The sequence below is a fragment of the Gorilla gorilla genome, chromosome 6, assembly GCF_029281585.2.
Source record: "Gorilla gorilla gorilla isolate KB3781 chromosome 6, NHGRI_mGorGor1-v2.1_pri, whole genome shotgun sequence".
NCBI lineage: Eukaryota > Metazoa > Chordata > Mammalia > Primates > Hominidae > Gorilla > Gorilla gorilla.
In genome coordinates, this window is record NC_073230.2 from 34,577,768 (window position 1) to 34,715,359 (window position 137,592).

The window sequence follows — 137,592 nt, forward strand, 5'->3', positions numbered from 1 at the left end:
AGACCATGGAAACCCTAACAAACCACTAAGTAAGTGTGACCAGAAGCTTCCTGTTGTATTTATAGTTCAGAAATATTGTCTCTTCAGCTTGTGGGAACAAACGAGCCCCCGCACATTGCCGCTGAGGAGGAGCACAGACACGCACTTCTGCCACCGGCTGAGGCTGGATGTCTTCATAAAGCCCTCAGTGACAGACATATTTTTTCTTAGTAAGTTCCTCTGCAAGAACAACCCAAAAGAATCCACAAAAGAAATAACTTATCTACAGAATGAGCAGAAAACCAGCCATCGTCTTTATTATGCTTCCTATGAAAATAGGAAGAAAGAAAAAAACTTCCAGTAACACATTGGTCTGACTGCATGATGTATTTTTAAAGTCATTTTAATTCCATGTGGCCATGTGGGTTTGCCTGCTCTCTTAAATTCTACTTAAGTTTTGTGAAGATTAAAACAGACAGAAATAAGCAAGCTGACAATATTTACAGCCTGTAATTTTTCTCATTCCTTGGAAAGATTCTCTATGTTCTGTGGTGCTGGATATGACTTCAACAGGCTTTCTGCTCATTCCCACACCCCAGGGTGGAATATGGCCATGAAGTAGTGTGGATATTTTCTGTGTAAGTAACTCAAACTAAACTGGCAGAATCCCCGTCACTCTTTTTTTTTTTTTCTAATTTCAATCACCAAGAAATCACTCAAGCAAGATCACCAAATGAGTAACTAAAATGGAACCATAACCTAATATTTTCCAATAAGGAGCCCAAAATGCAGAGCAGCAAAACAAGGAATCCAGTATTCTCACAGACACATAACATTATAAAAGAGAACCCATACCCATGTAGAGTTTATATCCTTGTTCCCACTAAGATGTGGACATATCTTCTTGAATGCTGAAATACCAATGTTTACTTTAATGGGTTACACACAATGACTTCAGGATTCTTCACCTTGCCACTATTCATGAGAAGTAGCACTTGTGGGAGGGTTTTGATTTTTCAAAAAAACTTTCTAGGTTTTGCTTTCTGGACCTCTGACTTTAGGGACATCTGTTGGACTTATGTTGAGTGTAGGTGGCCTCTGCACAATAAGTTTATTGAAATTCCAAATCTATACTTTCAATTTTTTCACTTTAAGCACTTCATAGGTATCTTTACCAATTAATACTTGCTGAAAACTGCCCAGCTCCTAAGGAGAAAAGCAGATCCTATTTTTTGTTTCATTTCTGAATGCAGTAGGAGAATTTGGCTTAATTCCTAAAATAGGATTGGAGGAAATCTACTGGGTCCCTTGTGGGTACCCATCCAGAAAAAGATCCCAGGACAGGCCACAGTCCCCAGTCACTGAGCTTGGGTTTTGCCATTGAAGAATATGGGGGGTTGGGGCCAGAAAGGGTGACTGGGGCCAATATGGAATTGTACCCAGGATAAACTTATTTCACCTTACTTCACCCATTGGTGCAATTTTGGAGACTGTTCTGGAAATCATAGATTATGTAAATTTCCTGGGATCAAACAGAAAGAGCAACTAACAAAAGAAAGGCGGAAATCTCCTACTGACAAAGGACCAATTTCTTCCCTAAACTACCGTTTATGATGTGTCAGGAAAAACAACCTAATGGCTCTGGGGACTTTTAAGTTGGGCATTGAAGACACCTCAATTTCCCCCAAAACTTTAGAGCACAGTTTGGAACAGAGAATTCGCCTCTATGTTGAAGGGGAGTGAATTTCTCCAATCTTAATGTTATCCAGGGGGCCGCCTAAGTTGCCTTCTGAGGGTCCTGTGCGTAGATGTTTTTAATTCTACAAAGAAGGAGAGGAAAAGGAAAGAAGAGAGGGAGAAGAAAGGCAAAGCGGAAGAAAAGAAAGCGCTTTAACCCCTTTCAATTAGCCTGGGGATTCAAAGACTAAAGTTAAATCCGGCCATAAAGTTTATTGCTTCAGACTCACAAGCGGCTGAGAACAGTCCCGCCGAAATAAAAAAAACATGCAGGCAAACAGGGTTCAGGGCCTGGTCCCGGGTGCGGGGGAGGGGGTGCTGAACACCCCCCCACACCAGGGTGGGGATCCTTGGTCCTCAGCGTCCAGTGGGCGCTAGCAGCCCAGGATCCACCTTGCAACCCGGGGGCCTAGCCTGGAGGTGCAGCCCCAGCCTCGCCGGCCTCTGCCACCCTCCCGCTCTCGCGAGCTAGCCTGAAACCCGGCCCCGAAGGCCGCCGCCTCAATTCAGCCCTGCCAAATGACCCCGGCCCGCGAAGACATATTGCCACAGCCCCGTAAGGAATCCCGCCAGAGTCCGCCTCGGCCCTGCCCCGGCCTTTTTTTCAAACTCCTGAGCGCAGCGCGGCCCTCGGCGCCCGCGGCCGGCGCCCCACTGTCTCCCAGCCCCCACCCCAGGGCTCCGCGACCCCCAGGAGCTGGCCCCGGCCGGCCCAGCAATTGCGCGGGGGACTGGGGGTGCGGCCCTGCCAGGTCCCCACACACAGGCCCATTCGCACACAAAAATCATCTTTTTGCACGCCGGCGGGAGCAGCGGAAGTCATTAACATCCGCGGTTGTGCTGCAATTAAAGTTAGGCCTGGGGATGCGGCGCGGCCACAGGCGCTGCTCACTCTGCTGCCTCCGCAGAGTTGGCTCCTCGCGCTGCTCTTTTGGGCAGAGGGAAAGTTTGCTCTGCCTTTTCGAATTCAGAGCCAGCCTGAGTTATTGAACCAGAGAGAGAGAGAGAGAGAGAGAAAGTTTCCCAAGTACAAATAAACTTGAAAGCGCTCAGGAGGCGAGCTTACCTTAACTCGGAGGGAGCCATTTTTCAGAGAGTTTTGAGAACTTGTGGTTTGGACACTTCTGGACCTAAAATTGACAGTTTGAATGGCCAGGCGGCACACGTAGCCTGCAAAAGAGTCAAATGGAGTCCAGCGTTAGTGAGATTATATGTTATGTGGTATATAATGTTGGATGTCAACTCCCCAAAACCATAAAACTTACTTTAATGGCCCCACGTGACGTTTTATAGCCAGTGAGCCGATCTGTCTGTGCTATGGATGATTTTACGATCTAATTCATAGACAAAACCCTATTCATTTGGCACCCAAATGTCATATAGCCGGAACTGGGGCTTATAAAGTTTACTGTTTTATAACTTTTAAAAGGAAAGACGGCATCAGTGTAAGCAGTCGGTAAATGTGCAAATCTCTAGTTGCGCTTTAGCTGCTCTTGAGGAGTTTCCCAATCGAGCTAGGATGGGGTAAGTACCTTCAATTTGTAGCAAATTAATTGTAGCAAAAGAAGCCAACTGGGTCCCGGGTGAAGAGTGGGGAAGGGGTGCTGGGATGGGTTAAGGGCAGAGGGTTTGGGGTCCACAGACAGACATAGCAGCTTCTTCAGCAAGTGGAGGCCTAGGACAGCCTTAGGAAAGAGGCAGGATCTGTGTGGCCTGAGGGCGGCTAACAAAGCCCTGGGCTTTTTCTCCTTTTTTCTTGCTCTTTCTCTCCTTTTTGTACCCAGCAAGTTAACTTGGTTTCCTCAGAGATGGACAGGGTGGCCTGGGGCTTTGGAACAGCCTACAGCTTTTTCCACCTTCTGCCCTGAACTTTGTAATGGGTCAGAGGTAGGGAAGCGATGGGACAGTGTTGGTATGAGGTCTCCCTGCACAGGTCATCTGCTCAGGTAGCCTCAGACCCAACAGCTTCCAAGACTGCACAGACAGACAGAAAAGCAGACAGAGCCGCTCACTATTTGGCACAAACCAGACCAAGAGAACTTACAATAGAAAGTTTATTTTTTGTTCCAGTCAGTATTTTTTCCTTAAAAACAAATACAAAAAAAAAAAAAAAAGCTGATCACAGTTTGCTTAAAACAGCCAGACTTGGACAATATTTGTAACTTTGTTCACAAAAACATACATCACTGAAGCTGCGCTTATAAGAGCCACTTCCAGAGTTCGTGCAAAGGGTCCTACAAAGGCACGCAGGGACACACCGCTTGGAGTCACAGTTTTCATCACAGAGTCACTAGTCACTACACGTCGAACAAGTTGTGTCTCATCAAGTCACCTCTACAACAGCATTAATTACACAAGGAATATAGGTAGTTTGAATAAAAATATCTTTAACAGCTTGGAGCTATTGAGACAGGAACACTTCCACGCACATGCACAGTTAAACAACTTGAGTGCAACACACAACATTGGCACTAAACGAGATTGAAGGGGGACTTTTTGTGTGTTTTTTTCTCTTTTCTTTTTTTGTTATAGTTACTTCAAGTAACACAGCTTGCTTCATATAAATAAGTTAAAACATCTATTTTTTTTTTTTTCAAGACAAAGCCATTCAGGACAAAGAGATGAACAGAAAGCAGATCTACTTATACAGGCGCTATAATGGCAATAAACAGGCTCATGATTAAAAGATGAATTAGGGCAACGAGAACAGGGCTTCTTCACAGAAGGAACACAAGGGAGTTTCAGAAAGTCACCTTAGTACTGACACTACGCGGGATCCGCTAATACTGCTCAGTACTTTAAACGCTCGGATACTCAGGGACGGAAGGCCCCTCCTGCCGCGGCCATGCTCATGCTTTTCAGCTTATTATCTTTTTTCCACTTCATTCTCCGGTTTTGGAACCAGATTTTAATTTGTCTCTCGGAGAGGCAAAGAGCATGTGCTATTTCAATCCTCCTTCTGCGGGTCAGGTAACGGTTGAAGTGGAACTCCTTCTCCAGCTCCAGGGTCTGGTAGCGCGTGTAGGCCGTCCGGGCCCTTTTGCCTTCCGGGCCGCCTATGTTGTCTGCAATAGAAAAGTCAGCGATTTAGCCACCAACTCCTGTCTTCCAAAGTCCGCCAGGGGGACAAGCTTGGGTCCTGAGCAGGGAACCCAGGCGAAAAGCTCAACAAGTTCTGCCTACCAGCCCGCACACCCCTCCCGAATTTCCTTCCCTCTTCCTTTCTAGAAAGAAAACAATACGATTTGGACCCTGGGAACAATCTGCCCATCTGAGGCTGGGGCCGTGTCCCGGCGGACTCCGGCTTTCCGTAGCCCCTCTCCTGCCCTCTCCGCCCTGCCCCGGGCGCCCCGATCGGGAGGCACAGCCCTCCCAGGCTGCCCACCGCACAGAAACCCAGGAAGCAAGGCCCTTTCCTGAGCGCCCAAGTGGCCTTCGGGTCACCCTCCCTCAAAGTTCCAGCCCCGAGAGCCGCCTCCCGTTTCCAGCCTGCAGGGTTGGGGAGCCTGTTTTCTTTTTCTTCCCTTTCCTTCTGTCTCCCTCCTGCCCCCAGAATTCAGAATCCTGCAGGCTCTCGCCTCGATTCTTTCCCCCAAGCCCCTTTTCGGGGGCTGTAATTAGTAACGCTGTTTCCCCAGCGTAGCCCTCCTCATAAATTATCCGCCGTGACAAGCCCGATTCACGGCTGCTACTGCCATCCTCTACCTCTCTGCGCCTTGCTCGGCTGGCCTGACCCGGGAGCGCGTCCCAAGGCGTGGGGTTCTAGAGGGGTTTTTTGCTTCCTCCCCCTTCCAACGTCTAAACTGTCCCAGCGAACGCCCATTTCCCCCACTATTTGTGAGCGCAGGGTGCTCGCAAAGAAGAGGAGGAAGGAGGAAGGCAGGGGAGGGAGAACGGCAAGGAGAGCTCCGCAGGGCTGGGAGAAATGAGACCAAGAGAGACTGGGAGAGGGCGGCAGAGGAGAGAGGGGGGACCGAGAGCCGCGTCCCCGCGGTCGCGTGGATTTAGAAAAAGGCTGGCTTTACCATGACTTATGTGCAGCTTGCGCATCCAGGGGTAGATCTGGGGTTGGGCTGGCGGCGCCGGGCTCGGCTCGCTCTGCGCACTCGCCTGCTCGCTGCTGGCAGGGGCGTCCTCCTCGGCTCCGGACGCCGTGCCAACCCCCTCTCTGCTGCTGATGTGGGTGCTGCCGGCGTTGGCCGAGGCGCCGCTGGAGTTGCTCAGGGAGTTTTTCCCGCCGTGGTGGCTGTCGCTGCCGGGAGAGGGGGCCACGGCGGAGCAGGGCAGCGGATCGGGCGGAGGCGAGTGCGTGGACGTGGCCGGCTGGCTGTACCTGGGCTCGGCGGGCGCCGCGCTGGCGCTGGCAGCGTAGCTGCGGGCGCGCTCTCCGGAGCCAAAGTGGCCGGAGCCCGAGCGGCCGACGCTGAGATCCATGCCATTGTAGCCGTAGCCGTACCTGCCGGAGTGCATGCTCGCCGAGTCCCTGAATTGCTCGCTCACGGAACTATGATCTCCATAATTATGCAACTGGTAGTCCGGGCCATTTGGATAGCGACCGCAAAATGAGTTTACAAAATAAGAGCTCATTTGTTTTTTGATATGTGTGCTTGATTTGTGGCTCGCGGTCGTTTGTGCGTCTATAGCACCCTTGCACAATTTATGATGAATTATGGAAATGACTGGGACATGTACTTGGTTCTCTCCTACGTAGGCACCCAAATATGGGGTACGACTTCGAATCACGTGCTTTTGTTGTCCAGTCGTAAATCCTGCCTGATGACCTCTAGAGGTAAACTCGTGCACTAATGGGGGAGTTGGGTGGAGGCGAGAGGGGTGGCGCGCGCGCCCCGGGCGCGTGCCCGCCGCCAGTTGCCGCCGTTCAGCCGGACTCGAGCGCCACCCGCTGGAGGCAGGGCTCATCGCCCAGCTTCCGACCGGGGGCTGCAAGGGCCGGGGTCGAATTGAGGTTACAGCCCATTATGGCAAAATTATTGCATTTCCCTCGCAGTTCCATTAGGATGTACCAATTGTTAGGCCGTCAGCTGCCGATCGCGCGCCCGGCGAGGATGCAGAGGATTGGGGGGAGGTGGTGACTTGCATTTTATTTACAACAACTTTATTTCCCCCGTTTTGCAGCCCCTCTTATTTTTGTGTCGAGGTTGGGGTCGGTACTGACCGTCCTGCCAGCAGCTCTGAATTTTGAAAATACAGATATCACCTTCGGGGAAGGGGGAAAGCCATTTAGCCAATGGGAGAAATAAATCCTGCCCGCAGCAGCAGCAGCTACAATTACGGCTCTGTTTTTGCGAGCGCATGAGGGACAGTGTCCCTGCCGCTCTTAAATGACAGGCGTCTATTAAAGATAGCTTTTGTATAGTGTTTCTCCAAGGCGAGGTCAAATTCCATACACTTTTATAACCGTAGTCGATTTTTCTTTCGTGTGAATATGGTTTTCGTGTCATTAGTTTGCGATTTGATTTGCTTACGTATCCAGCCTGGAAAATCTTCATCACAGGGTCCGGTTCCTCGAGCCAGCCGGGCCCCAAGTTGGAGGGTTCTCCTTGAACCCAGTGAGTGGGCCCAGGCTCCCTGCAGCCACAGAGGCTGCTTGGGGTCTGGGGATCCGTGGGGCGGGTTACTGGGGTCTTGCTTAGACCTCCAGGAGTAAAATGAGGGCGATAATGGAAGCATTCCTTGGCAGTGCCTAGTATCTCTGTAGTTATTTTCCACGGCTCCGAAAGACTCAAGTAAATCACAAATATAGCTGAGAGGCAAGTGGAGTCTCCCCGCTGGAGGCCCGGCGTTGCAGGCGCCCCTGGCACGTCTGGAAGCCAGGACTCTGGCGGCTCCCATGGCCCTGGGCCCCTCGTTGGGTCCTGAACGCTGCTGTGGCGGCGACGCGGGCGCTATCGGAGGCTGGGAGCGGGAATCCGGAGCCGGGAGCCTGAGGGAGCCCAGGGGCTCCCCGGGCTATAATGTTCCACCCGCGCCCAGGTTAACTCGCCTCGGCTGAGGCTGCTTCTCTTCCACTGACGGTTGCACACGCGGGACCGAGAGACTGGGCTCTGTTGGGGCCCCTTTGTTCCTCGAGCTTCCTTCCTGTTCTGGGAGGCGGCTTGGGAGGCCGCGACAAGGCTGGGCTCCAGCTCTTAGACCCCCTCTTTCCACTGGCCAGAGATGATTTGATGATGCCCTTCGGGACTTACTGGCGAGGGACCTAGGCAGAGACGCCCAGACACGAAACGGGGCTCGGCCCAGGGCTCTTTCCTCCCCAGTAGCCCCGCGTCCTGAGGTCGGGGAGCTCAGAGACACTAGCACAGGAGCCCCGGACGCATTCAGGGCGCACCCCAGAACTCCGGAGCCGGTTTGGGCATCCTTGTGGAGCGGGACTGGGTGTGTGCAGTGCGCCCCGCTCCACCGCTGGTATTGGCTGTGTGTGAGGTTTTGTTTTGTTTTGTAAGAAATAAATGCACAGACGCTTGCAAAGCTCCGGGCTCCCCTGAAGCTGCGGAAGCCCCCAGATGGGAGCAGGCGGGGAGAAAATTTGGGGAACAGGCGAGGGCAAGGGGGCAAAGCCGAAGGAGGTTGCAGCGCTGGCCTGGTCCCTGCCCAGGCATCTACTCGCCCGCCTTTGCCTCTGAGTCCTCCCCGCTGGGCTGCGTGGAATTGATGAGCTTGTTTTCCTTTTTCCACTTCATGCGGCGGTTCTGGAACCAGATCTTGATCTGGCGCTCGGTGAGGCAGAGCGCGTTGGCGATCTCGATGCGGCGGCGCCGTGTCAGGTAGCGGTTGAAGTGGAATTCCTTCTCCAGCTCCAGTGTCTGGTAGCGCGTGTAGGTCTGGCGGCCTCGGCGCCCATGGCTCCCATACACAGCACCTACGAGCAGAAACGGCCGGCGCCGGTAAGCCAGGGCCTGGAGGGTTGACCCAGTCAGCCCAGTGCTTCCCACAAGAGGCACCCAGACTAGAAACCACCCCGCCTCCACTCCAGCCTCTCCCACTATGTCTGGGGCCCAAAGCGTACTGAATGGGAGATTATTTCATACCAAGCGAGATGTTTTCCACCTATAACGACTTGGGGTAGACATTATTGTTTTTGAAAAATCTGCCTCATAGGAAAACCATTACAAGCAAAATAACAGAATGAGCATTCTTAATTTGGGATGCCCAGGTCGTGTTTTTGTGGGGATGCAGGGTGTGTGTGTGTGTGTGTGTGTGTGTGTGTGTGTGTGTGTGTGTGTGTCTGGGGTGGGTGGTGTGGAACCATGTAAGTAGTGTATACACTCTGAATTCATAGTGGTCTCTCTGAGGATGCTACTGTGACCAGCTATGTCGGAACTCAACACATTTTTTGAAGAGTTAAAAATGGTCAGCCCTCTTGAATCTTTACACATTCTGCCAAATTATATGACCCTTCTGAGAAATGCAGAACTCCCCCAAGGATAAAGTGGATGTTAATGGAAAACATTATAATTTTAACAATCCGCATTAGGCTCTGTCCTAGGGAATTCCTAGGAGTCTTTGGGATTCCCTGTGGAGTCCTTGGAAACCAGAGGCTAAGAGATGGAGCTATAGGGAGTCTAGGATTTCTGGCAATGTAGGATTGTGTTGGGCTGTCTGATCTGGTGCCAAAGATCCCCAAGGGTGGTGGGGGTCCCTCCAAGACAGGTGTATGAAGCTCAGGCATGGGCTCAGAAGAGGGCAGAAGTTGGCTAAGAGTGGGCAGTTGAGTAGAAGGCGGAGGAGATGAGGGAGGAGAGAGAGAAAAAATCCTGAGTCTGGGGCTGTGGCCCTCCAAGGCTTTGGGGAGACACTGGAAGAGGCCAAATGGCCACCTCGCTGTACGGGTTTCTGAAGGGCAGAAAGGAGAGGGGTTGGGAAGCAAAGGGTATTTATCAGTGACGCAGTGCAAAAGGCCCTCTGGCTTGGGAAGCTGAGTAGGGTACCCAGGGTGCATGGACAGGCTGTCCCTCCCCACCAGCCTCTCTCTCTCTTCAGGCTGTCCCTGTCACAGGTCTCATATACGTGCCAGTGCCCCCATCCTCCCCTAAGGTGTCACCTTACATGGACATTGGGGCCTTGCCCTTCGTCTGCCATGGCCTGATAGCCCCATTGGGAACTGATTTTTTTCTTCTCTTTTAAGAAGCCAAAGAAACTTTGCTGGTTCTTTCCTCCTTTCTTTCTCTCTATTCCTCTTTCTACTCTGTTTCCTCCTTCTTTCTTTCTTTTCCTGCCTCCTTTCCCCTCTCCCTCCACTGTCTTGGGATATGTCTTACCCGCGCAGGAGTTCATCCGCTGCATCCAAGGGTAAACCGGGCTCGTGTACTTCCGGTCGGCGCCTTCGTCATGGAGTGCTTTGCCCTGCCCGCTGCTGCTGTCGGGTTTGTACTGCTGCTCGGGAGAAAAGTGCAGGTAGTCCCCGGGGCCCCTCTGCTTGCCACTGCCCGAGGGCGAGGCGCCACTGAGGTCCTTATCAGAATAGAAACACGAGGCCCCGTACTCGTAGGACGCCCGGTTGCAGGCCAGGACCGAGTTGGACTGTTGGTAGAAACAAGGTGAGGTGTACGTCTTGTCCGGGAGACTCGACGCCCCGTACGAGGCCGGGAAGGGCCTCAGCGCGTCATAGCCAGCCTGGTAGAGGGGCAGCTGGCCCAAGAAGGAGTCCTGGCCGCTGGGAAGGCTCCCGGGGAAAGTGGTATTCACAAAATAGGAACTCATTTGCGCGCCCCTCTGCAGGACTGTGATTTGTTGTGTATTAGTACATCTGGCTATAACTATTAGTAGTCATCGAACTGGTTTGTTTCTGGATGGCCGAACGCCAAAAGCGACAGCAGCAAATCGCACCAGCTGACGCGGCGGCGGCCAATGGGAGCGAACGCCGGAGCCCGCTCCCCGGGGACCGCGGCGACCGAGGCAGCAAAGTTACAAACAGCCCCCAGCCCGCCCGCTCGCCGCCCGCCCGGCAGATTAATGGGCGCGCACAGCTAGCCGGCCCGGCTCTCTTCCCGAACGCCAGCGGCGGGCACGGCCCGTTCAGGGGCGAGCAGATCAGGCCACAGTAGGGACACTAATGCTTGGGCCGCCGCAAAGGCCCCGCCAAGTCCCCTCCTTCCTCCTCCCCTTTTTGCTTTATTGAATTTTGCGGGTTCCCCGCCCCTCCTCCTCCAAACAGGAAACCTGAAGGTCCTGCGCCAGGAGGGGCAGTGACAAAGGTGGCTTTGCTCCCTGCCGGCCTGCACTCCAGGCATGGCCCAGAGTTGCCCCTCCCCTAGCGCTCCCCTATTCGTGGGTGCGAGTTCTTGAGCTGGAGCAAGGGCCATGAGAAACCAGGCCTTCACTCTATGCTCTTCACTCATGCGCCTTAAGAATCTGTGAACTCCCTCATTCTCTCCTTCTCCGCTAGCACCAGGGGCCTGGGCCTTGCAGCCCAGAGCTGAAGGATCACCTCGAGCTAACCAGGACTCAGCCAAACGTAGGTTCTTCCCACCCATTCCCTCCTCCCACATACACATCCTGTTTGAGTCCCAAGGGGCTCAATGGCCCGCGCCTGCCTGGTGTCAAAGCACCCCTTCCAGCTGGGCGTCCCCATCCCACCTTTGAACCCAGGGAATTGAAAGGCCAGAAACCACTGGTTTCAACAAGAAAGGACCGACAGAGCAGTGGCCGTGAGACTGGGCTCCTAAGACAGCCGAGGGACCTGCTCCCCTGCCTAGCGCCTGGGGACTCAGCATCCACTGCGAGAACCGCTCAGAGCTGAGGCAGATAAAAATCCAGATGTGGAATCTCTCTGTCCACATTCCAGAGGCACAGAAGACGCAGAGGCTCTGGCCAAGCTGGGCACAGAGGGCAGCTCTGCGGGGCCCAAGGCCGCGGGATAATTGATGGGCTCGGTTTCCGGGACGCCCGACAACCGGCACTGTCCTGGGGCCGCCCTCTTTACTGCCCTTCCTGGGACCGCAGGGAGGGCTGCCGCCCCTCATTCGCTCCGGAACCGGGAATAGTTGTCTCACCAGCTCCAGAAATCCTGAATTGCTTTCACTGCTGTCCCAGGCCTGGCGGTCCCCAGACAGGACATTAAAAGCCTGTCCTGAGCTGCTCACTCTTGCCTGAGAGGTGTGCCTTCGAGATAGTTGACTTTTACAACACATGGATCAATCTCGTTTTGTAAAATGTGATAGCAGCCCAATGGCATTTTTACAACTGTGTTTGTTGGGCTTGTAAAACCCCTTGAATTAGCTTTAAAATCCTCAATTCTGTGGAGGTTGAAGAAAGACTATTGACGTGATTTGGATGGATTTCTGGAGACTGTTTACAAGATCTGTAAAACCCTGGCCAATGCAGGCTCACCCGGTTCAGGACTTAGTGGGGAGGTGGCAATTGGCAGTGTTCCAGTAGGAATCTAGTAATGACTTAGTCTCTTCCTTGCTTTTCAATTTTTTTCCTGAACTCTCCTCCCACAAAGGGAAAAAATTGGGAAAGGACTGGCCTAAGGTCGACCTCCAAAGAGCCCAAGAGGCACTCCTGGAAGGCGGCTGCTAGCCCGGCAATAGGGGCTACCCCTGGAAGCCGGATGCCTGTTCCCCAGTCAATCCGTCCTGGAAAGGGTTTACTTTGCATATAAAGCAGGGCCTCAAATGAGAGGATAGAATTGGGCATTTCCCACACATTACTTCAGGGAAAGAATTCAATAGGTGAAAATGAAAACTCGAGTCAAAAAATTAAAAGGGACTTTTAAAAATAGCTGTTTGAAGAAAAACATGTTTGTGTTATTTTTTTCTTAAACAAAATTATCAGACCACAGTGATTTTAAGCAAGTTATTATTTAAAATGAAAATAACCATTTGGAGATGTCAATCAATGTTTACATTTATGATTTCCTTTTCATTCCGCCATGTCCCACATAGTGGTGGGTCGGTGTCAATTTACTATTATTATTATTTGTCATGCCTTGACCAGGATTCTCGATCTAATTATTGTTCCAGCTAACAAGAGAATTTGATTTCTCAGCTAAGAGCCAGAAAACATTATATTTCTAGCTTCTATAGGTACTAAGATGGAAAAATATATATTACATTGGAATCTTTACATGTTAGCCAAGGCTAGTGCATATCATGTTGGCAGCTGACCAATTCATTTCTCCAACCAGATACTCTCTCTCTCTCTCTCTCTCTCTCTCTCTCTCTCTCTCTCTCTCTCTCTCTCTAGAGAGAGAGGGCTATTCCGGCAAGAATAGGCACCCCAGACCCTCCAAAGGGCCTCTCCTGCGATGGTGAGAATGGCCACCCCAGGGCTCTCTCTCCTCCCTGCCAAAGCCACGCAGAAAGCGACTTACCTTTCAGTTTCTCTCCAAGGGGGGCAGGACGGCGAGCTGGGCCCCACTGTCTGCCCTTGCCCTGGGCTGCCCATTGAACAGCTCCACCTCCACAAGCCTGGAGGGTGGTCTGGGAGTATGTAGGTGTGGAACCTTGAAGGCCACCTCGGTCCAGCCAGCTCGCTAGCCCAGACCAGAGCCCAAAGCACACAGGTGCGGCCTCTGCCCTTCACAGCCCTCGCCTGGAGCCAAAGCCGTCCTTCTTTGCCATAGCCAATCCTCCTCAGAGCAGCCAGGCCTACAGGCCTCAGGACTACAGGTAGTCTCTCCGATTTCAGAATCCCAAAGCCAGAGTGTTCCCTGAACCAGCGTGCGCCCCCAGAACGCCTTGGGACGCGCAGTTTGGACAGAAGCAGCCATGACGTGCCAGGCGGCCTGTGCAACCAGTCTCCATGGTGCTGGAGTGGGGGTGGGGGAGGACCCGAGTCTATACCGGCGTCCAGCTCCTGTCAGGGGTGGCCGAGGCGGGGAGATTTCCCGGCCATATAGGCTCTGGGTGATCGCCCCCCAGGTCCCCTTGCGTCCCCCTCTACCCTGCTTGCTGGGAAATCTCTGAGGGGCCAGTACAGCAGTCGCGCCAGGCTGCAAGAGGCGGGCTGCAGCTGGCGCCGGTCCCGGCGACGGCCACGGCGTGGCAGCAGCGAGCGCCAGCACGGTCGCAATAAATAATCGGCCCGCGGCAGCCGCAGTCAGGAAGGCGGCGGCCCTAGGATGCAAATGCACCGCTTTATCCGCCCCGAGCGCACGCAGAGCACGGGCGAACGTCCCAAACATCCACAGCCCCTTCCTATTTATCGAATCCATACCAACATATTGTCTCAAGTTGGGGAAACAACAACCCAAACAAAAAACAAACAAAAAGAACCTGGGACTCTTTTCTTGTCGCTGTCAGAGGAGTTCTCGGGGCAAATCTGGTCTGATGTGCACTTAGGCCGAGCTACAGTTCGAGCCACTGCGCTACGCAAAGCCACCGCCAGCAGCACGCTCTGCGCTTCCTCCCGGGCAGCTCCACCATCCTCTCCCCGCTCGCGGAAGGTGGGGAGTGCGGTCGCCAGTCCGTTGCGCCAAGGTGGATTGGGGGGTCCCCCTATCGCCCAGACTCGGTTTGCGTCCTTCCTTCAACCTTAGCTGCGGGACTCTGCCACCCGCGCTAACAGCATTATGTCCTCTGCACCGAAACTTCCCACCAAGTAACACCCAATTAATCCCATCCTCTCCTCCAACACAGAATTCCACCCACGCACCTATTCCCCCTCCCAGCGCTTCAGACGCCTCTCTCATCGAAAAACTGGGCGAAGGGAAGCCGGCAACGAGCGGAGAACTCTGGCTGAATTAGTAAGTTTTTCTGTTTCCCCCTTCTACCTTTCTCTCTGAAACCAATTCCCACGGAGTAGAAAGTGCTGTGCTGATGCTAATAAAATGACTGTGGATTAATGCACTTTGCCCTCACCTCTTCCCACCTTCCCAGGTCAAGGACGGTCTCCTCTTGTTGGGGAATCCAACAAAACCAAATAGGGCCATGAATGAAAACATAAAAATCCAAACCCAAAGGGCTGGCGGGGAACACAGTGTGCCGGGCCACTTCCTTTTGGACTTCACGGGGTCGCTAGGGAAGGGGAGAGAGACGACCCAAGGGATGCTGCCCTGTGCCTGGGTGCTGTGCCACGGAGGGCCGAAGGAAGGCGGGCACTTACTGCCAAGGCGAGCCAGGGAGGGGAGAGAAAGGGAGTGGTGTGTGTGTGTGTGTGTGTGTGCGCGCGCGCGCGTGTGTGCCTGTGTGTGTGACGTGTGTGGGCTGTAGTGTGTGATGGGGGCAAGTGTGAATGAGTGAGTATGGGTAAGGGGGAGTATGCCCCTCTTAAAGCCTCCCTGGGTGCCCTCTCTCACCGCTACCGCCGCCGGCTGTCGCCTCACCACCTTTGCTCCTATCTCCTCCCCACATGTCTCACCTTCAGACGGTGGCTCCCAGAAGCTCCTGCCCCTCTGACAGCTGTCGCTTGGGCAGCCCGAGAGAAGAATTGTCCTCTTTCCTGGTGCCAGAGGACGCAGGAAATTAGCCAGGTTGCGAGTTGCAAAGCTGCTGCCGCGGCGCCGGGAACGGGGCGCGCCCAATCTCCAGCGGGAGCCGCCAGGCCTGGCCTGGCCGGGGCTTCCCTTCGCTCGCCATCTCCGGACAAAGCACAGCCGAGCCCGGCTGGAAGGCAGAGCTCCGAAGCAGGCAGGACGGAGCGGAGCAAAAGAATGCGGCTCTATTCTCGCAAGGGAAATTATAAAAAAGTTCATGTTCACGGTTCTCATCCACATGACCGACAGCGGCCAATGGAAGGGCCGAACAACTCATAAAGTTGTATTGCAAAGTTGTAAATTTTCATAAACAACAACGGATTTATGACCCTTTCCCCATCACTGAGAGGAGGCAGCTCTTACACCGGCGCCATCTTACCACCGAGGCCGCCCCGACTTGGGGCCTCAGGTTTTACAGACCCTTTTGGGCCAGGTTTTACTAAAAGAGCCATAAGAAGCGGGCCCAACCCAGGCAGGAGACTGGAGACGAGGTCTTGCCGGCGGAACTCAGGATGCTCTGAGCTGCCCGCACAACCCCTGGACCTTCGCCCCTCGCCCCTTCCCCGCATCCAGATGCCCCAGCCCCTGCCCAGGCTGCGTAGCCCAGCGGGGGTCTGCGGTCCTAGCCCCTCCCCGCGCCACCTACTGCAGTGCCGTACCCTGGGGCCCCCTCTTCTCGTCTGCAGGCGGGGTGAGGACCTTAAATCCCATTTCCTAGCCTGGGGCTGGGTTCAGGGCGCATGCGAATCCGGAATCAGCCTCTGGGTAATGCCCCTTTCCAAGCCCACTGCTCAGCCTTAGAGGAAAGTGTGGATTTGAAATTTCCTCATGGAATTGATGGAGGTTTTTAGGGAGATTCATAGAATATAACGTATCTACCGAAGATTCCGTTTTCAAGGGATCTAGAAGATGTTAGTGCACACGCAAAAACCAGACAAACATCTCTACACGGATAAAAGCACATATACAATTATGCACACAGGGAAGGGCATACACTCTATTGTGGGCACAGAATGACATGCAATTATGGACACACAAAAACACATGCACCCAATTATGGACACCAAAATATATACAATTGTGGAATTAGGTAAAAACACACACACAGAAATACATACACAGAAAAATAAGCACATACTCATACAAATACACACATAAAAATACATTAAAAAGATACATGACACCAATACATGGGTACCCAACACTTGGACCATCACAAAGACAGCCACCCCACTTTTGCTTCCCCACTGCCCCCTGCCCTCCAGCCATGCTCACCTCCCCTTTCCCAGTCCCCTCTGGATAAGGCAGTCCACATTTTTCTTTGTCACCAAGCATCTTTATTTTCGGTTACATAAAACACAACTGGGCTGGGAAGTGTGCCTTCCCTGAACCCCAGGATGGAGCTGAGCAGGGTACAGGACAACACAGGAGATGAAGGGCATTGCGGAGGGCATTGGACCTCCCCACCCACTACAGTTAACTCAAGACAACATACCATGCTACAAAGTCACCCCATTAACACATCCTTTCCAAGTCAAGACACTGCCTTACAAATGAACTCCAAGACTATAGAAATGATCAAAAAAAATCTTGTTCAAATATACAGTATCTGCTATTATAGGAAACGTCAGGGCATACATATTTAACACAGCTGAACAGTAAGATACAGGAGCCAGAGGAAAGGACAGCGAAGCTGGGAGCATCTCCACAGTCCTGCTAAGCAGAAGCTAACCCACAGATCTGCAGCCAGCTCAGGAACATTCCCCTCCAGAAGTGGGGGTTGATGGGCCTGAGCTGTGGGTGCCAAGCCAGAGAAGGAGGGATTGATTCTAGGGTGCAAGCACTTAGGATGCTTTTTGGAATAAATATATTATTTTTCGATTTAAATAGATGCCAATACCCTGATCCTGGACTTCAGCACATTCTCAGGGCAACCTCAGGGACCCCAAAAGCTGCGGGCTGTAAGCAGCAGGGGACTTGCCTGGGAGCAGTCGGCACTAGGTAGCAGGCAAGCCATCCAGCACAAAATAGGTAGTTTTAGGGGAGTAGGTAGTAGTGAGATTCACTTTCTTGCGGGTCTGGGAGGGTGGTGCTGGGTGTCTGCCAGTGTTGGGATACATAGGGACTTCCTGGGAATGGAGGCCCTCTGGGGCTGGATACATAGGTAGTTTGGGGGTGCCTCGAGCAGAGGCCTGTGCTAGGTAGTATTTTGGCCGCGCCAGAGCAGGGCCGGCTGGCCTGGGGTTGGGGGTGTCTTTTGGGGTCCTCGGAGGCAGAGGGAATCCAAGGCGACCCAGTCTCTGCGGCCGCTCAGTCCACAAAAGTTGGGAGCTGGAGTAGGTGATGGGGGTGGGTAGAGTGCAGGTTGGGGACTGGGTTGCTTTTTTGTTTTTGTTTTTTACATTTTCTTTTATTTTTCCCATTTTTGTAAGTAAAACCAGTGAGTCTCTTAAAGACGCTTTTCCGACTGTCCGGTGCAGCGACGGCCCCGGATCGGCCCCTCATTCCTCCTCGTCTTCCTCTTCTTCATCATCGTCCTCCTCGTCGGCCTTGTCCGCGGCAGCAGTGGCGGCGGCAGAGGGCACGGCGCCCTCGGGAGCTGCGGCGGCAGTCGGACCTTCGTCCTTATGCTCTTTCTTCCACTTCATGCGGCGGTTCTGGAACCAGATCTTAATCTGGCGCTCGGTGAGGCAGAGCGCGTGGGCGATTTCAATGCGGCGGCGCCGCGTCAGGTAGCGGTTGAAGTGGAACTCCTTCTCCAGCTCCAGCGTCTGGTAGCGCGTGTAGGTCTGGCGGCCCCGCTTCCTGTCAGGTCCTGAGAACAGACATGCAGACACATGAACACAAGGACAGACAAGTAGACAGGGCACTCGTTAGGCTGCTGTCCCAGAGCCCGCACCTTCCTCCTGGCCTAGTCCCCAGCGAGCATCCCCCTCTGCCCCAGGCCCCGAACTGAGCTAGGGGAGGAGGGGGAGTGTTAGGGAAAGACCCCAACTGCAGTGCCAGACGCGCAGGCAGCTCTGTAATGAGCAAAGGCACAGAATCTCAACTTTACAACCGACCTTTCCAGCCGGCTAAGCTTCCACAATGTCCTGCTTCCTCTGACAAAGGAAAACTGTAAATATAGAGTGTGAGCAAGTGGGAAACGCTGCACTTTTGCCATTCAAAGATGAGCCCGGCCATTCCCCTGCCTTGCTAGGCAAGTGGGCGACTCTTCTCAGCAGCCTGAGCCCTCATCCCCAGGACCTTCCTAGGGCACCCCGACCCTCTGTCCTCATTCCCTCGCCCCCATCTTGAAATGGACCCTGGCACAGGGTCGGGTGAGAGGCCCTGGAGGGCTTGGCTCTCCTAGCTTTTGAGAAAGAAATGTCAGGCAGCAAGGAAAATGAGGAGAGAGAGAAGAAGAAAGGGAAGGAGGGTGACAGAGGAGGGAGAAAGAGAGACAGAATAGCGAACAAACTTAATGTTAAAATTCCAAGACAAATGGAGTTAAATAAATTTACGAGGATCGAACCCATTAATTGGGCCATAAAAAGTTTTATGAGCCTCATTTACATACAATGCTATGGGCTCCACGCAATGGCGCCTCCGCTCTAATTAAAACCAGAAAGGCTGCGCCGGGAGTCACGGGGCTACCGGCTCGCAACAGCCTGGCTCCGCTCTTCCGGCCTCGCGCCCCGCGCTCCGCGCTCCCCAGCGCCGCGCTCCCCGCTCCGCCAGCCCGGCCCGCCTAGCGACTGCGCCTACCTGAAGACCGCATCCAGGGGTAGATGCGGAAATTGGCCTCAGCCGCGCCATGCAGCGCGCCCTCGTCCGCCTTGTCGCAGGCGCCTTTGGCGAGGTCACTGCACAGCCCGGGGATGTTTTGGTCGTAGGAGGCGCAGGGCAGGTTGCCGTAGGCGTCGGCGCCCAGGCCGTAGCCGGACGCAAAGGGGCTCTGATAAAGGGGGCTGTTGACATTGTATAAGCCCGGAACGGTCGAGGCGAAGGTGCCGGCCCCCGCCCCGTAGCCGCTTCTCTGTGAGTTGGGCGCAAAGGAGCAAGAAGTCGGCTCGGCATTTTGGAACAGAGAAGCTCCCGCCGTATATTTGCTAAAAAGCGCGTTCACATAATACGAAGAACTCATAATTTTGACCTGTGATTTGTTGTCCGGCAGCTTTCAGTGTCGGTTTTACGAGGTAGCGTGATATATGATAACATTACACCCCCAGATTTACACCAAACCCCATTTTCTTTTGGACGGAGCTCGCCGCAGCACGTGACCGCCCACATGACCGCCTCCGCCAATCTCAGCAGCCCTCACAGGTGGTCTCGCTCCGCGGGGCCCGCAGCCGCCTAGAATGGAAGGGCAAGAGGCTCAAATATGCGGCCAAAGAATCCGCCCGCGCCCGGCGGGCCTGGCGCGTCCCGCGGAAAAAGACCTGGAGGCTCCGCGGGAGCGCCCAGCTGGCGGCCAACCTCCGCACTGGGGTCTGCGGACGCCGGGCGGCCCGGCCCCGCGCAGCACCCCCCACCCCGCACCCCCGCCGACTCCTGCTAGTGAGCCCTGGACCAAGCTTGGGATCCTCCCCATCCCTCTCCTGTCCGCCTGCCCAGCCCCTGGAAGGGTCTCTGTCCCCCGCAACAGCCTGCCCCGCGGTGGCCTTGTGGGCAGGACTCAGCTATGAGCAGATCGACTCTGCCCAAGTCTTCTCTCACCCAGGTCCAGTGGGCGACAGGCCGGACTTAGACACGGATCCAGACGGGGAAGGCGCAGCATCTCTTGCAGCTGCAGAGAGATTGCCACCGCAAACTGGAGCCATGTGGTTCGAATAAAGTCAACGTCTCCCAGCTTCCTTTCCTTAATCGGAGGCACACTGTTTATCCGCCCTAAAGGAAGCAGTGAAATATTTATCTATTAATGAGACTCATTTGCCAACAGATTTATTAACGTGGGGTTCCCCTCCCTCCTCCCGGACGCTGTAGTGCTGCAGGCTCTGTGCCTTCGCTCCTGGGCACCTGGCTGGCTCCAGCAGTCCGATAAATTGCTAAAGATTCCTTTGTCCTTGCCACAACTTCTGGTTCCCCTCTGGCGCATGGGGAGCCAGGGCTGTTTCCCCCAGCTTGGAGAAATCGCAGGCCTGCACCCTTCCAGGCACTCCCAATACTGGAAGGTTTCTGGGGTAGGCCGGGGTGCCTGGGAACAATACATGCTTTAGAGCCGATTTGGAGAGGGGGCTCTGGCGTCTAGGGACTGCAACCCACTGTGGACTTCCTTTTCTTTTGAAGACACCGGAAACAAATGGGGGGAACCACCCCCTAAAGGCCACCCAGCTGTGGAGGCTTCACCTATCCAAGTACCAGCTCACATGGAGCTGAGCGCACAGTGGCCTCACTCCCTCCCATCCAGGCCTCCAATTCCTACCTTCCAGGCCTCCGACCCCTGCACCATGTTGGACCAGCTGAAGCCCCTGCCGCCCACCGCTCGGTGGAGGATGATGGGGAGAACCCTTCCCCTAAACGCCTCATAAACTGCCCGGCTGCGCTGGAAGCCCGGCCACCTTTTACTGCTCAGCTCGATTACACACCATAAACCCGACCTCACAATGGAATTGCCCCGGAAATTCTCCTGTAAATTATAGAGTTTAGTTCCTTGTGTACAAAGCACTTCCCATCACTTTCAGAGGGTCCAGGCCGTCCCCGTTTACCGCACCCTCTCAGGGAGTCCCAGGAATACAAAAGGTGGAGGGAGGGTTCAGATCGGGACGCCACGGAGCCCCAGTTCCTGCGCAGCGAACCACCGGGGCTTGGGTAGCAAGGCGGGGCCTGGTGGGGCAGGTGGGCGCTGGGCTGTCTCCTCCCGGGCCACGGAAGCCTGGGGGTAGGGGTGTGGAGTGACGGACAACATCCGGGGACGCCTTTATGGCGGATCAGATGATACCTTGTCTCCGATGGAGAATAGAGGGAGTAAGACAAAAAGAAAAGACCTAAATAATCCCAGTCGCATCGCCTTCTGGAAGGAAATAAAAACCCAAGAAAGTTAAAGGAAGATGAAGCAAACAAGAAGGCTGGGAGATCAAAGAGGCAGAATTAGACCGTTTTAGACCAATAAATTGTTCCTGGGGTGACACACAGCAAGACGCAAAGAGAAAAGACCAGGGCCCCCGCCGCCGCCGTCTGTCTAGACTCAAGCGACTGGAGGGGCCAACAGAGCTGGTGTTTAAAGTAGAACCTGCCCAGTCCAACAGCCCGAGCGGGGAGCGATTTCGGGGAGCGCGGGAAGGAACGCACTTCGCCAAGGGAGGGCCGGGTGCCCTCGCCACCGGCTCATTCCTGCTCCGGTTTTGCCCGATGCGCGTCCAGGAGGTTCTGGCAGGACGCACTGCCCCTCTGCCCCGGCCAAGGAGGATGCGGATACTGCCCGCAAGGCTTCGGCCTTTATGGACCCAAGTCAGCCAACTGGGCCGAGTCCCGCGGACACCGAAACCTCTCTTTCGTTTCCAGGCTTCTTTCTCCCCTCTTGCCCTCTGTGGTCTGATTTAAAACGAAAAGGTTGGATAAAATCAGGCTTTCAATAAGGCTTCTTTAACTGTGTGTTCTCTATTCATTGGTTCTCTACTTATTTGACTGAAAAGACACAAATGCACTAGGTTATGTGAGATAATTTTCACAGAAATACTCATTGACCCTCAGCCTGAAGCAGGCACAAGTAGGCGGGTTTCTAATCAGTAGAGCTATTTTTAGATAGACATTTTCCACTGCCGTCCCTGAGCTTCCTTCCTACCTACTGGCAGAGCGTGTTCACTCTGCTTCTTGTTACCAAATACCAATATTTAAATTCAATTATGAAGGTAAAGCCAGCTCTAGGCAGGGAATAGCGCCTTCCAGAGATTTGGGTGGCAGGCAAATTGCTTCCTAAAGGTTTCCACCCTTGCCTCTCTCACCAGCTGCATCTGTTCTCTATCCAGTGAGTGAGTGATCCCTAGCCTGGGCGCAAAGACAAACTCGTCCCTGTCGCGTACAAATGAGATTGGGTTGGTGCGGGGTCTTGCCTGGGTGAAGGCCCGCTGCGGGGAAGCCACTCCCAGGCTTCCCAGAGGAAAAGCAGACTCCCAGCCACCAGCCTGCCAAGGGCAAGGGAGGAGCCTTTGGACAGTCCACCCTGGCCTGGGAGACCCTGGGCGGCCTGCACCTACCTGAGGCCTCCGTGATCAGTGGAGACACGCAGTCGCCACCGATCTGTGACTTCATTTATTTGTAGTTACACAAATCGAGCTTTCTCTCTGCATCCACGGATCTGCGACTTCACCATTTATTTGCAGTTAACATAAATTGAGCTCCCTGTCTGCGGCTTGAATACAAATCCACGGTTGACTCCCAGGGAAGCTATAAAACCCTTCTTACAATCAGACGTTTTGAAATTATATACGGAAATGTAATGAAGGCGTGTGTCTGTAATATCTGTATCTATCTATGTATCTATCCATCTATATATATGTATATATGAGATGAGAGAGAGACAGAGAGGGAGAGAGAGGAAGGAGAGATATTGTGTGTGTGTGAAAGGAAAGAGAGAACACCCGGGAGAGACATCAACCAAAATCCAGTCCCCAGTTTTACAGCGTGAAAGCACTGGGATGCGGGTCGTAAACATTTTGTGGGCTTGGCGGAGACTATTACGACCCAAATAAATGCACTGTGTAGCGTGTTCACAGGGCTCCGGGGCCCTTCGAAAGGTTCTCTGTTTGCTTTTGCGTTTTGCCTCTGGAACCATTCGACATCCGTGGTTGATGCGCGCACCCGAGAGGAGGCCGAAGCGTGTTCCCCGCCTAGGGTCTGGGAGAGGCTGGGCCCGGATTGGGGTCCCCTCCCTTCTGGCCTCCTGATGGGTGAACGCCAGAGCAGCCTCGGTTCCTGTACAGCGGAGGGCATGCCGCGGCCAGAGACAGCCCGGGCGGCTTCCACACTGTGTGCGACACTTTTGGTGCTACGGTGTGATTGTTATATTAAACATCACATTAAAAAAATAACCAAAGCAGTACCTGGTTTGTCCCCCAGGATTCTCCTCCCAGCCAACTCGGCCCGGCCCCTATACCTACAGTGGTCAGACACCAAGATTGCCTTTACGCCCAATTTTCACCGCCTAATTTTATTGTCTCGATTCAAGCCAGCCGAGTCCCGGGGTCCTGGCTCTGTCTTGGGTTCTGGCTCGCCGGGCCCTGACCCAGGTCGCAGGTTTCGGGGGCCTCCTGGGCGGCCGCGGAACCCGCGGCCACGGTGTGAGCCCTCGGCACGCACTGTGCACACCCTCTGGGCGGTCATCAAGTTCTGGGGCTGCAGGCGTTGCTCCTGTGTCCGCCAGTCAGCCGGGGCTCTCTGGCGCTTGGCTGTGTCAGGCCTGTCCCAGCTGAGGACGGTGACCCTGGAGCCGCGCCCGCGCCTGGAGCTGCAGCCCCGCGGCCGCCTGGACAGCTGCAGCCCGGCAGCACTGGGCCCCCGGGATGGGGTCAGGGAGGCGCAAGCGGTGAGGGTCGGGCAAGCCCCCGCCGATTCCTTGTTTCCCAGCGAGGCTTCTAGCCAGGCTTGAGCAGCCCAGAAAATATAGGGCGGCTGTTCACTAAAATCTGGGGCTCCCATTCCAGAAAGGCTCGTGTCAAGTCGACATCTTAGGAACTTCACAAGGGTCGCGGAGGCGGGAGATGGCGGCGCGGAAGCCTCTTGCATGGAGCCACACTGCCATCTGCTGGCCGCCGTTTGGTACTGCAGCCTCAGCTACCTCGGCCGGCCTGAGCTTTGGGAGCCGCCGGCTAGCCCACCGCACCCCACTCCCAAAGGAGGGGCATGGGCCTAGGTCCTGGGGAGTCTGCGTGGAGCCCGGAATCTACTGCAGAGGAGGCAATGCCAATAAAAGAGGTGTTTCCGCAGCCGCTTTATCGGCGGCAGACAGAACAAATGAACAAATGAAAGGGCTTTGGTGGAACATCCTAATTGGGGCTGGACAGTTGTAAACTCATTAAGGGACGAATTCCAGACAGTTCGCAGACCCGGCCTTTATGGCACACTCTTACTGCCTATTCTTTGAAGTTCCTTCTGTCTGCAACAACAGAGGGCGTCCCAACCTGGCGGCGGGGTGGGGTTGGGGGTTAGGGGACGCCTCATCCACCCGCGCCCTGGTTCCCCTTTTAAGCTTAGAACACATCCAACTTTGCAGAAGTCGTGGAGTGGGGGAAGGGGGTGGGGCGAGAGAAGCAAGGGGGTGGAAGCGAGGCCGAACCCTCTGGCCACATCTGGAAAGCGCTCAGGCCTCCGAAGTTGTGGCCATTCCCCCCCCCCCTCCCCCCGTAGCCCTTTACACCCCATAAACGGTAACAGCCCTCGTTTTCTTTTATGGCGCTTAGGGGCTCGTCAGTTGCCTCAGCCCTGCCTCTGTTAGGCCTTGTGCTCGGGAGGTGCTTGCAGTGCAGGACCCAGATTCTCTTGGGCCAGGCTGGCAGGACTCCGCGGGGGTGGCGGGCGGTGCGAGGATGCAGGGCTTTGTTCCTTTGCAAGCCCCCAAAATGTTTGCCTGCATGGCCACGTTGGGCCGGTGGGGCTCCTATTTCCCTCTTCAGAGCCTGCTTAGAAGGCGGCTCCCAGCTCTCTATCCTGTCACCCTCTCCCCCTTTTCCTCACCAAGCTAACGAAGGCCCAGGTTTGGGAATTTTCTCGGGGGCACCGAGGTGAGAGTGGTCTTTCCACTGCTACTGGCCAGCCCAGCCCAGCTCAGCTCCTCAGGGGCTTCTCCGCCGTCCCGCACATAGACACAAGGCCGGGAGCCTGGCTCCTCCGCCGGGTTTCCCAGCTTTTCTCGCCGCCAGGCAGCTGGCCTGTTTGGGAGAGCTTAGCTCGGCGGACTGGTTGTGGCAGGTCCCGCTCCTGAAAGCCAGCCAGAGGCAAAATTGGGGCTCTTTCTCACCACCCTAGCCCGCCCCTACCCAGAGACTCTACACTGGCTCCCCTGACCCAGAGAAGAAGGTGCAAAGAGCAGACCCGCAAAAAATAGAAAAGAATCAATATATTTTATTTGGCAAAAAGTTAAATATCATCTCAAAACAACAATTTGGTCAGTAGGCCTTGAGGTAACTATTGCAAAATATACAGTGTAAGTTCAGTCTGATGGAAACCCCAGATTCATCGAGGATACAAATCTACAGTAGCCCAATGGCGGTTTCATAGTGTATAATTTATTATCAATAAAATTAACTCCGTTACAATCAGCATTCATTTCCTCCGATTAAAATTAAGCATAAACCCTAGGTAGTAACCTTCTGCACATATGTATAGCTCCGAATTTCCTCACTGTTCGTCTGGTGCAAAAACAATATTCAAGCTTGTCTGATTATGCATATTTTCTTTAATCATATAGATTATATATACAATAGACAAGACAGGACTATATAGATAATGGAGAGACTAAAATGCCCGCATTTTTAATGTGGAGAAAATGATGAATCTATGCATCCCCGAGAACACTTAAAAATTTTTTTTTATTTCACTGGGAAATTCTTACAGCTACTTTACAATCATAGGTTAACAGCCTAGTTATACAGAAGACATATTCCACTACAGAGCTATACTCTATGCAACTGTTTTTTTCCCCTCATAAACAACCTGAGTTCAAATTGAATTCTATCTTCCACAATCACAATGGGTGCATCACCCAGTACACAGAAGTTTGAATCACAAAACATAATTACCACAATAAAACACAGTGTTCAAGTATCTTGGCAGAGCAATCTGCCGCACAAACAGCAAATTAAATTAACTACACAGACTAAAAACTATACAGCCTACCATCAACAGTTGTGCATTATAAAAAGGTAGTTTCTTTCCTTTTGTTTTAAGTCAGGAACAGGTAGATTTTAAAAAATATATATACAAGCTAACACACACAGCTATCAGCACTAATGCCCCCCCCCCCTCAAATTTTCTTTTTTCTTATAGAAAATGGAAAGCTTACAATACCTCCTCCATCAAAGCGGCAGGCCTACGAACCAGCCTGAACAGGGTTTGCCTTGGGGGAAATGTGGCCTGAGGTTTAGAGCCGCTTTGTGCGGGGATGGTGGAGGCTAGGGTGGGGGTGAGAGAAGGGAGAAGGCGGAAGGGGGACGGACAGTTCTTTCTTTTTCTCTCTAGCTCACCCTTTTTTCTAAATAAACCCAAATGGCATCACTCGTCTTTTGCTCGGTCTTTGTTGATTTTCTTCATTTTCATCCTGCGGTTCTGGAACCAGATCTTGACCTGCCTCTCGGTGAGGTTGAGCAGTCGAGCCACCTCGTACCTGCGGTCCCTGGTGAGGTACATGTTGAACAGAAACTCTTTCTCCAGTTCCAGCGTCTGGTGTTTTGTATAGGGGCAGCGCTTTTTCCGAGTGGAGCGCGCATGAAGCCAGTTGGCCGCTGGGTTATCTGCGGGGAAGAGAAACACTGGGTTTAGGAGGAGAAGACGCACATCCTCCTGGGGCAAAGGAGCCTCCTGCATGGGGTCTCTGGCCGAAGTGCAGAACTCTGCTGAATTGGTTAGGAAAGGCAGTCAGGCCTCGGACACAATGGAACCCTGGCAGACAGACGCACAGACGGTCACTTAAAATTGCACGCAGTAAAACTTTGGCTCCCCCTCCCCTCCGAGACCTTCCTTTCTCCTACTCTGTCCTCTTGTCCCCCTTCTCCTTCCTCCCACTCTCCGAACGCTGTATAGAATGAAATTTGGAAACAGGTGTCCTTGCCACGCAGAGGGAAAGCATGCTGCCTTGTCTTCTGTAGCAAGATTAGGATTCCTCTGTCCCGTTCACTGACTTCGTCTTTCTTTCCCAACCTGTCCCTCTACGCCCCCCACTCCTTATTTAACCTTCCTGGAAGGCCTTCGGAGCTGGGCAAGCCGTCAGGGCGCCCTAAGGCCGTTGATCACGTCTGTGGCTTATTTGAATAATCTGGCATGGGGACCCTTGTGGCCGGGGTCGCCCGCAGCCTCATCTTGGCAGGATTTACGCCGCCACTGGCCGAAGGGAAGAAGTGGAAGGAATCGGCCGTCTCCCCCAGCGTCCCGGCTCCGGCTGCCCTGGCTGCCGCCGCTCACGGACAATCTAGTTGTACAAAAGGCTCTCTGGGCTGCACTGCTTTCGAAGAACGGCCCAAAGTATCTCGGTCCTGGGCCGGGGCAGCCAAGGAGAGGGGCGGCCAGTCTTGGCTCGTCCCGAAGTGCCCGCCCCGCCCCCTCTCGCTGCAGCAGCCGCCTCCTCTCCCGTAGCCCTGCGGGCCGCTCTTCAGTGCTCTCCAGACTTGGGGCCCTATCTGAGGCGTCCCAAACACCAACTTCTGGCTCCTGGCCCCAACTCGAGAGGCTTCCAGCGAGGACGAAGGCAGCCTCGAGAGAAACCTGGCGGGCCAGCAGATCCGGGAGGCCGGCGTGGAGGCGGCGGCAGATTTGAAGGGAGGAGACACTTACTGGGATCGATGGGGGGCTTTTCTCCGCCGCTCTCATTCTCAGCATTGTTTTCAGAGAAGGCGCCTTCGCTGGGTTGTTTTTCTCTATCAACTGGAGGAGAACCACAAGCATAGTCAGTCAGGGACAAAGTGTGAGTGTCAAGCGTGGGACAGTCACCCCTTCTGGCCGACAGCGGTTCAGGTTTAATGCCATAAGGCCGGCTGGAGGGCAAGCCCGCGAAGGAGAGCGCACCGGGCGTGGGCTCCAGCCAGGAGCGCATGTACCTGCCGTCCGGCGCCGCCGCCGCCACGGGCGCCTGGGGGTGCACGTAGGGGTGGTGGTGATGGTGGTGGTACACCGCAGCGGGTACAGCGTTGGCGCCCGCCGCGTGCACTGGGTTCCACGAGGCGCCAAACACCGTCGCCTTGGACTGGAAGCTGCACGGGCTGAAGTCGGGGTGCTCGGCCAGCGTCGCCGCCTGCCGGGGGGGCTGGCCCAGGGTCCCCGGCGCATAGCGGCCAACGCTCAGCTCATCCGCGGCGTCGGCGCCCAGCAGGAACGAGTCCACGTAGTAGTTGCCCAGGGCCCCAGTGGTGGCCATCGCCGTGCCCAGCGCCTGGCCCGCCCGGCCCGACCCACGGAAATTATGAAACTGCAGATTTCATGTAACAACTTGGTGGCACCAGGGGGGGAAGTACAGTCACCTAATAAGTTGCCGGCGCCCGCGCCCCCATTGGCCGTGCGCGTCACGTGCCCGCCCAGCAGAACAATAACGCGTAAATCACTCCGCACGCTATTAATGGCCCTGTGTTTTGCAGTCATAATTTTTATAGCAAAAGCCATATGTTTTTATGTAAAGGGATCGTGCCGCTCTACGATGGGGTTTGTTTTAATTGTGGCCAACGACGATTAAAAGATCAAATCTAGCCTTGCCTCTGTACTCTTCCGTCTCCCCCCCATACACACACTTCTCAAGCGGACTATTTTATATCACAATTAATCACGCCATCAGGAAGGCGCGGGTCCCGCGTGCGAGTGCGGCCAGCGGAGCCCCTCACATAAAATTAGACAATAATTGAAGCCATAAAAAAGCAGCCAAATCGCATTGTCGCTCTACTGTATTTAAATCTATATTTATGATATTTCATAAGGAGTTATTGTTTCAGAAGCCACACATGCTGGCGGGAAGTCGGGAACGACCAACAGATTCGTTTGCCTCGCCGTGGCTCCCAGCTGTAAAAATTTACGAGGACTTGGAAAGGTTAGACTGTTGTGTTTGGTTGGCGAGCTCCCTGTAAATAATCCATGCGGTCCCCGGGAGAGGCGAGTTTACCCGCGGCCGCCCTCGAAAAGTCAAATTCAACGCAGGATCCGTCCCAAACGGAGCCGCCGCCGGCCCTACCAAGGCACTGCAGGCAGGGACCGGCCGCTCAGGGAGTACCGCGGGTGTAGGTCCCCACAGCTACCCGCCTGGAGCGAGGGGCGCCCGGGCAACCCTTAAATTCGCCTTTGCTGCGAGGACCCCACGGAGGAGCTGGCCAGGAGGGAGCGGCCAGCCGCCCCCAGGGCGAAAGGTTTGAGGGCCTGGTTGGTTGTGCGGCGCCCTCGGCCCCCGGCCCTCGACCCCACGCACACGCGCGCCCAGCCCGCCTTTCTCATCAGCTGGCAATCAGGATTCCCAGGCGCAGGCGGCTGGCGACCCAGCCCTGTGCTCCAGCCTCAGAGGCTCTAACCATGAGAGCTGCAAGCCTGGTTGCGCTCCCTGAATCCCAGCTGGGGGAAAAACTCCAAGTGGCATGAATGGAAGGCAAGTTCGGTTTGGGAAAAGGCAGCCTCGCCTAAGAGACCCCGCAGCTCCGGAACCTGGGAAGCCCTCACCGATGTGGCCTGTCCCGGGGCCGTGTGAGCCTTTCAGTGCTCCTTCCCCCCTTTCCAGCTACTACTCCGGGCCTCTCCTTGGTTACCTACGGGGCCCGGCGACTCGGCGGAGAGGTACAAGGCCCAAAGAGAGGCAGCCACAGCTCAAGGCCAGGGCTGGAAATTAGAACGGGGAGGGGTACAAGGGCATCGACTCCAGTCCCATTCCTGGGCCTGGCCACTTTGGGGAAGTTTATTTCTCACCCGTTGGGGGTAAATTAAAAGGTCGCCGCCACTCCGTTAATTGGAAGGAAACTCCCCCTGCCCCCAATTCCTAACAGAAAGCAGCGACTCCTAGAAAAGGGGTAATCAAATTCACGTGTGGATACTGTGCCTGCAACAGTGTGTTTTTCATTAGCCCACTTCCCTGGCGGCGAGGCTGGCGGCCTCGGGCGCTTCCATCTCTCTCTCTCTCTTTTGCCTTCATCCTCACCAGCAGTTCCAGTAATCCCCCCCCTCAAACACCCTGACACACTTCCGGCTGGGACTCCCAAATACCAGCGAGGCTGCCAAGCCGCGCGGATACCGACTGGGGTGCCCCTTCCTGCACCCGCGCCTGGAAGAGGGAAGTGGCCGACACAATGAACTCCGACATGGCCCCGTCCTGTCCGCCTCATCTCCCTCCCCCTAATATTTTCCTTGCCCCATAAATTCCTCTAGGTCATGCCCACCCCCACCACAGTCCACCGTGTCCTAAATACCCCGCAGTCCGCCAGGCCTCTGAGATTTTCATTTAAAAAATTAACCCTGGAGGAAACCCTGGCTCCCAATTTTAAGTGTCTGCAAATGGGCTGGGCATGACTGGATGCCTTTTCCACGTTTTATGCCTGAGAAGACACTGATTATTTCAGTATTTTTTAAGTAAAAATGCTGTTCCTTTAAACAGCCTTAGCCCCAAAATAAGAGAATTGCTGAACAATTAGCAGGCATTGAGTGTTAAGCAGATGTTACTGGTGCCTAGAAAGGGGAGAAAAATCAGAAAACCAAATATTGTCTTCCTTCAGCCCAAAGGTTTGGAGCCAGAATAGTCTGACTTTTTTGTCTGCTTTTATTTTTGAAGTGAAAGATAGCGTATGCATAAAGAAATAATAAATGAGTATAATTTAAAACAGCCCCTTCTCGACTGAGATTTCTGAAACTGTGATCTCTGAAATAAATCCAATGCCCTGGTCCAGAAAATGGCAGGGAGGAGTTGAAGGGAATGGGGTGTGTGGTCCTTTCAGACAGCAGGTCGGTGGCTGTGCAACAAAAGAGTTCCTGGGCCTCCAGTCCAGGCAGGGAAAGGAAACAGCTTTGTGGGCACGAATCTGTAACTGTGTGTGTTGGGAGTAGGGAGAGATAGTTTGTTTTCTGTTTTCTGTAGGGAAAATGGTCAGAGTGGCTCCCATCTGTAGACTACAATTTGGAACGATGACTCAAGTTTATATCAACGGCTCTGGAATTTGGGATTCTTTTTGCCCATTTAAAACATACTGGCTCTTGGAAGGGTCCCCTTCTCCAGCACCCAGCTGCACAAAGGTGCTGTATGGAACATGTTTTGTACCTAATGGAAGCCACTAGCAAGCAAGCAGTCAAGCTTTGCCCTAGCCAGTCTCCCTCAATGCGGTCAAACCCCAAGCTGCGACCGGCAGGCCGGGAAGAGCCGGCTAAGAGCTTCCCAGCGAATGGCCAAGCTCCAGCGAGGCTGGTTGGGCCTCAGCTCCAGTCCCCAGTGAGGCTGGCGAAGGCCTCCCTGCCCTCGATATGGGCACACAAAGCTGCAGCGAAGGTCCCCTAATCAGATCTCCTAGTCAGCCGTTAGCGACAGGAGAAGAAACGCAAGGCTGCCGCCATCCGGTCGTGATCATAACCGAGGCCTTGTCTGCAGAGTAACACACCAGGCCCAAACCCACCGCCCTCGGCAGCCGCCCCACGCGGGCCCTTCCTCGGCAGGCTTCCCAACCTCTACTTGAGCCGCAGAGGAAAGTGAGACCCCCTAGGCTCTCCTGAAGCCAGCCCTGGGCCCCTCCCCAAGGATGCTTTGGGAAGGAGATAACGAGGTGAGATAGAATCCGGCAGAGACGGAAGATGAAAAAAAGGCCAACGGAAGAAAAGAAGGCAGGAAGGAGCAAAGGAAAGAAGAAAAAAAGAAAGAAGAGATAAAAGAGGAAGGGAAGACAGGGAAAAGAAGGAAGAAAAGAGAGGCGATTCCTAGCAGCGGCCGAACTTACAGAGAGAAGGGTAAGTGACAAGGCCAGGATCCCAGCCTGCCCTATCCTTCCTAGTCCAGCCTGAGTCTCCACTGGAAGAAGGTTCTTTCCTGAGCTCACACCCGGGACTGTGTGTGTGTGTGTGTGTGTGTGTGTGTGTGTGTGTGTGTGTGTGTGTGTGTGTGTTCCAGCCTTACAAGAGAATGGCAGGAGGTCCCTGGGCAGGCGCAGGCCTCCAGTGGGAGGCTCAGGATGGAAGCGCGCGCCCCTGACCTTGAATGGCCCAAAGCCCAGAATTCCTACCACGCCCCCGGCGTCCGCGAAGGAGCAGCCAACCTAACCCTACCTGCTGTGACCAGGTGGAGGTGTGTGGTGGAAGGGGAAAGCCGGCCGGCTGGCAAAGCGCTGCGGAGAAAGACACGAAGCTCCTGCGCAGGGAAAGCCGAGGTTGCCACCGCAGGCCTGGCACGACCAGGGCCGTGATGCCCCGCCCGGCCCGACCCCCGCGCGCAGAGGTACCTGGAGACGATTTCAACTGAAGTAATGAAGGCAGTGTCGTGCTGTCGAGAGAAAGGTGGATCCCAACAACAGGAAACTACCTAAATCACCGACCAGTTCTGGTGCTGCCCGCGAAGGGCTGCCTCGCCCGCCGCCGCCGCCGCCGCCGCCGCTGTCGCCGCCGCCGCCGCCGCCAAGGAGAGAACCCTGCCATCGCGCCTGGCCCAGCCCAGCCCCTAGGCAACCTGCGCCCGCCGGTGCAACAGAGTGCCCCAGGCGGCTGCAAACGCGTCAAGGAAGGGGAAGCCACAGGCCCCAGTAAGGTATTCCTGGGAGGGAGAGGGAGGAAAAGAGAGGGAGGAAAGGCAGGGAGAGAGGAATAAAGGCGGGGAGCAGGCGAGACGAGAGCAGCTCCGAGAAGCAGTGTGCGCGCTGCTTTCCCAAATCTTGCAGCCCAGCGAGCCGGCGCCAAGCGGCGGTAGCCGTGGAAGGCTCGAAAGCGCCAGGGACGGTACAGATCCCAGCTCCCTGTCTGGCCCCGGCCTCCCGCCTCTCGCTCTCCCCGTCTCCCTCCTAGCTGCCCGCCCGCCGGGGCGCGCGCTCCTGCGCCCCCTCCCCTTAGCCCCCCCCCCCCCCAACTCTGGCAAGCAGGAAACGCGTGGCCCTAAGGAGGGCCGCCAGGTGGGGGAGGCCGTACTGGGGGAGGGGGAGGCCCCCATGCAGTCCAGCCCGGGTCCACCTAACCGCTGCCTCCAGCGGCTAGAGATGCGCTGTGGGCCAGGCCTGCTCCCCGATTCAGATTGAGGGTCATCTGAGACCCAGACACCCGCAAAATAACCGGCCTCTGCAAACCTCCCTGGGGCTCCCGAAAGAAATCCTGTTTGGCTTCCTCTGTCTATGCAGCTCCCCTCTCAACTGAAATCACTGGTCCAAGACAGCCACAATCCAGATATACTAGCAAGCCATAAAACTGAACAAAAGCCTACAAACCTTACGGCACCAGGGCTATAGGGCCCAGACAAATTACGACCGTCTAGGTAATATTTAAATAGATGCCTAAAGTAATTGCAGGGGCTCGGGTTAGTCCTCCTGTTGTAAAAGTGGTGAACGGGATAAAGTGGAAGGTGAAGATAAGAAGTCAAAAAAGAGGTAAAATTAAAAAGCTTCATTCCACAGCTTTTATTCTATAAGAACATAAACATCGTCTTTTTCCACGCACAGCAGCAATACAATATTAATTTATTCTGATTTAAGATTAGAAGTAAATAGAGCTAGAACTAACATTTATAATAATGATAGAATGCATTTGCTTAAAACAAGATTGGCAATTCTTCATAATAATAGACATTTATACAGATTTGTATTTATAGTTTTTTTCTTTTTCTGCATCTACAGGTTTGACCCTTTTATGCATGTAACTTCACAGTATAAAGGAAATCCAAACAATGTCTCCCTTCTCTAGTTTATTCCGCTTACCCCAGTCCTCCTAGGCTTCTGTGAATTTCAGAAAGCAAAAACAAAACAAAAAAAAACTTTTTGTTCAAGGCGATTTAAAAAAAACAACTTCACAAGATAGGGAGAATTGTGGTGTGCTTGTCACATGTTACCATTGGTAACAATTTTAATGACAAAAATATCCACTAATTCCAAATGCATAAACAAAACTACATTATTTATCTACAGCCAGAAGGATATGGAAATTTAGAGGTAAATGAAACATTTTAGTCAGGCAATGTAAGACCTTACAGAAACTGGAAGAGAAGTCCCCTTCTCTTGGTAATTCTTTTTTTTTCCTTTTAAAGCTGGGATATCTTACAGAGGAAGGAAAAATTAACCTTTTTTACTTTCTTTCTCACTTTTTAAATCAGCCAAAGTCAAGCCCGTTTGCCAACCTGCATGTCCATGCCTGTAAGCCCTTCTCTTGGCCAAGGAAGAAAGGAAGAAAGAAAAAAGAAACCCAGGGGCCTGTATCCCCTGATTAAACACAGCACAGCACTCCAGGCAGACAAGCCCGGTGGCGGCTCCTTTGCACCATTGACCTCAGGCCAGACACCTCAGCGCCAACAATGGGACCTCGGCCTTCCGGCTAGGTTTGCCCCAGGCTGGGCAGGAAACCAGCTCGGCCGAAGACAGGGGCCATTTCGAGCAGTGGGACCCCAAGACAGCAAACCCAGCCCAGTCACGACTTGACACTTAGGACAATATCTATCTCTATAGAATTTTAGCACGATATGGCTTTTTCCCCCAGAAAACAACAAATAAACCAGCACCAAGCAAACACAAAGAAACAAAAAGTCAGAACAAACCAGCCCTGCACAGATGTAACGGCCCAGGAGATGGCGAGTGTGGGAGGGAGGAACAGGGCTCCAGCACAGGTGCGAGTTCCTGGGCAGAGGCTGAAGACAGAGGGAGGGGACCAGCGCTCGGGAAGTGAAAAAACCGCGTCGCCTGGAGATTCATCAGGAAAAATTAAAGTTGGCTGTGAGCTCCCGGATCCGGTTTTCTCGATTCATTTTCTTCAGTTTCATCCTGCGGTTCTGAAACCAGATTTTCACTTGTCTGTCCGTGAGGTGGACGCTGCGGCTAATCTCTAGGCGCCGCTCTCGAGTAAGGTACATGTTGAACAGAAACTCCTTCTCCAGCTCCAGTGTCTGGTGCTTCGTGTAGGGGCAGCGCTTCTTCCGACCACTCTTTGCCGTGAGCCAGTTGGCTGCGTTTTCACCTTTGGAATTGCCTGGCATGTAAGAGAATAAAGAGGGGATGATTAAGTCGAGGCCACACGGGCTGCCCGCGGGGGTGAATTGCCTCCGTTTCTCCCATAAGAGAGATGTCCCAAGTCACAGAGAAGAGAGTCGTGCCCCCGTTTTTGGCTTGCTGAGAGCAAGCAGTTCCTCCAAAAGTCATGACAAAAATTGAGTGGGCCTTCAATCTACATGACCCTTCCAATTTACATTTGCCCCACTTTTCCAAACACCTGTTTTAGCGCTAAGCCGTAGATGCTTGCAGAAGGAAAGGCCTGGGAGGGCAGGCTGTACATCTTGAACTTAACGCTTTTCTTTGCCTCTTGCCATATGGCAGACAAGCATTTCCTGTAGCCCCCAGGCTAGGAGCGCGGGGTGCTTACTTGGAAGATGGGCCAGGCAGCTTGGCTGTCTCACTCCAGGGCCCTGATTGCCCAAGACTCGATAAGGGGAGAAAGAAGGGCATCATTGGTCCAATGGGGAAGGCAGGAAAAACCGATTCGGGGGTCAAGGGCCCTCCCTCAAGTTTCTCCAGGAGCCAGGGATAGATAGCCGGGCGATTCCGAGGTCCAGGGGAAGGGAAATGGCCCTTCTCTGGCTCTCAGCTCAGGGCCCCCAGCTTCCAGGCCGGATTTGCCTTTTCTTCTTCCCGCAACGAAGATTCCCGCCCCTCAGCAACTTTGAAAAAAGCATGGGGGATCGTAAACTCGAACTTCGCCGGTTAATGGGCTTATTTATTGGCGCTGGCGGCTGCTTATTTTGGATGCCTTACAAACATCCGCGCTATCTGCGGGCGAGCTACTTTCCCTCCCTCCCCCTCCCCCCGCGTGGGCCGCGCCGCGCAGGCTGGGCAGGGACCAGGGCTCTGGGTGCTCCCGGCCACAGGAAAGAGCGCACAGGAGGGGGCCTGCTCGCTGGTGTCCTCGTCCCTAGTCAGGGGGAGCTGAGGCCAGCGCCGAGGACGTCTTGCTGTGGGGCGCTAAGCCGGACATGAATTTTACTGCGTCCCCACGCCCAAATATTAAAAAGCAAGTTCACAAGGTCAGCCTGCCTGCAGCTTGGGCCAAGGCCGGCCGGCTGCTGCGCGGGCTCCTAGTTTTCTGATCCTTCTCCTCCTTGTGTCTGCCTGTCTTCCCGCCTGACTGCAGCCCTCTGCAGCCCTGCTTACCCAGGGAGTCCTTCTCCGGCGAGGCTTTGCTGCTCTCGGAAGGGGCCGGGGAGAGCTCCTCCGCGGCCGAGGACGACGCGTGCGCCTCCTCGTCGCCCTGCGAGCCCCCGCCGCTGCCGCAAGCCAGCGTGGGGGGCGGCGGCGAATCGAGGGCTCGCTCCTTCCGGGCCGCATCGGCCGAGCCGGAGGCTAGCGCGGGCGGGGGATCGAAACCGCGCCCCGGGGGCTGCGCGGGGAACGGGCCAGCCCCGAGTTGCTGCGCGCCGCCGCCGCCGCTGCCATAGCCCTTGGCCGTGCCGTAGGCCTGAGAAAGGCGGAAGTAGCCAGGCACTGGCACCCCGCTGGAGGTGCCCAGGACGCAGCCGTCGGGCGGCGGGCCCCGCGGGAAGGGAGCCAGTTCGGCAGCGGTGGCCGAGCCTTTGGGGCATTTGTCCGCCGAGTCGTAGAGGCAGTAGGAGCTCTCTTCTTTGATGTTCTGCGCGAAAGAGCACGAGGTGGCCTGCGGCGCGGGCTGGGGTGGTTGCGGCGGGGGCGGCGGCTGCTGCTGGGGCGGCGGCGGCGGCCCCTCAGGCGGCTCCATCCGGCAAGACCGGGGCGCGTCTAGCCACAGGTCTATGGGCGAGGGCCCGTAGCCGTGCGCCCCGGGACCTAGACCCCCGCCACCGCCACCGCCGCCCGGCGACGCTGCCTCATTGCGCTTGCCGCCCAGCGTGGGGAAGAGCCCGCAGCTCTGCAGCCCGTAGGGCAGGTCAGCGGCGGGCGGCAGGTAGACCCCGCCGTGGGCGTAGTAACCGCCACCGCCGCCGCCCCCCGCGCCACCACCACCGCCGCCTGCCTCGCCTCTGCCCGAGCTGATGAGCGAGTCGACCAAAAAGGAGTTCGCGGCGGGGCTCTCCGAGCATGACATTGTTGTGGGATAATTTGGCGAAGGGAGCAGATAGCCCTTTCTGGCTGACATTTCTTGTGCAAAACATGCTGAATACGATTAGCAATCCCCCCGCACCGCGGCGGGCGCCCGCAGCCAATCCCGAGCCAGAGTTTCCGCGCGACCACTCCCAGTTTGGTTTCGTAGGCGCGGGGCCGCTCTCCGAGGGCGCCCTCAGAGCCCGCGATTGATATAAATATGTAATCTGTATTGATGGGCCAGGAGACGCACGCCCGACACCTTGGCCCGAAGGCCGGGAGCTGTGGGGGCTGCCCCAACGTGGCTGGTGGGGGGCCTGGCCATTGGGCTCGCCCCGCCCCTACCCGGACGTGAGCCCCATACCGGGGTCCGTTAGAAGCGGCCTTGGGCCCCGCGCAGTTAACAAGTGGGGTGTTTATGGTGCGCGCCCAGTCTGCCTTGGGTGCTCACCATCCCTGTCGCAGAAGCTGCCACTAGTCCCCGGTGTACTCTAACCACTGAAGGGGCCGTGTCGGGGACTCACGCGCTTCCCATTCAGCTCTGGATCTGGAGCTGGCCCCTTGTCTGAATTCTGCCTCCCCAAAAGTGGCGAACCTGGCCCTATGGCCGTCAGGATCCTCAAGGTGTCAGGAGCCCAGAGTGAACTGGAAGCTGACTTGCCTCTACTTCCAGTATCCACAGATTTTTCCCCAAAATGCAGTGGTTGTTCCCTAGCCCCTAACCCCCAACACTTTTCTCCCCTAGTCCGTTGATCCAGTTAGGATCTTCTCCTCTGGTGTTGTGCTCACCTGGCTTGCCTTCTCTACAACTCCTCTCAGTGGACTTTGGTGGGCTGGCGGGACTGGGGGTGGGAAGCGGCTGCCAGCCTTGATGGAAAGAAGGCCCCACTCCCACTCCCAAGGCCAGAGCCAGATCCAAGCATCCCCTCATCACCTAGGGAAGACTCTAAGCCCACAGTCATTTCGGGGAAGTAAAATGCTGGCCTTGGGGTCCTTGGCTGGCCCAAAGTGAGAGACTTGGAGGGGTGTGCCCGGTGTACACCTCCGCTGCTTTATGTTCCTGCTCTCCTGTTAGCTTTGGCACTCATATGCTCCTGGAGGCTACAACAAGAACCAGTGTCACTACACTCCTACCTCTCTGTCCCCTCCCCTCTTCCCCTCCCTCCCATACCCTCAGCTAGGGCAGTCCTTGCTCCTGCAGTGTGTGCATTTTAACGAGGCCCCGGTGAGGAAATCCTTTCCCTGCAAGGCCGGGCTGGGCTCATGGTCCTGTTATAAGAGCATGTGGAGGCCAGGCCCTTTGCTCAGCAGGCTCAGGGGCTCTGTTTTAGCCAACTGGAAATGGCCGGCCTGGGGTGCTAGCCCCCAAGTGTGAGCCTCATGCTAGTCTCAGGAAATGCAACCTTTTCCGGCCAGATCCAGTGGAGCCCGGGAGGTCGCTGCCTTGCCCCTGGCCTGTGGGCTACAGGTCTCCAGGATACTCTAGGCCTGCCCGCCCCTCCGGCCCCAGTCGGAGCTGGCATTACTGAACGCCGGCATCCCAGGAAATAGACCGCTCAGGCCGCTGCCTTCAGCTGGGAAAGACTCTTGCATCCGGGTCATACGCGGCACTTTGCCTCCTTCCTCCCAGTGTGAATCCAGCCCAAGGTGGAAGAGGAGCCTGAGAGGACCCTGAAAGCGCAGAGAGAGCTGGCTAGGTAGAGCTCTAGCTCTGGCTTCTGAGATTCAAGCAGCTGCGGTCGCTGCGGGCGGTGGCTGCTCCGAGCTCCGGGCCCAGAAGGCCGCTCCACCGCTAGCGCGGCGCTCCAGCCACTTCAACCTCGGCGCCCCACGGTGACCCGGCCTTGAGGACTGAGCATCAGGGTGCGGAGGAGGAGGATGGAGAGAAAAAGAGAGAGGTAGAAGGAGAGACGGACAGAGGGAGAGAAAAGAGAGAGAAACAGGAGGGGAGAGAGAATAAGAAAGCCAGTTCTCTCCAGCCTGACAGGGTCTTGAAGCTGCAGCAGCGGCTTTAGAGGGATCAAGACAGGGTCTGTGCCAAGAGATCATTAACTCCCCTTCGCTCTTCTCATGCTCCTGCGCCCAAGGCCAAGGCAAATTCTCTACCCTCTAGGCCCATGAGACGGACGAACCTGAGTGCAGAAAAGCTTCAGAGCACCGCAGCCAGTGGCCCTATCTTTAGCTTCCCGGATCTGCCTGGTCCTTACGCTGCTCACCAGAAGGGTGGAACTGGCTGGAACTGTTGCCCTTAGCAATGCCACCTGGAAATGCCACAGAGCTGGGGGCTGCCTAGGAAGGAAGCTTTGCTCTTCAGCACTGCCCATGCCTCTCAGAAAAGCTGTGTAATTTGGCAAGTGGGTCCCAAGACCTTCGAGGTTTCCTCATGGATAATGAGCCGTAGCAGGTCAGTGGGCCAGGACTTGGGCCTAGAGTCATGCCTCTCCAGGCTAAATGCAGAAAGCAACTTCCCAGGCCGACATCTGGGAAGGGCCAGTGTACGTTTGAGATAGTGGAGGCTATACAAATAAAGTAAAAGACAATGATCTTAACCTATATTTCCTAACCTTTTAGGGAGTCAGGACCCTTCTGGAAAATCTAAGTAAGTTTTGACTCATTCTGTGAAAAATGCATATCTGTATATTCCCACAGTTTGATCCATCATTTCGAAGGAGTTCACACACCCCTCAGTCTTTTCCTTGGGTCCTCCAGAGTCCCCCAGTGTCCTGGGACTTGGGGGCCCTGCCAATTTGGCTGGCAAGACAAGCTGGGTGCCCTGCAGCAGACAGCTCAGGTCAGGGCCCTGTAGGGCAGCCAAATGGGCTTCTAGGCTGGATAGAATCCAGGGACCTGCACGTGCCAACCAAGGTTACAAAAGTCAGTTTGTATTGCATCTGCTACAAAAGGCTGCCCCAGCCGAAGAGTAGAGGAGCTGGAAGGCCTGCTATGGGCCTCGCAAGCCATGGCATTGGCAGTTGGGTCTTCAGTGACCTTTCTGTGGTGAACCAGATGTGTTTCTTTAGCATGACTTTTTCCCCCTTGTAATAAACCAAACGGGATGTTGGGCTTGAGCTCCTTCTGGCTTTTAAAAAGAGTGTGTAAGCTCGTGTATGGCAGCCCCTCTCTGGCCCAGGACTGCCTTCCAACTCCCACCAGGGCTTGCCGAGCGGGAAACGCAGCGAGACACTGCCCGTGAGCTGGCCGGCTGCAGGCGGGCCGACTGCTGCTGGTTCAAATGAGAGGATACTAACGCAGCAGAAACTCAAGTTAAATGCCTCCTTGGCCCTCTCAGTTGGTTTCCTAGCCCCCAGCATCCCTGACCGACCCCCAAGGCTCCCATGCTCTCTAGACTTTAACACTGGAGTGTTAGGTTTCTCAATAAAATATTCCATTTATTGAGCGCCTCGGCTTTCCTGAGATTCCCCACCCCAAGAGATGAAGAAAGCGATTCAGTTGTAGTGTGGGTCGGCTTCCAAGCACTTTTCCTCCCTCGTGCTCATTTGCCTTCTTTCTTTTTTGCCATTCTTCCCAGCTACTAAATTTCTCCCTCTCCCTCAGGGTAACTTTGACTTAAATCTTCAGTGTCTGCTTGCCTCAACCAAGCCTTATGCAGTGGTTACACAGTCACCTCCAGAGCCCATGTTTTATTTAGGAGGAAATATTGCCCATTTCTACCTGGGTAATAACCCGCCAGCCCTATGGGGCCAAAGTAAACACCAGGCCCATGGATTAAGGCCTTCGGCAAGGATTAGGCTGCAGTTCACTAGGTACTCCTTCTGAGTAGGCCCTTGTAAGCAGTGAGAAATAAACTATTATGAAAAACAAGTTCCTAATGAAAAGATACCAGGTCCTGAGATCGAAACTGCTAGTAAACAATTTGTATTTGGAGGGCACTCTCAATGCTTTCAAGGCTCTGAATTATCCAGCGGTGGAGTTGGGCTGCAGTCCCACAGAGGAAAAATAAAGGCTGCTTTTACATATCTTGCTTTAGCAAAAAAAAAGAAAAAAAATCAGAGCTTCTCATATCCACGCATTTATGCATAGTTAGAAAATTTTTCCACAAGCAATGATGTTCTTTTCCCATTCATCTTTAAGAATGTCAACATTTTCTGGGATATTTGATGTGTCTGTTTTGAATCTATCAGGTGCAATCTATTACTAAACAACATACTTTTAAAGTTTTCTAAATCCAACCATTGAGATGGCCCTTCCCCTGTTAGGGAAGTGTTGGGGCCTTTTCACACATCCTTTGAATTGCAATATTCTTAGATTTTTTCATAATAAACAGCCTCTGGCCTTAGAACTGGAGGCGGCTCTGGCATTGTAGGGAGGGCTCCCGCTGCAGAGAGCAGCTCACTGGGTGAGCGCTCATTTCTTGCCTTGTTGCTTTGCTCCGGCATAGTTTGGGAGCCAGCTTTCAACAAAGACTAGTAACTATGATAGGCAAAATTTACACGACAAACAGGCAGTGCCTACTTTCTCTGGGATTCACCCCACTCAACACGCACTGTATATTTGGGAAAAGAAAAAGATGTGGGAAACTAATGGAAAAATAGTAGAAAAAATTAAATATAGGAGAAAGAGGGAACTTGAATCGACCCTCCAAAATGTAATGGAATTTTTTCATTTAAAATGTGTTTGATGACAACCCCAATGGAGTGATTGCTCCGTCAAAATTTATCCTCGGTTCCAGCTTTTTAAAAAAGTATTAGTATTTACCAATACATTTTTGCATATTTGCAGAATATCTTCTACAAAAGATCTAATTTTCACATGTAAGAAATTGCTGCGAAATTGCAGCTGGGTTTATAACAGCGTACTCCAAGTATGCAACACAGAGACTTGTCTGGCACTCTCAAAAATCACATGCGACTTCTCCGAATTGGCCTTTTTCGGAACAAAGGTTTTCTCCAAGCTGCCGGGCAGACCTAGAGATGCACCTAGTAGGAAACCAGTGACCTCCAGGACTTCTGCCCCTGGGAATAAGCTCGCCTTAGCGGCCGCAGACTTCTACCACCCCATTGTTTAGAATGGAAACTTTGTTTTCCTCAACCCGCGATCACCTTTTTTTTTTTTTTGCCCTCCCACAACCCCCTATCGCAGCACAGCTGGAACACTTTCGCCTAGATGCCTCTCATCCCTAGCCCATTCTATTCTGTATATTTCTACAAAATCGAAAGATTCGCCTTGGGTGAAATGCTGGCGCAAGGAGCTAAAATCCTCAACTTTTCTACTTAGGCCTCCCCCTGCTTTCCAACCTTCGGGAGCAATGGGGTGGGGGCTCCCTACCGCGTCACCCCACAAACCCAGCCACGTTCCCGAGAGCCCTGCTTAGACATCGACCACCTCCCCACTCCCGCCCCACCAGACTGAAATTGCTAAACTTGTGGCCTCTTACCTTGACACATTTCCGAAATCACTGCCAAGGGGCAGCTGGCTTCTCCGCGCGGCGACGCTCGCGAGGCCTAGCGAATGCGCGTTGCTTTAAATTACAATACCAATCACTTCTTGAGGGTGAGTCCCCTTTCTCTGTTATTAAGGGGAGCGGGACAAGTGAAATAATGTACCGTGCTGCTCTTAGTATCAGAAGCGAACAAAGGCCAAGAATCATGCTGGGGTTCCCGGCTCCCCGGCGGCTTTGACATTGATCGGAAGTGCGCCATCTCGTGGCGGCTGCGCGCCTAGGTTGGGCCGGAGTTCCAGCCCCGAGCCGAGAGACGGAAACCAGCTCCAGGCAGAGAGAGGAGAGAGGAGAGGATGTGCCCAGCCCGCTGCTATTGAGATCTCATTTTTACATCTAAGAAATCGCTGCAAAACCCCAGCCGGGTTTATAGCGGCGCATTCCAAATATGCAAATTGGCCGGCCCCGGACGGGTTTACGACCACATTGTCACAGCCATCGGAGGATGGGCTTTTATAGGGCTCAGAAATCAAACCCGCGCCCGCCCGCCGCCCGCCCGCGAGCAGTCCTCCTGGCTAGACTCTCTCTAGCAACTTGAGAGACTTTGGTTAATCTTTAACCATCCCAAAGGAAGTCTTTCCCTAAACCCAGGCTTCCCAGCCCGCTCCCTCCCTGCCCCCCAGGAGGGCCCTTGTTCGTGTGTGCGTGTCTGCCTATCAACCTAGACATTCATCTCTGGATCTGTCCCACTCCCCTTTCAGCTCGATTTCCCCAGTCGCGCCAGTTAGACAAACACACAAACAAATAAACAGAGTGGGGTCTGGGGCCTCTCTCCAAATGCGACCCTATCTGCTGCTCTGGCCCTGCCTGGGTGGCTGAAGAGAGGGTGGGGTGGGCAACAAAGGGCTCTGTCCTTTCAGCCCTTCTCCTCAAGGTTATGGGTGATGTCCAATTTTAAGGCAGAAGTTCAAAGGCAGCAAACAAAGAGGAAATCGGCATCCTTTTTTTTTTCCCCCAAAGGGAAAAAGCAGCCTCAGCTGGGAGCTGGGGAGAAAGCACCCTTAGAGGCTCCTGGGAGTCTGCTCTGCCTTCGAACCCAGACCGGGCTCCCTCTTGTTGACGCCTCAACGGGCCCCCGGACGGTCCCACTGCAGGCCTACCTGTCCTGAGGTGAGCCAGGGCAGCCTGGGGTCTGACCTGTTGGCCACCTCAGGCCCCAAGGCCCTCTCCAGGGCTGAGGTCAGTCTGAGGGGATAAAGTCCCATATTCCAGGCCCTGAGATACCACCCAGGTCCCCACTTCCCACAAGGACATAGCCAACCACCTTGGTTTCCTAAGCCTGGCTTCTGTTGTAGCCAATTCCTGGCTCAGTCACCTTCTCACCCCCTCAGGGGCCTGATAACTTGCTCCTCAACTAGGTAAGGCATTTTTTTGGGGGGTGGGGGGAGGGGGACAGACATTTGGTAGTAAAAGGCGATCAGGGAGAGGAATGTCACACCAGGATACTCAAATTTCCACCGTCTTTATTTTCCTTGTGCCCAGTTGCCTGTATACATGCTGTGACACACACGGTGGGTAAGAACCAGAATTGAGGACAGGCCAACACTCCCAGTACAAATGGAGCCAACAGACATTTCTTAACACAGGGAGGCAAAGGAGATTCAACGAGAGGGTGCCTGGCTTTCCCAGATGAGATCCCCAGGCCGGCCAGGCCGACTGCCTCTGAGCATTTCCCTAACTCTTTCCAAATGTTGCAAGAGATTAAAAAGACCATTCTCAATACCTTTTCCACCCCCTCCAACACCCTAAAGGAAATCAACTAATGGCAAAAGAAAAAAGAAAAAAAGAAAGAAAGAAAAGAAAATTGGTTATGGTTCCTTTATTTACAAGTTTTTTGAACACCATCCCTGTATGAAGCATACATTCAAATATTCTTAGCAGTGAGCGAGTTTAACCACGGAACACTGTAAACAGATAGGGCCTTTAAATATTTTCATCATCTCTTTTCCCCTCTACATTGCATCTTTTAAAATTCGCTTTGGTTCCTTCAGGGAAATATATATATATAATATAATATTTATCTTTTAAAATAATTCCACCTCACTCTCAGGCTCTTGGAAGGTCACCAGAAGCTTCCAAGCTCAGTTCAAGAGCCAATGAGGGCTGAGTGTGGTGCTGGAACCCGGTGTTTTGGGGGACTCAAGGCCCTCATACCCAAAGCTGGGGACCTGCTGGCCAGGCCCACTGCTCTGCAGCCAGACACTGAGCAAATCCAAGTTTCATTACGTGTGGTGGAGAGTTTGCCAAACCGCCACACTCCACAGCCATTTCCTGCAGAGATCTCAGGGGCCAGTGGCCTGGCTGCAGCCTCTTGGCTTTTCCACGTCTCCCACCTCAGGGAACAGTCCACTTTGTGTCGAGGCTTTGGGCCTGAGTGGCAGGCTGGAACCAAGACCCTCATTTGGTAGAAAGAAAAGCCAGGTGGGCTGTAGGAGGCGGTGGCTAGGAACTCAGGGCTGGATCAGTGTGGTGGGTGGCTAGGAGGAGTGGAAAGACACTGATGCCACCTGGAATCATAGATTTCTTTTCCCACAAGGATTTGCAGCCCTCTTCCACCTCACAGCTACCTCCAAGTCCAGCCGCTGTTCACATTGGCTTTGGAAAGCAGCCTCATTCTGGGCACCTAGTAATCCTACCCCTTCCTCCTGCCCCTGTCCCCAAGCTGAACTGGGCTTGGAGAGCACACAGCTTTTTTACTCAGGGGTCCTGGGGGTGGGTAGGCTCCCAGTAGAGGGAGGGTGTGGTGGGGTTAGTCTCCAGGGGGTCTGGCAGGGGCCCAATCCCCAGTGGAGACCACACCCAGCCCGCAGCTCTGCAGGCTCCAAGAGTGAACCACCAGGGGTCCCAAACCTGTCATTCTAGCTGATGCACAGCTCTCAGAATCCAATGATTATTAGGAATCTTAACCACTGAGATCTTAATCAAGACAGTCCCAGGCCACCTCCTGTGGGGCTATCTCCATGCATCCCTCTCTTGCACACCTCTTTTCAAAAGTCACCATGTGGCTTGACCTTGTCAAGGGCAAAATCTGCATATTATCTCATGTGTATGAAGCCCCCCACCCAATTCCAGCCGCTGGAGTCTTAGAGGAGTGGATTTGCTGAGTAGTACTGTAAACGGTCTCTGTTAATTTTTTTTTCCTTCATTCTCCTGTTCTGAAACCAGATTTTGACTTGACGATCAGTGAGGTTGAGCATGCGGGACAGTTGCAGGCGCTTCTCTTTGTTAATGTAGACGCTGAAGAAGAACTCCCGTTCCAGCTCTCGGATCTGGTACTTGGTATAGGGGCAGCGCTTTTTGCGGGTGCGTTGGCCACCTGTGGAGGGAGAAAAGGCATGGGGTGAGCCAGGTGTGGGGGCTGCAATCCACCCCAGAGCCCATAGCTGAGGAGAAGGGCTGCCATGGGGACTGGTGGTCCAGCCCAAGCCCCGTCAAAGTCTGCCCAGGCCCCTGCCTTTAACGCTCCGACTGCATGCTTGGAACGGCCGCAGTTGGAGGCTCAGCCACAGATAAAAGCCAGCTCCCTAAATAGGCCCCCGGGGAAGCTGCTCCCGCTGCCCCCAGAACAGAAAGGAGAGCTTCGCACAGCAACAGGCGAGTTTGCGCTGCCTAAGCCTCTTTGAAAGCAGCCGAGTGGGGGTTGCCGGCTGCCTCTCGCAGGCCAGACTAAACAAACAGCCGCCTGCGGACATTTCACCTTCCAGCACCTGGGCTGCCCCTTCCCAAGGCAGTAAAGGCGGCTCCAGTCCCAGTCTTTCCCGGCTGCGGCCAAGACTGGGCAGTCCTTAACATCTGGGGCGGCTGCCGGGTCTTTGTCAGCCTGAGTCCTGGCCACCAGCTTCTGCCTCCCCGGCCAGCCTTCCGGCTCCGCCGAGGTGGGGAGGTGGCGGCGGAAGCCCCCTACCCTAGGCCTTCGCTGAGCACCACGGCCACACGGCCATTCTGCACACGGCAGAGCAGCGGCGCTATCTTAGGTAGGGTGAAGGGAAAAGGGGCTTCCCGAAGCTGCGGGCAGGCTCTACTTGCTCCCCCTTTAAAAAAAAAAAAAAAAAAAAGACCCACAAGACAAAAAAAAAATCGCTTTTGACAGATTGAATAACAATTGTGAATAACATGCAGTTGGGCAGGAGGCACGTAATTGCCACCACGCCAGAGGAAAATGGCTTCCTTTGGACAAAAAGGCCAACTTTGGGTTAATTTGTTCTTTTAATATATTGCTAGAGCTAAGCGGGCTACTTTATCTGTTAAACGCGCTCCTAGCGCCGTCGTTAAACAGCGACGCCTTTGAATCCCGGCCGGGACTGGAGTCCCGGCGCAACACATGGCTTTTATAAAAATCTCCGGATTACCTCGCTATCAAAGGCTCCCGAAGCCCTTGCAGGGGGAATTTACAGGCGCCCACCTCCGGCTCCCCAGCCTGGAGCTGGCCCCGAGCGGGGTCGAGCTGCCGGGCTTGGGAGCTGAGAAGGGAAAAAAGGGAAAAGGGGAGTTGTTTTTTTTTGCAGGCATGCCTTGGCCGGTGGGTATTTCACGGCCAATTTCAGCACTCGCCACGTGATCCCGCCTTTTATAACAAAGTTTTGTTGGGGGAAACCTAAAGGCCCTTCATAAACCTTATATGCTTATAAAACAGCATATAAAAATTTAACAGCGGTGCTGCGCTAGATTTCCAACTCCCCTTTCATAAAGCGCAGGGCGCTGCCTTTATACGTACTGGAGCCGCCGGCCTTGTCCTCAGTGTGGCCGGAAGACGACTCGGGGCTGCTGCTGCTCTCGGGGCGCCGCCGCCGCTCTTTCTCCTCTGCTGCCGCCGCCGTCTCCCGGCAGCCGCCGCCGCCGCCGCTGTCCGAACTTGAAGTTGTCGGCGCGCCCGTTGCAGCCGCCGCCGCCGCCGCCGCGGAGGTCGCCGTGGCCGCCGGGGGCCCCTTCTCGGCGCTCTTGTCCCCGGGGTAGTCGGAGGAGGCGAGGTTTTCCGGGGTGCCGTAGGCTGTCTCGAAAAACTGGTCGAAAGCCTGTGGCAGGACGCCGTTCCTGCCCACGGTGCTATAGAAATTGGACGAGACGGCGGGGGTGGGGTGGTGGTAGACGTTGGCCGAGCTCTTGGCCAGCACGTCGCCAGGCACGCCGGCCGCGCTGGGCGCCTGCAGGCAGTCTCTGTGCACGAGCTCCTCCGCGGAGTAGCAGTGGGCCAGATTGCCGCGGGGGTGCCATTTAGTGGCGGGCTCAATGGCGTACTCTCTGAAGGTCACTTCGCGCACGGGTTGGACCTGGGGCAGGTTGGAGGAGTAGGAGTATGTCATTGGGCGCGAAGACGGGGTCTGGGGCAGAAAAGAAGGGAGGCTGGAGAAATCTGGACCCGAGACGTAGTAAGTACAACTTGGCAAATACATGTTAGAGGAGCAGGGACCACGCTCATCAAAATCCATTATTGGGCTACCTTGGGCTCTCCGCAGTAGCCGAGCTTAACATGATTCTCCACTGCAGCTGCCTCTTTGAAGCGGATCCGTGAAGTAGAAATTTGGAGACGTAAGCTGACGTGGAAATCTATCCCCATCCTTAGCAGGGAGGTGCTGGTCATGTGACCCGATGTTGAAATTGACAAGCTGCGAGCTAGTCCGGGCCTTTTTTCCCCCCCTTTCCTTTTTTTTTTTCCTCCCCTCCCCTCCCTCCCGGCTTCCTTTCTTTGTAGCCACCTCAGGGGAAGCAACAGATCGTCACTCGGTGTTCTCACCGAAAGCACGTAATCGCCGGTGTAACTCATGTTGGCTGGGGGGCCTCCCGGCGCGCGCGGAGAGCCTGGGGTGCGCCCCCATGCAGCATGCTTGTGCTCAATTGCAGGGTCCTCGTTCTCGAGTGTGCAGAGGGCGGTGAGAGCTCAACTCTCGTCCCCACCTCCCACCCGCAGCTCCCCGGGTGGGTGAGGGATGCCCTGGACTGGGGATAGCCAGGGAGTCCGTCGCTGTGTGGCCTGTGGTCTCGGAGTCTGTTCTCCTGGAGGCTCGCATTTGCACCCCCTTCTTCGCAGTCCCCCTCCCATAGACTTGCTCTGGGAAGCGCCTCTGCCTCCGACCCTAGCCGGAACCCCTTCGGGGCCAGAGTTTGAAGCCGTGGATGTGCCTGCCTGGTGGCTTGTCCGATTTGCACGGTGACTTGATTACACTCTCTCATTCATGGTCACTTCCGAAGCGCTTTAGTGCCTTCCGTCCCTAAACCGCCAACAGCCAGAACGGCTTCTCTCCGCGGTTTGTCACTGATCCGCAGGGCCCGGAAGGGCCTTCGTCTTACCCGGGATCCACCTCTCCCCTCATCTTCCCTGCCTGCCTCTTCATCCCACCTTCTGTCCTTGGAGAAACCCCCTCCTCCTCGCTGCCTGCCGGGCTTCGGAGTGACTCGGCAGAGACAGAGGCACAGGGGCTGCCCTGCTGCTCAACAGTCCACCCATCTGCCTGGTCTTCTGGAGCTGAGGACTCGGGAAACCATGCAATTGAGGCAAGCCTTGGGCTGCTTTAGAGGCGCTGACATCCGAGGAGACTTCTCCTGGGTATGCTGCATCTTCGTGGGGGGCCCATTAGGCTGCTTACAGAGCTCCAGGTGTGTGGGGAGAATGGGGGTGGAAAGGACGGGCTGAGGGCCAAGGAGAGGTGGCTGAGAAAGGGGTAACCCGCCTACTCTCCTACTCTCCTTCCTTGCAATGTGTGAGAGTGAAAGCAAGGGATGTGCAGGGCAAAAACTCAGAGAGCTCTGTGCCTTTCCTACTGCTCATTCCACAGAAGGAATACAATACCAGAGAAAGGAGAGGTGCTTCCCGAACTCCTGCACCTGGGGAAACAGGGATGCCTTTAAAAAGCTAGGTTTGTGCTAAGGATAGAGAGAGGCCATAGCAATACTCTGAGTCTAGCTTTCTTGAGAAGAGGAAAAAAAATAAATTAAGAAGGCAAAATATGCTCCCCATCCTGCAGGATTGAAGGAGCAATGTTTGGAGGAAGCGAAAGAAGGGAGAGGACACAGAGCACAGAGCAGCCAGGCAGAGCCAGGAGCTGAGAAGGGCCCAGACCTGAGGCCTCCCAACAACTCTCTTCTTGGAAGGATCTGGGGTGTTGCTGAAGGAAAATAAAAAAATATGTAAAAAGATAACCTTTTGCTTTTCCCTCTCCAGGAAATAGCCAAAGTTATTTACATATCTTGGGGAGATTTAGAGTATAAACTCTAAGATCTTTGGTATTTAAGTGTCAACATCGATTTATTTATTTATTGCTGAGCTGACTGTAACTGACTCAATAACAAATCTAATCATGTATTGCACTGGAAAAGAAATATTCTTATTATGTATTTTCTCCAAATAATGGCCTACCATTGCATTTGAATACCTGCTGTAAATATCAATAATATGAAGTAATTACTCTGTAGTCGAGTAAACTAATTTATTAGCATTAATGTTTATGTGGCTCTCCACCTCCCCCCACCACCTTTACAAGGATTGCTTATCACAAATCAAGCTACCTGGACACATTGGTTTAATGAACTCTTTATTCAAGATTTGCTACAAGAACTTTCATGTCCTTTGAATCCCTGAGAACTGAACTTGAAATTATTTGTGCATCTTCAGCCTGACATATTTGTCCACTGTGGCTTGTCCAGAGGGCAGCAGTGCTGTGAGTGAGAAGGTCCAGTGGGAAGGAAGGTTATTGGAGAAGAGTAGCCTCAGACCTCCTAAAGCTGGGAAGCACATTTACAGAATTGCCCTGCAGCGAAAAAACTTCTATTTCCAGCAGTGACCAACAAGGCAAAATGTTTGTTTCTCCACAGCATCTCTTTTTTAGAGACAGAATATAAAAGACAGAAGGAGAGGTTTCAAACAGCGGTATTCGAGCTGTTCCCTGGCTTGATTTTGGCTATCCCAAGCTCTCTCTCTGCAGCCCACCCAGTCCACGCCACCCCTACCTTCGAACAAAAGGAATGCATGAAGGGTTTCAGTGACTTTGCCATAACAAAGGCGCCACCATTGCGGGGCTCGCCCCGCCCCTGGGTGAAGGCAAACAAATTCTTGCACTTGTATTAGGGCTTTTAAGACCATAATTGAACCCGGGGGCGTCTAGGAAAACCGAAAACAGTTCTAGACAGACCTGCGGTTTTATAGCAGTTTTGGCAGTCAACTTCAGCTTGTGCCTGAGCAGACGGGGCTGTGGTGGCCCGCCAGCGGGGGATGCCAGGCCACCTCCCCCAGCGGCACGCAGCCCCTCTCTTAATTAGATCGGTTTTCCCCTGGTGTCCGGGAGAGCGGTCCCGGCAGAAAGGTCGGTATGGGGGTGTGCGCTGTTCCGCATAACCACTGCCTCCCATGTCCTCCTCAAGGGCCAAACCGAGAGGGTGCTGGCAGGGCTGGATCCCACGGGTGTCCGCAGGAGACAAAGGCGAATTCCGGAGAAAAGGCTGGGGCTGAGAAAGGCGCTCCGGGAGCGGCTGGCAGGGCAATTCGGCAGGCTGCACCGAAGCCGGGTGCCCGGAGGGACTTGCCGCCCGGAAGGGGGTGTGTGGGGGCGCTGCCGTGAAGATGGATGAGGGAAAAGGTTTTTGATATCAGCAGAAGGGAAAACGCCTGGAGTGGCCGAACACTTTTAGTTGCCCAGCAGGAATAGGAGACGGGTACTCAGCTCCCCAAGGCTGCGCAATGTCCCAGCTTTGCCCGCTCCTGCCCTCGTGTTCGGAATATGCTGGCGGTGTGAATGTGAAGGTTTCTCCAGGCAGGCGGCTGGGGTGAGGGGTGGGCGCAGCTCTGAGGATCAGACCAAATCTAGGGGAAAAACGGGAGGCAGACCTTCGGGTCCTTGGTTTTGACTTTGCTCTGAGCCTATGATTGACTCTTCCGCTTTGCAGGAGGTCCAACAGCCGAGCTTAGCCCACCGGGCTCTGGGAAAGATCCGACCGAGGCTAAAGCCGCCCCGGAAGGCCAAGTCCGAGTTCCATTTCTTGAAGAGGCCGGCGCGCGTAAGGCTGTGACATTGGCCCTGGCGACTGGCTTCCCAGGAGCTGTTCTTTCTCAGGAGCTCCACAGCGCGGGCCATCTCCAGAAAACTGTCTTCAGAGTGTATTTCCTTTTATCGTCAACCCAGAGCCCCACCGCGGCTAACGCAAGAGGCCAAAAAATGTTTGGAGGAAGAAAAACAAAGGCAGGAAGTGGCGGCGGCCTGACGGTGCGTGTGTGTCTGCAGAGAAGGGAGGGAGCCGGCTCAGTCTCTTCTTGTTTTTCCAAACTTCAAGGTCCAGGCAGCCCTCTGCAGGGCCGGGCCCCATCGCTCCCCGCGCGGCATTGGAGGTGGCCACCCGGAGAGGAGAAGGCCAACGCCTGCGCCAGGCTTGTCAGGCGGAAACGGCTAACAAGGAGATTTGGTCAGCAAAACAGACCGAGCCTTTCCGAGGCTTCGTCTGACTTGGCCCGAAAGGTTGGGGAGGGGGGGTTTGCGCAGAGCCTCAGGGACCCTCCTCTCTGGGGACTACCATCCCTGAGCCTTACGCTTCGTTCCACCGCCTTTGCAGGCGGAATATCGGAATAAAGTGGGTCCAGGCGCCTCTGCCGCCTCCGCTTCTTCTTGCAGCCTGAGTGGTCCGGGAGGCAGCGGGAGGGCGCCGGCGGGCAGTGCCCAGGCGGGGTCGCCTCGAGGCCGTCGGTGCGCACCGGGCAATGCGCGGCCTTGTTACCGAGGTTGTTGTGCTGGGGGCGTTTCCAGCACAGTCATTCAAGGGACGTGAGCTGCAAGGATCGTCACTTGACAGGCAGCTTAACACCCTCTCACTCCAAGGGAGGATACAGCTGGGTGGCCGGGAGCACCTCCACACTCCAGGCTTCCCAGCTCCAACTGGCAAAGCTGCTGGGCCACCCTCTTCTCTCCTTGGGGCTGGCTTGGGAGGCAGCAGCTGCTCCTTGTCCCAGAAATCTGAGAATTCGAAGTCCCCAGTACTTGCACATGCAGTCCTTTAAATGCCCAGCATTTGTCCACAGTCTCGATGTCAATGCCAAGCTGCCCCAGTCACCACTGTCCTTCTCAAGGGGGTCCTGTCCCCCTACAGTTCCTGATCCTGCTCCTGTCCCCCCTACAGTTCCTGTCTCCTGCCCTGCCTCCTTCCAGCCATTCTCACCTGCTGGGACCTCCTGTCTCTTCCCTACCTCTTTTGATGCCTCTGCTAGACTGAGCAACAGCTGAGGTGCCATTGGAAGGCATCCAATACTCAGGCGCAGAGAAGAGGGGCTGTTAGGTCCCTGACTCTCCCCCAACTTCGGGCTTCCACCAGAGCCTGAACTGAGTCTACCACCTCCTTCTTAGGAATACTCCACCTCAAGGCCCCACCAAGTCTGGCTTATCTCCCTTCCTCTCCCCTCCCTTCTCTACCCTCCTTTCTTCCCCAACACTTCCTCCTTCTCTTCTGCGGACCCAGCTGCTGCTTTTCTAGGCTGGGCAACCCAGATGGGATAGGCCTGGGAGGGGTCAGGACCCACTTGACAGACTGAATCTCACTCCCAGATGGCTACAGTTAAGTTTCTCTCTTGGTGGATTGCTTAGGGCACCATCAATATTTTGCCTCCTCCTGCTTGCCTAATCCCTTACTTTCCTCTGTCCACAAATGTCACACTGTTTCTAGAAAGCTACACAGAAGAGTATTTCAACCCTGGTGACCGTACTGCACACAGGTGCAAGAACTGGCCCGGAGGCCCCAGGTAGAAATGGCAACAGAGCTCTTCTCCATTACAGGAATATCTCCTTCCAAATCAAAGGGTTCCTGTGGGCACATCTGTCTTACGTGGTGAACTGGGGGAGATGGGTTGTCTGGGAAGGCCCAGGAGATCTCCAAGTATTTGTTCTCAGGGCATGGCTTATTGCCAGATCATAGACAATCCATCACATTTTCCAGGCGCTGCCCAGAGGCAGCACTGAAGCTTTGATAAAAAAATCAAGAGATCACCTCTATCACTACCAGGTGGAGGCAGGGGTTAATTTGTCCCTTTGTTGAGACACCTCACTCTCCCCGAAGGTCCCCAACACTTCCTAAAAGCTCAGAAACAAGTAATGCCCTGAAGTGGACCTCATAATTCTGCTTGGTCTGACTGGCAGTTTCAGTCATCCTTCAAAGCCCCTAAATATCTGAAAAGGCCCATACCCTTCCCCTGGCCACTGCAGAGTGGGGCACAGGGCTCAGCTGAGGGTCTCAAGTACCTAAGCAATCTAGTTATCATTTACTTTAGTGGATCCCAAACTGAAGGGAGAAGAGAAGATTACTTCCTTTAATAACTATTTTTATTTTTATTGTTGCCAATTATTAGACTTCTTTTTCCTATAGCATAATGGGGTGGGGGAGACTTTGAAGGGCGAAGCCTTAGTTCTCAGTGTCTGCCTTCCATTCCCCATGCAGCTTTGGCCCAAACGGGTTTCCCAGCAGAGTGTGTCTGAGATAAAGAAGACAAAAGGGGGTGGCCCAACCCGAAGGTTGGCTCTGGTCCTTGGGTCTCGGTCCCTACAGCCGTAGCTCACAGGAAGCCCCCACGCCACAAAGCTCCAACTGCTTCCTAGGGCAGCTCCATTTCCACTCAGTGCTCGTGTTGGCTCACATTCCAGGCTTGAGAAGAGCCATCACCCCATCCAGCCCTCCTCCCCTACACACCCTTCCAGGCAGTTCTGCGATGGGACCCATTCACAGATCATTGTTTCTGCTATATATGCCCCCACAGCCCAGCCCATCCACGCAGCCCTAGGGGTACTATCCAGATTTTTGGCTTCCGCGAAAAGAAATCCTTTGCATGTCCTCTTTGGTTCACCTGGAGAGATAGGCTCAGCGGCAGATCAGGCTTAAGCTAACGTTTACCGCAGGGCCTGATGCTCTGATCTGCTGGAGGCAGGCTATAGGCAGGGGGTAAGGGGCTCTCTCCCTCGCAGAGCGCACTGAAGGATTCTTGGGGGCTGGGAGTCAGCAGTTTTTACCTTGGAAGAGTGCGCCTCACATCTGTGTGGATTTTAGGCAGGAGAAGAGCATCAAGGGTCTCACCAAAGGCTTGCCACTCACTGAGGGAGGGGTCTGGATTCAGGGACTCCAGGAGAGGCTCTCCAGCAGGGTCTTGGCTCCCCTATCCTCTTCCCCGCCAAGTCGGCCCTATGTTCCTACCAGGACCCAGAACTCCGATCCAGCCACGTCCTTTCCCCTGGGCTTGCAGGCGCTCCCTCTCGCCCCCGCTAGGCCTTAGCGGGCTCCGAAGTCTGCTGGACTGGGGCAAACCCCGCTCTTCTGGGACGGGGACACGGCCTGGGCCACCCGTGGCTGCCGGGACTCCTTTCCAACAGGGCTGGGGATGGGAGAGTTGGAAATCAAGGAAGAACCTCTGCCTCCAGTGCACGAGCCCAGAGCCCAGGCTACCAGAACCCGCTTGCAGCAAGGTAACTGTGCGTCCTGTGCCTTCTTGAGGCGGCGGCAGCGATCGGCCCTGACCATAGAGGCGGCCGTGGCGCCGAGGACTTGACCTTTACGGCACGAGAGGAGGGCGCTGGCTGAGCCGCAGGGAGGGGGACGCTGCTCTCTCCAGCCTCCTCCACCCAATAGCAGTCCGCTCGACCCACGCCTGCTGCGCGCTCACCCCCTTTCCCCCTCCATTTTGTGCAGTGTCGCAGACCCGCGGCCGGAAACAAAGCCCCCAGCCCTGCTCTCACCACCCTTCTTGCAAGCTGCTGTCGCCAACCCCCCAGGCCAGAGGCTCAGAGCTAACGCTAAGCCCCTTAAGGCCCTCTCCAGGGCCTTCTTCTCTCGCCAGCCGCCCTCAGCCAGCTCCTGACCCCAGCCGCCCTCAGCCAGCTCCTGGGTACCACTCTGGGTGCCAACCGGGACCTGCCGGTGCCACGGTCCCGTGCGCCAGGTCCCGGCCTCGGGCTGCGGGCGGCTCCGGGGCCTACAGCCCAGCGGCGCGGAGTGTGGCAGAGGCGCGGGGCGCAGCGCAGCCCGAGGCTGCCTCCCGCCCGGGAGGACGGCGCGGCCGCTGGGGTGCACAGCGTAGCCCCGCGTGCCCGGCTCGCTCTCCGTTCCCTCGGATAGTTCCCACCGCTCGGCTCCGGGCTCAGAAAGCGGAAGTATTTGGTAGAGAAAAACACGGTTTCTTTTCAGCTCGTCTCAAAATCCCTTTTAGAGAAAATGCTCCTGTCAAGTTTTATTTCCCGTTGCAAACCACCTTCCACGCTGCCAAGAATTAAGACCGGGAGAGATTAAATACCCGATTATTCTCCTGGGGAGGGCGGGGCGGGGCGGGGAAGTGGGCACCCACACCAAACATTCCTTGAAGTCGGCTTGTCCTGATCCAGCCGCTCCCGGGGAGCCCCACGAAGGCCCGCGCGGCCTGCGGTGACGTCAGCCTGCAGTTGCGGGGCCACTCACCCGCACAGACACGGCCCTTGCTGTTCCGCGCCGGGACCTCCGCCAGCCGTCCTGCCGCAGCCCCGACTGGCCCGCGTGCCATCAGAGGGAGGCCCGCTTTACACAGGCCTGAGCCTCCATTTTGAGTAGGGGGTTCTTGTAGAAGCGTGGAGGGTTTGGGGCCGCGCCTCTGTCCCCGAGGGGCGCGACATCAGGTAGCTCTCCGAGTTCACAACCCAGTACCTGGGGGAGGCCCTATGTCGCCGCATAACCGCCCGCAGAGGTTTGGAAATCTCTGAGACCCGCTGTAATTATTTCTGCCCAGTGGATCCGGCTCTTCAGCGTCACGAGAGCCGGGCAGAAATGAAATCAACTGTGGCAAGGCCTTGGCTGCTTTCACGGAGGAATTTTTCTGCGCCAGTGTCTTTTTCCTTCCCTTTAAAATAAAATTAAAAATAGCAAGCACTTCTCAGGCATTCATCAGAGATAGGTAGATGCACGAGGATTAAGTGGGCATTTTCATAAAGAATGAGGCCGGCTGTTATGGACCGGCGGCCTAGCAGATGAAAACTTAATTAGCGTGCCTGTCCTAAAACCTAGGCATAAATCTCCCTCTGCCTTTTGGATAACGCTACATCTTTGCTTATGAGAAATGGGATGTGAGCAACTCGCTGCACATTTCTCTGATTCTCCAGGTCTTGGTCGGCTGACACGCATTCGATCAAGTTTAAAGGAATGCGCATAAATCAGCAAGCCCCTAGCGTCTCCTTGGGAGAGGTCCGCAAATCCAGGAGGGCGCCTCTGAACCCACCGGGTCTGGGGATTAGCAGTCCAGGGCAACCTCCGTCTCTGCTCCTGAACTCGGGAATTCGCAGAGGAAGCAAGACACTGCATCTTCACCAAGCCCTCCAAACACATGCAGCAGAGTGCAATCTGCACTTATATGTATTACAAAGTGAAATCTGTGTCAACTCTCCGCACACAAATGTTGCATCTGCAGCTGAATTTCGCTGCCTAGTGGTGAATTTTTGAGAAAAGATTTCAACTAGGTTGTTTTAATTTTTTTCTTTCCTTTTCTGTGAATTTTTTTTAAAAACCCACAACTTGAATAACTTGAATGGGTGGCTTCAGCTCTGCATCAGTCACAAATAGGAGTGAAATGCACAGCGACATTTAACAATCATCCACTTAAAATAACTAAATAAATATGATAGTACTGAGAGCAGATAGAAAAAGTAGGGTTTTTTTTTTAAGTCCCATTTTTATTTTCTTAATTCAGGAAGAGTTTTCTTTTTAGAAAAAAATACTTTAATCAGGCTTTCAACAACATTATCCATGGGTCAGTGGCTGATACTATTATTCCTATTTTTCAGGAGGTGGCTGGTCTCTCCTTGATTTTTGTTTTTGTTTTTGTTTCTGTTTTAAGGTTTTAGACTAATTGCTATTTGGGCATTAAAGGAGCCATAATAAATAATCCATGCCCACTTCAGGTTATCTGGTAGATCCACAGAAATTTTAAATAGGAGGAGAGTTAGGTAAGATCGACACTATCAATGACCATTTTAGAACTGGGGGGAAAAAATCCCCACAACAACCCTGAAATGTCTTCTGTCATTACAGTTTCAAAAACTAGAGAGAGAAAAAAAGAAGGCTACTACTTTACCCAGGGTTCCTGTAGTGGTGATGGCTTTCGAAAGGGGCGGGATCCCGGCTGGAGAGCTGCTGTTGGCCTCCTTCCTAGGCTCGAGGCTCAGAATATTTCTTACATCTAAAGAAAAATATCCCCTGTCAACAGAAGAGTCCCTTTTGGAGCTGTTCTTAAACACACAGTTTGATCCAGCTTTGAGGGGATTTTCCACCACTTTAAACATTTTGGGAGAAAGTTGTTACTTTGGCTTGATGGCAGCTCATTTGGAAATGGAGTACTGTTTGGAACAAGAGGTGGAGAGGTGGGTCTGAAGTAACATTATCATTTGTTTCCACAAGTGGAGTGAAAATCCTCAGGGCAGCAAAATATAATTGAATTTCTCGAGACCTTTCGATATGTATGTTTCAACACCAGCCTGTTTTTGAGACAGCTTTAGAGACTCTTTCCATAATTCTCATCTATAAAGAAGTTGTGAGTCCTCAGGAGAGGTTGGAGAGGTTTCCGGCAGCCACTTTTGTAACCAATCAATATTATTTTCCATAAAATGATGAATCTGGTTCTTCCATTCACTATTACTTTCCTCTAACGTAAAGATAAAATTAGCCTGCATCTCACAATTCTGCATCCCACGGCTACTGATTCCACCAACATTTTAATACATATGCGCATAGCATAGCTTTGACAAAAACACATTATCCTATGTGTATATTAAATATACAAACATACATATGTATTCTTTATGACTCTGAATACAGCACCTGATTGTTGTTAGAGGTCGACAGTAGATATAATATTATTATTATAGTTTTGATGGAAGTTGCTAATATTAAACATATTTATTTATCCTACAAATCAAATGGCAGATTCACAAGCATCAATATAAGATTGCACACCACCCTGGAGCAGTACTCAGCTCTGAGTTATCCAGGATAACTCTCGTTCTGTATCCAATCCTGTGGTCATTTTGTAGATAGGAAATATTAAGTCCTCTTTACTGGTCTCTCAAGAGGTGGGTTTCTTAGACTTTCTGAAACATAACTCTAGAACTCTAGACTTAGCAAGGCATCTGAATCTTAATTTGCTGTAAAGACTCCTCAATAGTTCTAATTACAGTGTGAGACCACCCTGGAGGATGAGGACCAGGAAAGAATGGTGATTTAAGAACACATCTTAGACTGTAACAAAAATGTACAGCTTTAAAGCAGATCTGCAGAAATCTGATGCAGAGCAAGCCACTGTGAAGACAAATCAAATTTGGCCATTAGAGAAAAGGAACAAGGCTTCATCTTGTAAAGTACATTTTGTACCTCAATTCTAGAAATCACCTTAAATTACAATATCTTGCGTCATTAGCAATTAATGATATGATATCTGTACAGATTCTACAAATATATATACAAGCACACACAAGCACTAATATGCAAATGTATACATGTGTACACATATTATATATATTTACATATATACAGGGACATGTATAATTTACATATATTCAAATTTGCTCCAGCTGGAGCCAAATAATTGAGTACTGAATCTCTAAAGTCAAGGAGGTAAGAGCTCTTGATTCCCTTGGTTGAAGAATTACAAGGAGGCTTGTCAACGCGAGGTGGCGCCGTTGATCTACTAATCCAGCTAAGGCCAATTCATGAGCTGTCAAAAGTCAAGGTCACAAATTGTCTTTTTTTCGTCAAGGTCAAGGTTTAAGGCCTTTCGTAGTCCTGTCATTTCAACAAATATCAAAACCTGCCCTCTCAGACACATGCAGACCCAACAGCAGATTTTAAAATACGACAGCTTACGCATTGCTGCTACAAAACAACTGGTTTTCATTTTCCACAGGGAGCCTGGGAATTCATACTATCTCTTCCTCCTTTCTTTTCTCTCCCTTTTGTAATACCTGACTCTTTAATCTCCTTGAAGCACTTATCATTTTTTAGGATTTTAGTTATGAGGGGTTTCTCCCTTTTCTTAAAAATTTGGTAGCAAAAGAAGTACTGAATAATAATAAAGAATGGTCCTTGGTTTATATAAAATAAACCTGCTCCTTTTCTTTCTGTGCAGTGCACATTTAGCATAGGAAAGTAAAGAGTATTTTCTGCAGATTTTAATGGCAGTGACTATTTTATTAACAGAATTAATATTACGATATCACTATCTACAGGTCTAAGGGTTTTTTTTCATTTTTAGTAGAGATATTTAAAAAGCAGGTGCACAAATACGTTTTCACAGTGTGCTGAATGTCTTTATTTACAAGATATCATTCTATAGTGAATATGAACAAAACGAATGTGCTGGTTGAAATAACTGCTTGATTAAAAATGTGCTGTGAAGATGAATCACTAATCTTTCTAATGCACTCTGATAACACAATAAACATGGAAAAATACTAATCTCTTAATAGATCAAAATATAGAATGTAGACATCTAAATATTTCAGGGGAATGAATTTTCATTCTGAGTTTTCTAAAAAAGAAAAAAGAAAAATGATTTCTCCAGCAAATGTTTAGCAAATATTGGGAAATGCCAATTCAAATGAAAAAACGAATTGTATTCAAACCAAAGCCCATCATGTTGGGATGGAAACTCTCGGGAGATCTCACATAAAGTGAATTCTGTGGATCATCTGATGATTTAAACATTTTCAAAAAGATACAAAATCCTTTGGAAAATAACGGATATTGGGGCAGTAAATATAGTTCAAATGCCACAAAATATGCTTGTTATAAGCAATTAAAAATAATTCTTAAAAAGACATTACCGACCCGGGTTCTCTTGTAGCCTGAAAGGTTCAGCTGGTTGGTTTTACTATACTACCAAGACAAATGATCCTCAGAAGAGTTTTCTCTCCCTTTCTCCCTTCACAGCAAATATTCCAAGATCATTATTTCAGTGCCTTCTCGTTTCCCCTCTAAATCTATACATAAAATGTTTTGCAGAACATACAACAACGGTAGGAATTTCGCTAAGATTTACCTGAGCAGACGCTTAACATGCAAAGGGAATGGCGACCTAAGAAGGACAAGCAGATGTTTACAATGGCCTCTTGCGTTTGTAACCAACTTCCAGATTATTACCATCTAACGCAGCGTCCTAAAATATAACGATCACTTAAATACTTACAAGATTTCAGTAACTGCGTAACTTATCTGAAATTGCATATTTTGGGGGTTGACGTTTGACATTTAACGGGCTGGGCTGATGGGGTTGGCGGAAGAACTGGCAGTCTTTACCTTTCTTAAAGTTTTAAAACAGTTGTAGATTCCACTAAAGAGAAAGAGATCTCCTTCGGGAGAGCAAAATGCCAGTCTCTGTCTCTTTCTCTTTCCCATTCTTCAATTATTATTAAGCATTATTATCATTATCTGGGCAAAGCAACGAGTTCTGAAGCGTTTCTTCAAGTTGCCTTCTTGCTCTATTTTTAATCCATTAACTAGTGGTTTTCAGTTTGTTGATGACTTTTTTCTCCTTAACCCTCCTGTTCTGGAACCAGATTGTGACCTGCCGCTCAGAGAGATTCGTCGTGGCTGATATCCGCCTCCGTTTGTCCTTAGTAATGAATTTATTCGTGGCGTATTCCCGTTCAAGTTCTTTTAATTGCACCTTGGTATAAGGCACGCGCTTCTTTCTCCCCCTCCTATAGGAGCTGGCATCCGAGGGATGGGAGACCACGTCTAGAAGACAAGGGAGAAGGCAAGTTACACAGGGATCGGACCCCAGCCAGGGCATAGGCGACAGCTCGATCTGAGCCACCCGCCTTGCAGCGCCCGGCTGCTCTTTGCCACCCGCTGTACAATCCTGCCTTCTGCCAAAGCCTTGAGGGTCAGTGGGGAAGGTAGTCAGTTCTGAACTGAAATGAAATCGCCCAGGGCTCCAGTGACTTCCCCAACCCGGCCATCCTGCAGGAGCAGCGCGTAGGCAGCCTCGAGTGATAGCCTGGTTCAACGGCCCACACCTTAGCGCCAGGCTCAAGGTACAACACTTCTGTGCCTGCCTCCTTTCTGGGTGCCCGTCCCAATACTCGAAGCTTCTACACTGAAGCCATTTTTGAGAGAATGAATAGGGAGGGGCAATTTGGGGAGCTGTTTTCTGGTCAATTTCTCATCCTTAAATTGGTGTCAGGGGCTGGGGAGGGCGGGGCGCAGAGGGAGAGGGAAGCTAGCCGAGGTCTCCACAAGCCACCCCTCACCCAGGGAGAGCCAGGGACAAGCTCAACTCGAGGCAGTGCAGGCAGACCCAGCCAGCCATGCTCGGGCTCCCAGGGGTGCAGAGCCGCTAGGGCAGACCAGGAAGAGAACAGAAAGGCACCCGGGATCGCCCGGGTGCGAGCGGAGAAGAAGCTGGAGCAGAGCCGGAAGACCAGGGCTGGGAATAGGTCGTCATTTACCGGGCAGAGTGGACTTCCAGAGGTGGGGAGGCTGCGCCTGCTCTTTGGGGCAGTACATTTGGCCGTTCCAGCCGTTGGGCAGCGCCCAGGGCTGGTAGCTTTCCATGGGAAGACCCAAGGGCTCGTGGCGCGACTCGCCGGGGCCCCCGAGGCCCGGCACCACTGGCATATCCAGGTAGCCAGGCATGGGCTGATGGTGGTGGTAAGGCCCGGCTGCGTAGCCTTGGTGGTAGAAGGCGAACTCCTTAGCGCGGGAGCTGAACTCCTCGGCAGCTGGGCCGGCGGTATCCATGTACTTGTCCGCGAAGGCGGCGGCGGCGGCGGCCGAGGCGGGCTGCGCGCACGACTTGATGGCGTTGGGGTGCGGGCCCATGCGGGCGCACGGGTAGTAGCCGCTGCCGAAGTAGCCATAGGGCAGCGCCGCGGGCCCCGACGAGCTCTGCGCCGCTGCCGAGCAGGGGCTGCATTGCTTGGCGGCCTCTGCGCCCGCCGGGCCCGCCGGGCCGGGCCCTCCCGAGGACGACGCGGCGGCGGCGGCGGCGGCTGCAGCGGCAGCCGCGGCAGCAGCGGCGGCAGCCGACGGGGGCGCCTCCCCGGGGGCGCTGCTGTAGGCGGACGCGGCTCCTGGCGCCAAGGGCGCCGGGTGCGCCATCAGGTTGCGGCACTGGTTGGCCGCGGCCGCCGCCGCAGCCGCGGCCGCCGCCGCCACCGAGAAGTTGCCCCCTGCCGCCGCGGCCGCCGGGTGGGGGAAGCCCCCGCCCCCGGCCCCGGCCGCCGCCGCCGCTGCAGCCGCTGCTGCAGCCGCCGCCGCCCCTTCCATGTTCTTGTTGAGCTCGTCGGCCACCAGGCCGCCGCCGTTGTCGTAGAGAAACATGACGGTGGGCTCGATCCAGCGGGGGTGGAGGAGCACGGAGGCTGTCATAGCCCGAGCCGCATGGAGAAGACCCCAGTGGCGCTGTTTTAAAAAGCCCCCAAGAAGTGAAGAGCGCGCGGCGCGGGGCCGGGGCCCGAGCGAGGGGGGCGGATCGCGCCCCGCGGGGTCGCGCCAGGCGGCCGCCCATTGGCCCGGCCCCCCCGCTCCGCCCACGGCGTATGCAAAGCGGGCGGCTCCGACTCCAGCTCTGCACGGTGCACCCGTCGTCCCCGCCGCGGCCCGCGCCGTCCCCAGCGCCAGCCGCGCGGCCGCGCACCATTCACCCGGGGGAGAGGCGGAGGAACGTGCGGGTGGGGCAGGGAAGGAAGGGCGGCCCCATCTCCGCCCCCCTTCCCTTCCTTTATCCCAGTGGGGCCCAGACCCGCGCAACCAGGCGGGGAGGGGAGGTGGGCGCGCGATTGGGTTGCGATCTGGAGCAGTGGGGACAGGTCAGGTAATTCTGCCGGCGGTCAGGGATGGGAGAGTGGGGAGGACGGGACCAGCCTAGCTCAGAATGGGTGTTTCTTGGAGCCTCTGGGACTGTTTCCTTTCCAGGAACCGGCGCGTATTTCTGCAGTGAGACCACAGGACGGACATCGGTGCCTTCGGCTTCGATGGAGTTGCGATTTTGCTCTTTCCAGGGAAACAGTGGCAGGGTGTTTGCTGCTTATCGGTTCCTGCGGATATGCCTGCGTCCCAGGACATTCCACTGGAGGCTTGGACTGCATTTAGGAGCCCCTATCCCTTCCCTGTCCACACTGTTAGTGAGCAATTTCATATGTTTGCATTTAGACCCATAGACTCAGAACGACTCATCACACACACACAGTGTACACTGACACACTCACATTCGCACACTTAGATATACAGCCTGATCCTTGCTCTGACCTGGTAACAACGCTTCCTCCTCCAGAGACTTTGAGATAGAGCGAGCGATCCGTGTGCACCATTCATCCATGCTCCCACCTCGCCAGTATGGCTGGCTTGTTCTGGAAGGGGCTTAAGAGGAACAAGCCCCAGTTGTGCTTCTGGCTGGGACTTAAACCCCCCTTCTGGGCCCTAAAGCCACGCTTCTTTGTGGACCGGACCTGACTCTCCAGGAATCTGGGAACCCGCTATTTCACTCTATTTTGGGACAAGAAAAAGGGGCTCTTTGGGGCCACTTCCTGCCTTCCCCTCAAGTAGGATCTCCAGCCTGCAGAGGGTGTCTAGTCCTTCTTTGCCCAAGAACCAGCCCAAGAAGCCTTTCCTCTGTGCCTGGGAAATGCAACCTTTTCTTGGGAGCATGGTAGGGTGTTGGTGCTGAAGAACCAAGCAGCGACCCGTCTTGCAGCTGCCATGTTTTGTCGAGGGGTTCTGGGGGTCCTGCTGCTTTAGAGCCACATACTTCCACTTCCTGATTCACTACTGTGAGCTGGTCAGATGCCTAGAAGAGGAACAAGCGTTCAAAGTGAAAGTGGGCACATTACCGGAATAGTGCTGGGGAGAGTGCTGGATTCTTTTCCACCCCAGGCGGACTGGTGAGAAGCCAGGCTTGGACCTGTCCTCTGCTCCTAGCTTGCACACTCAGCCCTAAACTCAGAGCAGCACCCATACCACCCCCCCAACACACCCCACCATCTGCTCTCTAAGGCCCCTGGGCTTCCTGCAGGATCCAGACCAATGTGGCTGGGCTTGGGCTTTTATCTGTCCTGATCCTGGATTTGTCCTGACCAATGTAAGTGTCGCCCAATAAAACCTTCTATGACCCCCACACCAGCCACCCCCCCCCCCCCACCAAGTGTGCCCTTTCCTTCTTGACTTTTTAGCAGTTCTGGGTAAATATTGATTTGCCCCCAGTTTACCTTCTCCCTGACTGGCCATTTGCAGACTCAGGAACTAGCCTCTGTAGGGACTTGATTTTTCTGTTACTTTCTGGCCGTTTCACCACCTCCCTTCCTCCCTCCAAGTGGCATTGTAAAACTCACAGTGACAAAGAGACAGAGTAGGGTTCGAGGCCCCTGTTCCTGAGGACTTGAAGGCGGTTTTACATACTGGTCAGACACGGCTGGAAGGCAAGGTCAAGTTTAAAGTTGCAGTCCAGCCAGCATGAGAACCGCCATGCGAGCGTAGAGACACAGGCAGCAGCAAAAGGCCCATTGCCCACATCCCCTCACTCTTAATTTTCTGTCTCTTTTTAAAATTCTGGGCTCTGACTCTGTTCGGCTGCCCAGAATTTTTTGGTGCCTTCGTGGGGTTTTTGGGGCGGTGTTTACCGACTCTTTTCTGCCTCCGCCCTGCTCAGCCAGGGCTTTGAGCCTCTTCGGTTTTCCAGCCAGACCCGGAAAAACGAAAACACAGCTTGGGGAGCCCCCACTAGCCGGCGCCTGTGCCAGCTCACCTCTGGCCATGGCGCAGCTGCCGGTGCACACGGCGGCCAAGGCCAGCTCCACATTCTTCCCTCCCCCTCCCACTTCACCGGAGCCCCGAACCCTGCGAGCAGAGAAAGGGTCTCAGCTCCACAGACGACTGGGTCCCTCCTCACCAAAAATGGTGAGACAAGATTTCATCTGTCGGCCGAGGAGCCACAAGCAGGTTTGTCTGAGAGGGATGGTGCTGGGGGAAGGCTTTGGATTGCATCTCAAATTAAGCTTTGCTCCTTAAATGTGGCGCTCTCGCCAAGAAAAAGCTTGGGGCCTGAATTCTTGAGATTTATGGTGCACCTTATTGATCAAATTTATCTGGACTTTTTTTAGTTCCCCGATGTGTCCCTATCATTAAAAAAAAAAAAAAAAAACCCCTCTCAAGACGTGCTTATTTAGAGGAAGGCACCCTGCTTGTTCTCTTCTTGTCTTGGATCTCAACATGTATCTTATTTTTCTACCAGACATGTCCATGGCGTCCTGGCATGCCCCACTGTTTTCAAATGTCTGCATGTCCTGTCAGTATTGAGTTGTAGCCACCAATCAGTGGAGGTCGTTTATAGAAGGAGAACGAGCTCTGAATAATTTGGGTCTGAGTTTCAGAATTTCTACTCACTTTTAAGCAAGAATAATCTTCCTTCCCTGTCTTCTGCTGAGGGAGATAAGATATTTATTAATGTTTCCCAATATGATTTCTTTCCCTGCCAGGCAGCCAACAAACTGACTTGCTGTGGCAAAAGAAAGTTTGGAGGACGATTGAGACGAGTGTGCTCTGGGAAGCAAGCACAGACCCTCCTAGCATTTTTCCTCTTTTCCCAAAGGCAAGGTCAAGATTTGCTTGCCTGCCAAGGTAGTGGGTCCTGATCTTCTGAGCTGTCTGTCCCTCTGATTTTTTGTTCTCCAGGCTCAGGAATTCCTATAGCATTGCAGAGGCACCTTCAACCTGACAATTTTATATTCTCAGGCTCCTCATGGGTTAGACTGGGGAAGCCAGGGCACCCGCTAGGATCGGCTGGCAGCCGTGGCACCTTAGGCATGACAGCCAAGCAGAGGGCTGCATGAGTAGAGGTGGGAGAGGTGGGAGAGGCTGCAGTCACTTCCCAGGTACTGTCTGGTGCATTGATTTCCCCGGAGGAGCCCTGAGAGGGCAGTGCAGGCAGGACCGGAGGGTAGTTTCTGCAGCACGGCCTTTATTTCAGGAATCACCAGAGCCTTTCTCAGTGTTCCAAAATGCCTTGGCTGACAAGGCTTCTTACTTCCTGGGGTAGGCCAGGGTGCCCTGCAGGGACTGGTTGCCCAAAAACCTCTCACTGAAGAAAAAAACCGCAGCTAGGTTTTTCTGGGTGGGGAACTGGATGCCAGCCTGGTCCACCGGGCTCTGGGCTCCCAGCATTGGAGAAGAAAAGGAAAAAGGGAAACCAGGTTTTAATCGAGCTTGATTTTCATTAGCAAATGAAATTTACCTGCTCTCACTTTAACTCTGAGGAGGCTGTCAGCACTGCTCCCTGGCACTATTTCTTTGCATCCATCCAGCACTAGGATAAACATTCCTTGGTTGGTTCTAAAGACACTTTGTATTTCAGGATATTCATGTGCTTTTAATGTATCCAAGCAGCTTTACAAGCCACTTTTGCAGAACATCTTAACCCTCTCTCTCCCACCCTAGGTGGGCTGGGGCACAGAGATAATGGCAAAGGAAGAAAGATCCAGAGGAAAAACTGGTTGAGGGGCTGAGGAGAGAGAAAGAGAAAAGACGAAATCGTCAAACAGTGTAGCATCTCTGAAGCCAAACTTGAGCAAATCATTTGGGAAAGGAGCAAGTGGGGGACTGCTCTGCTTATGGAGGGAATTTTGAGTGTCCCCATCAGGTGGAAGCTGTACCCTCTTTCTTAAGGGGAAAGGGTTGGTAGGTCCTAAGATCTGGGCTGAAGTTGGCCAGTGGACAGGGAAATGGCGCATCGAGTCACTCACTCAACCTTTTGTTCTAGATTTTTGTGCATTTGAAACAATAATAAGGCAGTAAAAGGCTTGAGGCTGTGGGATAGTTTTGGGCTATGGTCACTGTGGTGACCAAATGTTAACATGGTGAAAGTGGAAGTGCAAGGTCCAGGAAGATCTACAGGGATCCCCACTTTGCCTTTAAGATCCCTTCATGGGGTGGATCTCAAGGACAGCAGGTTTTTGGAGGAGCAGCTCTCCTGCTGCCTGTAGAGTTTTTTGTTTTGTTTTGTTTTTTCAGGTACCACAAAGCCACTAGTGCACAGGGACTCAGAAAAGACGGCAGGAGCCCAAGGAAAACTCCAATTTGAGTACAGCCCTGACTTGTTTCCCCCAGAGAGTCCCTGAGCAAGGAGACCTCCACGCCACACACACCATTTCAGAACAACCAGGTTCCAGACTCCCGTGAGGAGCATCTCCCACTGCACAGCCTTGGCCAGCCGCGCCCGGACTCCTCAGAGCTGGCGCAAACTCCGGCCTCCAAAACTCGGCTCTGGGAGGCCTAAGTGACTCCGAAGCCGGCGGCAGCCGCGGCAGCGGCCGTGGTGGTGGAAGAGCTCTTTTCCCCGACAGTGCCACTGATCGCTCTTCACTGGAGCTGGAAACAGCCTTCGCGGAAAGGACCGGAGCATGCGTTAGAAGCAGAGGGAGCTTGGTGAAGGGCTCGGCTGGAAGGAGGAAACGCCTTCTCGCAGTGCGCGGCCAGCCCGCGGGGGACACCGGCTTGCTGGACTGCAGGGGCCCGTGCCGCCCAGGGAGTGACCTGCGGGTCACTCAGCCGGGGCGCTGGGCGAGCGCGGGACGGCCCGGAGAATTCCGTGCGGCTGCGACGGGAAAAGGACGAGGGGTCTCTGCACCCGACGCTGCCAATGGCCCAAAGGAATTTTACCCGCGAGCGCCCACCCCACCCTAGCTTGATGCTTACGCCCGCAACAAAACAGGAAACCAGGACTGGGCAGTGCATTCTTTAAGTCAACAAATACACTGAAGACTTCGAGCGTTTGAAGGAAGTAGGGGGTTTGCACGTAAGCCTGGCCCCGCCGGGCTCGGCTTTCTCACTGAGAAAGCGGCGCAGGCAGCCAGGCGGCCTGGGCCCGCGGGGGTCCATCTCGCCCTAGACTCCTAAGAACTCCCACGGCCCTGTTCCCAGCTGCGAATTCTTAATGCACAACGCGATGGAGGGAAGGAAATTCACCAGCGCAGCGACGAGGAAGGGGAACTCAGGACCCCTTCAAGTACACACTGAGGTGTGATCAGAGTTTTATGGGCACTTTATATGCTGTAATCATAACGATGTGTGTGCCTTGATATGCACGCATATTCACGCATCAAACGTGCATACACACACAGAGTGAATGTACGCATCCAATGTCATGTGGGTGAAATACAGGCATCATACCCAGCCCTACGAAAAAAAAATTCACCCTGTCGGACCAGGCTGGTGACATACTTCGCTGGCGCATCTCCTTACTCACTCTTACTTTTCCGACCCCTCACCATTCCCTCTCCTGTGGCTTGGTAAATACACCTGTCCCCCGTGGAAGGTGAGTCCTGGACTGGCGTTGCCCGGTTCGCATGTCCTCCCCAGAACCTCCGTCTGGCTCCAGGGACCCTCACTGAGCGGGTCTAGAGCACCCAGCACTTTTCAAGGAGCAGCCGCGGTTCCTTTGTCCCGCGGCTCCAGCCCCGTTCGGCCCAGCTCTCAGGGAAACGAAGCGCTCAGTAAGAACTTTTGATATTAGTTTGTATGGGTATTTACACTCTGGTGAGGGGAGCTGAGTACGGAAGCTCCATTAATCATACCCCAACCTTGGGTTTAGATATTCAGTTTATGGGTTGGGAGAGGGAGTTTGCCGTAAAGAAAGCATCAAGGTTGGCCGCTGACTCCAGAGAAACGAAAAGGGAGCAAGGTCGTTTTCTGTTTCTGGAAATCAAGAATTAGGAATGGGCAACTACAGGTGCTAACCAACACACCACTTTTTTGTTTTTTGGTAGCCCTTTGGCAGGGATAGTTTTTCCACCTTTGCCCGATACAATTTTAAAAAAAAATCCTTTTATTATGGAATTTGTCAAACACACACACAAGCATAACAAACCCCTAGGTACCCATCTCCTAGTTTTGACCCCTATTATAATTTCATCTTCAATGTTTTATTATCCATTTCCTCTCTCTCTATCTTTAGTATTTTAAAGTAAATCCCAGATAGCATCACATCATTTCACCCCCACCACAGGATTTCAAAGATCTGTTATATTTCAAGATTGAGTAAAAGGGCTTGAAATTGGGTTATTGCAAAGAAACTCTAGAAAAAACTTGAGGGTTCACCCAGGAGTAAGCTGGACAAAAAAGGGGTTTGAGGGGTGGACCCATCTTGCCTAAAAATCTTGTCTCATCTTTCTAAAAATTACATATGAAAGAGGAAGATTTATGTTACTTTTTTATATGAGAGAATCGTCCTCTAATAGAAAATTTCTATTGCTGCATCAGAATTATGGAGGAACACAAAAAACATACCTCAGTCCTTAGTGTGTCCTAAATTAACACATATTCACTTATTAGTGGGTAAATGACTATATTTCATTTCAGCACAACTTCTCCCCTGGTAGAAACTCAAAAGAAATTCCTAATGATTAAACTAGGAAAGTTTGCACTGAATTGATGGCTTATCAGAGCAACTGCAGTTTTCAGGAAGAAATTCAATGCCATGCATTGAAAATATCCCCCTAGCAATAAGGGATTATTTTAAAAAAAGAATGAATAAAGATGTTATGGTTTCTTTTGTTTTAATCTGGTAGTCTAATTTACAACGAGCATGATTCTCCCTGTCGAACTCTGAAAGTGACTTAAGTGAAAGCCTTGGCAACTTCAGAAAGCAAAAAGGTAAAAACAGAAAATAGCACACTGTTGAATTTGACAACTTTTACACTACCCGGCTGCTTAATAAATTCTAACCCCACTTGTCTGAGTGGATACTGATCATCTTTTCTATGGCAGTATTTTGTATTTGGGTTGTTTATGGTTTCTTAATTAATTTTTTGAGTAGTGATTAAATATCTGGGATGCTTTTACACTAAGCATATAAATTCTCATGGTATTAGAAAAGAGCTATTTGATGAAACTCATAAGGGGTATGTAAATTAAAAAAGAGAAGAAAGTGTGTGTACATATTTTACAATAATCTCGAATGACTCCAACTATATGTTGCAGAAGCCATGAGCTCTCTGCCCACTGTCTGTGGGGTATCAGCAAGATTGACTCCTACCAAGCCTTGGGCACAGTGGTGGGTTTAAGGGTCCCATGTCTCCAGATCCTAAGATGGAGTTCACAGCAGGGGTGAGGGCTCGGGTCAGGGTAAGGGTGGGGACTGCAGAAGTCAAACAATTCGGAGGAAGAGGGAGAGGGGAAGAGAGAAGCCACAGACAAGCCAGGAGACAAAGAGGAAGGGAGAGATGGGAGGGAGAAGAATAAGAAGCAATGAAACTGTAATTCTCCACAAAAATTTAAGCTACAGCAGCTCAAAGAAGGCCTGTTTTTAAAGCTTAGCAGAAGCCCATTCTCCGCTGAAGCCTGTTCTTTGTGGAAGCCTGGCTGGGGGGCAGTGGGGGCGGTGCCACTGTCGAGTGTTCCTTGCCATTTAGGTCCAAAGCCTCCCTGTGATTTCTGTAACGGCACAAAAACAATCTGGGCTTTAAGAACCTGATTATTGTCCAGAGTTAAATGCAGGCTCGACCTTCTGCCCATAGAGAGTCCAAACACATTAATTCCTGCTGGTATCAGCTTCGGAGGCAGAGGTCGCGAGCTGAGCTTGGGACAACCCTTCAAGCCTGCTAGCAATTACCTGCTCTCAGCCACTTTTAAAAAGGCCATATTTCTTTACATTTCTAGGATCTAATGTGAGGTTATGTCAGGTCATGGGACCCTAGGCTGGTGCAAAGTAATTTGATGTCACCAAGAGCAAGCAGACTCGTTTGTCACCCTGAGGAATAGAAGTCCCTGTGATTTCTGCTGGGAGCAGAGCAGGGTTGCTTGGCTGGGGGTGTGGAATCCAGCCAGGGGTCCAGTGTGGGCCTAACCAGGTGAGCTGGGAGGGGACTTTCTGGATCGTGTGTGTGTATGTGTGTGTGTGTGTGTGTGTGTGTATGTTTGTCCGTCTCAGGTTGAGAGGATTAAGGGATCAGCTCTGCTCCAAGCACACACAGCAGCCCATTGGAACTCAGCATGTGACCTGGACTGATCCAGGCCCTTGGATCCCAGGTTCACTTGTGACATGATCCAGGTCTCAGTTTTTCTGAAGCTAAATCTGGTTAGCCCACCTGCAGTCCTTTCTTCCCCTAGCCCTTACCCACTGCTACTTTAATAGTCTGTAGCTGATTAAATAAAACAAGGGAGTCTTCCTACCTGAGGTTTAACCAGCTATTAGGTGATTGGTGGGAGCACAGAAGGAGTCATAGCCCTTGTACCCCTTTGGGGAAACACTTCTGTGAGTGATAAGAGACGGCTAATGTCTCAGTGAAGGGCTTCAAGGCATTTGCTAGAATGGCCTCTTCCACTATTTCCAGTTCTTCTATTTTTTCAGGGGGGGTGAGGGTTGTAGGGGGTTGTGTAACAAAGCCAAAGAACAGGGTCCCTTGAGCCTTCATTTGAGAATCAGGGAGAGTGCGAACCCTGGAGGAGTATGGGTAGGCAACTTGATGGGTAAAATGAAAAAGGAAGAGGCCGCTTCCCAGAGGCCTGGCCGATGCTAGTCCCAGAGACTTGAGCATGACAGGGTGGGGGTCCTCCTACAGAAGGCCTGGAAACTCTATCGGCAGAGCTGCCTGTGGGGGCTCCACAATGTCCTGGGATTCATACATTGAAATATGGAGCATGGTTCCTTGGCCTTCTATATCATTCCCAAAAGGAGTATACTGGTGCCACTCTTCCTGACAATTCTAGGATGATCTAATGCCACAACTAATAGACTGAGAGCCTGGGCAACATGGAGAAACCCAGTCTCTTTAAAAAAACACAAAAGTTAGCCAGGTGTGGTAGCATGTGCCTGTGGTCCCAGCTACTGGGGAGGCTGAGGTGGGAGGATTGCTTGATCCCCAGCAAGTTGAGGCTGCAGTGAGCCATGATAGTACCACTATGCTCCAGCCTGGGCGAAAGAGTGAGACCCTGTCTCAAAAAAAAAAAAAAATGCCTGAAGGGGAGAACTCAGACTCAGACTCAGCCAAAGTGGTCAGCAAGGAGGCATACCCTTACAAGGCGGACCCCATTTGAAGCAGGCGAATGCACCCAATAGAGAACCTGCAGTGAGCATCTCAGAGGCACATGGAGAGGCCTGCACAGAATTCTCTATCTTTTGGCCATAAGGTTAGGAGGTGCTGGTGGGGCCAGAGGAGCTCAGATAAGAGCCAGCTCTCTATATGTGGGACTCATTTCCATGGGGTTGTGAGAGAGGCCAATCCTTCACAGAAATTAGAATCTGGATGCAAGAAGGCAGCCAGGATCAGATCTGGCCAGATGGCCCCACGGCAGAGATGGGGAAAATGTCACCTTCGAATCCTAAGAAGCTAGGCTCCTGTGCTTTGCCAAAGGCCTCGTGGGCAGCAGTCTGTAGCTCCAGCGGTTTTGCATGCCAGCCTCTGGACTCACTTAACTTCTGCAGCAATCTGTTGGTCCCCAGAGCCACTCTGCACCCTCCAGGAGAACCTACATATGGGCGCTCCAGGGATTTGCCCGCATTAGGATCAGGAGCCCCAGGAAGAGTTAGATGGGAATCCAGGCATCCTGGGCCCTGTGCTTTCGGTGGACAGCTAGATCTTTCTTGTCAAGGTGGAAATAGCGTCTCTGCCCTGGGTGGGAACCCAGACCCAGCCCTGCGATCACGCAGGCAATAAAGTAAGCACTCCACTGTCGACGGGGAGGCCAGGGAGAGAGAGGCTTCTCTTTGAGGCCTCCCACCCCCATCCAATCCAGGAGGTTGCAGTCGCTGTGGGCGGCGGCGGAGGATGCTCGCAGGACACCGCTGCAGTTGCGACCTCTTCCCACTAGATGTCTTCCCAGTTAATCGGAATTCAAGGGCGCTGTCTCTGCTCCTCGGGCCGAGACTTGGTTTCCCCTGCCGCTTTTTGAAGTCTAGCATTCCTCTGTGAAAGCTGGCTTTTCCCTTTTTTTCCTATACTCCCCTTCCCGCCCTGCGCTCTAAATCCTGGCTCTGGAAATCCACCAGAATCAAATGCTGGCTCCCTGCGGGCCCGCGTCGGAGCGGCTCACGCCATTGGAATCTTTTTATGACCTTTGATGTGTTTAAATAACATGGCAAGTCTGAGCACACACCTCGGATTAAACTTTAATCGGCTGCAGTCAAGGTCGCCCAGGTGGTAAACGCGTTTCCTCCGACGTCTCCTGGCAGACGCTGCGGGGTCCAAGGTCTGGGGCAAAGCCCTAGGCCCCCGCCATACCCTCCTGCCTCTGTCAGGCCTGGGTAGGGGCCAGGCCCAGGGCCACCCCATCGAGCTCCAAAGAGGACTAAGGAAATGGGATCGGAGGTAGACACTCAGGGTGGGCTAATGACCTGAGCACAGTTTTTATAGCTGCTAGACAGAATAGTTAAAAATTCCAAGAAGCACTTTCAATTTCCCCTGACTCCAGAAACTGGTTGAAGGTCTAGTCATGGTCAGTGCCTTATTGCCTCCTCCCCATGGCTCTGCTCCCCTAGGGAGAAAGGGGGTGCTGGTAATGATGTTGCGGCCAAGTTAGCTGACTGTTTTTAAGGTCACCAGACCCATTAACTGTGGGCCAGGATCTAGAACCCAGGCTAAAGCAGCCCTTCTGTGTGTCAGGCTAGACAAGGTTGGCTTCAATTTTATCTGGGATGAGTCACTGGGTCTGAGCATATCTTTCTGAGCCAGTATACCTGTCAAGGAGAATTGTCATGGGCAGTATTTAGGAAAAGCTCCAAGAACAGGGCAGCATATATACTGAGAGCTACCACTGTGCTTTTAAAAAAGAGGGAATGTACAAAAGGGCTAGAAGGACAGACAAGTCATCAGTAACAGTGGCTTCCCCTGGGAAGAACTGGTGTTCAGAGGATCTGAGTAGAGAATTTTTTTTCTATAAAATCTTTTTGTAGTGTTTGTGAAGTGCACCAATTGTATGTATTAGCTATTGGGGTTATACTTTTCAGAAAACTGGTTACCTTATGTATCTCATGGCCACATATTCCTTTGGGGAATTTCCTCCACACATCATTCCAGACTTGGATTCAGGGGAGAACACTGAAATAAGTTACCCCAGCGCTTGAATCTTAGTCTTATGGACATCAACTCAGATTTCCATGCCCTGGGAGAGGTTCTCAGGCTTCTCTCTCTGGGCTTACCCCTAACTTGTAAATGAACATGCCAGCCCCAGCCATTCACAAAAGAGAATGCAGTTGTCTCAAAACGAATTAAAGCCTGATCTTCAATTTTCCCCCAATCCCTGAGTGCCTAGGGGTTTGCAGAAAAGGCCCACAAATGCTCCTCCAGACGAGAGATTCCCACAGCCCGTGACATGTATATTTGGTTTGTCAATTCTTGCCTTGAAGACACTATTAAGTGTCTTCAAGGGCCACATACTAGACTGACCTGTTGATCTCTTGACTTAGAGATAACACTATCACTGTCTAAAATTAGTTCTCATAGTGCTTCTTCATGGCCTTCTGGGGGCTGCTAATACTCTTTATCTTGATCTTTGTAGTAGTTACACAAATGTATACATATATAAAAATTCAGTGAACTGGGGGCTTAAGATTTGCATGCTTTGCTATACGTAAGTTATATGGCAATAAAAAAATTTTTAAGTGCTTCCTCCTAACAACCTGTGAAGTTGGTCCCAAGGTTATTACAATCATCTCCATTTTACAGACAAAGCAACTAAGACTCAAGGGAAGCTAGGGTCCCAGGCATCTGTGGAAGAAAATAACCAGCCAGAAACTAACCAGCAGCTTCTTCCTCTGGGTCTTGCTGCTTCAATATCCAGCTTTCTTTTCCAGCAGATTTCTCAGGTGACAGGAGCCGGTTCAGTATAGAGAGGCTCTTTTCAGAGAGATTGTGAGGTAGGAACATGTGGTCTGAGTCTTCAAATTTTTTAGTCTTCACGTAGGGAGTCAGGGAGGGCACGCGCCCAGAGGGTGTGGGGCCTAGAGGGCCCCACTTGTGTGCCTCTAATGAGGAAGAGGGCCCTCAGGGCTTGGAACATATTTTCTTCTTATTCCAGTCCTCCAAGCCCACACGCACCCGAGGCTCAGGAGACCTCTTCAGGCGACCGCACCCTCCCGCTGAAGTCCCCCACTTCTGCCCCGCCGAGGTGGGGTGGGGGTGTTCTGAAATAACGGTGGCTGCAGTTAGATGGCTGAGGACATAGAAAGCGGTTGTTATTTATTCCAGGCACCATCACAAAAGGCTTCCAAAAATATCGAGCCGAGATATTTTATTGTCCAGCCTGTCTGCAGCCTGTAATTATGCGTTCAAGATGTTTAATGTGTGCAAATGCATTAGCCGCTTTCGCTGGTGAAAACCCTAGCTGGGGGCGGGGTAGAGGCAAGTCTGGAGATAATTATGTCGTACAGTCGCAAACATTATTCCGTTCTTACTGTAAACGGCCCCGGCCACCTTTACGAGAAGCCAGGAAACTTCTGAGAGTTACTCGCAGCGTTTACGCGGGCAAACTGAGTTCTTTTTCTTTCTCTCCCGGATTGTTCGAAGTATCTATCGGGCGGCTTCGATGCCAGGTTCAGAGGCGCGCCAGGGAGAGGGCGCCCCGCAGAGGAGCGCAGCGGAGAGGCCCACGCAGGTCCCCAGTACCGGCGGCCCTCGGAGGCCGGGCCCTGCGTCTTGGCCAGGCACTGGGTGGCAGCTGAGGCTGGTGGCCTGGAGCCCTCGCGGCCGCGGGCAGGCCTCTTCTTGGGCAGGGTCGGGCACTCCCGCTGTCCAGGGCTCTTCGGCACCCTCCTTCCAATCAGGTCGCTCTCCCCTGCTCCCCAGACTCAACTCCTCCGAAGCTGCTCCGGGTTGAAATGTGACCGCTAGGCCGACTCCCTGGGCCCGCGAGCAGTTCTCGAAAGGTGCGGACTGAGCCCTTCCTGGGGTGGGGTGCGGGTTGGCTCTCGCAAGGGTGACCCAGGGTGAACTTGCTATTTCGGGTCCCGGGTGCTGCAGGGCCAGGAGAACAGCTGGGATGTGGGACCCCCGCCTCCACCCCCGGGCCGGCACGTCCGCGCCCTGTCAGGTCCCCCTCCCTCCTCTATGATGGCCAAGGCGTGCGCCAGGGCTATCCGGGAACCTTGTAAGGCCTCGTGCTGGCACCTAACCCCACTCGCGGCACACTTCCTCTATGTAGTCTGCGGCCCCGCCTGCCAAATGAGAGTGACCAGTGCAGGGACAGAATGCCAGGCTGGTGGCCGACCGCCTGAGGGACAAAGGCGAGCATTCACAAGCCAACAGCAGACCCCTGCCCCCCATATTTCCATTTCGCTCAGGCTTTTAGGACAAAATCAACAAGGCCGCAGAGTGCTGCAGGCGCTCACCCCGGTGACAGCCTGGGGAGCCACTGGTTCCGCGACCCTGGGCATGAAACTCCTCAAGGGCGGCCCTCGAGACGCAGGGGAGAGGATGCTGCCGGCGCCTGCCCGAGGGCTCCTCTGCGGGAAGCGGGCAGGCACCCCACCGGAGTCACTGCCGGGACCCTCAGCGCAACGCGGGCCTGTGTCCTCTCGTTTCTCTTTAGAAAAAGACTGGATTTTAAAACTCGTTTTAGGCCAATGATTTAAAACAAAACCAAACCAAACTACCGGGCGCTCGAGGAGTAGTGTGGGACACATTAAAAAAAAAACTTGTGTGGGATCCAGGGTGCATTTTCTGGGGCCTGGCAGCGCTGCTGCAGCCCCAGGGCATAGAGAACAGGCGGGCGTGGAAAGATCTGGGAGGATGATGAAACCCCAGGGAGGGAAACGCTCACACAGAGAGGAAAAACAAAACCCACTAGACGTGATTTGTTCCTGCTCCAAATGAATCATCTAAAGAGAATCCCTCTGGGCTACATTTACTGGGGCTTAGGGTCTGGGGCCCTCAGATCCACCAGTGGTGGGGGTAGTTCCCTGAAATTTGCACTCCCAATCTCCCCCGTGAAGGTGCAAGCTGTAGCTACAAACGGAAAAGGAGAGGAAGAGGCTAGTAGGATTCCTGGGTGGCTGCAGCCCCAAAGTAAACCCCATGCTTTGAGTGCCTCTGCATAACAAAGTTTCCCAGGCCCCCCAGACTTGGAGGGGGGTGGTTAGTTATGCAGCAACTAGACGTTTGGGAACAGCAAGACCCTGGCAGGAGGTGCAGACTAAAGTTTTCAGGTTCCTACCTCTTGTTCTTTCCTACCCCCTGTGTCTGCCTTTCTCTCTGCCACCTTTCCAGAGAGTCAGGCCTCCAGGAGCAAGTGGCTTTGCTCTGAGGCCCTACCTGGATGGGCCAGAGAGACTGGGAAGTTTAAGGACAGGTCTCACACTTGGTTCAGATTTCAGACACCTCAGAGGTGGCTATAACTTAAAGCCTGCAAAAATAAACTTTAACCACATTCGAGCGTCCCCCAAGCCTATAGTTTTGAAGGCCTAAAATATGCGATCTTTTAACTCAGAGGTTGCTGGTTGCCTGAGAGGCTGAGCAGAATTTCCCAAGCAAGAGGGGACAGGGAAAAAGGCCATTGTTTCTGTAGATATCCAGGTTCAGTTCAAAATCAGGGCTCACTGAAGAGGGCATGTGTCCTGTGACTGCTGTCTTGAATGTAATTTTTGTCTCTCTCTCTCTGCCTCTCTTGCTCCCATAGAACCGTGCCCTCACAGCAATCCAGTGTTTGATTCTCCCTATAGAAAGTGAGTCTGATCAGGGCCTTCTTCACTCTCCTCCTCCTTCTCTTCTCTTCTGCAGCTCATTCAAAAGAGCCCATAGAAACACAGAGAGACCCATGAGGAGTCTCTTGCCACTGGGACTGACTCTGCCTGGGACCCACAGACCAGAAATGGTGAGTGGTTTTTCTTCAAAGGCTGCTCGGGTCCTGAGGCTGGGATTGCCTGCACAGCGAGAGGGCCTCCCTTGCAGCTGCACCCAACCAGGGAAAGGGGTGGAAAGAGTTTTTGAAGGACTCTAGAAGATGGTAAGCAGGGCCACCTCGAAGACCTAGATTTCTCAACTCTACATCTCCTGGAGGAGGGATTCTCTACTGGGAGTGATCACTGCCAATTCCAGTTTCCAGATTTGGTTTGCCTGCCTAGGAAAATTGGAGCCTCATTTAAATCTTTTCCTAGAAGTCGTATGTTCATTCTTCGGCTTTCTGTTTTCTATTAGCCAGAGACTCATGTAAGATAATCTGGGTTTCTCCCTCCGACCTCTGAAACATGTAATTTGGGGGAGATACTGTATTTAAAATGCCAGTCCCAGTAATGAGCCCAGCTTAGCAGTGTGAGCTCCCACCCTCCCCTTAATGAACAGAGCTGTCGAGAAATAATTTCACTTTGATCTAGTTTGTGACCTGAGATTTTGGCTTAAAGAAGACTGGGCAGCTAATTGGATTCTTCAGTTGCCTTTAATCTCCACCTCAACACTTGGAACCTGACCAAGCTGAATTAAAACAAGTCTGATAAACAAGATGTAGCTGGCTCCCAGGTTAACAGTAACAAGAAAATCCCCACCACCACTGTTGGGTTTAATGATCACAGCGTGGTTGGCACCTCACAAAAAACATGAGGCTGTAGGCCCGCAGAACCTGCAGCACGGAAGTCTTCAGAATCCTTTCCCCTCCCTCCTAGCCCCCTGGATGTAGCTTAATTAGAAAGAGAAGGAGGGGTAGAGGGAGGTGGGGAAGAAAAACTTACAGTTGGTGAAAGAATCAGGTTGGGGGTTCATCTCAAAGGGAGGCAGGACGTTGAGGAGACTTTGTCCCTGGGAGAGGAAGCAGGCCGAGCCTTTGAGGGCTGGACAGTAAAGATTGCAATTTGAATTTCCAACTGTGTTTCAAGAATGAGGGGATGCAGGAGGGAAATAGGATATGAGGGGCAGGGTTATGCAGCCTGGCGGGCTGGGAATCATGGATTGTATTTAATCTTTTCAGATGCCAGGGTTTTGTGTTCTAGAAGCAAAGCAGAAGGAGGAAGAAGTCTGCTAGACCTCCCCATTCTTAGTTTGGGGCCTGAGAAGGGATTCTCTTGGACTCCCCTCTGGATGCTCCTGTCTGCTGCCTGCCTAAGTGGCTGGAGGAGTTCTGAGGAAATGCTTTCTCCAAGGCAGCAGGGGTTTGGTCTAGGCTAGGATTTCTCAAACCTCCACAATATTGATGCTTTGGGCTGGATGATTAATTCCTTGCCGTGGAGGCTGTCCCGTGCGTTGTAAGATGTTTACCAGTATGTTTGGCCTCTACTTACAGACATCAGTAGTGCCTACCCCAGTTGTGACACCCAGAAAAGTCTCCAGACATTGCCAAATGTCCCCTGGGGGGGGGGCAAAAATTGCCCCCACTTAAGAACCACCAGTGTAGACCTCTGTGAGGCAGGCATTTCTGGGAAAAAAGTGTAGTGCTTTGCTTGAAATGATCTTTGTATAGTTTCAGAGAGCTAGGGGAGCAGGGCGGGGTACTCCCGCTCCTTCTTTGAACCTCTCCAGCAGGGCAGATCATGAATTCCTTCCCAGGGCTGTCTTGATCTCCTTACTGTAGGTGCTACACCTTCATTAAGGCTTTGAGCAAGGACATAGCTGCCAGGGCATATAATCTGAATCTTTAGACACACTGAATCCAGGATAGGTGTGTGTGTGTGTGGGGAAGGTGGTGGGTGGGTAGGTGTATATATGGGTCTGTATAAGATAAATGCTAGGGAAAAGAGATCCAGGCCTCACCTTTTCCTGCAGCTTTGAAAGCTCTTTCTTTGGCATACTTGGCCTTGAAGTGGGAAACAGCTGGGTTTTTGTAAAATGGTTGTTGAGGTTATCAGGGAATGGAAAGCCTATTACACATATTGAGGTGAGAGGTAGTGTCTAGGATGCTGTTACCAGATTCTTATGCAGTAGGTGGTCTTACAGCTCCTACCCATCTCTTCCCTCTAGTTCTGACTCTCAGCAAGCTCTTCTCACACAAGCTTTCTGGAAACTGTTAAGATCCTAGAAAGTAGGAGCTTGACATAATTTATTGAACACTTGGTATTACTGTTATAATGCTGATTGAAAATATTTTAAAAAATAGGAGGCTGGGCACGGTGGCTCACACCTGCAATTCCAGTACTTTGGGAGGCAGAGGCAGGTGGATCTCAATGTCAGGAGTTTGAGACCAGCCTGGCCAATATGGTGAAACCCCGTCCCTACTAAAAATACAAAAATTAGCCGGGCATGGTGGCGGGTGCCTGTAGTCCCAGCTACTCGGGAGGCTGAGGCAGGAGAATCGTTTGATCCCGGGAGGCAGAGGTTGCAGTGAGCCGAGATTGCACCACTGCACTCCAGCCTGGGGGACAGAGCGAGACTCCATCTCAAAAAAAAAAAAAAAAAAAGAATTTTATCACAATCCAGACATCTCAACCAGATCCACCCATCCCTTTTCTTTCTCTCTTCTTTCTTTTTCTCTTTCTTTCTCTCTTTCTCTCTCTCTCTTTCTTTCTCTCTTTTTTTCTTTCTTTCTGTCTCTTTTTCTTTCTTTCTTTCCCTCCTTCCGTCCCTCCCTCCTTACCTACCTCCCTTCTTCCCTCCCTCCCTCCCATCCTCCCTTTGTTTCTTTCATTTTCTTTCCAGAATGTGTTCACATAGAACACAAATGAAGGATGGTAAAGATTAAGAGAAACTGATTAATTGACAAAGACAGTTCTATCAAGTTTGCATTGCATTAATAGCAATAACAATAGGGTTAAGTTATGTGACCCCTATATATATTTTTCACATCTAGAGTGGGTTATAGTCACTTAGGGCTAGGCATATTTAGCTGTCAGCATTGCCAGATGAATTAAGCTTTAGGTATTTGACTAAAATCACTGGTCGAATGCTTACGGAGTGTTCATCACTTTACAAATATTAACTCATGTAATCTGTTGAACACCTCTAGGAACTATTATAATCATCTTCATCTCACAGATGGTGAAACAGAGGCCTAGAAAGCTTAAGTAACTTGCCCAAGGTCATCCAGCTACTAAGGGACAACACTAGGATTGGACTGAGGCATTGGATTTAGGGTCCATATTTTCTATTTTCTTTCTTTCTTTCCTTTTCTTTTTCTTTTCTTTTTCGATACAGAGTTTCACTCTTGTTGCCTAGGCTGGAGTGCAATGGTGCGATCTTGGCTCACTGCAACCTCCGCCTCCCGGATTCAAGCAATTCTCCTGCCTCAGCCTCCCGAGTGCTGGGATTACAGGCATGTGACACCATGCCTGGCTAATTTTTGTATTTTTAGTAGAGACAGGGTTTCTCCATGTTGGTCAGGCTGGCCTCGAACTTCCGACCTCAGGTGATCTGCCTACCTCGGCCTCCCAAAGTGCTGGGATTACAGGCGTGAGCCACCTCACCCAGCTGGGTCCATATTTTCAACGACTAATTTCTGCTGCCAATTGTTAATATGCTGGGTAGGGACAGTGGCCCAGGGGACAGCTGTTGGGGAGATGGGCATCTCTAAGGATGTAGCCACTGCTCTGGAAGCCTCATTCTGAGCTTTGGGGCCAGATTCCTTGTCCACAGTGTGTCTATTAATATAAGCCTTTCTGATAATTGAAAGTAAGTTATGGGAAATGTAATATATATCCCCGGTATTTACTACCTAGGGAACACGGGAGACATAATGAAGGAGGGAAGTTTGTAATTGCAGAAAAACATCAGTTCTAGGAACAGAAATCAGTGGCAGCCAGAGACGTTCTCCCCAGGTTTCCGGCCCTGCTGGTGGCCCCTCCACCAGGCTCCATACAGGCAGGAACCCCCAGAAGAGGAAAGGGGCCTGTAATAGGAGTCATCAACCTGTCACCACAGCTAGGGTGAATATGGCCTCTGAGATGGGGGAAGGGGGGAGGTTTACTCTTTAGCACCACCAGCTGCAGGGATGGGGAGGGGCTGTGGAGGGTGGGGTGGGGAGGGGAGGCTGGAGGTGGAGCTGGCCTTCTCTATCCACAGCCCACAGCCTCCTCAGAACAGACACTGGGCTAGTAATGTGCGGTGCTGCGGTCTAGGTCCCTGGCCCCACTTGGCACTAAGGTGAGCATGGTGGTCCTTACCCTCAGGCAGCCTTCACATCTATAAGAATGTGCATACATGCGTGGGTTTGCGTGTGAAGGAAACATGGAGGGTGACACAGCTACATAAATGATTGCACCGAAGGCTGAGATAAGAACCTAGGGATGGAGCAGTATGAACTGGGTGCCAAGTGGTGTGGGGTGTCAGGGTCTGGCTGAGGGTGGGCAGCAAGGAGACTGAGATAATGACCTGGACAGGCGGAGAGGGGCCGTCCCAGATGGAGATGCAAGGAGGATGCTGGGAACAAACTCTGGCTCTTGGGCTAGAGGGGAAGGGAGGGTAAAGGAGGCATTGTCTGGCACTTACCAGGTGCTGTGCTTTGCAGGGATGATCTCATCGAACCCTCACAATATCCCCATGTGGTAGGTACTTGTGTTACCCTAATTCTACAGATGAGGAAACAGGCAGACAGGGTCAGTGACTTGGGCAAGGTCCCGTGGCTGGGTGGCAGAAAGCCTCTGTGAGTTGCTCTGAACCGGTCCATAGGAGGAAGCCCAGCACCTGCAGTGAAGCCCTGGTAAAGGGGAAACTTAGTGGGAGGCTTTGATTTTGAATTGAGGCCTTGCTTGCTTTAAGAAGGTTCTCATAAGGAAAAGCTGCATGCGTCTTACATTTCTGTATTTCCCCCGTGCCACTGCCAGCCCCATCTTATAAGATATCCGCGAGTGATGAGAAGTCCCCCTCCTCCCCTGGGTGAGTGAGAGGGCACCATCGCTGGGGCAAGGGCCCCCAGGCTCAGGATGCACGAACCGAGGGACACACCGCCGCCAGACTGACCTGGTGAGGCGGTCGGGCGGGGCCGGGCCAGGCCGCGACCGCGAGAAACCACAGCCCCACGGAGGAGGCCGGGCCGCGGGGCTGGCGGGGACCCTGCAGGCCGGGCCGAGGTGCGGTGAGGCCTCCTCCCGACCTGGCCGCTTCCTCAGAGTTCGCTCGGGGCTTCGTGTTTGCAGAGCAGCCTCCCGCCCGCCCGGCTTGCCCGGAGATGTGGGTGGACCCGCCCCGCGCGGCCGGGGCCCAGTGCAAACCGTGATCCACCCTCTTCCGCTCGGTGGGAGGAACCCGGGGCTTTGCGCCCCTAACCAGCAGCGTGACCCTCGCAGTCAGGGAACTTCTCATCTGTGAAGAAAGCTTAAGAATGACACCACTGATAGGAGCATACGTGCTTGCCTGCCCATAGGGGACAGGAACAAACGAGATCATGTATTCCATGAACACGCTTTTAATGCCCACCTACTATACGACAGGTGCTGTGCTAGGCACTTCTGTTTTCATTCTAAAATATTAATTTTGCATCGTATCCTTTTGGTATACTTTATTGAAATACTATGTACAAAAAGTGCAAAAGTCATAAGATCATCTAACACCAACAAATATTTATTTTCATTCAACAAATAAATGATTCTGTAAAACTTATTGGCAATGTGTGAGGGTATTGCACACTGCAATAAAGTGTTGTCAGTAAGAGGCCTCTTCTCTACATTACCTGCTGTTGATCTGGGATGGATTTACCTGAGTACTTGCTTCTTCTGGGACTGGAGATGGGTTTTCGGCTCCACTCTGTCACTAAACACCCTGGCTACCTCCTGTGATCTCTCTGGAACTCCTCAGTGGAATGAGGCGGCTGGCCTTCACACTAAGGACCCTTCTTCCTGTGACTGATGAGGGTGGCTTGGGTGTATTTCAGAAATAATAGGACACAATTTGAGTGTGGCTTCTTGTATTTATGATTACTAACACAAATGTTATCCACACATTCATGATAATACACATTTGCAGGTGAATGTCTTTGGCAGAGCTGCTGGAAGAAATGTGAGGCCTGTGACTCATCATGAAATCCCAAGAAGGTTTCACTACTTTACCAACTGAGAAGTTCTCATAGGTGGCTTTAGAGAAGAGCGTTTCTTCTTGTGCAAATAGAATCCTTCTACTGAGCAGTCTTCTAAAGCAGTCATCTCAAAAATGAAGATAATAACACTACTCATTTTATATTTTATGCAGAAAGCTTTTAGAACAGTGCCTGGGCACACACTGAGAGTTTAATAAAAGTTAGCCACGATTATTATTCACTCTTTTACACTCCCCCAAAAGCTTATTTGTCTCCATTCTTCCCTCTTTAAGAAAGGAGGTAGTAGGTTGGAAGGTCTAGCCTAATTGTTATAAGGTGCTGCCATGAATCCCAACCTAAAAATTAACAGTAGGAAGCGTAGATCCCTAAGTAGTTTTCTCCCTACACATTCATCCCTCGAGAATACAGGATGATTGGGTAAAGGTCCAACCTCCCTTCCTGGGCTCCCTGGCCTGGAGAGGCACCAGGGCACTCCCTAAGGCAACCTCATCAGAAATCAGAATCCTCATCAGCAGACCTAAGTCCTTCAGGCCACCAGTGCCTTCCCAAGGGGGTTAAAAGTTCTCTAACAAGGGCAGTGTCAGGTATGGAGAAGATGATGGAGTAAGAATTCCTTCCATATGAGTGGAGATTTACAGTTGACAAAGCACTGGCCATTTCTCCATGTTTAGTGGGGTTGATAGGAAGACTTCCCTGGGTTTTGTGTGTTTGTTTTCGTGATGATAGAAGGGTACTGAGTGCAAAGAGCCTTTGGTTTTTTGAATGCAAGGTGACTCTGTCTTTGGCTCTGGAGTTACAGACACCTAGATTTGAGCCACCACTCTGCCATCTATTTGCTTTGTGACCTTCGGCAAGTCTGTTTATATTTTTCTTAACTTTAGCTTCCTCAACTCGAAAATGGATGTAACAATATCACCTAGTTAGCCCATAAGGCTGTTGTGCAGTTTAATTTCTATGATGCAAATAAAGCACTTAGCTCAGTGCCTAAAGTAATGTAGATGCAATACTAGTTAGCTTTCAATATATAATCAATATTCTTATATGATTCTCTTAGACATGGCAGAAAAAATTCATTCTGATTTTATAGGTGATAAAACCGTATGGAACTACTGATATTTACTATAGCATGGATGAACCTCAAAAATTATGCTAAGTGAAAGAAGCCAGACCCAACAGACTACCTGTTGTGTGATTATGTCTGTCTAAAATGTCCAGAAAAGGTAAATTTATTAAGATAGAACATTAGCGGTTGCCTCAAGCTGGAGGTGGAAAGGGGAATTAACTTAAAAAAAAAAAGAGGGATCTCATGGGTTGAGAAGATGAAAATGTTCTGAAATGGATTTATCGTGATGGTTGTACCACTTGGTAAAGCTACTACTAAAAATCATTGTTTTGTACACCTGAAGTGGGTAAATGTTATGATGCATAACATATACATCAATAAAGTTGTTTTAAAAACCCAAAATATCACAGGAGAAGAGGGGGAATAGAATCTAGGTTTCCTATTAGGTGTTCTTTAGACTCTGCTACCTCCCATTGGGTAGGAGAGAGAAGGCAAACAGCAGGGGAGGAGCTATGGTTAGAATCTCCGTTAAATAAGAGAATGGAACTAAGACAATTCTGAGAATGTGGAGGTGGTACTTTCTTAAAGAGGGAAGAATGGAGAGAAATAAGCTTTTGGGGGAGTGTAAAAGAGTGAATAATAATCGTGGCTAACTTTTATTAAACTCTCAGTGTGTGCCCAGGCACTGTTCTAAAAGCTTTCTGCATAAAATATAAAATGAGTAGTGTCATTATCTTCATTTTTGAGATGATGAACTTGAAGCATAGAGAATGTAAATACCTTGACCACAGTCATAAGCTAATATATGGCAGGGTCAGGATTTGAACCCAAGTAGCTTGTTCCAAAGCACCTGCATTTTACCCTGATGCTATTAATACATACAAAAAAGAAGGAGAGAAATGTCAGGTTTCTGGGCAAAAATCTGGAGTTACATTGTGTGGATGCGTGAGCCTGGAACATTCTGAGACTTTGCTTTAAAAATGTGATGCTGTTTTATATATAAATATGAACCACACCAGATATCTTGCTGGGGGGGTGGATTTGCTCCACCATCTATTGCATGGATAATATCCAGCATGGATATCATTTTTGTATATGAATATCTTAAAATGCCAGACAATCCCTTCACTTCTGTGTTTGAAGTGTGGCTATGCTCATTTCCCAGAGTATGAACTGAGCTCACGTTTTGGGAACAACATTCAGACTGATGTAAACAATCTCAGAATTACTTGGACCATGTTGCCAAGCTCCATTTCCCCTCCCCCAGTCTCATTCCGGGTGCCTCCTTCATCCCTGTGCCCTTTGCCTCATCCCTGTCCCTCTTTACCTTTCCAATGCTCTTTTCTCCATGAAATAGGGAGTCTTTCTGGATTGAATAGAAAAATTATGCCTTAAAGATCCACTCTTTTGGTTTGCTGCATTGAGGAAGAATATGTGTGCAGCTAGAAGAAAAAACAGGTCATATCTATACAGAACTTGAAAAGTAAGGATTAAAAATTTCAATGCTTCCAAGGCCCAAAAAATATTGCACTATTTTTTCATTTAAATTATATGTATAGATTAAGTGAAAATAATATTCCCATTTCTTTCATTCTTTTGGTTTAAGTGATTTAAAACTATTTGCATGTATAAAACAGGCAACTTGTAAATTTAAGTGAAAGGAATGCAGATTTCTTGGATGCTGTACAAGGAGGGAGAGGTTGAAAAGAAAATTAACATAGTAATGAAAAGATTAGAGAAAAGTGGTCAAGTGATCGCAATCTGGTGGCCTTGGGATGGGGAAGAGGTATAACTTTTAAAAACCTTTATTGTTTTGTGTGGGAGGAAATACACAACTAATGCATGTTCATTTAAAAAGATAATCAGTTTTTGAAGAAATAGTGTGGCAAGTTAATGCCCCATATGCCGCCATAATCCCAAAGTAACAGTTGAATGTATATTCCTCCATATCTATGTGCATATAAAATATACATATATTTCCTATATAACTATCCATGAAATTAAGTCACTAATCATATCTGATTGCTTGCAGACATTTGCTTACAATTTCTTTCTCCATTTTTACAAATGTGGAATCATATTACACAAACTATTCTTTTTGCAATTTATCCTTTTTCATTTAAAGTAAGCTTAGACCTGTTTGCCTGTGAGCACACAGATCTCGTCTGAATATAGAGTATTCCTTTATATGAATGTTCATCATTTTATTTAACCATCATTTTATTTATACATTGATGACTGTCAGCTATTTCCACTTTTTCCTTATCACTAAAATAATTTAGTAAACATTCTTGAATGCATTTATTCGGGAATATTTGCTAGATTATTTTAGTGATAATGAAAACTATGCAAATTTTCAGAAGTGACATTTCAGGGACAAACCGAATAATAACTGTAAATTCATAAATGTCAAAATTGCCTTCAAAAAGGTTTTGCCGTTTTGTTTTTTGTTTGTTTTAACGTTCCACCAATGGTTTTCGGGTGACGGTGTCCTTGCACAATGTAGTCCGTCTTCAAAGTTCTTTTACACAACGTGAATTATATTGAAATTGGGCTACTTCATAGAGCTTCGCCTCAGTGGAGGACAGCCTGGAATAGGTGAGGGGGTCTCGAAAGGAATACCAGGCCGGGGAGTACTGGCAAGTGTCGGAGGGGAAGGGCAGGTCGGGGAGAGGATCCCCAGGAGCTGGGTGTCTGCAGGGCTCCCCGTAACTCAGAGCGGCCGGCCGCCGCCGCCCGAAGCCTGAGCTTTTCTCAGCAGATGGAGAATTCATTTTTAACCCCCAGGAAGGAATGGGCTGAGACATCAGACCACCGCTCCTAGAGGGTCAAATTTCCTCCCCATAAATCCAAAACATTCTCTTTAGGGAGTTCCCTCCGTGGCGCGCAAATCCGGGAAGCCGCGCGCCCTGGGGTTTCTTGGCTGGCCGTGCGCGCAGCCTGAACCGCCAAAGCCGCGTCATCCCGCATTTGCCTGCACCCAGGAGTTTGCAACCCGCAGAGCCCTCAGAGGCCACCGCCAAGAGTGCGCGCCTCGGCGCCCCGTCGGCCTCTACTTCCTCGGATCTGAGTCAGCGCCCCTAAGCCGCAGGCTGCAGCAGAACCTGTCGCCAGCTTGGAGAGTCCCTCGCGCTGCCCTGGCTTCCCGGTCCGCGGGCGACTCGCGCTGCTCCCGGGTTTCTTGGGACCCCCGGAGGGCGCTCAAGCCTATCGGCCCCTACTTGTGTGTAGAGAATAGGCCCGGGTACACCACCTCAGAAATGCAGAGGAAGCCGGGGACACTGAAGCCCGGGTGGTTGCAGTGAGGCTGAGGATCTCAGATGGGTGACCCCCAGCTCTGGCCAGTATCTGGGGCCACTGCACGTGGGGGACACTGCCCCCCAGGTTCCCACCTAGTTGGTCTCTTCCTTGGGTCAGTGGACTGCAGATGACTCCAATTGGCCTAGTGGGCCATTTCTGTCCTAGAGTCATTTTTTGGCTGATACAGAATTTTATAATAATTCAGATTAGTTGCCAACATGTAGAAACACTTGAAAATGAAATATCTAACAATGATATCAGCTGGAGCTGAGATTCTGTGACTCCAGTCTTCTCAATTCCCAAATGTGACCATGGCCATTTCTCTCATTTCTGTTACATTTCTGTTACCAGCCCACTCCTGTAGGCATTGATGTGTGTCCCCTTTGGAGTCACAGAATACCATGGTGGGGGCATGAAAATAGAATATATTTTCATATATTTCAGAAAAATAGACCCTTTAGCTCCCACTGATATTTGATGCTGTGAATTGGTCAAGGTTACCCAGGGTGTGGCAGAGTTGAGATTAGCACTTTATTCACTGATGAGAGCCCAGAGGAGGGAAGAGACTTCTGCAGGACCACCCAGCCAGAGAGCGGCAGGGGCACGCCTAGAGCCCACGTTTCTGACCATTAGCCCCTTCTCCTGACCGCACAGGGGCCCCAGTAAAACACAGCCTATGACCAAAGAGCCCTTGCTTGGGCTCTCAGGCTTTGACCCAACACCTAGTCATTGGTCAGACCAACTGAGCTTCCACTGCCTCTGTCTGTAGCTATAGAATGGAGGGAGTCCATGAGGGCTGGCTTGTGTCTTGCTGTCAGCTTCCAGGTTCTGGGTTCTTGCCTAAGAAACAACTGCATCGAACTGTGGGCAGATATCCCTTATCTTCTTGCGTAGTCTAAAAATACACCTGGCCATACTATAGCAATTGTATTTGAACTTACTGATCCAACCCCATTGGAAATCAGTGCATCTAGCTATTAGGGGAATGTTTCCCAAACCTTCATACTTGCTACCTCCAGGGTAAAGGGAGACTGGAAAAGAAACAGCCATGTCAATTGCCAGCCTTGTCACAGTTCTGAGTTCTGTCCTACATTTTTCATTTGGGAGCCAGAAAGAAGTGGCTAGACTATCAGAAGGCCCATAGGGGTGGAAACTCCCTATCTTAAAACCAGTACAGGGAAACACAGTGGAGGGAAAATGAATGGCTGGAGATAACAGCCAGTGTGGGGAAAAGAAGTACGTCTGAAATGGCTTCTTATTTTACTTGGGAACATTCCCTACCTAAGACTAAAGCATGCAAAGCAGGCCAGAGACTTTGATGTTTCTCCTTAAGGAAATGAAAGTTTGAGGCATTTGTGTTAACATATGGAATATCTATCTGTGACTGCATTAGCTCTTCAGACATATCTTCTTACCTCCCTAGGAGTAAGTGAACAGCTTACAAAAGCTGCAGTTTCTGTGGGAGAAACTCAATTTGGATCTGAAATCAAGAAGGCTTAACAACACCCACTCTGTATGAAATTACCACCCCATTTTAATAAAGTCCAAGATGTTTAATAGCTCACTTAAGGTCTTACAGCACATTGGGAGCAGAAATAGAAGAGTTAACTGTTTTTCTCATTTGGTCTCCTGAGAAAGGCTTGTTCATTTTAATTCTATCTCCAGAAAAACGTTTTATTTGTCCTCTTCACAATCCCTCCTTAATATCTCACTTAGGTGTCATCACTGTGCAGGTAAAATAATTTATTTTTAAAGTGGCATGTTGTACACGTAAAAATAATTGAGTCTGCCGGCCTGGAAAAAGGTTCAGCTGCCTGCCTGGAAAAAGGTTTAATGTAGCCTAAAGTTCTATGAAGATGTATAATTTGTCAGTGAAAAATATATATGAACACACATGCATACCCTTTTATTACCACTCAGAAAGACTTGGGAAACTTACATTTTCTTCTTCTCTCTCTCTCATTTGGAAAACATGGCTCCTTCATTTCCCATTCTCTTGTAGACCTTCGGTCCTTGTGACCCTGTTCTCTTTACCTTTATGTTTGCAAGGCAGAGTTCGGCACAGGCATACCATATTCTCATCACCTACAGGCCAAGAACTTGGTCTCAGATAATTGTGCTAGTAAGGAATAGCTCTGGCTTCCAGTCTTAGAAAACTTAAAATAACCAGGGCTTAAACAGGATAAAGGTTTACAGTTTTCCACCTAAAAGCCTGGATAGGGGCTCCAGGGCTGGTGTGATGCTTCATGATGTCAGAGATCTGAGCTGCTACTATCTTGTTGCTCTACCTTATCCAGGCCCAGGATGTCAGTAGACAAGCTCCAGGCGGCAGAATGGAGGGATAAAGAAAACCACTGGCCGGATGCGGTAGCTCAGGCCTATAATCCCAGCACTTTGGGAGGCTGAGGTGGGTGGATTACCTGAGGTCAGGAGTTCGAGACCAGTCTGGCCAACATGGCAAAACCCCATCTGTACTAAAACTACAAAAATTAGCTGGATGTGGTGACGTGCACCTATAGTCACAGCTACTCGGGAGGCTAAGGCAGGAGAATCACTTGAACTGGGGAGGTGGATGTTGCAGTGGGCCAAGATTGCGCCACTGCACTCCAGCCTGGGTGACAGAGTGAGACTTTGTCTCAAAAAAAAAAAAGAAAAGAAAAAAGAAAAGAAAGAAAAAAAACCATGCAAAGAGCTTGTACATCTCTGTCTTTTAAGGAGTGTGCCTGGATTTTGCTACAGGACATTTCTGCTGACATTCCAATGGGCCAGCATTTATTTGGCTCTAAATATAAGTGGCCACCCACTAGTATATTTGTTCCAGGTATGGAGTTGTTGCTTCATTCCTCTTCCTTTCAGTATATAAACTTACTGAAATTCCTTAGGCTCACATTTAGGGAAGTAACATGCGACAATAGTAATAGCTAACATTTATTGAGGATTAGTGAGTGCTAGATATTCTTGGAAGTGCTCTGTGTGTACTAACTCATTTTACCCTCATATGGCCCCGTTTTACAGATGGGGCCAAATTAGAACCCAAGCAGTCTAATTTAAGTATGGGCACTTAACCATTATTCTAAATTGCCACTATAATTAAGATGGCAACAATTGTACCCTGTTATTATTTATGGATCATCTTACGCTTTTACTACAAAAGGAACATTCCCTTATCACACCGGGCATGCCTTGATTTTCTTCTCACTATTCCAAATCCCAGTGAATGTCTTTTGCAAAAAGGACACAAAATCCTGGATGCCATTTACTATAGCACTGCAAAGATAGCAGCCAGATAATTCTTTATTTCAATTTCACATTTACCATCTCCACATCTGCTGCTTTCCAACAAATGCATTAATGCACCCTAGTTTTGCTATGTAGTTATTTATTTCTGGGCATATGTTAGCCACCACATAGGGAGAGGGGGGCAAACATGTGATGTGATTCCCTGAGCACCATTCACCCTCACTTCTCATCCACAGCTGCTTTTCACTCAGAAGAGTGGAATGTTGAGAAAAAGAATCACAGACATAGTAGAGAGTGAAGTAGGGGGACCGTCAAGGTGAGAGAGAAGCAGTAACTTGCATTTGCGGAGTACCCATTGTAGGCCAGACACTGTGCAAGGCCCTTTCCATTAGAACGGATCTGAAAGGTAGGCCTTGTATTATTTTAGATCTGACATCCTGCAGCTTTGGTCTGCCCAAGGTCACTGGTGAGTAAGCTCCAGAGCTGAGGTTCAAGCTCAGGACTGTCTGGCTTCCAAGTCCAGGTTCTTGACATGTCATCAACTACCTCTGAAGTACCAGAAATCTTGGCTGGGCAAGTTTGAGAGCACTGCTCCACCGTTGATTCTGTTCTCCTAGCTGTTACAGACCAGTTTCCATCTTCCCAAAGTTCCCTGGGATCTGTCTGTCTTCCTGCTGGACTCAAAATTCAGGCCTCATTCCACCACACACCAGCTTTTTGCTGCTCCTCTCCTGCTGGGTCAGAAGATCTCACAATATATATTCATAGAGAAAGTGGATTCATGGCTATTGGAAGTAAGATTTGGTGTTTACAAGCATGGGTTTTTCCTTGACTCTCCCACTTACTATCTGTGTGAGCTCAGGCAAGTTGTTTAAGTTCTTTAGGCTTCAGTTTCCTCATTTGTAAAGTGGGGAGACCCATACCTCCCTCTGAGGGTTGTTATAAGACTTAGAGCCAGAGCACATGGGATCTTTCTGTTTCCATTGCCTGTACTGGGAAAAGGTGAGGGTTATGAGGGAAGGACAGTTCTAATAAAAGGAAAATTGGCCAATTTTTGGAGTGAATCTGGCTTTTCAGTTGTTAAAGGTCCATATCTAAGAGAAAATCATCACCTGACTGTTGCCACTTGTAAAAGTGATACCACCCTTTCCTCAGGGCTCAAGACCAGGACAGAGTTAAATCCTGGATCTGGGTTCAAGAGATCCTCCCACCTCAACCTCTTGAGTAGCTAGGACTATAGGTGTGCACCACCATGCCTGGCTAATTGTTTTTAATGTTTTGTAGAAACAGGATCTTGCTATTTTGTCCATGCTGGTTTTGAACTCCTGTCCTCAAGCAATCCTCCTGCTTTGGTCTTCCAAAAAGGCTGGGATTATAGGCGTGAGTCACTGTGTCCAGCCTCATGCCTATTTTTGAAACAAGGACCTATCTTTCATCTTTGATTCCTTCCTTCCTTCCTTTCTTCCTTTCTTCCTTCCTTCCTCCCTCCCTCCCTTTCTTCCTTCCTTTCTTTTCTTTCAAGTTTTGCTCTTGTTGCCCAGGCTAGAGTGCAGTGGCACAATCTCGGCTCACTACAACTTCCGCCTCCTGGGTTCAAACAATTCTCCTGCCTCGGCCTCCCGAGTAGCTGGGATTACAGGCACCCACCACCACACCTCGCTAATTTTTTGTATTTGTGGTAGAGATGAGGTTTCACCATGTTGGCCAGTCTGGTCTCGAACTCCTGACCTCAGGTGATCCACCCGCCTTGGCTTCCCAAAGTGCTGGCATTACAGGCGTGAGCCACTGCACCCGGCCTGAATTATTTCTAAGAATAGTAAGGTAAACTCCAGAATAATTAGGAAAACGAAGTGACTATATTGCCAATAATGGAAGTTATGAAACAACTTTAAGTCCATTATAATAAAAATATACATTAACAATACATTGGTCAGGCATGGTGGCTCACACCTGTAGTCCTAGCACTTTGAAAGGCTGAAGCGGGCGGATCACCTGAGGTCAGGAGTTCAAGACCAGCCTGGTCAACATGGTGAAACCCTGTCTCTACCAAAAATACAAAAATTTAGGCCAGGCACGGTGGCTCACGCCTGTAATCCCAGCACTTTGGGAGGCCGAGGAGGGTGGATCACGAGGTCAGGAGTTCAAGACCAGCCTGGCCAAGATGGTGAAACCCCATCTCTACTAAAAATACAAAAATTAGGGCTGGGCACAATGGCTCACACCTGTAATCCCAGCACTTTGGGAGACCAAGGCAGGTGGATCACCTGAGGTCAGGAGTTTGAGACCAGCCTGATCAACATGGAGAAACCCCATCTCTACTAAAAACACACACACACACACAAAAATTAGCTGGTCATGGTGGTGCATCCCTGTAATCCCAGCTACTTGGGAGGCTGAGGCAGGAAAATCACTTGAACCTGGGAGGCGGAGGTTGCAGTGAGCTGAGATTGCACCATTGCACTCCAGCCTGGGCAATAAGAGTGAAACTCTGTCTCTAAAAAATAAAATAAAATAAATACAAAAATTAGCCAGGCATGGTGGCAGGCGCCTGTAATCCCAGCTACTGGGGAGGCTGAGGCAGGGAATTGCTTGAACCCGGGAGGCGGAGTTTGCAGTGAGCCGAGATTGTGCCACTGCACTCCAGCCTGGGTGACAGAGCAAGACTCTGTCTCAAAAAAAAAAAAAAAAAAAAAAATTAGCCAGGTGCGGTGGTGCGTGCCTGTAGTCCCAGCTACTCGGGAGGCTGAGGCAGGAGAATCACTTGAACCCAGGAGGCGGAGATTGCAGTGAGCCAAGATTATGCCATTGCACTCCAGCCTGGGTGACAGAGCGAGACACCATCTCAAAAACAAAAACAAAAACAAAAACGTTACGCCATGTGTAATTAAAAGTGTTGGTAGCATTTCACAACCATCTGCCTTTTGTTTGTGCATCTATCAGTATTTCCAGGCCTCAAGGATGAGGCAGGGACTAAGAATAATTTATTCATTCTGTAGAATTCTTTACAAAATTCATACTCTTGCTCCATGAAGAGACTGAGACTGATTCTTGTCATGGCTCTGTGAACTTGGCCAAGTCCTCTGAACTCTCTGAATCTTGGCTTCCTCAACTGGAAACTGAAAAGAACAATTCTGGCCCCTCCAACTTTATTAGGAACCTGGAGAGGAGCTAATAAAATGCTAGACATGGCCGGGCATGGTGGCTCACGCCTGTAATCCCAGCACTTTGGTAGGATGAGGCAGGCAGATCACAAGGTCAGGAGTTTAAGACCAGCCTGGCCAACATGGTGAAACCCCGTCTCTACTAAAATACACAAATTAATAGGCCAGGTGTGGTGGCTCACGCTTGTAATCCCAGCACTTTGGGAGGCCGAGGCAGGTGGATCACCTGAGGTCAGGAGTTCAAGACCAGCCTGACCAACATGGAGAAACCCCGTGTCTACTAAAAAAAATACAAAAAATTAGCCGGGTGTAGTGGCGCATGCCTGTAATCCTAGCTACTTGGGAGGCTGAGGCAGGAGAATCTCTTGAAGCTGGGAGGCAGAGGTTGCAATGAGCTGAGATCGTGCCATTGCACTCCAGCCTGGGCAACAAGAGCAAAACTCTGTCTCAAAAAAAAAAAATAAATAAATAATAAAAAATAAAAATACAAAAATTAGACAGGCGTGGTGGTGCACACCTGTAGTCCCAGCTACTTGGGAGGCTGAGGCAGGAGAATTGCTTAAAGATGGGAGGTGGAGTTTGCAGTGAGCCAAAATCATGCCATTGCACTCCAGCCTGGTGACAGAGCGAGACTCTGTCTCAAACAAAACAAAACAAAACAAAACAAACAAACAAGAAAACTGCTGGACACAGAAGTCCACCTGAGCAGCCTAAAGTAATAGATGGAAGTTAAGGATTAATGTGATGATCTGTGAATATGTGTCTGAAGTGGAAATGAAAGAAAAATAAGAAACAGAGACAAAGTAGTCAAAAGGAGTAACAGTGTTCCCTGATTTGCCATCTATTAGCTGAGTGATCCTAATCTCTCTGGGTCTCAGCTTCCTCATCTGTAAAGTGGGGATTATAATAATAGCTGCTCTTTCCATTTGATAAGACTATTGTATTAAATGGGTCAGTGAGTGTGAAAATGTTACTTGGAAGAGACCATCTAACTGTTAATTATTATTAATACTGATAGTAGTTCTCCTAGAAGAAGTTCCAGTGTTCTTCCAGGGTTTCAACTAGTTTGGTCACCTTTGGAAATGAAATGTATCTTTTGAGATCACATGGTAGTCACAGGCAGGGACTGAGCCTAATGAGTAAGAGCCTGGCTCCTGGCATGACACTGCTAGGATTCAAATTTCATCTCTGCCACTAATAGGCTATGCGATCCTGAGCAAGCATTGAACCCTTCTTTGACTTAGCTTCTCCATCCATAGAATGGGGATGATAATTATGTAGTCTCTTACCTGCTGGAGTTGTAAGAATTAAGTGCCATAATACATGTGTGCTATCCAGTACACAGAAGACATTTGTAGGTATCTTTATTCCTGGATATAGGGTATTACTCTCGGGTATTCTTGGTGGCATCTTGGCCCCATACTGCCTAATTTACAACATTTGCTGTAACTTTAACTTATCAAATAGCATCCCAGAGTAAGCCTGATACTAGAAAAATATGACTGAATGAAAAAGCATCTATATCTACAGCTACATGGCTGAGGCCCTTTTGGCTCCTACTAAAACCATTTGCTTTCTTTTTGAGACAGACTCTAGCTCTGTCACCCAGGCTGGAGTGCAGTGGCATGATCTTGGCTGCAACCTCCGCCTCCCTGATTGAAGCAATTCTCCCTGCCTCAGCCTCCCGAGTAGCTGGGATTACAGGTGCCCACTACCATGCCCGCCTAATTTTTGCATTTTTAATAGAGACAGGGTTTCACCATGTTGGCCAGGCTGGTCTTGAACGCCTGAGCTCAGGTGATCTGCCCGCCTGGGCCTCCCAAAGTGCTGGGATTACAGGCGTGAGCCACCACGCCTGGCCTTCTCCATTTTAGAGCCAGCAAGCCAATCACATTTCAAGGCCTCTGGTCCCCTTTTGTGAAAGAAATCTCTAGGTAGGACAAGTTTTCCACCCTCCTCCAGCTCCTGCAGTTCCAGAGCAGTTTCTAACCTGCTGTCACAGAGTGAGGATTTCCATGTCCTTAGGCAGTGGATGAATGAGAGGGTGAGTGAGAAGCTAAGTTAGATAATGGCATCATTAGGTAATAAGTTAGTGCACAAAGAGCTACATGAAGGTGATAAGGTGGAAGGAGCAGGGGGTAACAGATGCATAAATCTGTACTAGGGTTGTTTTTTTTTTTTAAAGATACACTTTCAAAAAGCCATTCCAGGCTGGGTGCAGTGGCTCATGCCTGTAATCACAGCACTTGGGAGGCCAAGGTGGGAGGAATGCTTGAGCCCAGGAGTTCGAGACCAGCCTGGACAACACAGTGAGACCCCCATCTCAAACAAATAACATAAAAAAAAAATAAAGCCATTCCAGGCAGAGTGGAGAATCACAGAAACTTATCAAGTCGAATAATGAAATTCGTAGGGCTGCAGTTCTTAAACTTGAGTGTGCATTAGAATCACTTGAAGGGCTTTTTAAAACATTGCTGGGCCCACCCCCAAAATTTCTGATTCAATAGGTCCAGAGTGGGGCCTCAGGAATTGCATTTCTAGTTAGTTCCCAGGTGACGTGGGGACCACAATCACTGTCATAGGGAATCTGAGAAGAGTTGCTGTAAGTCTGTCTTATTAGAAATGGTCCTCAGACGTAAGTGAGGCCCAAGAAAGAGTCCAAGGAGCTACAGAGATAGGAGAGTCCAGGGGCTTCCCACAGCCTGGACTTCCTGAGCCACAACAAATGGGGCCGACTAGTGTGTTGGTGGCATGATTGAACATATAGGCTGACCAGGCACTCTCACCCATGAGACCCTCCTTATCCAGACCTTGGCTGATATGTGGTGGCGGGGGGAGTTTGGGGGAAAGTGTTCAGCGTTTCCTCTCAAACGACAGGGCGGGGTGGGGTGGGGGTGGGAGGAAGGAGCTCGCAGGAGAACTGCTTGATACTTCCCGCCCCACCGCGGTTAATCACTGTCTAGAGAAGCCGAGGTTAAGGGGCTCTGACCTATCACCCATCCCGCTTAGGGTCCAGCTCAGACAGCGGGCGCATAGGGCCCGGTGGAACAGGCTGCCCTCTGGGGATGGGGGATTGGGGCCGCTGCTCCGGGCAGAGTCGCGGGATCCGAGCCAGCAAGGATGCTGGGACTCGCCGCGACTTCCGCCTCTGGCGATCGGCAGTGGGGGGCGCACCAAGACAGCAGTTCGGGAGCTGCGCTTTGTCACCGAGGCGGCGAGGGGCGGAGGGCGCAGAAAGGGGCCACGGAGAAAGGACAAGGCGGCCGACCAGCTCCCAGGATGGAAAGGGACGCTCAAGGGGCTCCAGGCAGCACCTGGGGCAAGGGGAGGGACTGATACTCCCGGCCGGAGCCCAGCCTGTGGCGCGTGCTTCAGTCCTGAGCCAGCGGCTCCCTGGCTTCTGGGCTGGCATCCGTCCTACCCTCCTCCCGCTGCAACACGCCCCTGATAGCCGCTCCCCCACCCTCTGAAACTCACCCGCACAGACTCACCGCCAGGCTTCTGGGCTGGGATCGCGTAGTCCCTCCACGTCGCGGCGCCCTGCGGCCCCTCCCGGTGAGCCACCCGGCCCTCGTGCCTCGCTGCCCGGATACCAACCTCACCTGGCTCCCGCGCGTCGCTCACCGCCCGCGGGGACAGCGGCCGCATCCGCCCAACCCACTTGGGAAGGGGGATCCCTATCTGGGTCTTTCAATCATACCCAAGGCATCGCAGTTTTCTGTCTGGGTGTTAGGGAAAGCAGTCCATGGTCCTGGGGCACGGCGTTAATGTCAGAGGAGAATCTGGCCCTTGGAGTCTGGACAACTTGCGTTAAAATCCTGGCTTGGCCTCTTCCCCACTGTGTAACTCTGAGCAAATTCCTCAACCTCTCGGGGAGTCCGTTTTCCCGCTGCACGACGGGAGGGACTGTGCCTCGTCGGACGCTCAGAAGCTCAGTAGGAGGGGGGTGGGGACTAGTCTGGGCCAGGAAGGGTCTCTAGGCAAGTCAGTCCCCAGAACTCCGCATAGAGAGAGTTTTCCATTTCACGGGAGGGAGAGGCTAAGCCAGCCCAACCAGTTGGACTTCCTTGCCTGGGGTGGGGAAAGGGGGCGTCGGGGCAGTTCTCTCATCCCACACCGGGTAAACCGACTCCTCTACTCCTTATTGGGCGCCACCGAGTCTTCCGTCTTCCGGGCCCAGGAGAGGGGAAGAGGCTTTGGCCTCCTCAGCTTGGGAACTGAGAGAGACACAGGGTCAGAGAGCACACAGAGACAGAGAGACACTCGCACCCTGGAGGAAGAATTTTGGGACCATCGAGTTGTCCTCTACTACTCCACAGCCCAAAATGATGCCTCCACCCAGATTTGCGGTCCTGCATTGCCCTTGTTGGGTGGCCCTGACAGGCGCTGCAGTGGGCAGGTTCCCTCTTACAGTGCAGGGGTGGAAGAGGGTGGTGATGGTGCCCCATGGCAGGGGACTGGGAGTAGGGGGAGCAAGGTGGTCAGGTTTGTCTGGCCCTTGGATAGCCCAGTGCTTGGAAAGGATTTGTGCCTGGACAAAATCTATTAAAAACAAACAAAAGATCCTGAAAACGTATCCTCCCCTGACCCCACTCCAATCTCTTCTCAATAATGTAAATGAAGCAATGTTGTAATACAGTGATAGTAACAGGACAGTTCCCTGGACTCTGGGTTTCCTTTATCCCAAAGGAAGGTCAGCCCAAGCCGAGTCCTGCCTTTTACAGGAGAAACCCCAGTGGGGTCATTCTCTCGCTGATGCAGGTCCAGAGCCTAGAGGTTTGGATGGAGGCACATGCAGAACATAAAGGATGTCCCCAGCCAGGTTGCAGGTGTGGCCAGGCCTGGCCAGACTCTTGGGTTTTGCCCCTTGGACCAATCAATCCTGGAGGTCAGTTTGAAGGGGGTAGCAGCCATGTAAGGGAAAATACCCTGGTAAAGCTAGACTCCCTATGAAATGGCTCAGGGAATTGTGCCTGGAGTGTGGTGGCTCCGAGGGGGTGGGGGATCTGGGAACTGAAGGCCAACTTCTCTGCCTCTGCATTTGCCTGGGAAGAGGGCTGATGGCTATGTGACGGGGCCATACCTAAGAGGTTAAAACTGCCTGGGTGACCTTGGTGAGTCCTGCTCCTTTCCAGAAATGTTCTCAGGGCCTCAGTGGATTGCAATGGTCAGAGAGGGACTGAGCTTTGTCTCTTAGGATCTCCAGGATCAGCAGCTGCACTGATATTTCTGACATTCTGGCCTCAGGCCCTGAGACCCTTCCCACATGCTTCAGCTGAGCAGTTCTCCTACCCTACATTCCTGAGGGTGGCTCTCCCAACCCCCTCCATGAATTAATCTAGAAATGAGGTAGAGAAGAGGCCTTGGTCACAAAAAATCACAAGATGAATTTTTGGAGAAGTCTCAGAAGGCAATGCTTAGCACCTTCCTAATTCTCAAATTGTGCAAGTGGCCTTTGAGCTGGAGGGAGGGGTTGAATCCTGATGCTCATTTACACATCAGCTTTCTGTCTGTGCTTTGGGTTTCTCAGCTACAAAATAGAGATGATTCATGCTGTCTTCCTCAGAGCCTGTTGTGAGGCTGGAGAGCTAATACATGTGAAACGCTTAGAGCAGTGACTGCTCTTATCATGTGGGAACTCCAGACTTCTAAGGGATTTCTCTTTGCCCTCCTGGAAAAGTATGTGTGGTGTGGGTGAGGGATGGGGGTGGCAGGGTGAGGACTAGTCCATCCAGCTGTGTGGGCCCTGAGCCTTCCAGCCATGCAGGTGCTTCTAAGGGCAGGAGGGACACTCTCTGAGAGGCCCATAGACCTGCCTAAACCCCAGCAAAGGCTGAGGCTTTGTGGAGGGTTGCCTTATGGAGAGTTAAATCATTGCTGGGGGTTGAGGCATCCCTGAAGGCCAGGGAGGGACATGGCCTTGGAAGGGAGACTGAGCCTGGTTTGACACTCAGCCCTGACCTAGCTATCTGAGTCAAGACCACTAGTCATTCTACAACTGTGGGGAAAAATGCACTGTGGACTCTTGAGGCCTTTTAAAGGACTGTTAAATTAAATGAGATTGTTAGATTAAATGAGAAATGGGTGTTGATGTTCTTTGTAATAAAAGCAAACTTCAGGACAATAATGATGAAGAATAACCCATAGCATCTCTGCTAGGGTTGGGGAGGGAGATGTCTGAGCCTTTGGGTGCTTGGGTGTTGGAGAATTGCTCTTGGACACAAACTGCACTGGGCCCTTCCAGTCAGTGGCTGAGGTGGGGGCAAACCTTGAGCTTGGGGAGGTCCTCAGCTGCCAGTCTCACCCTGGGTCCTCCAGCCCTAGGATGGGCCAGTGGTGGGAATGGGGATGTGGACCAGACATCCTTAGCACAGGGCCAGGAAGCTACCAGGCTGGCCTTAAGGAGCCCAGGCAGACAGGTGTACAGGCAGGAGTGCAGCAGGGTCAGCTGCCTCCCAGGACCTGGCCCTCCATTCCAGGAGGGTGGAGAGGAGGGGGCACTCTTCAAAATCAGAGTTCCAGAAGCTGCAGTTTCCCCCTGTCTGAAGGAGAGAGTGTTCCACGGTGCCTGCCACAGTTACACGGCTGCCACCGACTTTCTCAGCAGATTCCACTGCAGTGCAAGGAGGTGAGGGGAGTGGTCAACCCTCATCTACCTGCAAGTGTGAGATCCACTCGACCTTATTCCCCAGGGGTGCACCCAGCAGTGGCACTAGGTTCCCAAAAGGGCATCAGCAGCTGCCAAGGCAGAAGGGGGAAGCGGGTCCCAGAACCACCCGCCTCCGGCTGTCCCCACCGCGAGGACCCAGCAGTCTGGCGCCCCCACCATGGCCTGGAAGATGACGGAGGGCCCAAGACTAATATTCACGACAGCCAGACCACGCTTATTGTTTAGAAGGAAGCTCCCTTTGTTCTTACTTTTTAACCAGAGAAGTGAAAACATTTTTTTCCTGATCACATTTTCACCGACACCTGAGCCGACAAGCCAGCTCCTGGCCCCCGGCTCAGGACTCCTCGCTCTCTCCCTTCTCGGGGCCCTGTCGCCGTTGAAAGGCCCGCTGCAGGCTGGGGAGGGTGATCGGGGCCGCGGGCCATCTCCCCCGAGCCGGGCGGGCAGACTGCGGAGGCAGGCGCCACACGCGCCGCTTTTCCGAGCCCGGTTTTCTTCAGGAGCGAAGCTGTTCCAGCTGACCCGCGCGTCTGGGGGCCTAGGCCCGGCTTCCGATTCCATTTAAAACGACCCGCGCATCTTATCTCCGTCGCCTCCCCGGGGTTCTCACCCACCCCCCTCCGGCCCGGGCCAGGCCAGCCCAGCCCCGGCGGAAGCCAAGCTGGGAGCTTTTGAAGTCCGGAGAATTTCAATCCGAGAGGAGCCGGCTGGACCGGAGCCCGTCGCCCCAGCGGGGGAAGGGACGGGGGGCCTGCCGTGTGGCAGGTGGGGGATGGGTGTCCCCCGCCGCGAGAAATGAGAAGCCGCCGGGCCTGGAGCGGCCTCCACCTCAGCTGCTATCACCCCCTCTCCGCTGTTATGGGATTGCCCAGGCTTAATGGGTTTGTGCAGGGCTTCACTTGCTCTCGGAATTTACCTTCCTTCTCGAGCCGTGCCGCGAATAACCTTCACGACACAGTGATAACGATGTTATTAAATACTCCCCCAACATTCACCGCCCAAGAAACCAAAACAGTGCTCTTATCCAGTCCTCTCTTTTTTTGTCTTCTTTCCTTTAAAAACCCAACCGCTGTTAATGTGAGGTTGATGAAAGGATGCTTTTGGAAGAAGCGACATTTGGTTAAAACGTTTTCCCCCTAATGCGCCGGTGGAAAGGGGCGGGGGTGGGGGTGGTTCCCTAGGCTCCTAAGACTGGAGAAACAGTCAGCTTTGAAAGAGCGGGGCAGAAGTCGGGAAAGGGCTGGGGAAGGCTTTGGGCTGAGGGGATGTGTCCCTGAAGCTTCAGATCTGGAGCCCAAGGGAGGCAACCTCCCTCTGAAAAGCCGGTCCTCAGCTCCATCCAGCCCTCTCCGCGGGATGTAAGCCCTGCTCCGTAGGGCCCGACCCAGGAAGCAGACTAAGTGGCACTCCTTGATCTCTCACTCCTACTCGGCTTTCATCTCACCCAGAGGAAAAGCGGATCAAACAGAGGATTCCCATTGAATGCAGAGCTAGGGGCGGGGTGGGGAGCCAGGAGTCCCTCTGAGGACCCAGCCCCCAGGAGATGGGGGCAGCAGGCTACTCACGAGAAGGTTAAGTGCTCAAGGAGGAAAGGAGGGTAGGCACCGCAAAGGCCCAGTGCTGGAGGGCCCTATAGAGAGTAGGCAACCTTGGAAGCTCTAAGACAGATGCCCAGGGGGCTTGCCATTGACAGGAAGGAGAGCAAGCCAGGTGCTCCCTCAGGCTGTGGCTGCTGGTAGGGAGGACAGAGCAAGATAGAATACCTGGACAGCTCTCCAAGGCAGCAAAAGGTTCTAGGATTTGACTCCCCTCACTCCCAATTGATCCTCTCACCTCTAAAACATTTCCCTGGATTTTGGGGCTAGCAGTGCTCAGCACATAGTGGCTTCAGGAGTCCTAAGGAGTAGAAATATCTATGTGGACACTGCCTTCCGGATCCCGCTGCCTCCGCCCCCAGGCAAGATTAATGAACATCGTCTTAGACTGAAAGAGAAGTGGAAAGCCGGAGTGAAGAGGAAACTTTGTCTTTCTTTGGACCCCTTACTTCCTCTACCTTCCTTAACCCTATGGATAGGAAGATGGAGGAGAGAAGCAAAGAGGGAGAAGAATACATAAAGAGAAAAAGGAGGAGAGAAAAGTAGGAGATAACAGACAAAAAGGTCACGGAAGAGGACTTACCTGTAAAAGCTGGGGCTTTGCTAGGGACACAGAAAGGAGGGAGGTGCTGGGCTGCCCTTTGCAGCTGGCTGCCTAGGGCTAGAAGCTCTTCGGGAGGAGGCGGAGAAAGGGGGGTTGAGCATAGAAGGTGCCCACCTCCTGCCCTCAGCAATGTGGGGATGGACTCAGCCCACCCACCTGGCCCCAGCACACTTGCTTGGAGCTCAAAAAGGGTCAGTTTGAAGGAGTTTTATTCCAGCTTCTTCCCTGGGAGAGGAGCCAAGAGAGGCCTATGGAAGCTCCCAGATATCAAGTTCCACAACTCCTGCCCCCACCTCCGGCCCTTCATCAGAGCCCCTACTTACTTGCTGTTTTAGGGCATTTTCAGCGACTTCACTCTCCTCTACCTCAAACGCCATCCACTTTTGGAGACAGGTACCACTGCCCCTAGGCAGGGACTTGGGAGAGGACCTTATGAGTCAAACCTCTATGAACCCCAACCTTTTTGTACTCGGGGAGGCTGAACTCCTGCCCAAAATAGCGCGGTGAAAGCTACTGCCTTCTCCCAGGTAGGGGCCTCCAGTACTGCCACAGCAGGGGCCGCATTCCTGGCACCTCTTCATTCGAAAAACCTCTTTCCAGGAGAATTCGTTGATTCTGAACGAATACTTTAAAATATGGGCAAGAAAAAAAAAAAAGACAACTCTTAGAAACTCTCCCCACCCAACATACCTGGAGTGCAGGCGAGGTCCAGGCAAACGGGAAAGCGACTTCTTGTACGAATAGCCATCTCAAGATGAAGCCAGGCTGTGGAAAACTTAAGGCCATCTAGATGGGAAGGAGGTATTTAAAAGAAATCAGCACACACTCTTACAGAAGCCAAGGCGGGTCTTTAAATTAAAAAAATATATAAGGTATTTATTTCTTGCCCCTTGGGGAAGAAAAATAGCAAAGTTTGGTTCCCAGGAGTAAGGAGACAGAGGTGGGTAGGGAGAGGGAGGAGAAGAGAGGAAAAGATGGCCCAGCCTCAAGCTCTCCAGTCAACCTGGGGCGGGGGAATACATTTTTCCGTAGCTTGTAAAAAGACTTTTCAGCCAGTTTGAGGTTAGCTGCCAGGGGCAGACAGTTGTAATAATGCCGACAGAATTGAGGCTTGTAAGCCGGGCTTCACACTTCTAAAATGCAGTTATGGATTCTTTCATCGGTGTTAGATCAAGGCACCAAGTTAAGAAAACAAAAGTCAAAACAACAATAAAAGAAAAAATCAAAAGCTTATTTAATTACCGAGTCCCGCTGCCCCTGCGGAACTCGCCGCGCGCGTTAAGCTCTCTTTTCTTTCTGCGGAATTCCATTTGCATCCCCTCTGCCTGGGTGTCTCCCTCTCTCAGTGTGTGTGTCTCTCTGTCTGTTTTCACACTCTCCTCCCCAATCGAGCGAGGCCCACACCTGGCGCATCACTGCCGAGCCATTAGCTGCGGGTTTCCTTTCATCTTCGCTGTGGCAGACGTTTCTATTTATCCACTTGCGCTCGCCGAGTGGCGTCACCAGCGGTACTGTAATGACGATTGCGGCAGGAGGATGACAGCTTAGAAAGAAGAGGGCAATGGGGCTTCCTCCCAGAGGCGGTGCGGCACAGAGGAGCGCTCACTTCACAAGGTGACCCTAGCTCCCCACCGCTACCGCCGCGGTCGCGGTCCAGACCGCGCTCCAGCAGCTCCGCGCCCTCCCAGGCACCCGGCCTCTCTTTCTCCCTCTTGCAACCAAGATCCGTCCGGCCGCTGGAGACCCAGGGAGCCGGGGTTAGGAACTCACTTGGGGCTTTCCCCTCCCCCACCGGAGAGCCCCGGGATGGAGAGCCGAAAGGACATGGTTGTGTTTCTGGATGGGAGTCAGCTTGGCACTCTGGTTGGCAAGAGAGTCTCAAATTTGTCCGAAGCCGTGGGCAGCCCGCTGCCGGAGCCGCCCGAGAAGATGGTGCCCCGTGGTTGCCTGAGCCCTCGGGCCGTCCCTCCGGCCACCCGGGAGCGCGGCGGGGGAGGCCCGGAGGAGGAGCCGGTAAATGGACTAGCAGGCAGCGCGGCGGGGCCGGGCGCCGAGCCCCGGGTAGCCGGGGCGGCCATGCTCGGCCCAGGACCCCCGGCCCCCTCAGTCGACAGCCTCTCCGGCCAGGGGCAACCCAGTAGCTCGGACACCGAGTCGGATTTCTATGAAGAAATCGAGGTGAGCTGCACCCCGGACTGCGCCACCGGGAACGCCGAGTACCAGCACAGCAAAGGTAGCCACCGCGCCCCTCCGCTCCCCGGGCCTCCCACTGCGCCCACCCTTCACTTCGGCGCAGGCCAGGAGGAAGACACTCCCTTCCCCTAGGGCAGGATGGCTGGGGGGACCCACCTGAGCGACTCTCTCTGCTATCTGCGTTCTGGCGGGGGTCTCCTACTGTGTTCTGGCATTGGCAGGACTGAGGGTGACAGCAGTGCCTTGAGTGCGGGGTGCTGAGGGGGCGGATGCAAGTCCTGGACTTGGGGGATTCAAAGCTCACCCCAAGCACCCAGTGTTTCAACTGCTCGGGGAATGCTTCAATTGCTCGGGGAAGACACTTTCCCCAGGCGAGGGCAAGATCAAACGCCGATCAGGGCAGTTTGTGGCTGGCTGGGTGTAAGAGGGATGGAGGCGCGGAAGCCAGGAGTCCATAAAGGACCGTAAAATTGCGGCCCACTTGGGCAGCCCGGGTGCTGCAGCCCTCCGACCAGTTTGCACGTCGGTCAGAGGTCCAAATTACCTTGTCACTTCCCGGGCTTCGCGGCGCCAGGTCGGAAATGGTCCCAATGGTCTAATTGCCTTTGGTCTCCGGTTGCATTTGAAAAGGCAGAGATCGGGTCCTCCCCCCTTCCCCTCTCCTTCCTAGTCCCACTTCTCCACCCAAAGGAAAAGGAGCTGCAGGGGGCTGGAGCCCCACCCTTCTCAGAGGTAGGCCCAAAGGGGGGCTGGTTTAACTGGAGAACCCCTCCCCACCAAAGGCTAATGGGAAGGGGGTGGATAGCCCGGAAGGGAGTTTCCCTCTGTGCCAACAATCACCTCCCCAGAAGGGGGTAGAAAACTGGGCGCGGGTTGGTGGGGGGGAGAAGAGGGGAGCCCACCAGCAGACACTCCTCCACAGAACTGTAGGAGTGGGTGGAAAGAGCCTGGGGGGGAAGAAAGACCACCCCCTGGCCTTGGCAGCCAACGCCTTGTTGAATACCTGCACCTACCCCTTACTATCTTATCACCGATTTCACCCAGCCTCCTTCCCATAACCCTCAGAAAAACCTGGACTCCACTCACATATACTAAGGTAATAAATAAGATACTCAACATGCATTCTCACTCCAGCCCTGCAATACACGGAACCTAGTACACATTCCCACACCTGTTCTGGCAGCCTGTCACACATAAGAGCAAGGAAACTCTCTGAATGCCCAGCATACTACAATACACTTGACCCAGAGTTTACAACCCTCTAGCACAAAGGTGCATCTCAACTCATGTGCCTGTCAGAAGTGCACACCCTTGCCCATCCCTGCCAACGGGAGGCAGAAAGCTCACCTATGCTCCAGGGCAGGTGGGAAGGGCGGCTGGGAACCCCTGTACCCACGATGCCTTAGAGGAAGGGAAGGCCTCCCCAAAGACCTCTACCTACCCAATCAAGGGCAGGCCCTTATTTTCCCTTCTTGGGTTCCCCAGAGGCCGCAGTACCCCAGCAGAAACAGTTACTGAGGTGGCTGACAGGGTGTCCCTTCCCAAATCACCCTCCCACCTTAGGCCTACAGCCCCACTTCGATGGCGTTTGTGTGTCTGTGTGTGTACACGCCTGTGCTCTGGACTCGCTGTGCAGGGTCCGGCTCCGAGGCGCTGGTCGGCAGTCCGAACGGAGGGAGCGAGACCCCCAAGAGCAACGGCGGCAGTGGTGGGGGCGGCTCGCAAGGCACCCTGGCGTGCAGCGCCAGTGACCAGATGCGTCGTTACCGCACCGCCTTCACCCGAGAGCAGATTGCGCGGCTGGAGAAGGAATTCTACCGGGAGAACTACGTATCCAGGCCGCGGAGATGTGAGCTGGCGGCCGCCCTAAACCTGCCGGAAACCACCATCAAGGTATGCGGGGTCCAGGCTGGGGAGGCGGGTGTGCACCTATTTAGCGGGAAGTAAATGCCAACTGCCAACTCCCTAAACCGCAGGCCAGGAATCTGGGCCTGGGGTCTCCCTGCCCGGCGCGTGCAGATTGACCCTCGTGACAGCTCCTAGGCAGGCATTGCTGCCATGTGGCTGACTCTGTCCCTTTCCTGGTTAAATAGACAAGGGGTGGGCGTGGGGGAAGGGGATAGAGTGCCTGCGCGGGTGACAAGGAAGTTTCTGGGGACACGCTGTCTGCGGCCGCAGACCAATTGAGTCCATGTCCTTTCACTGCTCCTCCAATACACACACTGGCCTCTGGCACCCCGGGGGCCTGGCCACCTGGGCAGAGGGAAGGAGGGAGCGGGCTGGAGTCACTCCCCAAACCTCTCTCGGAGGGATTCCAGCTCCAGGTGGTGGTGGTGGGGTCGGTCTCTACCCGGCTGGTGTCTGCTTTGGCTGTTCCTGCCCTGAGAACACTGTCCCCGGAGCGGGACCAGACTGCTGGCCTCTGAGCATCGGGCCAAGTCCAGCTACTGAACCTGCTCCGCTCCTCTCCCCAGGTGTGGTTCCAGAACCGGCGCATGAAGGACAAGCGGCAGCGCCTGGCCATGACGTGGCCGCACCCGGCGGACCCCGCCTTCTACACTTACATGATGAGCCATGCGGCGGCCGCAGGCGGCCTGCCCTACCCCTTCCCATCGCACCTGCCCCTGCCCTACTACTCGCCGGTGGGCCTGGGCGCCGCATCCGCCGCCTCCGCCGCCGCCTCGCCCTTCAGCGGCCCGCTGCGCCCGCTCGACACGTTCCGCGTGCTGTCGCAGCCCTACCCGCGGCCCGAACTGCTGTGCGCCTTCCGCCACCCGCCGCTCTACCCCGGGCCGGCGCACGGACTGGGCGCCTCTGCCGGCGGCCCCTGCTCCTGCCTCGCCTGTCACAGCGGCCCGGCCAACGGGCTGGCGCCCCGGGCTGCCGCCGCCGCCTCGGACTTCACCTGTGCCTCCACCTCCCGCTCGGACTCCTTCCTCACCTTCGCGCCCTCGGTGCTCAGCAAGGCCTCCTCCGTCGCGCTGGACCAGAGGGAGGAGGTGCCCCTCACTAGATAAGGGGCCGCCGGCTGGCTGCCGGCTCCATGACGCCCGTGGGATCACCCCCCGGCCCCGGGACTCAGCCAGCCTCGCTCCTCGCTCCTCGCCCCTAGGACGCCAAGGGGGAAAGGAGAGGGCGGAAAAGGACCAGCGGGATCCGGCCGCAAGAATTGGAAAGCCTAGGAAGTGGCTGTGGCTGGCGCGTTTGGGGAGCAGGAGTGGGGATAGGGAAGCAGAGGTTGAGAGACCTTCCTCCGGGGCAGCCTCCGGACCCACCGACCCCCACCAGGGTCGAGGCTGTAGCTCCAAAGCTAAACAAAACTTAGCAGCAACAGCAACCAGTATCCAGCCCCTCGGCCCCTCACCCTCCACCTCACACTCCCTTCTCACTGGGCCCCCTCTCCCCAGCCAAGGCCCAAGCACTGGAAAGGGAAATTGCTGTCTCTCTGAACAAAATGCTGTGTATGCAGAGCAGGTAGAGATTAATCTTTGCCAGCTTTTCCAAGGCATGACAAGGGGCTGGTGGATGGCAACATACCAGTCATTTGGAGGAGAGAGTGAGAGATTATTTACTACCAGGGAGAATCCAGCCCCTTGGCATGGAACCTGGAGCCTCGACTACACAGCATCTTCTGGGTCTGGCGTCTGCCAGCACCTGATCTCTTTCCTCATTCCCAGCTTTGTGACACTTCTCAACTTGCGGCTCCATCTCTCCCTGCCCCCACCTTTTTGTTGGCCAGGGAGGCTGCAGATGCCCCAGGAGCCCTTTGCCGCTTCTATGAGGCCAAGCCTTTTTTCCCTGGGCCCAGCACACACCCTGATTAGCAAGCGATGTGTGCGAGGAGGGTTTGTGAATGTTGAATGTGTAATAATGATCACCATGGAGCTGGCCACTGACCCCAGAGCTGAGCTGTTAACAAGGCGCCCAGGGAAGAGCTTAGGGAGTGGGAACTTCACCTCCCTCTCTCAGTATCTGGCGGTAAATTAGAGGCAATTTTCATCCTTTGCTTGTTCACCTTCACTTCACCAGAAACTTTCTGGCCATACCCTTTGTATTGGGTATTTTACAACTTTCTCTCATTTTCTTCCCAAGCTACCACTGGAGCTTGACTTTCAGATACCAGTGGGAGCCTTCTGTCCCTTTTGGGGACCCTGTCTGTGGCCTCCACCAGGGTTTGTTTAGAGCCACTCCCAAATCCTCACTCCCACACTCATCCTTGCAGCCAGTTTTTGAGGAAGAGGAGAACGTGTAACCCCAATGCAAGCTTCACCCTGACTGAGAGGGAGTGGTTCTTCCTGTAGGGAATGAATTTGGTTTGATTTGGGGTTTTCCTTTGAAGCCCAAAGAACTTGCTGTTATGATTTGTTAACCATATTGCAATAAAAGCTGGACATAATTCTCACTTTAGCATTTTAGTTTTTGTGGCAGCAGGCAGCTCTTAACTGAATTTTAAAATTGCTATTTCAGCCACCATGGGTTCGAATAGGGAAGGAACCAAAAGATGGACCCACAGAGTCTTCCAAGCCACTGTTTGTCATTGGTAGGCTCCAAGCAGCCATTGCATGGAGGTGGAGAAGACAGGCTCCAAGCTGCCCTGGGGTGCATGTTTCCTTAATTTTGGGTATGTTGGGAACCGTTCCTGGGTAAAGTGGCAGCAGAGTGCTGCCAGGGGCCCACCCCTGTGGTTTCTTCTCCAGTTGTTCCAATCCTTTGAGCAACAGAAAGGGGACCCAGGTTGTGGTCTCTGAGCAACCTGCCTCCACCCCAGACCAAAGGGAAGGTGACTGGGGCAGTGGCAGTAGAGCCTGAGTACTGCAGAGACCTGAGTTTTCTGGTCAAACTGGGTCTGCACTTGAGGGTGGAGGACAGCAGGGAGGAAGACTCCTTGGTTGGGATCATCTTGGTCTGAATTGTCCTCATACTGGAAGTCATCTTGAGGGTGGGATTCTGAGGGGTTAGGACAAGAGGAAAGGCAGTGCTCAGCAGCTACCTTCCAGCCTGCACCTGCATCCCCCACAGGAGAGCCAAATGTGGCTGGTTGTGGAGTTCCACTTAAGCAGGGGAGAGATGGGTGCCTTCTGGGAGTCCAGGAGGCTCTGGATTGCATAGACATGAGGAGTCCTCTGCTACTGTCTTTGCCAGCACATAGAGACTCCTCAAATGCCCTCCTCCCTCCTTGGGTTCCACAGCAAATCCTCCTGCACACAGTAGCGGGTGCCCTCCCAAGCAAATTGTGCCCTGAGGTTTCCAGCACCCCCTCCCCTGCAGCCAAAAGCTCCTGAGTGCCAAATCCTGGTAAATTTTGCAGTTGCTCCATGTTGGGCAGAGATTGCTTGCGACAGGTAAATGGGCTGCGTGTTGCCTTAATGCCAGGCGTATTTTCAGTTAATAGGGAGGGAAAATGAGGTGTCTGCAGAGATATTGGAAAGTACAAGATCGATGATCCAGCTTCGTGTCCAATCAGCAGCCTTTAATTGACTGTATTTTCTGGGTAATTGAGCCTCTCTTCCTCCAAACTGAAGTGGAAGATATAACAATACATCTTGCCAGGAGGAATTACTCATTACTTCATAATGAAATTTCCCTTTTGCCAAGGTTTGCGGTTTGGCGCTAGGCACGACTTCTCACTCCCACTTTCCCCCCAAATATTCCTAGCCCACTTGCATCAGGCTACCCCATCTGGCATGATACGTTCCATTTGGGTGGTGGCAGGGAGGAAGTGGGAGTTGACTTGAAGAAGGTACTGCCCCTTCACAATCACAGCCTCCTTATCTGTAAAATGAGAAGGCTAGACCAGGGCCTAGCATGATGTTGTTTTCATTTTTCAACTTTCTCAGTGTCTCTACTTAGCTTTGCCTCATCTCGGTTCCATTTTGCAGGAGGGAAAACGGAGGCTCCAGGTCTACACAGCTATTAGTGGCCGATGTAGCTATGAGCTCCGGGCTCCCACTTCCTCTTCTCTTACCCTGTTCTGGGGCACAGATTCTGAGGTAACCCCCAGTGAAGCCTGACACCTCACTTCCGACTCACGCTTTCCCAGGGCTCTTCAATCCCGGCCGGCCGGCAGGGCCTGGGAGCGCAGTCCAGCGCCCAGCCCAGATTCGCCCAGCTGGGCAAGGCTGGTCACCCCACAGCCCGAGTGTGCACCGGCCCCCGGCAATTGCTGGCTTGTTAGCGTGTGATTGATTGCCTTATTAAAGCGTGTTCTTGTAAGTGTGACCAAACTGATTGCATTGCATATGTTTGGGATAATGCTCATTTTAAACAACAGGATAAAGAGGATGAGCTCCGCAGAGCCTTGAAGACAAAATGATTCTGGCTAGCAGCTCCCTAACTATGGCATTAAATTGCTCAGTTACATAGCAAATCACTACTTGGTTTCTGCATCCTTGTCCCTATTTTTTTTTTCTGTCCTACAGTTTGATCCTGTCTCCCAATGTGGCATGCCCCACGAATGGTTTCTTTAGTGATTATGTCGACTCCACCTTCCTAGTTTCAAACCCTGCACCTGCACTCTCCAGACAGGAAGTCCCTCTCCCTCGACCAGGGATTGAGGGAGAAGAGATTCAGAATGCATCTCCTTGCCCTAGGCCTTTCGGGGGGGACATGGCCTTAGACAGTCACCCCGAAATGGGGCTCAGGTCCTCACAGTAAGTCGAGTGTCCCCCCACATCCCCAACCCCGGCCCTTTCACTAAAGTTTAAAAGATTCTTTTGTTCCTCAGGCTTCTCCCGCTTGGTTGCTTCCATTATTCCCCAACTGCGGAAACACCAGCCACCATATGTCCGCCGGAGAATAAGCGTGAGTGTCGCGGTGGACAGTCGCCGCCAAAGGTGCCTAGACGGATGGCATTCTCAAAGTAGGGATCTTAGCATCCTCTCCATACATTATCACCCAAGAATGGTAGAGGAAAGAGTAGGAGTGGGGGTACAGATAGGAGAGAAAGGAGGTTGAGGCCACAAAATTGGCATTTCTCTAATTATCAACCCCCTCCTCCACCATCCTGCCACCATTTGTTATGGCAAAGTTCTCTTTCTGTGCCCCTTCCCTAATAAAGAAATCCTCAGTCAGCCTCCACCTACTCCTTTTGATTTGCAGGAAGCCAAACTGCTAGCAGATTGAGCTTTCTAAGGGATACCTTTGGGATATGTTGGAATTCTGATTTGTTCAAGATGATGACGGTCATCAGTACAAATCAGAAACAATGCCACTCTTCAGGGTGTCATTTGTAAGTGCAATAACACGGATTCGTTTGCAAAAGCCAGCTAAACTGCGTCTGGATAAGTGACTAGATCCAAACGACAAATTTCTTCCATCACTCAGCTCCTCCCAAGCTCTGCGGGGGCAGCACAGAAGACTGCTTTAGGATGAAACTAAGGCTCAGCTCACCATTTGTGCCAGCTTGAGGGACCCTGGAAATGTTGACTCTGAGAAAAAGACAAAACAAAACAAAACAAAACCCAATCACAAAACATATCCTACTGTCTACAAAGCAAACAGAAACACAAAGTTGTTTCCAAAATCACCTTTTCAGCAAATAAGTATGTGATATTCTGAGCAGGAGCAGGAGAGAGAAAAACTGCCACTTAAAAAACATGAAAGCATTAAGTAATAATTTAAAACACGGCTGTTTAGAAAAATATTTGTATTTATTGCAGCTGCTCAATTGGCCTCGTTAAAGTCGGCAAGCATTTAAATTGTGTTACAATCTCATTTAAATCCCGCTCCGTTCCAGCAGGCTGAAGAGCTTGAATAGACCAATCACTTCATAATGATGATGAATGAGAAATTAATTCAGATACAAGCAAGACAATTTAGGCCTTCATCTGTTTAAATAGCCTTCCAATATTATTCGCCATCGCGGGTCACAGATTGAATCAATTGTCCAATCTTGTGAAAGTCATATCCTTGCATCTTCATCGAGATTATTTATAGCGCAGTGAGCGCTGCTGAAAGGTATATGCTGTTAACAGGGACAATTACTTAAAGGGAAGCGTTTATAAAATGGAAAACAAATGCGGGGGTTGGTAACAAATGGGATCAAAAGCAGCCATTCCAATCTGGCTCCCCGAGGCAAAGGAGCGGGCGTGGCCCTGTAGGATTAGGGGCGCTTCTGACCTCCCCAAGACCCAGGTGAGGCCGAGGGTCCCCGGCGCGCCAGCCTGCGCCGTGGCTGTGGCTGCGGTGGCGACTCGGGCGGGGCCTCGCTCTCGCCGGCTTCAGGTTCCCGCCTCCCTCGCGCAGGCAGCGGCCGCGTGTGGCCCGGGCCGGGCAAGCCGAGAGGAACAGCGAGCCCCCGCACGCTGACTGCAGGACGTCCCAGTTTGTGCCCGGGTCTCCGTCCCTCCCCGTACGGGGCTCGTGCCCCCGGGCCTGGGTCTGACCCACAGGGCGCTGAGGCCTTTGTAGCTGAAGTCGGAAGGCCTCGTTGCGAGCGCAGCACAGGTTGCTGGTAGCTTCTGGACTCTGGAGGCTTGGCCTTCCTTCTAAGCCGATGGCGGGGAAAGAACCTCGTTTCCACAGCTTCCCCGACCCCCGCTGCTTGCCATTTGGGGACGGGAAGCGCGCCCGGGTCGCTTCACGTCCCTCTGGGCCGGAGCCCTTTCCATGGCTGGCTCCTCTGGGGGCCCTTGGGCCTGTGAGCAGCGTCTACTTCCCTCAGAGAAGAATCCTTTCCTTCCCTCATCGAAGTGTCCCTTTCCGTATCCTGAAATAACCCCTCCTGGGTGAGGCCAGTTCCCCTCCGTCGCCCTCCTCCCGCAGGCGTCCGGGAGCCTCGTGAGGACCCCGTGCAGTTGAGTCCAGGAGACAGGTGCCTCCCCAGGTGTCTACTTGCCCTCCCTCAACCTGTTTAGGGAAAGACCAGAACGAAGTGCGCGAGGAGGTGGTTTTGTTTCTCCCGAAACTGGCGCTCTTGGGTAAAACCGCGTGCCGCGTCTACGCGGGCTCTGTTAGTGTGCGTGTCCCAGAAGAGTGGGCCTTCTAGGCGGCACTCTTTGGAGAAGTAGGTGAGGTGAACTCGGAACAGAGAAGCGGGAACGATCGTTTGATGTGCCGAGCCGGAAAAAGAGAGGAGAGGGAGAGGCTCCCAGCGAGCGCGGAGACACGGGAGCCCACGCGGCACAGCACGCGCCCTACTCTTGCCCGCGTAGAGGTGTGTGTGTGTGTGTGTGTGTGTGTGTGTGTGTGTGTGTGTGTGTGTGTGTTTTCCTCTGTATTTCTGTGTTTGAAACAAAAGCCCAACTAACGGATTCCTGGCGCTCTGAGGACTCACTCCCGGGAGCGACTTTGATGTATTGCTGTCCAATTAGTGCCTTTAATTGGTGTCCTCGGGGACAGGCAGGCCCGGAGCTGGGACAGAGCCTCCTCTCGCCTCTCCTGCACACTGGAAAGGTAAAATTTATAACACACTGTGGCCACCCGTTGGGAGAGCGAAAGAGAGTGGGAGGCAGGGAAGAAAGGGAGAGATGCAGCTGTTTGCAGAGGACGGAGCCTCCAGCCCCGGGGGTCGTGGGGAAGGGCCCAGACCACCGGGTTCGACTCAGTTTTCTGTGTAAGAGGGTTCGGGCCGGCTGAGTCGCTGAGGATTATGAATTTGCTCGCAGAAAGGCCTAGGGAGCTCTCATTGTCTGTACAAACCCACCCCATGTGGTCTACCATCTCGTTAATAATGGCTGTTTGTTAACAAGGATGCGGAGGTTAAATAATCCGGGTGGAAGATTAAACACGTCTCATCAAGGCGCTTGGAAGCCGCGCGGTGCAGAGACCTGCGCTGGAGCCGCCTGGCTCGCTGGAGCCTGGAGGGAGGTGGGAGCACAGCCTGCAAGGAGCCCCGGGGTAGAAGAGGAGGCAAGGTCTAGGCTCCCTCTTCAGGGTGTCCTGCTATGCCAGGACAGGTCTAACTCCTCCACATGTCAAACAGAAAATCCACATAGAAGCCAGCCCCAATGAGGTGTGGAGGTCAAACCCTCGGAGTAGTTGGCTGGAGGGCAGACATGGAGCATCTGGGGTCTGAACCAAAGGCCCCCCTTTGAGGAGGGGTGGCCATCCCCTGCCTCCCAGTCCTTACATGTCATGCATCTGGCAATTTGTGCCTACATGGGATCAGCATTGGATTAGAAGACAGAAGATGTGGTTTCTAGTCTGGGTTCTGCCCCTAAATCACTGTAGAATTTTTATTACATTATTCTCCCAGCTTCATTTTTCTACAGTGTAAGAGACAGGAGATGGGGCTTGATGTAGATGATGTACAGCATTTCTTCTTTTGTCCAGCTTCCCACCAGAGTTAGGGAACTGAACACCTTATAAGATGCTCTGTCTCCCCTAAACCTTGCAGGATGCAGTCAAAAAGAATTTTATTTAGCAAATATCTGAGGGCCTACTCTGCGCCAGTCATGGTGCAGTATGTATTTTTTAACTGAGAGCAGAATATCAGTTCATATTCCCCTGTTATTCTCAAATATAATGTTTTATAACAAAAGATGAAAGAGAAAGAACTTCAAAGAGAATAGAATAGGATGGGTATGTATGTACAGGGTAGAGAAACTATAGAGGTAAAGGTAAAGGCATTGCCAAAAGCTGTGAAGAACTTGTTGAACTGGCAAGGAAGTCAGTGGATAAATACTGCAGAAGTAGCTCCTTAACAGAGATACTATGTAGGAGAGTAGAGAGAAGGTCCCCTCCTGAATCCTGGTGATTTGGCAGAGAACAAAAGGGTAAGGGCTGCAGAATTTGACTAGGAGGCCCAAGTTGTATGCATCTAATATTGCCAATTTTTGGTTTATATATTCTTTCAGTAGTTGGAATTTCTCTCTCTCTCTTTTTCTTTTTGAGATGGGGTCTTGCTCTGTTGCTCAGGCTGGAGTGCAGTGGCCCCATCAGGGCTCACTGCAGCCTTAAACTCCCAGGCTCAAGTGATCCTCTCATCTCAGTCTCCTGAGTAGCAAGGGCCACAGGCATGTGCCACCATGCCTGGATAATTTTTTTTTTTTTGGTTGGGGGGTACAGATGGGGTCTTGCTGTGTTACCCAAGCTGGTCTCAAACTCCTGGGCTCAATGAACCCTCCCACCTTGGTGTCCCAAAGTGTTGAGATTACAGGAATGAGCCACTGTGCCTGGCCTAGGAAGTTTACTCTTTAGCTAATTTTAAACATTACTTTCTGAATCCACCAATCAGGAAACTCGGCTGCTAGGCTGGGACTCTTCAAGCTTCTGGGTGATGGGCATTTAGCCTCAAGGAAGGCAATGATGCTTAAATCACTAAACCATGTCTCAGTTTCTGTGAGTCAGGAATCTAGTGAGCTTAGCTGTGTGTCCCTGGCTCCAGGCTATTCCACTGGGGTTGTGGTCTTATCTAAAGACTCAGCTGGGTGAGGATATGTTCCGGGATCACTCATGTGGTTGTTTGGCAGGATTCAGTTCCTTGTTGGTGGGCTATTTGGCTGAAGGCCTCAGTTCCTTCTTGGTGGTTGGCCAGAGGTTTCTCTGTTCCTTACCATATGAGCCTCTCTGTCTTTCCTCAGACTGAGTAAGCAAGAGAGGGAGTGGAGGGGGGAGAAAGCACCCAAGACAGAAGCTACACTCTTTTGGTCATCTAATCTTGGAAGTGACTTTCCATCACTGTGCCATATTATATTTGTTAGAAGTGAGTCACTAGATCCAGCCCACACTAAAGGAAAGGGGATTACAGAAGGCATCAAATCCAGGAGGCAGGGATCACTGGGGACTGTCTTAGAGGCTGCTGCCCACAGACCCCTTTTATATAACAGCTCTGAGGCTTATATGGTTTTATATTTATGAAGAGCTTAGGACAGCACCTGTTTGCTCTGATCATCAGCATGAGTGATCCTTCTGATCCAATGGAGCACCCATTTCTTCATCTAGACCCTCCTATGTCAACAGTTCTCATTTTTTCCTGCAAAGCCCTGTAAAAGAGTGTAGGAAAGCAAGACACTAACTGCTGCAAGGAAAGAGGCTGAGGAAACAGAATAGAAAGGGGATAGGATGGGAGATCCTGAAAAACTCTGGGGGAGGGTGCCTAGAGACAAAAGGGAAAGTAGGAGACCCTTGTCTCCTATGGTGGGCTTTACACTTTTTTTTTTTTTTTTTGAGACAATGACTTGCTCTGTCACCCAGAACCCAGGCTGGAGTATAGTGGTGTGATCTCCAATCACTGCAACCTTCACCTTCAGAGCTCAAGCAATCCTCCTGCCTCAGCCTCCTAAGTAGCTGGGACTACAGGCATGCACCACCACACTCAACTAGTTCATATATATATATATATATAGTATGTGTATATATATATATATATATATAGTATGTGTATATATATATATATATATATATATATATATAGTATGTATATATATATATATATAGGTAGAGACCAGGTTTTGCCATGTTGCCCAGGCTGGTCTTGAACTCCTAGGCTCAAGTGATTCGCCCGCTTCAGCCTCCCAAAGTGCTAGGACTACAAGCATAAGCCACCGTGCCTGGCCAGCTTTACACTGTTTAGAGTATTTCCACATACATGATCATATTGATTCTCACCACAGCTATGTGAAATAAAAATTGTTATTTCTATTTTAGAGATGAAGGGGAGGCCAGGTGCAGTGGCTCATGCCTGTAATCCCAGCACTTTGGGAGGCTGAGGTGGGCGGACCGCCTGAGGTTGGGAGTTTGGGACCAGCCTGACCAACATGGAGAAACCCCGTCTCTATTAAAAATACAAAATTAGCCAGGCATGGTGGCGCATGCCTATAATCCCAGCTACTCGGGAGGCTGAGGCAGAAGAATTACTTGAACCCGGGAGGCGGAGGTTGTGATGAGCCAAGATTGTGCCATTGCACTCCAGTCTGGGCAACAAGAGCAAAACTCTGTCTCAAAAAAAAAAAAGAGTTGAAGGGGAAAGCCCAGAAAGGTCACACAGCTAGTAAGTAGGGAATCGAAGACTCCAGTCCAGGCTGTCTTACCCTATGCACTTGAATCTTTCTGTTGCAGTCTGACTTAGCTGCCCAACTTCTTTCCCATGAAGTTACAGCTTCAGCTGGAGTCATGGAAAGCCATATGGCATGAATATAATGCTGTGGGGGCGATATGTCAGATACTGGGTTAGGGCTTCTAGCCCTGCCTGGCCCAGAAAGTAAAATCAACTTAGCTAAAAGCTGACTCAAAAATGGGAAACCAGGGCCAGAAACGATGGCTCATGCCTGTGATCCCAGCACTTTGGGAGGTTGAGGTGGGTGGATCCCTTAAGCTCAGGAGATAGAAACCAGCCTGGTCAACATAGTGAGACCTCATTTCTACTGAAAATAAAAATAAAAAAATAAGTCAAGCATGGTAGTGTGTGCCTGTAGTTAAAGCTACTCAGGAAGCTGAGGTGGGAGGATTGCTTGAATCTAGGAAGTCAAGGCTGCATTCCAGCCTGGACGACAGAGTGATACCCTGTCTCAAAAAAAAAAAAAAAAAAAAAAAAAAAACAATGGCGGGGGCCAGGAGGTCAGGAGGTCAGTAGGTCAAGGCACAGCATCTGAAGGGACTCAGTCCTGATTCCATAAGTTTTCGGTACCGGGTTTCTCAATTAGGAAGGTGGAGCCGTGGAGCCCAGTAGCAAAAGGCACAGAAGCTGATGGTACATTATTACCCGGAAGTCTGACATGAAGGGAAAAGCTGTGGGACTGGCAAGAGAAGCTGGTGCAAGGAGAGTGAGTAAATCAGGCTCCTGGACTTGCGAGGCTGATGGTGTCCAGGTTACGGCTGCAGTCCTAGAGGGGAGCACTGGAGTGCCAGGCAGCAAACCATGACTGAGACTTAACTGTTCCTGTCCTGTCCCTCTCTTCTTTAGTAAAAGAGCCCCCTTTTTTGCCTGGGCAAATGGCCGCCTGTAATAAAGGCCTTGTTCCCCAGCTGGCTAACTGTGGCCATGTGGCTAAGTTATGGCCACTGGAATGTAAGTGGAACTGGTGAGTGTGTGTGGCTTACAGAAGCATCTTTTTTTTTTTTTTTTTTTTTATGGTTGTTTTTGTCTTGTTTGTTTTTGAGACTGGGTTTTACTCTGTAGCCCAGGCTAGAATACAGTGGTGCAGTCATAGCTCACTGCAGCCTCAATCTCCTGGGCTCAAGCAATCCTGTTGTCTCAGCCTCCTGAGTAGCTGGGACTACAGGTGTGCATCACCAAGCCTGGCTAATTTTTAAAATTTTTAGTAGAGACAAGGCCTCATTATGTTGCCCAGGCTGGTCTCCAACTCCTGGCCTCAAGTGATCCTCCTGCTTTGGCCTCCCAACGTGCTGGGATTATAGCATAAGCCACCGCCACCAGTCAGATTGGATGAAACTGAAGAAACTACCCTGCACCTGGAGGAAGCCATGATTGAGCAAAGCAGAATGACAAAATGAAAGCAGCACAGGTCCCTGATGCTGCGGAATCCCCTGGACCCGCCTACCTTTGGGCTTCCTTTACATGAGAAAGAACTACCTTAATTGAGCCACTCATTTTGTATTTTCTGTTCCATGGAGTAGAACCTAATCCTAACTAATACAGTATTTAAGACTAAGAAGGCCAAATGTGAGCAGGAGACATTTTTGAATATTGATTGCACAAGGAGACAGGACTTGGGGGATGTGAACGCTGGCACCCAGATTCGCATCTGGTTGATAATGAAGACAGGAGGTGTTGCTTATGGTACCGGAGCTTGAAGTTAGACTTGCAGGATGAGGAGGGTAGCATGAGTAGAACCTAGGTTTTGGGGTAAGAGGCTGGTTTAAATTCTTGTTTTGTTGCTTACTGGCTGAGTGATCTGGAGAACTGTTGAATCCCTTGAGCTTTGGTTTGCTTATCTGAGGGGTGGTGGTTATGATTAAATGAGATAACAAGCACAAAGCGTTTTAATTCCCTTCTGTCTTCTTTGTTCTTTTTCTTACTCTTTACCCCTAATCCTAACTTCCATTTACCCCCTGGACTGAGAGTATGACTTAATTTCCAGTCTCACCTTCTCTGGTATGAAAGGAAATAGAGGCCACTTATGTAAATTCTGCCTGTTGGAATTTGCCACAGAACATGGTGGTGGTGACGGACTTAGCTATGGAAGGCTCAATGTTGGCTCTGTATTGGAATCACTTGGGCTAATTTTTACAACAGACTCTGCCCTAAATCAATCGAAGTCTTGGCATGCGCAGTCTGAACATCAGTCTTTTTCCAAGCTCCCCCAGGTGATCCTGATGTACAGTGAAAATTGAGAACTGCTGGAGAAGGGAAAGAGATGCATGTCCTAGCACCTGGTGGGTACTCAGTAATGCAATGCATTGTAATTGACATGAGATTGAGATTCATAGGGAAAGGATCTAGGTCTCCTTATTTTCTTTAAATACACATGGTCCACTCAGATTATTTATTGACTAACCCAAGTTTTAGTAGTTTAGAGACACTGTGTAACTGGAGGCGCTCTGACATTTTAGAGCCAGGAGCAACATTCAAGATTGTTTAGTAGGCCATGCACGGTGGCTTACACCTGTAATCCCAGCACTTTGGGAGGCCGAGGCGAGTGGATCACCTGAGGTCAGGAATTCGAGACCAGCCTGCCCAACATGGCGAAACCCTGTCTCTACTAAAAATACACAAATTGTCTGGGCATGGTGGCACACGCCTGTAATCCCAGCTACTTGGGAGGCTGAGGCAGGAGAATCGCTTGAACCTGGGAAGTGGAGGTTGCAGTGAGCTGAGATCATGCCATTGCACTCCAGCCTGGGCAACAAGAGTGAAAAACTCTGTCTCAAAAAAACAAACAAAAAAAATAATTGTTTAGCCAATCTACTTCACTTTATTGGTCTTTCAGTTTTCTGTGAGTAAAATGGACCTTTTGTGCCTACAGTGGATTTAGAGAAGACACAGGATGTTACACAGGAAATATGCAACTTCTATTCATCTTATTTTGATGGCGAGGAGAGGCTGGGTGCCCTATGTGTCTTTTGTATTTCACTTGGGCTGCAATAATGTGTCCAGATCCAAAGGCCAAAGCTGCATTTTTTTTGAGACTGGGTCTCACTCTGTCCCCCAGGTTGGAGTGCAGTGTCATGATCAAGGCTCACTGCAGCCTTGGCATCCTGGGCTCAGGTGATCCTCCTACCTCAGCCTCCCACCTCAGCCTCCCCAGTAGCTGGGACTACAGGTGCATGCCACCATGTCCAGTTATTATTTTTTTCTTTTTTCTTTCTATCTCTTTTTTTTTTTTTTTTTGGTAGCAATGGGGTCTTTCTGTGTTCCCCAGGCTAGTCTTAAATTCCTGGGCTCAGGTGATCCTCCCACCTCGGCCTCCCAAAATGGTGGCGCCAAAACTGCATTTCTTAATGGCCAGTCTAGGAACTTCAGTGGAAGTGGACATTTCAGTTGTACATCACTGGGGTCAGCAACCGAAGTTAGTGAAATGCAAATATTGAGAAAAACAGGGAGCCGGGCGCGGTGGCTCACGCCTGTAATCCCAGCACTTTGGGAGGCCGAGGTGGGCAGATCACGAGGTCAGGAGATCGAGACCATCCTGGCTAACATGGTGAAACCCTGTCTCTACTAAAAATACAAAAAATTAGCCGGGCGTGGTGGCGGGCGCCTGTAGTCCCAGCTACTCCGGAGGCTGAGGCAGGAGAATGGCGTGAACCCGGGAGATGGAGCTTGCAGTGAGCCCACATCACGCCACTGCACTCCAGCCTGGGCGACAGAGCAAGACTCTTGTCTCAAAAAAAAAAAAAAAAAACAAAAAAAACCATAAACAAAAAAATGAAAAAAGGGCAATCGGGCATACTTTCACCTAGATGTTACCCCTCTAAACTACCAGGAAGGAAGTGCAAAGGAGGAGTTGCAAGCTCAGGTTGCAGACTCCAGAAGATAAACTTGCATGTTGACTTAAGTGTGCCTTAGGGGAAAAAACGTTTAGAGAGCCCTGCCAGTTTCTTATCTAGATGGCCAGAACTGGCCAGGTGCCTTTGGGAATTAGGATTAAGATCAGAGATAATCTTTGGGGATAGTGGTGACTGTGGAAGAAATATGTACAAAAATAGTCCGGCACTTCCAAAGAGAATTTTTAAAATTCCAGGAAAGTGTTCTTAGCCCTTCCTGAATAGGTCTGCTGCTATCATGATATCCCTTGCAAAAGAGCCAATAATTTTACTTCCTGCAGAGAAAAAAGGTCATTTTATTTTTTGAAGAAATAGATTTAATTCAATGCATACATAGTAATTCTTGAACTAACAGAGCTATCTTGATAAGGTTGTCTTCTCCCTGATGCCATAGGCAGAGGCTTGTATTAGTTGAGAGGTCTGCATTAGATCAAAGGAGATAAAGAGGGAAGAGAAAAAAGAAAGGGAGAGTTGAATATAACCACAAATCTTGGTAAATCACTCAAGCTGTAAAGCCAACTATTGGAAACAGGAATCATCGCTTGGGTCATGGAGACCCACACTTGGATTTGAGCTCATGTTGTTAAGTATACAAGGTCCAAATCACTTGGAGGTGACCTACGGGAAAGTCACTGATCATACTCCTATACTGGAAACTCTATCTCAGATCTGATACTTTTTTAATAAATTTGTTAATTAGAATTATTATTTTGATCTGGTAAAAATTTTACCCTTATTTCATCTTATGTCACATTTTAGAAAGATGTGACAAGGGGTCCTCAACTAATTTCACTGTACTTTCCCAATCAGGCTTGGATACAGTCATGTGGGTATACATAAAGGGGAATGCAGAAGTGTAGATGACTTCACGTGACTATGTGAGGATGGACATTTAATGGAATACTCCATGCTTGTATGTTACAGGATGGCCTCTCTTTGGTTGAAAAGGATGAAATGGGAGGTTTACACCGATCTGGCAAGCCACCGAGGGAAGTTCTTGTTTTGTTTGTGGCTTGGGCTGGTTTCCCGGACTATTCATGCGAAAGCATGTGTCACCCACAACTCAGACTTTTAATTTCTAAAACTTTACATTTCATATAACCTTCCTACAGTTAACTGAGATTCAAATTCTATTTCTACAACCTCTCTCTCCAAAATTCTACTGAGGAACACTCTTCAAATTGGAGTCTCCACCTGATTAGATGAGTTTCATAAAACTTATTTTTTTTTTTGTGACCAGCTCTGTTACCCAGGCTAGAGTGCAGTGGCATGATTGTAGCTCACTACAGCCTCAACCTCCTGGGCTCAAGTGATTCTCCTGCCTCAACCTCCTGAGTGTGGGGGACTACAGGCGCTTGCCACCATGCCCAGCTTTATAAAACTTTTTAAAGTTTATTAGTAGCCTTTCCAGAGGCAGTTTCAGCTGATGGGTAGTTGAGACTTTGGTAAAGAAGTGATTGTTGTGAATTTAACTGAACGCTACTTTAACATAGTGTATTTTTGGATGTGTGATATAGGTTTGTCTAGTGGTGGAATGGTACTTTTACACCAATGATGATTTTGAGATGGATTTCTATCTTCAACGATCAGCTGTGGACCCCTTAATTTTTCTCCTTACCTGTGAAGTTAAGTCCCAATGATATAAAGAGTTAGTTTGGCCCTTTTCCCACAATGTAATTCTTAGACAAATTGTGCCCAAGAAATTACCTTGACATAGATCATGTCTGAATGCTTTGTGGAGTGCTGCCTGTTAATGGACAATCACATTGGTTAAAGGAAGTTGCCTTGGATATTGGCTAACGTACGTGGCCTAGAACAAGTTCTGTGCCATATTCCTTTCTTCCTTCAATTATTCCAATTTCAGGACAAAGCAATACATCCTTGGGAGAAGGGGTGTCTGAAATAAGCACTCTGCCTTCAATCCCATTTCATTCTTCAGGATGTCTCCCTTCCCATCACACTAAGTCATGAAATACGAGTCAGTCATAGTGAATGGCACAGAGGCCTGAAAATGCTGTGTGGATGGAGTGAGGATACTTAATTTCCAAAATTTTATCAGTTACTTAGCATAGTAGGTCAATGTATATATGTCGATTTTCTGAAAGATGAAAAATTAAGCTTCTTCATTCTGGCTTATCTCAGAGGAAAATGGGAAAATGTATGATCTCAGAAGCCAAAAATTAGCCAAAGTAAAATGACACTCATGTAAGAGTGCATAATGGCTTTCAAAGAGTTAGATCTTCAAAGGACATTTTATTTCCAGTGTGCTTTTTTTTTTTTTTTTTTTTTTGAGACAGAATTTTGCTCTTTTGCCTAGGTTGGAGTGTAGTGGCGTGATCTTGGCTCACTGCAACCTCCACCTTCCGGTTTCAAGTGACTCTCCTGCCTCATCCTCCTGAGTAGTTGGAATTATAAGCGCCCGCCACCACGCCTGGCTAATGTTTGTATTTTTAGTAGAGACAGGGTTTCACCATTTTGGCCAGGCTGGTCTCGAACTCCTGACCTCAGGTGATCTGTCCACCTTGACCTCCCAAATTGCTGGGATTACGGGTGTGAGCCACCACACCCAGCCTCCAGTATGTTATAAGCACTCATAAATATATAAAGGGTTGATATAACTTGACTTAATTTTCTGCAGTTGGTGTGGCCATGAAAAAGCTCTATTAAAAGGAATTGTGTTTTAATCATACTCTACTAATGATTTTGGTTATAATTTTGTAAATATTTTCTTTTTTTTTTTTTTGAGACGGAGTCTCGCTCTTGTTGCCCAGGCTGGAGTGCAGTGGCAAGATCTCGGCTCACTGCAACTTCTGCCTCCTGGCCAAGCTATTCTCCTGCCTCAGCCTTCTGAGGAACTGGGATTACCGGTGACCGCCACCACACCCGGCTAATTTTTGTACTTTTAGTAGAGACAGGGTTTCACCATGTTGGCCAGGCTGGTCTCGAACTGCTGACCTCCAGTGATCTGCCCGCCTCGGCCTCCCAAAGTGCTAGGATTACAGGCGTGAGCCACCGTGCCTGGGCTGGAAATATTTTCTTATATAAACTATTTTATTTAACACATACTGGAAATCTAGCTTTAGAATTCTAGTATTCGTGTCAAGCAACATTCTCTATGCATGGTCTCTGTGCAATTATTTCTCCTACTGTCTCTTCAAAGAAGCTGATCAAATGAACAGTCATCCTATATGATTTTCAATTCCCATTAAATACAACACTCACCAATGAACCCAGTTCATTGAGAATTCCATAGCATGTGAAACACTAGTTTATGCTATTGCACTGTAGAATAATTTGAACTCCTCAGCTGGGAGAACGGTAGGAACATTTTTTAAAAAACAGCTCAAAATGAAGTAGATCCAGCTTCATAGGAAGTGGGGTTGCTCACTCAGTAATAAAAGAGGCAACTGTAGGGGAAAAGGTTTAGACTTTGAAACCAGGCAAACCAGAGTTCAAATCCCCTTTCACCATTTATTGGCTGTGTGTGAAAATTAACCTCCTAAACCTCAGGGTCTTCCTTGAGGAAGAATACTTACCTAGCTCCTGAATAGGAATGTAAAGCTGATAGCAATACCACAAACTTCCTGCCTACCCCAAAGACTGAGTAATTACTAACACACATCCTTCTAACAATTCCCTTACCTGAAGATAAGGCAGGAAGCTTTGAAGTGCAGACTTTATCAGCAGGGATTACCTCCCCTGCAGGCGATGTATACATAAAATCTATTTGGAGTGAGAATTGCAAATTGTGTCACTAAAATCCTGTTTGAAACATTTTGAATCTTGGAAATATCAAGGCTATGCAAAACACAGTGGCTGGCGCCAAGATGGTGAGGTGAGTTGTTCAGTAAAAAAAAATAAAATAAAAAACAACACAGGACCAGGAACAGTGGCTCATGCCTGTAATCCCAGCATTTTGGGAGGCCGAGGTGGGTGGATCATCTGAGGTCAGGAGTTCGAAACCAGCCTGGCCAACATGGTGAAACCCCATCTCTACTAAAAATACAAAAAATTAGCTGGGCATGGTGGTGCACGCCTGTAATCCCAGCTACTCGGGAAACTGAGACAGGAGAATCACTTGAACCAGGGAGGCAGAGGTTGCAGTGAGCCAAGATCGCACCACTGCACTCCAGCCTGGGCGACAGAGTGAGATTCTGTCTCAAAACAAACAAACAAATAAACCAAAAACAAAACCACACACACACACACACACACACACACACACACACAGAAAACCCAAGCTATTGCATGGGCCAGTGCCCAGGGCACTCAGGGAAGAGGCCAGGGCTGTTTTCTGGGAATGAGAGCCCTTCTTCTCCTACCTTTTTTAAGGATTCTCAGATCATTTGCAGAGGGTCAGGTTGGGGATTCGGGCCATGGGATCACTTCTAATTCAGGTCTGTTTCTCAACATCTCCCAAGGCTATTTCCGGCCTGGAAAGACACCTCTTTCCTACCCCGCTCCCTCCACATATTCACGAATTTTCAAATGTTTCAATGTTTTCAAATGTTTTACATGACAACCTCCTCCCCAGACAAAAGCTTGCTGAAATAATATTTACACTTACTTATACACTCTGATGGTTTCTCCTCTATTCCATTTAATTCCATTTCATTACAAAGCATGCTGGTTGTAACCAGCTGAATTTTTTACTCCTTAGAGGGTGTCAGTCCATTGTTTGCAAAGCCCTAGCCTTAAATGAGTTATACTCAGTTATATGAGAGCTTTAGAAGACTCCAACAATAGAGAGCAGCCCTGGATTCACTCTCCCTACCCACGCTGGCCCCATCCTTCCCCATACCATGTATTCAGACTGTACCTGGACCACAAACTGGGCCTGACTTTGAGTAGACATTTGAGAGCTTTCTACAGTTTTGGGAGTCCCAGAAGGTTCCAGACTGAACTTCCAGCTCCCTTATCAGAGTATAGCTGATTTGGATCATAAATCTGTGGACATGGAACTGGAAGGGACTTTCTTTTTTTTTTGTCTTTGAGACAGAGTCTCACTCTGTCGCCCAGGCTGGAGTGCAGTGGCATGATCTTGGCTCACGGCAACCTCCACCTCCTGGGTTCAAGCGATCCTCCTGCCTCAGCCCCCCTAGTAGCTGGGACTACAGGCGTGTGCCACCATGCCCAGCTAATTTTTGTATTTTTAGTAGAGACGGGGTTTCACCATGTTGGCCAGGCTGGTCTCAAACTCCTGAGCTCAAGTGATCCACCTGCCTTGGCCTCCCAAAGTGCTGGGATTACAGGCGTGGGCTACTGCACCCGGCCGGGAAGAGACCTTCTTGAGGCCCACATTTTTATAGAGGAGGAAACTGAGGCCAGGGGTTTCTTGCAGTCAGCATAATGAATTTGAGATTTATCCAAGTTGTGTGTATCAATGGGTCATCTCTTTTGATTGCTGAGTAGTATTCCACTGACGAATGTACCATAGTTTGTTTCTCCATTTACCTATTGAAGCACACTTGGGTTTTTTCCAGTTTTTGACGATTATGAAAAGAGCTGCTATAAACATGTACAGATTTTTATGTGAACTTAAGTTTTCATCTCTAGTAAATACTTAGGTGTTAGATTGCAGGGCCTATGGTTAGTGTATATTTAGCTTTATTAGAAACTGCCAAACTATTTGAATTCCTCCCAGCAATGTATGAAAGTTCCAGTTGATCCACATCCTCACCAGCATTTGATATTATCAGTTAAAAATAATTAAAAAAATATTTTAGCCATTCTAGTAGGTATATAGTGGTATCTCATTATGGTTTTAATCTATATATCACTAATGGCTAATGATGTTAAAAACCTTTTCCTATGTTTATTTGCCACTAGTATATCCTTTTTGGTGATGTGTCTGTTCAAGTCCTTTAAGAAATACATTTTAATTTTTTTTTAAATTTTTAGGGACGGGGTTTCACTCTGTCACCCAGGCTGGAGTGCAGTGGTGCAATCATAGCTCACTGCAGCCTTAAACTCCTGGGCTCATGCGATTCTTCCAACTCAGTCTCCCAAGAAGCTGGGATTACAGATGTGCGTCACCATGCCTGGCAACCTAAAAAAAAATTTTTTTTGTAGAGACGGGGTCTTGCCATGTTGTCCAGGTTGGTCTTGAACTCCTGGCCTCAAGTGATCTTTCCACCTTGGCCTTCCAAAGTGGTGGGATTACAAGTGTGAACCACTATGCCTGGGCCACGGTTCTTCATATATTCATTGTTGGATATTTGTGATTTGCAAATATTTTCTCCCCTAGCCTGTAGGTTGTCTTTTCATTTTGTTCTATTTATTTTTTTAATCCATTGACTAACATCTGTCCAATCCATCTCATTTTCTTAATAGTGTCTTTTTCAGAGCAAATGTTTTAAAATTTGATAAGTCCAATTTTTTTTTAATTTTATGTCAATTTTTTATTTTATGAATGTCCTTTTGGTGTCGTGTCTAAGAATTCTTTGCCCTAAACCCAGGTCACAGTGGTTTTCTTCTACATTTTCCTCTAAAAGTTTTGTACTTTTGGCCGGGTGCGGTGGCTCATGCCTATAATCCCAGCACTTTGGGAGGCCGAGGTGGGTGGATCATGAGGTCAGGAGTTCAAGACCAGCCTGGCCAAGATGGTGAAACGCTGCCTCTACTAAAAATACAAAAAATTAGCCGGGCGTGGTGGTGGGCACTTGTAATCCCAGCTACTTGGGAGGCTGAGGCAGAGAATTGCTTGAATCTGGGAGGTGCAGGTTGCAGTGAGCCAAGATCGCGCCACTGCACTCCAGTCTTGGCGACAGACCGAGACTCCGTCTCAAAAAAAAAAAGAAAAAGAATTTGTACTTTCATGTTTTATATTTTGTGTATTTTGAGGTAAGTTTTAAAATAAGATGTGAGGTTTAGTTTGCAGTTTTTTGGGGGTTTTTTTGTTTGTTTTTGGCATAAGGATGTCCAATTATTCTAACACTAGTTGTTGAAAGGACTATCCTTCCTTCATTTGCACCTTTGTCAAAAGTCAGTTGGCCATATTTTTGGGTTGTACTATTCAGGGACTGTCTGTTCTGTTTCATTGATCTATTGTCTATTTCTTTCTAATACCACACTGTCTTGATTACTGTCACTTATAGTAAGTCTTAAATCGGATAATGTGTTTCCTCCAACTTTTTTTTCATAACTTATTTGGTTCTTCTAGTTCCTTTCCCTTTCAATTTAAATTCTAGAATCAGCTTGTCTATTATTTTAAAAAGTATTTCTGGCATTTTGATTGGAAATGCATTAAATCTTATTTTTTATTTATTTTATTAATATTATTATTATTTTTGAGACAGAGTCTATCTCTGTTGCCCAGGCTGGAGTGCAGTGGTATGATCTCAGCTCACTGCAACCTCTGCCTCCCAGGTTCAAGCAATTCTCCTGCCTCAACCTCCCAAGTAGCTGGGATTACAGGCACATGCTACCATGCCCGCCTAATTTTTGTATTATTATTATTATTGGGATGGGATTTTGCTCTTGTTGCCCAGGCTGGAGTGCAATGGCATGATCTCAGCTCACTGTAACCTCCGCCTCCCAGGTTCAAGCGATTCTCCTGCCTCAGCCTTCCTAGTAGCTGGGATTACAGGCATGTGCCACCATGCCCGGCTGATTTTGTATTTTTAGTAGAGACGGGGTTTCTCCATGTTGGTCAGGCTGGTCTCGAACTCCTGACCTCAGGTGATCCACCCACCTTGGTCTCCCAAAGTGTTGGGGTTACAGGCGTGAGCCACTGTGCCTGGCCAATTTTTGTATTTTTAGTAGAGACGGAGTTTCGCCATGTTGGCCAGGCTGGTCTCGAACTCCTGATTGACCTCAGGCGATCTGCCCGCCTTGGCCTCCCAAAGTGCTGGGATCACAGGCGTGAGCCACTGTGCCCACCCGGAAATGAAATGCATTAAATCTATAACTGTCTTTGGAAAAAATAACTTTTTTTTTTTTTTGAGACAAGAGTCTTGCTCTGTTGCCCAGGCTGGAGGGCTGTGGTGCGATCTCGGCTCACTGCAAGCTCCACCTCCCGGGTTCACACCATTCTCCTGCCTCAACCTCCGGAGTAGCTGGGACTACAGGCACCCGCCACCACTGCCAGCTAATTTTTTGTATTTTTAGTAGAGATGGGGTTTCACCATGTTAACCAGGATGGTCTCGATCTCCTGACCTCGTGATCTGCCCACCTCGGCCTCCCAAAGTGCTGGGATTACAGGCGTGAGCCACCGCGCCTGGCCTGCAAAAAATAACATCTTTATTATATTGAATCTTTTTTTTTTTTTTGAGACAGAGTCTTGCTCTCTTGCCCAGGTTGGAGTGCAGTGGCTCAGTCTAGGCTCACTGCAACCTCTCCCTCCCGGGTTCAAGCCATTCTCCTGCCTCAGCCTCCCGAGTAGCCGGGACTACAGGCGTGTGCCACCACACCTGGCTAATTTTTTTTGCATTTTTAGTAGAGATGGGGTTTCACCATGTTGGCCAGGCTGGTCTCAAACCCTGGACCTCGTGATCTGCCTGCCTTGGCCTCCCATAGTGCTGGGATTACAGTCATGAGCCACTGTGCCTGGCCCGTATTGAATCTTGTAATTGATTGGCACGGCATATGTCTTCATTTATCTAGGTTTTCTTTGATTTCTGTCCTCAATGGTATATTGTATGTAGGATACAGATACTGTACTTATTTTGTTAGATTTATGCCATTAAATATCATTTATATCATGTATACATGTATATGTATTTCATTTTAAAAACTATTATAAATGTTATTTAAATTTTTCATTTCCAAATGTTTATTACTAGTATATAGAAATATTATTGATTTTTGTCAATTAACTTTGTAACCTTGCCAAATTAAATTATGTCTTGAAATTTGTTTTTTAATACAAATACCTTGAGATTTTCTACACAATCACATAATCTGAGAATAGGGACTCTTTTATATCTTTTCCCTCAATCTATATGACTTTTATTCCTTTTTCTCATGATATTGCACTGGCTGGGACTTCAATGTGACTTGGAATAGGTGAGGTAGGAGTAGACATTATTGCCTTGTTTCTAGTCTTAGAGGAAGAACATTCAGTCTTTCACTATTAAGTGATATCATGTCACTTGTATAGTCACATATAAGTAATATGTAATATCTTATTACCTGTAGGTTTTTTAAGATGCCCTTTATCAGTTTGAGAAAGTTCCCTTCTTTTCCAGTTTGCTGAGGGTTTTTACCATAAATGTATGTTGAATTTTGCCAAATGCTTTTTCTGCATCAATTATTATGTTCTTATGTTTTTTCTTCTTTAGACTTTTTTATTCTCAGCCAGCTGTGCTTTATTGACAACGCTCCACTCGGACCTTGACTGCGTACTTCCGCAGCAGGCACAGCCTCTCCTCCGCTGCCGCTTCTTGGTCTTCAGGTTCTCCTTGTGCTTGTTGAACCGGCAGCACATGGCGCGTGTCTTCTTAGGCCACAGGTCCAGGGGATTGTACTTCTTGCCCTTGTAGAATTTCCTGAGTTTCTCTTTCTGAGTCTGGTTAATAACTGTGAGAACACGTCCAATTTGAGGACGACTCAAATCTTAGAGAGCTTGGAGGCCACGCCGCCTGTCACTTTGGCGACGCGCAGCTGGGACAGCTCCACCTTCAGGTCATCCAACTGTTTCAGCAGCTCCTCCTTCTCGTGAAGGTCTCGAGCCTTGATCTTGGCCATTGCTGCATAGGCCACCGCCGCCGCCTGCTCTGAGGGAAAGAGCTAGACTATTAATATGGTGGATTACATGTTTTAAACTGTGGACTATTAAGTCAGCCTTGTATTACTGGGACAAACTGCTTGGTCATGATGTATTATTCTTTTTATATATTCCTGGATTTGATTTGCTAACATTTTATTGAGGATTTTTTGCATCTATGTTGGTTACAATACTGTTTTATAATTGTCTCACTGTCTTTCTATGATTTTGTTAGCAAAATCATAAAGCAGGTTGAGAAGCATTCCTCCTCTTCTGGTTTCTGACAAAGATTATGTAGAATTTGTATATATTTTTTAATTTTCTTTTCTTTCTTTCTTTTTTTTTTTTTTTTTTTTTGAGAGGGAGTCTCGCTCTGTCACTCAGGCTGGAGTGCAGTGGCGCGATCTTGGCTCACTGCAAGCTCTGCCTCCCGGGTTCACGACTTTCTCCTGCCTCAGCCTCCCGACAGCTGGGACTACAGGCGCCGGCCACCACGCCCGGTTAATTTTTTGTATTTTTAGTAGAGACGGGGTTTCATCGTGTTAGCCAGGATGGTCTCTGTCTCCCGACCTCGTGATCCACCCGCCTCGGCCTCCCAAAGTGCTCGGATTACAGGTGTTAGCCACAGCGTCTGGCCTTAAATTTTATTTTCTTTATTTACTTTTTAGACAGAGTCTCATGCTGTCACTCAGGCTGGAGTGCAGTGGCAAAATGGAGCCCTCCACCTCCTGGGCTAGTGATCCTCCCACCTTAGCCTCCTGAAGACCTAAGCCCACAGATGTATGCTACCATGCCCAGCTAATTTTTAAATTTTTTGTAGAGATGGGATCTCTTGCTTTGTTGTCTAGGCTGGTCTTGAACTCTTGGGCTCAAGCAATCTTCTTGCTTCGGCCTCCCAGTGTTGGTATCACAGGCATGAGTCTCTGCAATTGGCCTTATTTTTTTCCTTAAATGTTAGGTAGAATTTACCAGTGAATCCATACAGACCTGGAGACTTCTATAAAAAGCTTTTCAACTGCTGATTCAATTTCTTTAATAAATATAGGGCTATTCAGGGTATCTGTTTCATCTTAGATGAACTTCATTATTTTTGGTTTGAGGAATTATTCTATGTCATCTAAGTTGTGGAATTTATGTGTATTGAGTCATTCATTACATTCCTTTATTATGCGTTTGATGTTTGCAACATCTATGGTGTCCCTCTTTTATTCTTGATATTAGTAATTTGTGTTTCCTCTGTTTTTTTCTTTGTTGGTCTTGCTAGAGGCTTATCATTTTTACTGATTTTTTTTTAAACCAACTTTTGAATTAAATGATTTTATTCTTCTGATTTAAATTTTATTGATCTGTGTTGTTATTTTTGTTATTTTCTCTATTCTTCTTGCATTGGGTTTATTTTACTCTTCTTTGTCTAGTGTCTTTAGGTGAAATAATTTGATTATTTTCTTTTTTTTGAGACTGAGTCTTGGCTGGAGTGCAGTGGTGCAATCTTGGCTCACTGCAACCTCCACCTCCTGGGTTCAGGCAATTCTCCTGCCTCAGCCTCCCAGGTAGCTGGGATTACAGGTGTGTGCCACCACACCCAGCCAATTTTTGTATTTTTAGTAGAGATGGGGTTTTGCCATGTTGGCCAGGCTGGTCTCAAATTCTTGACCTCAAGTGATCTGCCCACCTTGGCCTCCCAAAGTGCTGGGATTATAGGCATGCAATTATTTAATGCTGTACAGTTTTTAAAGCACAGCTTTAGTTGCATCCCACACATTTTGATTTGTTGCATTTTCATTTTTGTTCATTTCAAACTGTTTTCTAATGTCCCTTGACACTCCTTCTTTGACTCATGGATTATTTAGAAGTGTGTTGCATAACTTTAAAATGCTTGGTGATTTTTCAGTTATTCTATATTACTGATTTCTAGTTAAATTCCATTTTGACTAGAGAACATATTTTGCATGATTTTAATTATTTTAAAATTGTTAGTGTTTGCTTTATGACCCAAGATACAGGTCAGAAGACCATTTCGTATGCATTTCAAAACAATGTGTATTCTGTGGCTCTTGGGTAGAGTGTTCTATAAATGTCAAATATGTCCAATTGATATACATGATGTTATTTGTGCCTTCTCAGTCTTTGCTCATTTTCTGTCTACTTGTTTGCTCGGTCATTGAGAGGAATGTTGAAGCCTCCAACTACAATTGTGAATTTGCCTATTTTTCCTGTTAATTCTGTCAGTTTTTAGTTCATGTATTTTGAAGCTCTGTTATTAAGTGCATAATAACAGGATTTAGGATTATTATGTTTTCATAATAGAATTATTGTTATGTTTTCTAGGTGAATTGGCCCTTTTATTACATTATTATAGAATGTCTCTCTTTATCTTTGGTAATTTTCTTTGCTCTGAAGTCTACTTTTTCTATTTTTAGTTGGCATTTAGCACATTGAAACAGAATGGTCCAAAGTGACAGAATCATTCTACATGTTTGCACTCCTTCTCCAGGAAATATAATGGAATTTTTGCATACTATTTTAAAGAGCCTTGATCCACAGGACTGTTTTGTAAAATGCATCCTAATTTAGAATAAATAATAATAGTGACTTAGACCTTCTCCATGCCATATATAGACTATGTTGTAGTAAAGTTCATTCTTTCAACAAACATTTTTTGAAATGTCAACCATGAACCAACAGGCACAGGGTTGTGTGAGGGGACTGAGAAAAAAAAGGATATAATAGAAGAAGAAAGAAAGGATAAAAAGAAACCTTTTTCCAGACCCTTCAGATGGACACAGTTCAGTACAAATAATTCTATTTCAGTGTGCTAAATGCCAAAAAAATAATAGTAGGATTACTATTAATAATCCCACTCCAGCCCTCTTTTGATTAGTATTTACATGCTTTTGTCTTATTTCTTTTTACTTTCAATTTACCTATATAGTTACATTTAAAGTGAGTTTCTTATATATTGAGTACAGTTTGGTCATGTTTAAAAAAATCTATTTTGATAATCTCTGTCTTTTAATTGGTATGTTTAGACCATTTACATTTAATATAGTTATTAATATGCTCGAGTTTATGTTTATCATTTTTTGTCTATCCATTTTTTTGTTTTTGTTTTTTATTTCTTTCTTTTTTTTTTTTTTAGATGGAGTCTCGCTGTGTCTCCAGGCTGGAGTGCAGTGGTGCAATCTCAGCTCACTGCAACCTCCGCCTCCCAGATTCAAGTGATTCTCCTGCCTCAGCCTCCCGAGTAGCTGGGACTACAGGCGCATGCCACCACACCCAGCTAATTTTTGTATTTTTAGTAGAGATGGGGTTTCACCATGTTGGCCAGGATAGTCTTGATCTTTTGACCTCATGATCTGCCTGCCTTGGCCTCCCAAAGTGTTGGGATTACAGGCGTGAGCCACTGCACCTGGCTGTGTTTTTTATTTCTTTTCTTTTTCTTTTTTTTTTTTTTTTTGAGATGGAGTCTCTGTCACACAGGCTGGATTACATCTGTAATCCCAGCACTTCGGGATGCTGAGGCAGGCAGACCACAAGGTCAGGAGTTCCAGACCAGCCTGACCAACATGGTGAAACCCCGTCTCTACTGAAAAAAAAAAAAAAAAATACAAAAATTAGCTGGGCATGGTGGCACACACCTGTATTTCCAGCTACTCAGGAGGCTGAGGCAGGAGAATTGCTTGAAACCGGGAGGCGGAGATTGCAGTGAGCTGAGATCATGCACTGCACTCCAGCCTGGGCGACAGACCGAGACTCTGTCTCAAAAAAAAAAAAAAAAAAAGGGATAAAAGAGAAAATAAAAAGAAAACTTTTTCCTTTTTCCAGACCCTACAGATGGACACAGTTCAGTACAAATAATTCTATTTCAGTGTGCTAAATGCCAAGGTACGAGTAAGGGCTAGGGGGTGGCGGGTGTGCAGGGGAGAGATTTTAACCAATATCTACTAAATACTTCTCGTGTGCCAGACACTACCCTAGGTGCTGGGGACACCATAATCTGGTCTAGGGTGGTGGATCTGGGAAGGCTTCTGGAGGCAGTGACATTTGATCTGGGTTTTGAACAATGAATAAGCTTTAACTAGCACAAGGGTAGGGGTAGAAGGAGATGCATATTTAAATACCTTGAGGCGTGAGTGAGATTGATGGTTGCAAAAACTGAAAGAAGGCCAGTGTGGTTGGATCACAGCGAAATGGTGGGAAAGGGACACAAGATGTGACTATGGAGATAGGTAGTGTGTGTGTCGAGGTAAAGATTTGGGGTTTAGCAATGGGAAGACGTTTATGCTGAGGAGACAGCCTGACCCAGGATTAGATTTGCATTTGAAAAGAATACTCTGTATACAGCATGGGGAACAGATTGGAAAAGGTTAGTGGTGGATGACAGGAGACCAATTAGAAGACTAATTTGGTGAACCAGGCAAGAAGGAAAATATTTGAAAAGCTTCTCAAAGAGTTGGCATTTCAGATTTTTTTGTTTTGTTTTGTTTTGTTTTGTTTTTTTGAGTTGGGGTCTCACTCTGTCATCCAGGCTGGAGTGCAGTAGTGCAATCATTGCTCACTGCAGCCTCAAACTCCCAGGCTCAAGCAATCCTCCTACCTCAGCCTCCTGAGTAGAAGGGCTTGCAGGCACACACCACAACACTTGGCTCAGCTGGGTTTTGAAGGATAAGTAGATATTTTCCCATATCATTGAGAGCAAGAAGATTCTAGGTTTTAGGAGAAATGCTGAAAGGGCCTGTGAGGCTGGGCTCTGATGTGTTTGCATGCATACATGTGTGTGTGCATGTGTGAGAGTATGTGTGTATGTGGAGAGGTTGAGTACTTGGGAAAATACATCGGGGCCAGATTGTGAAGAGAATTTGGCCGTCTTCATC

General features: G+C 50.8%; 8 protein-coding genes, 4 long non-coding RNA genes, 1 other non-coding gene and 1 pseudogene across 18 annotated transcripts; 5 read left to right on the forward strand and 9 right to left on the reverse strand.

Annotated features, from left to right (window-relative positions):
• Positions 1 to 3,063: 3,063 nt before the first annotated feature.
• On the forward strand, positions 3,064 to 18,672 carry LOC134758907 (uncharacterized). Of its 2 annotated transcripts, none has more exons than XR_010134624.1 (3): positions 3,064 to 3,240; positions 14,316 to 14,422; positions 15,043 to 18,672. It is a non-coding gene; the product is annotated as an uncharacterized lncRNA (long non-coding RNA). The 2 variants fall into 2 exon arrangements; XR_010134625.1 differs by lacking the exon at positions 3,064 to 3,240 and adding an exon at positions 9,848 to 10,097.
• On the reverse strand, positions 3,753 to 8,305 carry HOXA5 (homeobox A5). Its single transcript, XM_004045220.4, has 2 exons — positions 5,742 to 8,305; positions 3,753 to 4,781 (listed from the first exon to the last, which is right to left on the reverse strand). The coding sequence occupies exons 1-2, from the start codon at positions 6,634 to 6,636 to the stop codon at positions 4,531 to 4,533; spliced, it is 1,146 nt and encodes a 381-aa protein (XP_004045268.2). The 5' UTR covers positions 6,637 to 8,305; the 3' UTR covers positions 3,753 to 4,530.
• On the reverse strand, positions 6,816 to 10,897 carry HOXA6 (homeobox A6). The gene is made up of 2 exons (XM_004045219.4): positions 9,993 to 10,897; positions 6,816 to 8,593 (listed from the first exon to the last, which is right to left on the reverse strand). Exons 1-2 carry the CDS (start codon positions 10,432 to 10,434, stop codon positions 8,334 to 8,336), a joined length of 702 nt encoding a protein of 233 aa, XP_004045267.1. The 5' UTR covers positions 10,435 to 10,897; the 3' UTR covers positions 6,816 to 8,333.
• HOXA7 (homeobox A7) lies at positions 16,466 to 23,802 on the reverse strand. Of its 2 annotated transcripts, XM_004045223.4 has the most exons (3): positions 19,850 to 23,802; positions 18,899 to 19,486; positions 16,466 to 17,966 (listed from the first exon to the last, which is right to left on the reverse strand). In XM_004045223.4, exons 2-3 carry the CDS (start codon positions 19,275 to 19,277, stop codon positions 17,653 to 17,655), a joined length of 693 nt encoding a protein of 230 aa, XP_004045271.1. In that variant the 5' UTR covers positions 19,278 to 19,486; positions 19,850 to 23,802; the 3' UTR covers positions 16,466 to 17,652. The 2 variants fall into 2 exon arrangements, 1 of the variants encoding a protein (XP_004045271.1); XR_008667192.1 differs by lacking the exons at positions 18,899 to 19,486; positions 19,850 to 23,802 and adding an exon at positions 18,711 to 18,836 and having other exon boundaries at positions 17,828 to 17,966.
• Positions 23,803 to 25,333: 1,531 nt separating this feature from the next.
• HOXA9 (homeobox A9) lies at positions 25,334 to 31,133 on the reverse strand. The gene is made up of 2 exons (XM_004045225.5): positions 27,614 to 31,133; positions 25,334 to 26,577 (listed from the first exon to the last, which is right to left on the reverse strand). Exons 1-2 carry the CDS (start codon positions 28,191 to 28,193, stop codon positions 26,339 to 26,341), a joined length of 819 nt encoding a protein of 272 aa, XP_004045273.2. The 5' UTR covers positions 28,194 to 31,133; the 3' UTR covers positions 25,334 to 26,338.
• Positions 31,134 to 31,206: 73 nt separating this feature from the next.
• Positions 31,207 to 34,690, forward strand: LOC109027859 (uncharacterized). Of its 2 annotated transcripts, XR_010134626.1 has the most exons (3): positions 31,207 to 31,729; positions 32,058 to 32,519; positions 34,065 to 34,690. It is a non-coding gene; the product is annotated as an uncharacterized lncRNA (long non-coding RNA). The 2 variants fall into 2 exon arrangements; XR_002006957.3 differs by lacking the exon at positions 31,207 to 31,729 and having other exon boundaries at positions 31,871 to 32,519.
• Positions 32,243 to 32,300, reverse strand: MIR196B (microRNA mir-196b). The gene has a single exon (NR_162073.1). It is a non-coding gene; the product is annotated as a microRNA mir-196b (primary transcript).
• HOXA10 (homeobox A10) lies at positions 33,361 to 41,725 on the reverse strand. The gene is made up of 2 exons (XM_019031804.4): positions 36,106 to 41,725; positions 33,361 to 34,930 (listed from the first exon to the last, which is right to left on the reverse strand). Exons 1-2 carry the CDS (start codon positions 37,061 to 37,063, stop codon positions 34,656 to 34,658), a joined length of 1,233 nt encoding a protein of 410 aa, XP_018887349.2. The 5' UTR covers positions 37,064 to 41,725; the 3' UTR covers positions 33,361 to 34,655.
• A 2,545-nt stretch (positions 41,726 to 44,270) lies between these two features.
• On the reverse strand, positions 44,271 to 48,066 carry HOXA11 (homeobox A11). Its single transcript, XM_004045224.5, has 2 exons — positions 47,181 to 48,066; positions 44,271 to 45,782 (listed from the first exon to the last, which is right to left on the reverse strand). The coding sequence occupies exons 1-2, from the start codon at positions 47,890 to 47,892 to the stop codon at positions 45,550 to 45,552; spliced, it is 945 nt and encodes a 314-aa protein (XP_004045272.1). The 5' UTR covers positions 47,893 to 48,066; the 3' UTR covers positions 44,271 to 45,549.
• LOC101150723 (uncharacterized) lies at positions 47,175 to 52,033 on the forward strand. Its single transcript, XR_010134627.1, has 2 exons — positions 47,175 to 49,007; positions 49,426 to 52,033. It is a non-coding gene; the product is annotated as an uncharacterized lncRNA (long non-coding RNA).
• A 5,138-nt stretch (positions 52,034 to 57,171) lies between these two features.
• On the reverse strand, positions 57,172 to 62,941 carry HOXA13 (homeobox A13). Of its 3 annotated transcripts, none has more exons than XR_004071047.3 (3): positions 61,882 to 62,941; positions 60,728 to 61,168; positions 57,172 to 57,617 (listed from the first exon to the last, which is right to left on the reverse strand). XR_004071047.3 is itself a non-coding variant. In XM_031013515.3 (2 exons), exons 1-2 carry the CDS (start codon positions 62,801 to 62,803, stop codon positions 60,924 to 60,926), a joined length of 1,167 nt encoding a protein of 388 aa, XP_030869375.1. In that variant the 5' UTR covers positions 62,804 to 62,941; the 3' UTR covers positions 58,311 to 60,923. The 3 variants fall into 3 exon arrangements, 1 of the variants encoding a protein (XP_030869375.1); XR_008667195.2 differs by lacking the exon at positions 57,172 to 57,617 and adding an exon at positions 58,311 to 60,506; XM_031013515.3 differs by lacking the exon at positions 57,172 to 57,617 and having other exon boundaries at positions 58,311 to 61,168.
• A 206-nt stretch (positions 62,942 to 63,147) lies between these two features.
• LOC101151566 (uncharacterized) lies at positions 63,148 to 70,150 on the forward strand. The gene is made up of 3 exons (XR_175035.5): positions 63,148 to 63,248; positions 63,350 to 65,368; positions 67,436 to 70,150. It is a non-coding gene; the product is annotated as an uncharacterized lncRNA (long non-coding RNA).
• A 35,125-nt stretch (positions 70,151 to 105,275) lies between these two features.
• On the forward strand, positions 105,276 to 110,534 carry EVX1 (even-skipped homeobox 1). Its single transcript, XM_004045228.5, has 3 exons — positions 105,276 to 106,167; positions 107,764 to 108,020; positions 108,602 to 110,534. Exons 1-3 carry the CDS (start codon positions 105,741 to 105,743, stop codon positions 109,142 to 109,144), a joined length of 1,227 nt encoding a protein of 408 aa, XP_004045276.1. The 5' UTR covers positions 105,276 to 105,740; the 3' UTR covers positions 109,145 to 110,534.
• Positions 110,535 to 132,320: 21,786 nt separating this feature from the next.
• On the reverse strand, positions 132,321 to 132,699 carry LOC101129683 (large ribosomal subunit protein uL29-like; annotated as a pseudogene).
• Positions 132,700 to 137,592: the final 4,893 nt, after the last annotated feature.

Bases quoted from the DNA above. Each gene is read 5' to 3' on its own strand.
- EVX1 (XM_004045228.5), top strand. From the start codon at position 105,741: ATGGAGAGCCGAAAGGACATGGTTGTGTTTCTGGATGGGAGTCAGCTT. The intron at 106,168-107,763 runs GTAGCCACCGCG...CTCGCTGTGCAG, and splicing joins CGAGTACCAGCACAGCAAAG to GGTCCGGCTCCGAGGCGCTG. The intron at 108,021-108,601 runs GTATGCGGGGTC...TCCTCTCCCCAG, and splicing joins TGCCGGAAACCACCATCAAG to GTGTGGTTCCAGAACCGGCG.
- HOXA13 (XM_031013515.3), bottom strand. From the start codon at position 62,803: ATGACAGCCTCCGTGCTCCTCCACCCCCGCTGGATCGAGCCCACCGTC. The intron at 61,169-61,881 runs GTAAATGACGAC...CTTGTCTTCTAG, and splicing joins CTGGAAGTCCACTCTGCCCG to ACGTGGTCTCCCATCCCTCG.
- HOXA6 (XM_004045219.4), bottom strand. From the start codon at position 10,434: ATGAGTTCCTATTTTGTGAATACCACTTTCCCCGGGAGCCTTCCCAGC. The intron at 8,594-9,992 runs GTAAGACATATC...TTCTGCTCGTAG, and splicing joins GCGGATGAACTCCTGCGCGG to GTGCTGTGTATGGGAGCCAT.
- HOXA9 (XM_004045225.5), bottom strand. From the start codon at position 28,193: ATGGCCACCACTGGGGCCCTGGGCAACTACTACGTGGACTCGTTCCTG. The intron at 26,578-27,613 runs GTAAGTGTCTCC...TCTTCCCCGCAG, and splicing joins AAAGCCCCCCATCGATCCCA to ATAACCCAGCGGCCAACTGG.
- HOXA11 (XM_004045224.5), bottom strand. From the start codon at position 47,892: ATGGATTTTGATGAGCGTGGTCCCTGCTCCTCTAACATGTATTTGCCA. The intron at 45,783-47,180 runs GTACGTATAAAG...CTCCCTCCACAG, and splicing joins GGACAAGGCCGGCGGCTCCA to GTGGCCAACGCACCCGCAAA.
- HOXA10 (XM_019031804.4), bottom strand. From the start codon at position 37,063: ATGTCAGCCAGAAAGGGCTATCTGCTCCCTTCGCCAAATTATCCCACA. The intron at 34,931-36,105 runs GTAAGCAGGGCT...CTTACATGCCAG, and splicing joins GCCGGAGAAGGACTCCCTGG to GCAATTCCAAAGGTGAAAAC.
- HOXA5 (XM_004045220.4), bottom strand. From the start codon at position 6,636: ATGAGCCCTGCCTCCAGCGGGTGGCGCTCGAGTCCGGCTGAACGGCGG. The intron at 4,782-5,741 runs GTAAAGCCAGCC...TTTCTATTGCAG, and splicing joins CAAGCTGCACATAAGTCATG to ACAACATAGGCGGCCCGGAA.
- HOXA7 (XM_004045223.4), bottom strand. From the start codon at position 19,277: ATGAGTTCTTCGTATTATGTGAACGCGCTTTTTAGCAAATATACGGCG. The intron at 17,967-18,898 runs GTAGGCGCAGTC...GTCTGTTCTCAG, and splicing joins CCCCTGGATGCGGTCTTCAG to GACCTGACAGGAAGCGGGGC.